This window comes from Phaethon aethereus (genome assembly GCF_964289735.1).
Source record: "Phaethon aethereus genome assembly, chromosome: 15".
Classification (NCBI taxonomy): Eukaryota; Metazoa; Chordata; class Aves; order Phaethontiformes; family Phaethontidae; genus Phaethon; species Phaethon aethereus.
Window position 1 is genome coordinate 13,480,968 of NC_138591.1, and position 144,179 is coordinate 13,625,146.

The following is a 144,179-nucleotide window of genomic DNA, read 5'->3' on the forward strand; positions in this document are numbered from 1 at the left end:
TCAACCTGTGTCACCTCACCAGGAGCGAGGTGCTTTGTGACTGATTCGTATTTTGATAGTGCTGTATTTTATGTGCTATATGTATCAGGTTTGGGCACCATCAGAAAAGCTCTAGTGAAACGTTTTTGTGGGAGGCAGCATGGGAGGCGGACAGGAAGACGCCTCTCCCCTGTCTTGGTGAAAGGAATTAAAAATATCTCTCATAAAAAAAAGAGAAACTGCCAGTTCACAGGAACGTAATGCAGTCTGCCTGTGGCTCTGCCAGGTACTGCGCTCAGGAACTCTAAAGACTCTTCATTTGTTTTTTTCAGAATCAAGACAAGCTGTGTAATATTTACGCCCTTCTTTCACAGATCCACGAGTGAGCCATGACGCTTATCTCACACCGTGGTCCCCCACGGCGTCATCTGAGGCTCTTGCGCAGCGTCGCGTTATTCAGAGCCGGGGCGGAGAGTCACGGGAGAACCAGATCCACGCCTGGCTGCTGAGAAGAGGTGATACACACTCGCATGAGAAATCCTGCTGCAGCAGAGCCTGCGCCTCTGGGTTGCACACTCTTTCTTAAATTGGGGCATATTGTTAAAAATGTGGGAACTCTTGGCAGTTTTTTGCTTTTAAATAAAGTTTTGGGCAAAAAGCAAACGGCTTCAACTCGATGAGTCAATGTTTCTTTCAAGCTTTTCGCCCCACTTGTAACCTGATTGGTAGCAAATTGTACTTGAAAGACTATTTTCATCTGATACTTGATGTCATTCCACTGGATGAACGTAATATTAGCCACCATACAGAGCAGAACGAGCTGAAATACAGCGTTGAAACTGTGCGTTGCTCTTGTCTGGAGTACTCCTCAGTCACAGCTCGGCATGCAGCTCTGTCAGTGCACCTTAAACTGACCTTTTGTTCCTAATCCTGCCTTCTCTGGAGATAATACCCAGTGAAATTGCTGTAACTTTATTTGCGGAGGTCTAATGTTGATCAAAGAACAGGATACTTTCACATATAGAAAATTGTGAGATAAATACCAGTCTTAGAAACAGAGAGGATGCAGAGCGTGCCACGTCCTTTCATAATGAGCTGTGACAGGGAAATAAAATTACTCGTCTAGTACTTCTGGATTTGAGAGGACTGAAGAGAGGCTTCAGACAGGTCATTGCATTACTTTGCTCAATGATAATTACATTATTTTATCACGTTTTCATACTAACAGATTTTTTATATCCTTTTGTATACTAATAATGACATTCCTACTTCAACGTTCACGACCTCTTATCTTTCCTACCAGGGTACTCCAAATATCCATTCCTCCACTGAGAGCCTTCCAACGCTGAGCCATGTTATCGCTGCCAAACAACCATCTTCGTATTTGAGCACTGTATCACAGCTGCCTGTAACATGACCTACAAGCTTTGCGGGACAGAGACTGCAATACACATTGAGAGAGTGATACGGCTAAAACAGGAGAGGAGATCAAAGTTGGTCTCCTTGCTATAGAGCCTTCCCATGACCTCCTGCAAGCCCTTCAACCCTCCTCCACTGCTGAGCTTTTGCCTCTTGCTTTTCCGCTCAAGCACTGTAGATCCTTACAGCCTCTTAGTAAAGCAGGGCAGATGTCTTATGCTTTGGGATTTAGGAGTTGAGGCAAGTGGTAAGCAAGCTGTTTTTGAAAGGGCTTACAGTTTGACACTACGCCAGAGCTAACGGAGGTTTAAACCAAAATGAAAAGCAAATGACATTAAGCAAACCGGAGGTGACGATGTGGGGAGGAAACGTACGTTTTGGGAACTGCCAAATATTTTTTGAGCCACTGTCAGCCTGCAGGCTTTGCTTTCCATTGACTTATCGCTTTATTGCTCTTAGTGTCAGGATGACACAGATTTTCCCAGGCATCTGATAACCAGGGAGAATCCTTCCCTTACGTGGTCTCGCATGCACTGCATACCTCACACTGGTGGTCCTGCAAGCTGCGATAATGTCCTTCCTGCAATATGTCTTAAGATAGAAATAACAACTGAATGTTGCTCAGAAACTTTGGCTACATCTGCATGCATTGCTTAGAAGTTTGTGACGTTTAGCACGTCAGGGGCTTGCCACTGCGATACTCTGGGCTTTACACCTGGCTCTAATTCTGGATCTATGACAAGTCCCTTTGGCCTGGGCAGTACGTCTCAAAGTCTGCCCTTACATCCCCCGCCTTACTCATGACTTGGAGTGCAGTGCGCTTGATAATGGAGACCACATGGGAGGCCTTATCTTGGGAAACTTGCTGCAGCCAATCATTATGCCTTCAGAGACGAGTTAAAATCTTCAAAATACGACATGGGAACCCCCCAACACATGCTCACCCTTGCTGCTCCGTCTGGCCTCTGCAAGCCAATCCTAACAGTAGTCTAGAATGACTCCTGCTGGGAAATACTCACCAACATCCCCCCAATTTGATATGCATCTTAAAAAAAAAGTGCACATTTAATATTGGACACAGAATAGAAGCCTTTTTCCCCAAGGAACAAGGTAACACATTTGAGACTCTGGTTCTCAGGTTTGGCACCTGGCATCCACATTTGCTCTGGCATAGCAGAGTTTCTGAGAGTGTTCCTCTCACGTGAAGGGTCACATGTTAAAGAAATATGCCCCCAGAACCATTAATGAAGCAAATTCAAGCTTTAGAATTGAGTGTCTGTTCCACAAGTGATCATTTGCCCAAGAGCAGAACCACTGGTGTCTGGAAGCTGGCATTTGAGAACGTTCTCCCCTCCACTCTGGCAAGAGTTCTAGTAGGCAGCTAATATAAAATTTCCTTTTATCTTCAATTTACTTCTTGCCTACCTCTTTTCAGCCCATTAGGAAATCAGGTCAGCATCACCACAGACAATACCTTCCATGCTGTTTTGCTGTCCCTTATTTCTTTGTGTTCACCAAAAGCAATCCTGACCTAGTCTGAGCTTTGATTCAGCCCTCATGTCTGGAGGGTCCATGCAGTGAGGAGCCAGGAAGACTGCATAAACAAAAAGGCACGGTCACGAAACAGGAGAGGTTATTCTCCTTAAAATTCTCACTGTTATTTTATTCTCAGTGAAGATTTGAAAATTCTCCCTACAAGAAAGACCCAGAGCTTTTCCTGGCTGTGAAGCAGTGAATATTTTTACACTCTCGTAAGGGTGCCAAGCTCTCATAGGACGTAGAGTGCTTAAGTCCTTCTGCTGTAATGACTCCATCTTCTGGGATGCAATCAGTGAGCTTTCTAGGTATGTTATCAATTTGACGCCCCCAAATTCTCTCTGCTCCCTAAGGCCTCTATGAGCTTGGTAATAATGTCCAGCGAAAAGTCTTCTAACCTGCCGAGCCCACTCTCCGGTGGGAACTTATCAGTCCTGCTGCCTCTCTAGCATCAAGTCCAGACTTGTCAGCAAACCACTCCTCTTTCAGGAATCCTACAGGCTGGAAAGCAGATTTAGTTTCATCACTGTCTCCTGTGAAAGCAGGATGACCCTTAGTCCTGGGAAGAAGTAGGACGTATTAGGGAGACTAACAGGATTATGGCCGGTTCAGTAGGACACTCGAAAGGCCACAGATTTCTCCCCTGCTGCAGCTGACAAGCACCGTGCAGCACATCTGAAAGGGCTGAACGTCCCCGGCAAAGGAAAGACTTCAATTCTTGTTCCTCGGGTACACACCCGCTGTCACCGGCTTCTACCCTGAATAGAGAAAAGAACGGACAAGCTCATATCGGGGTCCGGGGAGTCATCGCAAAGGTGATGCAGAACGATTCCCATTTTACTCCTGACTCACCTATTTATTCGTTTCTCCTCAAAATTCCCACCGTTACAGCGGGAGCTGTGGGAACGTGCGGGATGCAGGGCTGGGCAGCGGCCGCAGTGCCGGCTCTGAATCCCAGAACGGCAGCAGCTGTATCCTCCCCGCTGCCTCTAGAGGGTAGGGCAGCCCCGAGTCTCCGACGGGGCGGGCAGGCCGCACAGAGCCTGGTCAGTCGCCTAAAAGCTTTCCAGTTTCCTCAGCAAGCCCGCACAAGAACCGGCGGCCGCTGCAGCCAGCGGCGGACCTGGGGCTGGGGATCCGGCAGCTCCGCAGCGCTCTGCCGGATCCGGCCCGCCCAGGCGCACCCGCAGCCGTCTCCTGGAAGTCCCAGGACTGCTCTGGCAGCGGCTGCGCGGGATAAATAAAGCTCCCATTGTCGCAGATGACTCTGCTTTCAATCGCAGGGGAACGCGGGGCAGCGGGGGCTCCTGGCTGAGGAAGGTGAGCGCATTTGCGCTGCTCTTCCAGTAACGCAGGGCTCGCGCGGCCGCTCTAAATAGCATCTTTTGGAGTTTGTTTCTGGGCAGCCGTTTCCTAATCGCTTGCAGCATTTTTCTAAGCAGCTAAGCCTCCAGCACATTGTTGAATTCTTGTGTCCCCAGCCTCACTGCACTGCCATTTGAACAGGCGCGAGTTCATACGTTCTCGGCCATCGGTATGTCTGGCTCGTCACGTAAACAAGGAGGGAGTCTTCGCCTCAAAAGTCTTTGGGGGAGGAGGGGTTTAGAACGTGGGAGCAGAAGACAAGTCTGTAATCAAGGGCTTGTGTGATTTCCGAATCGCTGAGTGGAAGAAATACTGTTCTTTTTATTATATACTTCGATAGAAAGGCTTTTTATAGTGAAGCATGAACCGTGCAGGTTCACTTAGAGTAGCCCTGATCACGACCTCGGAAAGTATTTCTGAAAACTCTTGGGATTTCATGAGCTGTAAATATTCCTTCCATAGCATAAATTAAAAAGATCTGATGCAGCTCCTTGCTTGCTGCTTTAACATTACAATACACTTATTTCTCCCTGCAGTAGTCTACCAAACTGAAGTTACTGCTTCTGAATGTCCGGCGTGTACAGAATAGAGATACAACCTCTTCAGTGACAAAAATCAGTCCATTTGCTTAACTACCTTCCTCCTAAAACATTTAAGAAACTGCATGCAACTTCCCTGAACCACAAATTTCCCACCAGTAGGCACCTGAATAATTAGAGGTGGCATTGCAAATTTTATTCCAGCAATCTGGTCTGCCTATAAAGCGCGTGTTTTTTTGAGCCTAATCAGAGCTCTGAAGGCAGTTTATATAAATCAGCCTCAGGATGGTAATATGATAGCAGCCACGCTTGTTTATAACGCAGCCTTCTACGTGGAGCAAAGTCTGAGTTTGATTGCTTATAGCGGGCAATGAAAAGGCATGCCTCTGCCTTGCCCTTTGATTGCTCGCCTGAGCTGAACCACTGAAACCTGCAAAAAAAGTTTCTTCTGGAAGTTTAATTCACTATGCTGCAGCCTGTAGAATAGGGGGGAAAAAACAATAGTAAAGTTAAGGCAGACAGTTTTTCGGGAGTCTAACCTCCCTCACATGGGCCAGAAGGAGAGTATAAAAGCATCTGTCTCTCCATGGCAGCACAGGGACAAAATTCAGCGTGGCACGCTGAAGTGACAGCCCTTCGCATCCGAGCCCAGCAGTGCAGCAGCTCGTTGCCTGCGTCCTTGCAGCCAGCACGCTCAGCCACGCTGGTCTCAAAGAGGAGGCAAAAAGTGGAATTGGGACTGCGAGAGAGTTGTTTGTTTTCCCACTTCTCTGGACGCCAGACGTCTCAATCTGCCTGCAATTTGGGGAGGGAGAGATCCCCGGGGGAGAAGGAGAGAAAGGAACGGAGGAGGCTGCTTCCTTTGCCCTCTCAGCATGGAAATCCATTGAGAAATAAGGGAAGACAGACAAGAATATTGTTAAAATGTAGTCGATTAGGACTAAGGACCCTACAAAAGAAAGAAATGTTGCTTATGACTAATGCTCTACGAACAGCAGAAACTCTGAGGCTCGGTTTCTGCATGTTCTCCCGTGCAGATTCTCCGACGGCTGAGAGCACAGTTGTGCTCTTCCTGCAGCTTTTACACTTGAGAAGACGTGGTGGGTTTCTCCCCTGTGCTGCACTCCATTCAAGTGACACGTGGAGCACTCTGGATTTGTTAATTTGGGAGCTAAACTCGCTTCCCCTGTGAGAAATGAAAGCTGTGCAGGACACAGCCTGACCCCTCACCGGACGCGCTGGGGACCAAAGCCTCGCCATTAAAAGCAGGCTGGCACACTTGAGCTTTGTCCCAGACAATCACAAGTAACACTGCGCGTCTAATTTGGGAACTGTCTTTGCTTTTGCAAGCTAAACGGCAACCTTTTTCCCAATGGACGTCCCACAGCGCTTCGGCAGCCGTGCAGAGCGTGCACGGCGGCAGGAGAAGGCAGACCCCCTTCCCGGCGCGCCTGCTTCATCCCAAGCCCTGCACAGGTGGGCAGCCCCTGCCCTCAAATCCCCAAAATAATAACCCCAGCGCCTGGGTCTCCATCAGCTCTAGCATAACTTGCCCTTCTAAAGCTCTCGGTGAACAGGCTGTTCGCGAGGATGTAACATATAATGAAAATACGAGTGGCCAGGACTTGCTTTGCAGGAAAGATGTCTGTATCCCTTCCGAGCGCGCGGCACGGGCGGGCGATGCAGGCCTGGTTTATGGCCGTCGTAAAGGCTGCATGGAAAGTCACCCGACGCTGCCGCCTTACCACGACCGCTGTTTATGGCACATTGTTTTCCCCTTTATTGTGCTTCTCCAGGAACGTGGTGGCACCTGAGATTTGGAAGATGCGTACTCTGCGGCGCCTAACAGCCCCGAATCCTCCAGCGGACTGAACTGACCTACGTGTGTCAACTGCACTGAACTGCTCGGTTTTACGGCAGCTGAGGATTTAGCCTGCAAGGCCGATCGCATGTTAACTGTGTCATCTTTTAATTTTGTAATTGGACTATCCTGTAGCTCCCTGGGAGGGGGGCTGCGTTCACCCGATGCTGCCCCGCGTCCTCCCCGTGGGATGAGCTGCTCTTGGCGGATGAGCTGATGAGTGCTCCTCCAGGCTGCACTCTCCACGGAAGACCAGGATATTCAGTGGATATGCTCAAGTAATTTTTTTGGTTCCCTTTACAAGTTTTCGGTATTTTCCTTTAATCTTAATTTTATGTTTATACTTTTGGTGACTATAACCACTGCCTTTCCTTCTCTCTCTTAACGTTGTTGACAGTCATAGTGTAGCCATACAGATGTATTGTCCTGGTTGGTGTACAACAATGATTTTAAATCCATAAAGAAAAATTAGACTTAGAATTGTTATTTTGGTGCTGACGCTTTTTATTAGAGCGGGATACAAATCACAGAAGTCTTCATTTTCTTTACCTTGCTGCCCAGTACCCTCTGTTCTTGAATTAGCTGGCATTTCTTCCAGCTTACCACCAATGTGCTAAGATGGCGATAAAACTTACAGCAAATTATTTTGGAAGTGGGAGTAGGTAGTCTGAATTTGTGACTTTTGAATATATATTATATATTGATATATTGCAGAACCATTTTGCCTTTCTGTTACAAAATTCCTGTGGGAGGAACTGAGATTGCCTACAGGTTACTTTCATCCTTTTGTGCTTTTTCACTTACTTAACCTATTTTTCTGCTTCCTGGATTCAACCGTTAAGGCTATCCAGTCCTTCAAGGAAAGACTCAAATTTCCTAACAGGAAAGCCATTGATATTTGAAAGCCTCTTATTTCTTGGGACCAGTTCCTACAGGGTCTCTGCAATAGCTAAGTATTTTTTTTTTCCATGTAAGGGTTAAGAAACTGTCCCAAGCAGCAGAGGCAGCACCAGGCTCCTGGCTGCAAAACACCACACAAACACCTTCCCTTTGTTACATCCCCATTCAAGTGGTTTTTGCATAGGGGAAGCATTTAGCAACAAATACAGGCCACAAGGAGCTTATTCGGTCATTGTTTGATGCACCAAATGCCATACATGAGCATCTAGTAAACTGCAGATGTCTTTAAATTGTCACGAAAGGTGTTTTTTGAAAAAGGAATCTCTGTGTCTGCTAAGGCAAGGCAAGGAGACAGATTTATATGGGAAGACGTGGTCTATACTCTTCCTGCTCTCATAGCCCGTCTTCCTCTCTTTCACTGAGATGAGCCTATTTTGTATAATTTCTATGGTAATTTTTCTGTACACAAACTCCCAATTACTACAATATGCATGTAATTGGTTGCTGTGTTAGTTAATCATGTGGCCAAATAATCTCTCCGTAAATAAAGCGGGGAGAATCACGCACCATCAATCTAGGAAAACAAACGAAAATAAGTTTTTCTACGTAAAGATCTGTAAAAAGACTTAAACGCCGTGGTGGCAAGAAAAGAGCGAGCGTGCTCTGCCAGCCTTGCTGGGTGCGGCCGGCTCGGGCTCCCTGGGAGTGTGGGTGCTCCCGGGGGGACCCTCCAGAGCGGGGCCTGTCCGGCGGGCTCTGGGAGCGCTTGCTCGGCGTTAGGCAACGCGGGGTTTGTTACGTCCTCGAGCGATCCGCTTCGCCTTCTGTCTTTTGGAAACGGAAAGAGGTGGATTCAAAAATGACGGGGAAAGAATGAGGAAGCTCCTCGGGGCGGGAACCGGCAGAGAGCGGATGGAGCCAGCAGAGCGGGAAGAACACCACCACGAGGACCCGTAGGCCGTTCTCCTTCACGCAGGCTACCGCGGTTTTGTCCTCCTCGACGTCTCGCGTCCCCAGATATTAGCCCTGACCCAGTCTTGGCTCCCTCCGGTTTCCTCATATGACCTTTTCCGGTGGGAATTTGCAACGTGCTCTGACGAATTAAGCTTTGAAAGGTTCTGGCCTCCCTAACGATTATAAAACGCCTTTTCATTTTTTCCCGAAACAGTGATTTTTTTCCCCAAAATAACGGGGAAGGAAAATAACGAACCTGAGCCGCGGGTGCCAGGGAAAGGAGGGCGGCCGAGCGTGGGCGCGCAGCACTGCTCCAGCAGCCGCGGCTGCGCGTGTCTCCCCGAGACACGGCGGCTCCCCCGCGCTGCTGCGCACCCGCCGGCGCTCGGGCAGCAAACGGCGAGCGGGTACGCGCCGTCGTGCGGCCAGACGGTGCGCGCGGCTCCACCCCCCCGAGCTGCGCCCCGTCACAGGACCCGGGTGCGCGCCTGGGCTTCCCCGCTCGCCGCAGCCCCCGCCAGAGCTATTCCCCCCCCGCCCCCGCCAGGACTTCTGCCTACCCTTGGAAACCCCCTCCCCTCAGGCAGCGGGTAAGCCTGGGCTTCCACTCCTGCCTCCTCCCACCACCACCCTCAGCTGGAGCTCCCTCTGCTCAGCCACCGACCCCCAAAATCAGTGGCCGTTCTTGCAACCCCTTAAAAGTCAAGTAAGGTCCTTCCAGCTGTGGCTCCTCCAGATGTTTCCCTGCTGTCCTGCTGCCGTGTGTATAAGATAACTACTTCACTTTGCTGTCTCCTGCATCGAGGCAGAAGAGGACTGAGGACGTCCCATGAATTTCTGGGTAGCCAGTCCTCAAGCTTTTCCCTGGTAGACTCAAAAATAGCTTATCAGTGTGTCCAAGCTCTCCACGGCCAGCAAAATCAGACCAACAATCTACCTGGCCTCTAGAACCTGTCACGTAGCCCGGAGCCTCTCCGTCACCACCACCATCTGATGCTTAACCAAGGTCCAGCACACTTGGGACAGCAGATTGAAATCAGCAGTCTGAGGTTACGCTGCCGTCAGCCTCACTCCTCTCCAAGGCAGAGACACCTGATCCTCTGGGGAATCAGGTCCTTGATTGCCACTGTCAGCCTAGTATCCTGAAGGAAAATAACTCCAGCCTGGGCTGGCCTTAATACAGAACTGCAGCAGTCCCAGTGCTCGTTCACAAAAAAGTTGTCCTTGCTTTTGAGGGCAGCAACACCTGGCAAGAGGATGGGAAAGGTGACCAACAGTCATCTTTAAAGTATATTGACCTTCACAAAATAATATTTCTGGAACTGTTTGACATCATTGCTATAAATTATTGTTCAGGAACATCGGAAATGAGGACATTGGACTGGAAAAAGTTTTCTACTTCCTTGAATCTAGTGCCTCGCTGTTGTACTGAGAGATGGTCGGTAACAGGTTGGAAGCATCCTTAAAAACAAGGTATTTAAACATCAAGTTACCCTCATGTTTAAACAACACTCCCTCTACTATAAATAATTTTCAGCTCTCAAATTATAGGATAGAGGGAGGAAGAAATAAATTGCATTAGATTCGCAGGTCTGCAAGTGTGTATGTGTGACGTTATCACAGGAATATCCCCATGGAAAAGCTGTGTGTGAGCCTGAGGGTTTCACGACTCATCCTCTTCCAGCTGTAGCTGTGCTGGCTAAGGCAATTACTGCCTTCCTCAAGTCCTAAGTGTCTGTGTAACCAGTACTTCAGTCCATCCTATCTGGATGGATAGTGCAGGATTGCTTCTAACTATTTTAAACCCCTTAAGGAACAGGCTTCCACCTTTTCCCTTGAAAGATATGTCCATGATTTAGTAAATTGCACTAAGACATTTTTCACATAGCCTAAAGTTTTTGAAAAATATTCTCTTTCCTCTCTTACCTTTGCTCAAATTCCCGGAACAAACTATGGCTCATTTTTCTTTGCACCTGTGTAAAACTGAAATATTTAATAGAATAATCCACTTCTGCATTAATGTATGCAAGGTTTTGCCTAGTTGTTTGTTTGTTCTCTAGTTTTGGTTAAGCTTTAATGCTGTGAATGCTTAATGAGATCTTATACTATACTAGCAACATCCCAAACGGTATTGATTGTGAAATATCAACTGCCTAAAAAAAGAAAGTTACTGACCTACAATTTTTTTGCATTTGAAGAGAATGTTCAGATTTGCATTTCAGTGAAGATTCTCAGTCCTACATACATCTTGGCTACTCAAAATGAGATAAACGCAGGCCTTTATAATCCTGAGAGGTTTGGGGCCATACAGCAGTGGCTTGGTACTACTGCCAAGCACAAACTGGTGGTCTCCACAGCTGGATCAGCTGCTCCCTGCAGCTCCCAGTTTGAGCAGGAGTTAATGTTTTACCAGAGAAATAAAACAGCCAAGGAGGGCAAAAAATAAAAGAGGATGGGAATGGGAAGAAAGTCGGACAGAACAATACAGAAGTTACAAAATCAGTATCTTATCAGACACTCTCCAACAACAGGACAGAGGTGAACAGTTCTAGGGAAGTGGCTGGCCCTCTCCAGAGGTCTGTCTGGGTTCTTACCCCTGGAGTATCAGGAGGTGACAAAAAAGAAGCTACAACAATGAGAAAAGCCATGTAAGGATGGAATTAGTAGGAGAAAGGGATGGATACAGAAGCCAAGTCATATTTAAAACAAAAGGTAAGACAACTCAGAGCAATCTCCAGCATAGCATTGCTTACTCTGAAAGATGCATGTGAGATTACAGCAAAAGAAACTCAGAGCTAAATAATGTTATCTTGCAACAGATGAAGTTTCTACTGGTTGAACAGCTTGATTCCTATAATATTGGAAACAATTTCCACAGCACAGGATGACTAAAATAGGATTTCTTGCTGTAGACCAAATCTAAATCATAGTGGCTTTCTAAGTGCATGGTGAAAGTCCACATAGCTAGCTTGCAGTTGCCTTTGATGGAAATATCCCTGAGACAAAATAGTGGAGGCTGCTTTGTTCAGATCAAATGCAGTTTGACATAATTTAAACTTCAGGCCAGATAGGTTGTAAAACCAAAATGTACTGCAGTAGGTTAGCCGTTGGACAAGGCATTGGTGGCAGAGTGGCCCATTGTGTTGATACCGAGTGAGACAATAAGTTAGACAGACCTTCCAAGGGAATTAGTTTGCTCAAGTAGCACTTTACAACTGGTTCCTATAAAAAATTTAGAACAGGGCTTCATTATAAGATGCAGGATGGAAAGTAGCTCAAGTCTTCTCTTTGCAGTGATTCTCAGATGACTTCTCTGCAGCACTCTACCATGCAAAATCTAAAACAAGATAAATAAGTGACTGATGCATGAAACTCCCTTGATGTCACCAAGAAAGTATTTAAGAAACCGAACAATGAGTGATTCCAAGGAAGTCAGCAATGGCAGACCTAGAACAGAGATTTTTGTAGGAGGTTTCAAAAACACCCATTGCCATATAAACTCTTAACAAAGTCTTAAGAGTCTACCTTGGAGTAATTCAGTTTAGGTAAAACTTGTTGGCATTTTTACATCAAGGAGCCTGACTACTTGGATGTACCGCTTCCCACATATATTGAGGAAGGTCAGTGCTTTAAGCTTTGGGTTCTGACTGACGAAAAAGATTCACCAAAGAGTCATCAGATATAAGTGTCAGTTCTTCTTCACTCGCAGCTGTAGGTCTCCCCAGATTTGAAACCCAGCTGAACATCACTCAAAATGTTCTGCTTGTTCTGATCTGAGGCCAGAGGTAAAAGACTTGCCTTTGCTAGAAAGCTCCTGACAAGATCTTTAAATATTCCAACCTCTTGGGGCTTGGTCTGTGTTGAAAAATGGCTTTTGCTCCTTCAGCTTCTGCTGTGGAGGACCTCTGGGACTGATTTCCTTAAAGCTACTCAGAAGCATGAAGTCCTATTAATAAAGAAGAATCCTTCTCCCCTGCCATGACCCAAGCATTCAGCTGAGTCCATGAGCTGACCCTGGGCAGAATCCTCCAGTTTGATGGTGATAGTTTATTGGGCCTATGGAGAGAAATATGAAAAAGCCCTCCCATTGAGCCCGTAGAAGCACCAAATTAATGCTTTTGTAGAAGATACTGCATGGTAAGCTATTAAAGAAAAACTTCTCGAAAGTATCAATGCACCTTGAGCACTGAGGCAGGAAGTGTAACGAGTGTGAACAAGAGCAGTCTGTCTCCCATGCATAGCATATCTGAAAAAGTAAACTCATCATTCTTTTTCTGCCCTACTACTACTGCTGACTGCACCATGCATCAGAAGTATTCAAAATACAATATATCTAAAACTGCCCAAAAAGATCTTTCCCCCCCCCAATTTTCTCAAAAGAATTAAATGGTTTATTCTTGCTAAAAGCCAAGCTCAGCCAAAACGTACCGCGGGCGAGAGGCCGCTTCACTTCCACTACAGTGGACATAGGAGGGGTTGCCTAGAAAGCAAGGCATGCTGAAATAATGACAGCCTGCTTTGAGCTGTGATGCTAGCACCAACTGAACGTTTAACTAAGTTTCATATTCAAATAACAAATCAGCTTGTATTAAATATAATTAATATTCATTGCTAACTATTGAGAACAAATAAAGGTAATCAGATGCCACATTTGGCTTTGACTTCAGCACTGTGGAAATGTTAATTCATGCTCTCATCTTGCCTCCCACACTCCGTTTTCAGGTCTCCTTCTATGTTCTTTAAAAGTCCAGCTTCCTCAACTCCTCTGAATGTAAACTACTGCTGATAATAAGCAGCAGTGCAATTATGTGATTCCACCGGCAAACAACTCTACCGGTTTCAGTTCCATTTCAGGATCCCAGCAAAATTCATCCTTCCCCTTTCTAGGTCTTCAGATTGCAGTTGCCCCAAGGAGCCTTCCAGATGTTTATCTCTGTGCTCCCAGCCCTGCTCTTTCTGTGACTCTAATTGGTACCTTCCTCCTCTCTGCAACGCTCAGCACAATTCTGGCATTGCTGTGGGGAGAAATTCCTCCTCCTCAGACCCCACAGAGAGGAGCAGTTTTCTAGCGATTAATTCTCGGTCTCTGCTCAAATATCTGTAGCAATCATTCCTGTTCACATATGCCTCTGAAAAGTACCTTAAAGAGGAGGGGGGGGAAAAAAAAAGCATCTCATTTGTTTCTTACGGCTTTTATGAGAAAAGGCTGAAGATACCTTTTTTTTTTCTGTTCTGGGTTTTTGGCTTGCTTGCACTTTGACCTCTCCAGCTTCGCTAGCTGGCAGATAGCATAGGAAAACCAGGAGGATGACAATGGCAATAGGGCTGACATCCGAATAACCAGAGGGCAGGGGTTGCGGATCAAACTACTTCTTCCTCCAACTGCACTCAAATTCTTAATAATACTTATGAGACAACTTACACTGGGAAAAATTCAGCACTCACACCTTTATCAAAAGCCAAAGGGCTTTCACTTCAGCAGTTTCTTGTAGGAACAATGAAGCTTCATAGTTCTGATATTCCTTTCACACCCCCCCCCCCAACAAAAAGAAAAAATTGGTTCTTGGATCTGCCTGCACAGAGCTCTCTGCAGGATCGAGGCTCTCATTTGAAAGTGATAGAGAGGCATGTCTTCTAGGACCTAGTTTTATTCATTTTAGAGCAAAAGGTGTATCTTCGCAAGCTTATCTTTAAAAAGTTTCTTCCTGTTATCAGTTTTATTTCTTTTAATGTATTCCCTCTCTAAGATCTTTGCCACTTCAAACAAATGGATTAATTCAGCCGACGATGTAACATTCATTTGGAGTAAAAGTGCCAACCGCAGATCTCAGTTGCCTTGTTTTGGTCATTTGGTCATTTTGTGACTACAGATTTTGTGAGGTTTACACGTTAAACAGTTTACAAGAATAATCGCCAGTACTGGAATCCGATCCATCCGTGCAGACTCCAATGACTTCATTGGGTTTAACCGGGCTGATCAAATTGCAGGATCAGTTCCTACATTTGTACTGAACTCTGCCAGATTGTAAATAACACACTCAAAGGAAATCAGATCTACCCCTTAGTGCATGACAGACTATTCTAACATGACAGACAAAGATTCGATGGAGCCAGAGCATCACCTGCTATGCATGGCATATGCTGACCCTGCCCTCTTTTCACAGTTTGTTAAAACTGTCAGGATAAAGCGAAGACCAGAGTGAAGAAGAATCGGTGGCAGAGAGGAGGCAATCATTAATGCGGACTCTTGAAAGAAGGAAAGGATTTGTGGAGGCAGGTTTTTCTTCCGAGGAAAAAGGCAGAGGAAGGAGGTAAGGGAATTGCAGCGGATGGACGGCACTGCAGGTCTCAGGCTGATGCTGGGCTGCCGTCGGCTTCACGGTACACAAAAGCTAAACTCAGCGTCCAGGCGGGTATTTGAATGGTGCCCAGGCAGAGGGAGGTGATCTCAGCGAGGAAAAATGGCTCAAATTTCCAAGTACTCAGACTTTTTTATCTCACCTAACTAACTCGCAAAACTAACTATTTTTTAGTTCGCATAATAGATTGTTTGCTTAGCAGCACCAACACCTGGCAAACCTGGTCAACATCATGAAACATTTTATTTAGCAGAGGCAGTACCTGCCCATCTCTGCGACCCTTTTCTGTGGCCAGACAAGCAGAGAACTACATTTGTGGGTACACAACTACTTCCTCTAGTTGGCAAGACACAACTTAAATGTGGGTCTTCTGGATCAGCCATCTGGTGCTTCGCAGAGGAGGTGTCACAGAGCAGGTCTGTGACAAAGCCAAGAACTGACGTCCCATCTCCTAAGTCTCAGCCTGGTACCTTAACTGGAAAGTTTCATTCTTGTGGTCTTCAAGAACTCTCTGGGCAAAGGGCACAGGAATTCTCTGGGTCTTGGATAGACAAGTGGCCAAATACCATTACAGGTGATACTTGCCTTTCATGTCAAAAGTCAAGAGACTTAAACAATAAAAAATTTGCAGCAGGGTGATCAATTGCTATGCTATACCTGAAGAATTCACCTAAATTTCATCCCACTGCTCTGTGCCACCTTTCCTTGGATGTGTGACACAGGGATGGCCAGAACATACAAACCATCATTTTTTCTAAAAACGATTACAAAACTTACTTCTTTACTATACACACAGCCCACATTCGGGCGCTGACAGTGAGTTAGCTGCTGTATGACCTGTGGTGCACGACAAGTCACTTCATCTTTTGCTGCCCGTTTGTAAATACGGTGATCTTAAACACTTCACCTCCCTTGCAGGCGAGGAGATGTACAGATTATTCAAGCATCGCCTTGCAAGCGTTTTGAGAACCTCTGCAGGCCGAAGTGCTTCGGCAGAACAACGCGTGCTGCACGTGAGGCATCGGTTTTCTTACTGGCAATCCCTGTCTTTCCCTAATAATACATCCGTTTTACAAAGGGCTGTTGCAAGTATACCTAATTGCATAGATACTTTTCAGCTTCATCTTCTGCCTTCTGCTCAGAGCGAGACACCCCTTTTACAGCTGCCCTTAGTCGATTAATTACAGTTGTACAGAAAAAGATGGACGAGTAAAGTACCTTCCATACCCTTTTTACTCTGAATGTATATCACTCTTACATTTGACTTCATAGTTTACCGTGTTTAACAAAATTTGATGAGAAAAAGGAATCATTGGACTTTTCAAAGATGGTAAACAGAGACTAAGTCACGACCTGGCAGCTTAGATGTAAAGATACAACTTTTTAGCAACACAGGCTTGGTTTTATGGTGAAAATTAAACTTTGTCAATTTGATTTTAATAGGTATGAAATCAGATGTCTTGACTCTCTGTGAAAGTCATATGAAAGATGTGGCTTTGGAAAACTGCTCAAAAATATACTTTAAATCATGTAAAGCTTTGAACTATGGGATGCATGCAGTTGTAATGGATTTACCACCTTTTATTATTAAATAATAATGTTTTATATCTCTCCTTAAAAGATAATGTTTGTTCAATTAAAGAGAAATCATCAAACCAAAGATCTCTCAATTGAAAACATCCCTGAAAATTTTGTAATTATGTATTTTACCCTGGTTTCCTGAGGAAACAGAGCTTAGGTTATTGCACTGTCTGCCTGTCTGTCACTCTCAACAAAAAATGATAAAGGGGCAGAAGACTGAACTAATAAACGCCTGCAAACTTTGTGGAAATTGCTGGCATATTAAAGAACCACAGAATTATTTCAGCTGGGAGGAACTTTCAGAGGTCATTGGGTCCAGCCCCTGCTCAGAGAAAGACTGGGGTTATTTGGAGCTATTTGTCACTTTGTGGAAAGAAAAGCCATGAAAGTCTGGGGTTATTGCAGGATGTTGAGGGTGAGAAAATGTGGAAAATACATTTACAGGACATGAAGCTCCATCCATCCCACTACTTGTGCAACAAGTTGTTATGGCTAAATACATACATTGCAGCCAAACAAATTATCTAGTTTTTCCATCTAATTTTGTGCCTTTAACAACATTTTCTGCCTTTTGCCTGAAGGTGTTTTTCTGAAGGTGTTCAGAAAAGCCACCGATCGCCTGGTTCAACTGGAAGGACTCTGATTTGCAATTGCATTAATCTAGTGTGCCCGGGACAATGGATTTGATTCCTTGTCCCCCTAAATAAGGTCTCCTGGGATCCACCTTCCACTCTTCAGGTAGAAAGCAAGCCAGGCTAGCAATGGGGCAAAGCATCAGGAGGACCATGAGCAAGGGAACAGAGAGCTTCTGGCAACAGTGAGAATATTTTAACTCCCTCTTATCACTGTAGCACCAAGCGTCTCTGATCATGGATATGGGATGAAGGAGAAAAACTGTGAGGGACCAGAAGAAGCTGTGTGAGTGGGGAAGGTGGCCCAGTATAACTGTGGGTATGGTCCCACGTGTGCAAACTCCGTGTCTTGAGGAAGCATGGCGCTGGCACAGAGGCACGTTTGCGTTGATGTATATTCATCCAGAAACATAGTACAGTAAGCTGTACAAGCAGCAGCCCCAGTTTTGCTGGTTTAGTGCATCTATATTAAGGGTGTGTGCTGGTGTAATTGCCCTCCTGTGATTAAATGGCTATAAATTTTCTTAATTATAGACACGGCCACCTGCACGTATTATGGAGCACCATAAGTGGTGCTGGAAGTAAATGTAGAGACCGGCCAGGAGATGACATCTCTGAAGCTGAAGCCAGGGCAGCAAATGGAGCCAAGCGGGAAGCCAGATTTTCTGAAGCAGCTGAGGAGCAGGGAGGAAATAAGCAGACTGCAGAAGCACTCCTGGTCTAGCCGATTCAGCCGTGGGGCAGAAGATGGGCTAAGCATCCTCCTCCTTTCCTTCAGCCCTGTTTTCTGTGGTTCCCTCCTACAGTTTTCCCTAGGGTGGCCATCAGGCCCTGCTGAAGTGGGGTGTATCCCAGTGCAGGGCAGCGGCAGGGCGGGGTGAGCCTCCCTGGCTCCGCCACGGTCAGGATCTCTCACCCGGAGGGCAGAAACACAGCGGAGACACGGGGCTCGCTCTGGTTCCTAAAGGCTCAGCCTGGAACACAGGCAGGCGAACGCTGGCTTGTGAGTGTTTTAAAAATAAACAGCCTGAGTTGGATTTATTTTTAAATTTCAGGGAGGCTCGGGAGCAGGTCAGCCTCACAAAATGAAGTCCATTTCTTCAACAGCATTTTAAAGATGATAGCACCTCTTTAACTTCATCTCTCATTACAATGACTAATGTGGAGAGAATGCCGGGAGGCTGCAGCCCTACTGACCCTGAGAGCACACGGGAAGGGATCTCTTTTGCCTACTAATCCCCGACCCCGACCTGGAGGGTGAAACCCTTTGCTCAGGTGCAGCTTCACCAGATTCCCCGGTGCTTTGTGTGGGCACAAGGGCCAAGAGGGACTGGATCAGTTGACAGGATAGACGCCTAAATTTAGAGAAGAGTCAGTAAGTGGGTGTAGGAAATGAATGGAAGGAGTGGACAAGGAAGGACAAGAATAAAAGCAATAGGAATGGATACGTAGACTGCATTCATTGTGTTCCCGCTCGTGTTCTTTATTTGCATTTTTTTTTAAATATCAGTAACCCTTGCCAGGGATTTGACCAACAAGGAATTTGCCATCAGAACTGCCGTAGAGAGGAATCACTTGCAGAGGGATGTGGCTGTTGAGGATGGGGTGTGCAGTGCAGAAACAGATCGATTATTAAGAAAATAGAAGGCATTTACGGAACAGCTGGATAAGTGCTGGAGGAGAGGCTGGGTGAAGTGCTGGCAGCAATGATACGGCCAGGTAGTTATACAAAAGGTGACCATCCTTTCCTTCACAGGACAGAGCTTTTGTGTCTTGTACTGGAGAGAGGTGAACGGCAGAAAGTTTCAGGAGGGAGTGGAAATGGGCCAGAGATATTCAGCAGAAGCATTCTTCATGTAGTTGGGGTAAAATGGTAGCATATATTGCGATCTGGACTTCACCTTAGGCTTGGCAATTAATAAGATTTCTATTTTCTGCCTAGAAACAATCAAATCACAGTGCTACAATCACTGGCTGATGGTATAAAATGCCTACCATTTAATTATTTCAAAAATGCATTTGAGATTATTATATATACATACTTAAAATTTATGCTTTCTTAAATATAAGTACCTGAGTAAATCCTTAATAGATTTTTTTTTACTTGCAGCTATTTGCACACAATATAAATGACGCATTTGCACATGCCTTTTCAAAACATTAAAAGGTACTTTAGCCTGTATTGTAGCTGGACTCTGAAAAGATAAAGTTCACTTAAATTAGGAATATAAAATCAAGTCATCGATTGTGATATGCCACCTTCACAAACTGATGGTACCTCGTTCCTGCGTCCAGTTACCGACAGGAAAATTCCTGCGTCTCTCTTCGTACCACCCTCTCCACAGACACAGATTTGTACAGACGCATTTTCCATGACTTCTGTTCCTCTAACATGGTAGGAGAATTCAACAGTTTTGGAAAATTAGCTACCTTAAAATGAACTGACGCTCAGAGAAGTTTTTGTATATAAAAGAATGTTTTTAACGTTTGTGGTAACATCATCTTATGGTTAACTTTAGGGACTTGTTCTTTGCAGTAGGGAAATTGTTTTCCTCAGCTGTTCCTTGCCCACAAAGCCAGTGTCCATGGCTGAAGAATCAGGTAATAACCCATAGCCACCTTCTTGTGACATACTGGTTTGTCCTGTACTGGGGATCACTTGTGGAGGGATGAGTTTAAACCTGTGTATGATTTAGGAGGTTGGAATGGAAGTCATTAGGAAAGAGCAATTGTTCTGGGAGGTAATGATAGGGAAAGACTGGCAGTGGGGAATTCAAAGTTTTAGAACATTAAGAAACTAAACATATGTGCATCAATCTCTGTCCAAACCTCTGCCCTAATCCCCCCTTTTGCTGAGATATTGTAAACCTAGGTTTAGCAGATTTGTCATGTTTTTGCCTGGGTCAATAGCAACAAACCTTGTCCAGGTTTGTAAATTATTTTTCTTTGAACAACTTTTGAGAATTGAGAGGAACAACAGAGAAAGAATGTACTTTTTGGGAGGCAAACTATCAAATTAACAGTTTTTAAAACCCGATCTTCATGCTAATACCCTCAATTTCCCTTATTTTTCCTCTTTCTAGCTCTGGAGTTTTACTACTTAAGGCAGGGCTTCAGACTTGGAAATTATTTTCCTCTCCTGCCCACCCTTGCAGCCTCCCGAGTTGCTTGAGAAGGGGCCAGCTGGAACCCAGACAGACTGGACTTGTCCCCCAGATCGGTTTTGATTTGCTCATTTTATAAACTAGAAAAATAAATAAACTCTCAGTTCATCTATCCACGTGCAGTCAGACCAGCACTGTCTGCTGGGGTACATTGTCAGCCCCTTCAGGAGGCCCAATTTTACATGTCCTGAGCCCTTCCCTTCAGAGACTATGCTGCTGCCTGTGTTTCCCAGGACCATGAAATAAATACTGTTCTGTTTTAATGCAACTCTCCGCAGCCTTCCAACTACTCTTTCATTCCTAAGTGAAGGTGCTTCCTTTGTTGCTCTAAACCCAAACTGGACTGGCCAGATGTTATTTATTCATCAGCACCCCTGCCTTCTTCCATCACAGGAAAACAGATAGGTCTCTTCCCTGGGAGGGACTACGTCCTCCATAAAAGGCTCATGAAAAATAGTGGCACCCAGGCGAGGAGCAGATTTCCCTTTCCACATGTCATACAAACACGGCCTTTACCTGCCTGCCCATGCCCTACAAGCCCAGGGAGGTGGGGCAGCGGGGTGCCCTGCTGGGGGACGGGACGAGCCCCAGGCAGGGCCCATCTCAGATGCGGCCAGTGCGAGTGCCCCCCGCCCGGCCGTGCCCCGGCCCCACGGCCGGAGTGGGGTGCTGGGAAGGGCCTGCCAGGCCCCCGGCCCGCCGTGAGCCCCGCACCCTAACACATGCGCGGGCCTGGGCGCGGGGGGGTGAAACGTGCATGGAGACCCCCGGGGCCCAGCGCGTCCCCCGTGCCTCCGCGGGGCCCGAGGTGCCCAGGGCCGGCCCGCAGCCCCTCTGCGGGCCGCGCTGCGGGAGATGCCACCCTTGGCCGCCAGGGGGCGCGCGGGGGCGGCGGGGCGCGGGGGGCGGCGCGGGGCAGCGCGGTGAGGCGCTGGCCGCCGAGGCGCGGGCGGGCCTGGGCTCCCGCGTTGCGACCATAGGGCGCGGCCCCGGGCCTCTGTCAGGTGGAGCCGGAGCGTCCGCGCCAGGACAGCGGGTCTCCGCCGCAGCGGCCGGCGAGCAGCAGCGGCCGCGCGGGGACCTTCGGCGGCGGCCGCGGCGCTCCCCGTGCCGCGTGCCGCTGGCGGCGGCCTGCGGGGAGGCCGCGGCGGTGCCGGCGCCCGGGCCCGGCCCCTGTGGCCCCGCCGGCACCCGGGCCCGGCCCCTGTGGCCCCGCCCCTCCGGCCTCCTGTGGCGGTGGCGGCGGCGGCAGCGGCTGCTGTTCCCGGGGCGGCCGCGGCGCTGCCTCCCCCTCCCCGGCTCGCTGGGCTGCCCCTCATGCGGATGTGACATTTCACGGCGTTTACCGCAGCCGCCATTTTGAGACAGAGAGCGCTGGCGGCGGCGGAGCGGCAGCAGCGCGCCGGGGCACAGGCAACGGGGGCGGCCCGCGGGCCGGGAGCAGCGAGCCGGGCGTCGGCCAGCGGCTGTGCCGGGGCGCTGGGGGGGGCGGGAGGGCAGAGGAGGGGCCCTGCGGCGCCTCCCCGACTTCACAGCACCGGGGACACCTCGCCGGGGGAGGGGGAAGCGCCGGGCGCCACCGCCGGGCCCTGACTCCTGGTCTCCCGTCCCCCCCTCCCCTCCTCCCGGTCCCCTCCCCTCCGGCCCCCGGGGAAGCCGCCACCCCTGGCCGGTCCCTCCTCCCCACCCCTTTCCCCCGACCGGGTGCCGCCGCCGAGATTGGGCGAATAGCGAGCAAATACGTGCGCGTCTCGCTGCCTCCGCCGGCTGCCCGCTCCCTGCCCGCCGGAGCCCAGCCGCAGCCCCCCGAGGCGGGTGCCCAGTCCCGGCCGCTGCCCAGGCCCCGTCGCTCCTCCGCCCCTTCCCCTCCCGACACAGGCCTGCAGCCCCCAGCGGGAAAGGCCCAGGCCGCCGCCGAGCCCGAGCCCCAGCCCCAGCCCGACATGAACCACCATCAGCAGCAACAGCAGCACCAGAAGCCCGGGGAGCAGCAGCTGAGCGAGCCCGAGGACATGGAGATGGAAGGTAAAGCCGGGGCCGGGCCCCGCGCCCTCAACTCTGAGGAGAGTTTTCCCCCCGTCGCCCCCCTGCCTTGCTGCCGGCTCCCGGGGCTCGCCCGCTGCCGCGGCCCCCCACCCCCCACCCCCGGGAGCTCCCGTCCTCCCTCCGCGGTAAACACGCGCCCGGCCCTCTCCTCGCCTACGAGCCGGGGCGGCCGCCGCTCGCCGTCCCGGCCGCGGCCAGCCCCGGCAGCCGGGGTCGCCCCTCCCTCCCGGGGCGCGGGGAAGCTCTGCCCGCCGGCGCTTCGGCGGGAGCGGGGGGACGTCGGCGAAAGTTGCGGGGCCGGGGGAGGCGGTGCGGGGGGGCTCCGCAGGAATTTGCATCGCGGGGGGGGCGTGCGGGGGAAGCGCTGCTACAAAAGGGGACCCGCTCCTCTGGGGCGAGGCGTGCGGCTGGGAGCCCGGACCTTCGGCCTGGCGGGGACCGGGAGCCTCCCGCTGGGAGCGCGCAACCGCGTCCCGGGGGGGCCCGCCCGGCCTGGGAGGGAAGAGGGGTCCGTCCTAAAGTAGTTGTGATTTTGGGGGAGGGTTTGGTGCTCTTGGGGGAAGGGGACGCGGCCGTCCCGAGGGCTGCCCGGCCCCCGGAGCTGCCGGGCGGGGACGGGTGGGCTGCAGGGCCCGGCCCGGCCTGGCCCGGCCCGCCGATGGGGTGGGCGGTCGGCGGTGGGCTTCGGCCCTGCCCTGCCCGGGGCCGTGCGGGGCGGCGCGGCGGCTCGGCCCGGCCGCTCATTGTATGCAGGCAGCCACGCTGCTCGCCATTTTTAATTAACCCTTCTCCGAGGGTTATTTACCGAATCCGCTGCCGGCCGGGCCTAGCGCGGGGTCGGCGGGCAGCGCTGGCCATGTGTAGCGCCTGCACAGCCCTCGGCCCGGATCCTGCACCGTCATGCAGTTGCGCTGGTTTCATAAAGGAGGCACTACGTTTTCAGGCTCGTTCCCTGCTCCCGTCCGGTGTGCTCTCCAGTGGTGCCTTTAGCATTCTTTTTTTTTTTTTTTATTGGCATTGTGTTGTTATTTTACACACCGTCGTCCCCCCCGCCCTTTGAACAACACCTTCCCTCTGAATTCAGTGATGTGAAATTATTTTGGGCAAATGTGCGGTGGGATTTTGTTCCCTAAGGAAGGGCAGCCACAGTATGCCACTCGTAGCGATGGTGTTTGACTTGGAGGTCAAAAACACCGACTACCTAAATATGTTTTAAAATGCCTGGCTGTGAAGATGCCAGTTCTGTTACAACCGTTTTAATCAACAGTGACATAAATATTCACCAACAGAAGATATTTTGCTTGGAAACGTGATAATCGATTTAGGAAATGTACCTTTCTCCTAAATAACAGCGGGAGGAGCAAAGGTGTTCTAGTGGAAGTTTGTCACAGTGACTATGAGATTACATTTCAAGATTAGAAGGTCACTGCATAAAGCCTTGCTTTCTTAAACGTAAACCTCTATTTTGTAAAATACTAGCCAAAACTTACTTACTATTGGAGCAACTGGTTTTGGTTTTGTTTTAGAAAAATCTCCAAAGTGGCATTTATATACTGTGTGACAAATGCTTAAAAGGAGGTGCTTTAAAATATACCTCATATTTGTTTGTATGCATAGAAATAATAACATCCTGTGGGTTATATTTTGCAGCAGATTGTTTGATAGCCTTTAGCAATCTGCTTTTTCTCAGTATCCTTTTCAAGTCCTTTAGAATATTGACTGTGTTTAATATTTTTATTTTTGTGGGCTTGATTCTCTACCGTGAAATGCTGAACATTTTTATGCAGTTTAAGGCATCCTGAACTTCTCTGGATTGCATCCCCTCTGTCAGTTGGGATATAGGAGTCCAAAATACATGCGGTAGTCCCTTTGATGGTTGTGGAAATCTTTCGCTGGTGGCCACCCCTGTTGGAGGGGTGAAGAAAGAGTCTCTGCATGTATCAACATAGCGACGCTGAGAATACAGTGTTATCTCAGAAATCTATTTGAGATCTATTAGGCCGCACACAGCTGAGTCCAGGTGATATTATGAACTTGCCAGTTTGTGAGAGTTTACAGAACATTTATGCAAAAACAAAACAAAAAAGTTTAGCCTTTGGAGTTTTTTTTGAATACTTGATTTTTCTTGAGAAACGTGTGAAGTTTACAAGATTGCAGAGATCAGATTATTGCTAACTTTTATTAAAAAGTTGAGATCACGGGTATGTATTCATTTAGTGTGGAAAACCAACATTCATCATCTTAATGTATGGGTGTTTGTGCTTCCTTGAGAGAGATGATTTGAAGCAGTGAGGAAAATCTTTAATAACATGTAGTTAGCTTAATTTTAACATGCGCAGAACAGTGTCGGATGCCATTCTTTAGTGAGTGATCATGTTAGATTTAGGAGGTATGTGAAGAATGTGCAGTGGAAAATTGCACATCTTGATTTTGAATTATGTGAAGGTTTGCTTGTTCTGTGTACAGCTATACTAGATGAACACTTTTTGATGAGCGAAATAACAATTTGAGACATAGTAATAAAAGTATGGAATTAAATTTTAGGATTAAATCAGGTTTGGTATTTTGAGTGTCTGCTTTCATGTTGCTGTTTTTCTCCCTTCCCTTTCCCTTATGACTAATTTCGTCTTCCTTGATGACCTTATGGACACTCTGTGTAAATGAAAGCAGTACTAGACAGGGCTGTTGGACTTCAGGAGGGAGGAAGATACTCCCTTTGTAAAGAAAAATCACTTAATCTCTGCATCATGAAGGAACGAAGCCATGACAGCCTTGATAAGGGGCAGGTACCCGCTCAGCGGGACCAGGTGTGATGCAGGCTCACCTACTTGCAATACCTCAGCTAGAATGCTGTAGTCTTACAAATCACTTCCTTGTGTATTTAGTTTTCTGTTACCGTGGATGTTATTTGTAATCAGAGGTAGCCTTGCCGAGGCTCGGCTATGTGAACGAAGAAACTTTACATTTATGAGAACGTTCAGAAGAAGTCAGTCCCCTCGGCTGAAGGCAGCCACTTCCCTACCTGGGGGTGCAGCTGGACAAGTGCGGCTTTTGCTGCTTCTTGTTTTCATCTCGTGTGCCACCCCAGTGATTGGGCTGGTGCACCTCCCTGTGGCTATAAAGTGATCAAAATTAAAAAGAAAACCTGGGGTTTTAAAATGTAGTTTAGGTCTTTAATTTGGTACACCCTGCAGCCCCTGTTTAGTGTTGTATGAATGTGGTGAAGGTTTGGTATTGGGATGGGAAGGAGCAAGAAGGGCCGCTTGAGGTGGCATGGATACTGGCAGTTATCTGGCCAAGTTCTGTCACTAGTCATGAATTTTGTGTGCACCCCTCATCCCTTGCTGCATAAAAGCATGTGATTCTGGCTGCTGTGGCTGCCTTTGGGCTGAAACAGAGTGGGAGTGTGCCCGTGAGCCGTTGGTGCCTGAGTTTTAGACAAATTAACAGTTTGGGGTGGTGATTAGTAAATTACCCTGTAGAAATTCTAAAGAGTTTATTTGTATGTTAAATAAATTTAGTGGAAAAAATAAAGAATAGTTTTTCGGTACTGTAAGTAGGGTATGTAGGTTGCTTTATCATGCAAAGAATTACGGCTGTTTAGTTGCTAGTGAGTTCCTTTATAAAGTGTAATTGAATCAAAGTCCCGATACTTTTTATATGCTTCCTCTGTAACGTCTTCTCACAAATGTGTCTGGACTTCAAAGCACTTGGCTTAATACAAATCTACAGTTACATATTTCATAAAATTCTTTCAGGGAAAATCTCATTTGCACCTTAATAACTGTAAGTTTCCTTTGTTTATAGTTTGAATCTGCTTTTTTTCTTTTTTTTAGGTTCAGCCTGTGCCCATAGTTACTTATGTATGTGTGTTTCGCACTATGGAAGTTTCTTTTCCAAAGTAGGCAGCACTAGCTTATCAAAACAGTGTCACAGTCCGTGAACACGTGGTGACTGGTAGTTCAGGTTGCACACTTGTGTTCTCCTTGTGTCAGCTCTGCAGCCTCTCAGGCAATGCTGTCTTTTAAGTTTTTCCCTAGTTAGGGCACCTTAAGTTACAATTTGAATTCCAGGTGAAATGATGCAAGATGTTTACAAAAAATAATTTTAAAAAAATGTACGTGTGTGTGTATATATGAGAAAAGTTTAAAATTGCACTGTCCTGCACTTTCCATGCAATTGAAAGTTTGTGTTGCTTGCTGTTCATTCCTGTTTTGCTCACTACTGACAGAATTTACTAGATTTCTGACCCACTGGGTTAACCCTACATACTGGTGTCAAGTAGATAAATTTTTTGTCTGTCTTCTGAATTCTTAACTTCTCATATTTTGTCCTCATTAGTATTCTCAATTCCTGGCAGTTTAATATCATTTGCATACATAACACAGTGTTCATTCCTTTTTTTGCCTGCTTCTATGCCTTTCTTCTGAAGGCCTGTATTCTTCTTTTTCCCTGAGCTCTGTTGCTGTCTTCTCTATTACTTCTAGCCAAGTGGTGGTAAAGTGAGGCTGTATGTTTGAGAGGAGAATATGCAGACTAAATTCATCATATGACTGTGGGTATCTGTTTGTTTATATGTTCTTCCTGCACCTTCTCCTCTCCAGCCTTGATATTTTTCCATGAAATAGGTGATGCTCAAGTGAGGGGAGATAAAAATGCTGATGCATCAGACAAGCAAAATTAAGTTAATTCCGAGGTTATACCTAGAGTGAAGAACCAGGCCTGGCCTCCTGTTCCCAGTAATGATAATGTTTAGTACCTCTGGAAACAGCATGCTTGGCCTTGGGAAAAGATGAGCATTGCATCGTTCTCAGATAGCCGCTTCACCCCAACTGAGAAAGCGGCATTGGTGGCTTTTGAAGAGTGCCAACTATGCACAGAGTTAAAATACAGAGTTTCTTCTCTGCATTCTTCATGAACTGGGTCGTTAGATTTAGTAGACTTTCTGTGAAGGAAAGTGGAAATAGTGGAATAGTGGAAAAGGTGGGTAAAATTCAGAGGGAAGAGTAGATAGCACACTGTTCAGGATGAACTCTGTATATCAGACTTCCTTACTGCACTCCAGTTATTCCGTGCTATTGACTGAATTCAGAAGTAAAATCTGCTTCCTGTCATAGGTAGCTATACTAAGTAAAGTAGCAAGTTGTATGTGTAAAAGTAATATAAGCCCAAACTTTAAAAAAGCAGGTGGAGATGGTTGGTTGAGACTCAAACTAAATCTATTTCATTGTTGCAGGATAATTTATCGCAGGAAAATCTAAACAGTGCATCCAGCCTGTAGCAGTTAAACCAGTTTAGCCAGTACATCTTGCATGACATCATTGGATATTTGGGGTAAGGGTGAAAATGAACTGGTTTGGAGCTTGTGAAGCATCCAATTTTTCTTAAATGATAATAAATTTAAAGTAGGGCATTGTTTGCTTTAGTTTGTGCGTTGAGGTGTCTCAGTTGCTTTAGCTTTGTAGCTTATGCCTGTAGAACGTTGATTGTGAAGGAGTAAAATATTGGGTGGCTTGCAATACAAGGCATTAGTAATCCATAGCAAGTGTGCTTTTCCCTTAATATATATAAAATCTGCTATGTGCTAGTTTGACATTACCAGCAACAAGGTTAACAGTTACTATGAAGTGTCTTGGCAGGTAGAATGAGGGCTGGAGACAGGCGATCTTATTTGTCTAGTTTTTAAATATGCAGTGTTGTCTTCTGAAACTTTTTTTATTGGTCACTTAAGATAGTGTATTTTGCACCGATGGTTTTAGTGTTTAAATTTGATACACTAGCAAAAAGAGTAAAAGTACACCTAATCAGTGGCAACGACTGTAGCATAATGTATCTGTGCATATTGTTGCAGGCTTAGAGTTAACACATTTTAATATTTCTGCTGAACTATTTTTTTTTTCAGCTTGACTTACTGATTGTAGTAAAACAAGCTCCGTAGGTTTAGAAACATTGAATGGAGTTTGAATGACTTGCCAGCAAAAGGAGGAATGGTCAGTTTTTATTTCCAAATGGTCAGTTTGGAAATAAAGTTTTATTCTGTCTTGTATTTGCCTAGTTTCCCTAGAAGGCTGAGGCTTTGTCAACTAGAAATAATTAGGGTTGTGGAAATTAGTAGAAGGATTTTGAAAATACTGAAACTGTATTCAGTATTTGTAGTTTAGGGAAGACAGTGTTAGTCTTTTACCATAGTGCCTAGGAATCTTGGGGATTCTCTTCAGAATATAAACCACATTTGAAGACTGTTTTATATTGGACTTAATATGCATCTAGAATAACACAGCCTGATTATTCATCATGACAGCGTGTGCATATTTGGTAAGCAAAATCTCTTAAAAATATTGAGATTAAAACTAATGGTAAATTTTGATAAAACCAAAATTCTGTGATGTAATCAGTAGAGCATGTCTCAGTTCATGTTTCTAATTGCTGTTTGGCAGCTGTTTTTAAACATTACCAAAATAAATCATTCCTGACCCATTTAATAATGAAGATTGAAACAAAATCATCATGCTTTGTAGCATCAGACATCTTAGGAGAACAGGACATTCAGTGTCTGCAAACCTGGAGTTCTCCCTGCCTGCAGCTGTAAAGCGAGCTCCGGAGGGCTGCCCCTCAGAGAAGATGTGCCAGGAGCATCCTATTTAAATTGGAGGAGAGAAAACACTAGTACCTCAGCTAATTCTTGCATATATGCTGGTACGTGGAGATAGACAGTCTTCCAGGTGTCCTGAACATCTTGGCGTGGTCCGCATCAAAACCAGCACCTTGACTTCACTCCAAAGCATATAGCAAGCCAGAGGAAGACAATGTGGGGAGTGAGATGAAATGTCATATGAAAAGGAAGTTCAAAATGGATTTTTTTTTTTTTTTTTTTTTTAGCACTACTGCAGTGTTTTGCAGCCTCGGAGAGGTGATGAGGTTTTTTGTTAATACAGTCACACCTCTTTGATATGAAACCTAGTAAAAGTGCTGGAAAACAGAACTTGGAGCTTTATTTTGTTTGTTAAGGGATTGAAGGCACTGCAGTAGAACTTGCTTTAAATGCAGAAGTCTCTGAAAATTCTCGAGGTCATTTTTCATCATTTCCCTTTTCCTAGTGTAAATAGGAAAGGATGTGTAGGAGTATCACTGGTGTTCACCATAGCTCTAAGCTTGATCATCTGATGATTTCACAAGGTGCAATTGTAAGGATGTTCTTAAAAAACACAGCATCTTTTGTGAAGATCTAAGGAAAATTTTGTTTTAGAGCTCTAAACATGATGTTATACAACAATTGGATTAATTTCTCTTGATCTGTGTTTAAAAAAAGGAATGGTTGTGTGTTTCCACAACAGATATTTTCTTTCCCATATGTTTTGGTGAGTTATTTTCTAACATCACTGATATTGTTCGACAGGACTTTGATGGAGATTTTGATAAAAGTATGATGGTGCAAATGTCTATTAAAACTTGTCGAAGGTTTTAAATTCCAAATCCATCTTAGTGGGTTAATATTCTTACTGTTAAATAGATCAGGGATTAGTGGTGTAATTTTGTTTCATAAAATGGCTAATTTGTGAATTAGAAATGCACAGACTTACATCTGTAGTAAATAAGTTAATAAATGAGTTTTTTATATATATATATATAAACCCACATCATTTAAGAGAAGGGAAATTGTGTTTTTAAGAAACAGACTTCCCAGTATAGGATCAGTGACTGGATAGGAAATTCTTGGTGTAAAACTTGCTTCTGAGCCATGAAACTAGTGGATAAATTGTGGACTACAGTTTCAAGTCCAGGCCACATGGTGGTCTGTCTGCACTCTTGAGCATCTCGCATGCAGTTACCCTGCGTCTGGGATCTGTATTTTCATGCACTGCTATTTTATCCAACAGCTGTGATAGGCACCATTACTGATCTGGTCCTATGAGGCTGCCCCAGCCCCTGTATGACTAGAGGAGTGTCAGTGTTGAATTGCACTTATTTAGCTCTGTACAGTTTTTGGACAGTAACCTGTTGCTTTTTTTTGTCTGAGTAGTCTCTGATTACTGGAAAAGAGATTAAGAAGTGTTCAGGGGGAGTGATCAATTTATTTCTTTTTCTTTTTCTCCTTCCACCCCATTTAAAAATACATTTTATTTTAGGTAGTCAAGGCAGAGTTGGCAACCCTAGTTACTGGGGCATGGTGGTTTCTGCATAATCTCTGGTTTTTTTTTTTCAAGAAGAGTGATCGTTTCATTTGGAGGTAGGGAGGAACTTACATTCTCCCTTCCTGCTTGTAAAGCCAGGCAGCTCTCCTGATGCAGCTGTCCCGTTGCTGTTTAGCAGTTGTGAAATACGTCTCAGTTACATATCACCAGAATATTTCTGGTAACCACAATCAGGTAACAATTTTTAGAGACAAGTTTGCCTTTGCAGCATGTCTTAACTATTCCAATTACATAAATGGTTGGTTTGCTTCTGTTACAGGTGTTAGAGCTGACTAGACACTCAGATGCTGTTGCACAGGTTTACAGGCTTCAGGTCTAAGACATTTGAGATGTATTTTTTTTTTTTAAAGGAAACCTTAAGCAGAGGCTATGTGAACTCTCTTACTGTTCATTTAATCAAGCTAAGGATAGTGTCTTTTTAGATTTCCTTCTTCATTGGGAGTAGTGAGGAACTGACCTCTTCTAAAGAATTTTTTCACCTGGTTAAGTGTTAGTTGCTTAATAATATTGAGGGGTGAACCTAATTTCTGGGGAACAGTAAATAGTGTTAGAAGTTTGTACACAGAGATAACTCAAACATGTCTGTAAATTATATGAATTAAGCAGTGGGTCACAAGCCACATGCAAAACCCTCCTTGCCAGTAGCAATTACAGCAGTGGTGTTTCACAATTTTCTTCTGCTTTCCTTTCCTTCTTCTCATTCTTCCTGTGTGGTTTTTATCTCCTCTGTTTCAGTCTGACTGTTTCAGATACTTCTTGGACTTCAACCCAGCGCCAAAAAACAGTCCCCTTAAAAACTAGTATAACGCTTTGCAATATTTCCATCATGCCACAAAGGTAGTAACCGTAAGCGTAAGTTTTGGTTTTTTTCCTTCTTAAAATGTCCTTACAGTTGAGGAATTAAAAATAAGCAGCAGTAAAATCAAATCAAAATCTGCCAGACATCTAAGCTTACTAATTATTTTTTGAAGTAGATTACTCTAGAAGTTTAACCACAGCATTTGGTAATAATTGTTTGTTTCTTCAAATGTATTGCTTCAGTTCAATATTGATTTTAAGGTATTTTCCTGTTCTCAGAAGATTTAAAAAAACAAAACAAAACAAAAACTGTTTTGTTCATCAGGCTCATGCTTTGGCTTACAACCTGTGTCCTGAAGTGTACTGTCTAAAGTACGAGAGGGTTGGTGTGGGAGGGATAAGGTCTGTGCTGGAAAGGATTCTTGGGGTTTCCCTCTGAAGGTGGTAAAGCTGTGTAGCACCTTTGCTTACCAGTGGAGCTCTGGGGAAACCCTCTCTTGATCTTGATAATAGCACAGATTAAGGGGAAAAATAATTACAAAGTTGCACAAAAATGGATCTCATTTCACCTGTGTCAGTTCCCTGTTCATGAGCAGCCCTGTTCAGCCGTGACTTTGTCCCCTCTGTTTTGCTGGAGCTATGTAGTGAAACTGGCGGGTTCTCCAGTCCCTGCAGCTGAACAAAGAGCTGAGCTGGCTCTGGGGAAAGCAGGGTGTAGAGCTGTGAATGAGCCTGGGGACTGGGCACGTCGGCACTGCCCCTAAAGAAATGTGTGTGGAACCGCAGCATCTGTCTTCAGACTTTTAAACTTGGGATAAAAACACTTCAGCTTTATTGGTCAGTGACCTCTCTTGCTGGATTAAGAAAACATTCTAACTAATTCTTTAAGACCTTTCAGCAGCCTTCAATATAATGAACTGAGAGGTGTTAACATTAATGCAGTGAGAGACTGTGCCTCAAGTGGTTCTCTTCAGTATGTTTATCTGTTGGTTGTCTTACAAATTATGCATGCCCTAAAAGCATCTGTATAAATCCATATTTCAAACTAATAATGAAGATGAATCAAAATTTAGATACGTTGTGGCACCTTTGAAGAACAAAACTGAAGTAAAATCCAAGGAAAGTACTTGGTTGCTTGAAGTACAGTATAGTCAAGGTCTGAACATGAGCCATGGGATCCTTCCTAATGCCTTACGTTGTCTCGTGTAAGCACATGCTTTTGCTAGTAAAGTTACACTAGAGCACATCTTCAAGGCCCATTTTATTCAAGAATATTATTATTGTTACCTAGCTTTTGCTTAAATTAGCATAGTGGAAGCCCACTCACAGTTACCAGGTGTGTGTGCTAGACTTCTCTGGAGTCAAGGGCATAAAACATCTCCCACATCCAAGGAGTGTTTCTTAACTGGTATGGTGTCAGGTGGCTGTGCTGTGCAGCAGTCTAGCTGAGAATAGTGCCTGTGTGACAGAGGAGTCTAACCCAAAATTGAGCACAAGCTGCAGGGAAGGTGCTGGATTTTGGTCTGGGCACCAGACTTCATTATATCAGATGACTTTTATATGCTACTGGGAGCCAGGAGAAGAGTTTGTGTCTAGTTCTCTCTAACACTGCTACAGAGAAATCTTCTAGAGCAGTTTTTTTTTTTTTACCTGTGTGCCTCCCTTTTGCCTCCTCCCTTGCACTGACACAACTGTGTGGGAGCACATAGTAAACAAGATAAATAAAGAGATCTGAATTTAAAATAATGTCCTTATTTTGGATTTATTTTTAACCTAGCTCAGTTCACTGGATTGCTTTACTGTTTGGCCTTACAGGCAAGTGGGTCAGTTTGACTGAGGAGGCAAGAGGGAGAGAAAACTCTTAAGCTGTTAATAACTTCTACAACTTTTTTCTTAAACTTTCCCAAGACCCTTTATTTGACACGTGGGCCTGTCTCCCCCAAGTAAATGCATTAGGGGACAGGGCTATAGTAAAGTTCCAAGATGGGTATTGAATCCAAGCTTGCAGAGCTCTTAGTGCAGATGCATGGTTATACCATTATAAAAATTGAATGTTTTTCAGATGCAAACCACTTCTGGGGATGAAATTGTTCCCATTGCAGGTCAGCTTCTAAATGTTTTCACTTCTGTAGCTTTTTTTTTTTTTTTTTTGCACAAGGGTATTCCTTGTAGCTAAAAATAGTCTCTTGTACTTTCTGACTTGAAGATACATCTGAAGGATTTTCATCTTTCTCACCTATATGAAATGCAACTTTCTCACCTATACTAAGTGGGTTACTATTTTCTGATTAAAAATCAGAATAGTGTAATACCTATTAAAATATCGAACAGTTACCTCAAATCATAATCTAAACGTATATGTGGGAGTTTTAACCTCCTGTACAGACTAGCTTCTGATATTTTCAGCACAGTGATAAAAATTTCCAGGTCGCTTTCAGACCTGGAGTTGGTGCTTACTGCAGCTGTTCTCAGCCAAGCTCTCTGGCCAGTGTAATGGTCCTAATTTAAACAGGAGCCACTGGTTTCTGGAGTGTGGTTGGATCGTACAAGTTTTTAGCAGGTCTGTTAAAAGAAATGTCAGAGTTAACCTGCTTCCTAATCTGAGAAGTTTACAGGAAAAGATACATGAAATTTTGGTCATTTTAAATTTAACTTACAGTATACTTATTGCTGTTAACATCGTGTTCACAGGTTAGACTTAAGAATATAAAACTGGCTTAGTACTGACTGGCTTAGTGCTAGACAGGGTTTAGTGTAGCTGGAGCAAAATATTGGCAGAGACTAACTGGGCTACTGTTAATTTTTGATCTCTCATTTTTAATATACCTTGAAATGCATTTTAACCACCTCAGATGAATGCTTTATTAAATCAAAGGATAGGAGTACAGTAAAAGTATTTGAAATTTTGGCAGGATACAACTTTGTAAATAGAAAGATGTTTGTGTTTTCTGAAGTAAGAAACTTCTCTAAGTGGAATTGTTGAGTAATTTATGGGTCATTTCTACCCTAAATATGGACAGTTGCATGCTATGAAAAGCTGGTTAAACTCTCTGTGTTATAAGCCTATTCTTGATGGTAGTGTTGCACTTTTGATTTCTACGTCATGCCCAGAAATTTGGGGAGGGGCTGTTAATTTGGTAACTTGGTTCTCCAGTGGGGATGCATTGCACTCCCATAGCCACGTGGTGTGCCACCATCCTGTTACTGGCAGCACTCTTTCCTTGGGAGCAATCTCCCAGCTGGGTGACTTGTTGTGGGGGTGGCAGAGGCCTACTTTATGCCCCTGTGTTTCCTAGGTGAGGGTGCACCAAAGGTAGAGGAAGGGGTGCCTTGGGAGAACAAGCTTTGATAATAGGTCACTACTTCCAGAAGTGTAATTTTGCCCTACCTACTGGTCCTGTTCAGAAGAGCACCTGGAGAAGCGTGCAGCTGAGAAGAGTGCCTTGTTCTTGGTTGCAGCCTTGTCTAGACGCAGTCTGGACCAGAGCAGAGGAGAGGCTGGAGGGATATCTGCTCTTTTTCTCCTGCCGCCGCTGAGAAGATGGTATCTTAACTGCCTGCCAGGCAAGGAGTGGTGCCAGCACTCGGATGGATAGCACAGGATTTCTAGGGGTATATGTTACCTTCAGAAGTTCATTTTATATTAAAAAGACAGCCGTATACTTGATTGTATTGAGGTGGGCATGAATTTTCTGGGGGCTGGAACGCTTTCCTGAACCTATGATATCTCTCTCCTGTGTAAATTCACTCACTGAGATCTGTAACTAAGTCATGTGTTGTAGTTGAATGCATGCAGCTGCCTTCTGGATCTGCACAGAAATTCAGACTGTCCCTGTGATATTCAGCAGCAACAAAAGCTATTTTAAGATTATATTTTAATGGTAGTTCTGTACCTGGGCATACCTGAATAATTTGGTTTATGGCTTACCCAGATTGTTTAACTACTTGCTGTATTGTCAGGTTTAGGAGAAGATACAAATTGTTTTAGCTATGCCTCTTGTAGTGGTGAGAAATGCCTTCTCCTTTGCACAGAGCTTTACCAGATCTTTCAGATGCGTTTTCAAGCAATGATAATCAAATATAAGGATTAGACTTAAGTTGCTGGAGTTGTATTGAAATCCACGTTACCATTGTAAAAAGCTTAAAAAGCACCAGTGCAGATAGCAGCACACACCACTGGCAGTAACAGCTCTTCTGTGTACATCGTTTCTACATGTATGCTATGTTCTGTGCCGTGGTTTCTACACTCTCTGTATTTCTAAACAAAACTCAAATGCAATCTGGTCTTGAAAATCCTTAATGACGTAGAACTCACGCTTTTTGTCTACTGTTTCCTTTTCTGTTTCCACCTTAAGATAAAGCATCACAAGGGTTATGAACCTGTGTAAGCAGAGATTCTGATTGTTGGATGTTGAGAAACTGTATTGCTGGCACTTAGATTGCTGCTAGGTAGATCTCAGTCTGAGATCTGGCCAAACCAAGTACACTAGTGTATGAATTCAAGGGTAGGGGTCATTTCTTTGATCCCAGATAAAGTATTCATGTAAATCGGCTATTACAATAATAGTATCAGGAATAGTAAAATAATACTAAATATTGTAGGTAATACCAATGCTGTTGTTTCTGATTTTATTCCTCACTTGCAGAACAGAAAGTGAGAAAGCTGTATCTTGTTTGATCCAATCTTTTGCCTGTTTGCATACTTGTTAAAATTAATAACAAATCACATGGAAACTGCATGTTCTGCAGGCTTTTTTATGCTCAAATGCCATTTCTCTAAAAAACAATTCATATTTCTACATTAAAAAAATTAAATGGGAAAATAAGGTATAAAACTAACCCTGGAACAGTAGTTGTAACATGCAATTAATGCAGCACAGGCAATGCTGCTGTATAAGAGGAGTGTGTCACTTAATGCAGGTTCTTAACTTCCAGCTGTAGAGGGGATGCCATAATTCTGCTGGGGTGCTTTGGACACCAATGTCTTGAGTTTCAGTTTGCATGTGTGCAAATAGGTGGGGGGTGCATTTAGTGGTGGATCTGGGATAACCTTTCCTTTTCCCTGATAGCTGGAGCTCAACATTCAAGTGGATGTTCCCTGTACATCTCAGCAGGGTGAGTTCAGAATTGCTGTGCCTGAGAAGGAAGGTTGCAGGTATTTGAAGTGTGCTCAGACTTCAAGAACGCTGGATTGTATTAAGTGATAGGAAATAAGCACTGTTGTCATTGAAATTCTAATATTTATAGCCTTTCTGTTTGCTTGTGAAATTTATGGGGTTGGTTGCTACTAGCATTTGCAGAAAGTAATGAAAATTCGTCCCCTCCTGCCCTGCAAGTCAAAACCAAATTTGTCTGTGAACACTTCATCTGTTAGGCAGGTATGATGGCAGAAGCAACAATAAAAGCTAAAACCAAGTGCCTGTAAGATATATTGAAAGGTGTTTCTCTTTGTTCTGGGGTCATTTATTATGTGTCAACAGTTTGAAGCGAATATTTTAATTTTCAAAGAAGAGAGGGTGGCATTTGTAGTGGTTTGTACAATGAAGGAAGCCTTTTTTCTTGTCTTGGACTGTGCAACCCAACAGCAGTGGGTGTGATATTTCTCCTATGCATGCAGTCTGGTCCTTGTGATAGACTTCCTCTCTCCTCCCATACAGATGTGCATCGATTGAGTCCTAGGGCCTTGCCTTGAGAAGGGGAGTATGGGGAGATCCTACAGCTTGATAGAAGTTCTCTAATAAAATCCCAGAGATCCCTAGCATCCCACAGATTATCATCTGGATGTTTAGTGAAGTCTCTTGTTTACCCAGACTGTCCAAGCCAAAGTGAGACAGACAGCTACTCGCCCTATCCCGTGGCTGTGTCTCTCTTTTTGGTCTTGTGGGGTTTCTTTGATCTTAAAAAGTGCGCTGAAAATGCATCAGTAGTAAAACATCCACAGGGACATTAAAATACCTGAATTTGGCCATATGAATTAGAACAAATCAAAACATGTGTATGTTTATTTCTTTATTTTAACATTTTTATGGTCAAAGGATGTAATGGGGGGAGAAAAAAATGTACATCTGCTAGGTAAAAATCTAGACAATGCATTGTTTCTGATGGGGTTTGTGAACAAGCTTAAACAGGTAAAGACTCTCCTGTTACATCTGCACAGCTAAATTTCATTTTGTGTAGCTTAGCTGTTAAAAAGTACACCAGTGTTGTGTTACCACCCTGATAAGCACAACACATTGCCACTTACTTGTAGGCACCTGTTTTGTGTAGGTGAAATAGCTGAACATTGTATCAAAGGGTTGGTTTGGTTCTTTTGCTGGTCAGTGTTGTGTCCTAGAATGCAGCTTTTCTTCCCTGATAACCTCCAGCAAATAACCATTCTCTTCTCAGTCCCAGTCTATTTTGTCTTTTGTTGTTGCTGTTGTCTTTTTATACCTCTTCTTATTTTTTATTGGCATATGGCATGGCATGTCTCTTCCTTTCTTTTTTTCCTGAAAGAAAGTTTCCCCTTTCAGAAAGGGAAGGGTATTCCTGCATGAATGATAGTTGCACTTAACTTATTACAGTCTCTAGTTAAATTCTTAAATCCTGGTCTTATTCTGACTTTGAGCAGTAACATCTGGAGCTTGTTTCAGGTTTGGGTCAGACCTGACTGTAATGACATTTAAATTGGAGCTCTCTGCTTCAATTCTGTCAGCTCAAGGTATTAAAAAAATAGTGACTTTTAGATCAGAAACCTTCAAATAATGCACACTAGTTGCAGATACTTTTTTTGTTTGTACTTTTATTTCTTAAGCAAGATCTCCTAACTTGTGTCCTTTCTGCTTCTGAAAGGACAAACATCCTTATGCATTCTTAATTAATTTCTTTTTGTGTGTGTGTAAAAAAGGTCTGGAGCTGAGGAAGTGCCAGGAATTACATACTAGACAATTTGTGGTGTACCCGTGTTTGGATTTATTTCTCTCTCCTCCCCTGTGATCTGCTGCCGTGCACTGTCACATGCTTACCCCCCTCTAAGGAAAATTGTTGGCAGTTTTAAAGTCCTGGAAAAGTAGTCCAGGAAAAAGAGAGGAAAAGAGATGAGGATCCAGTAGCGGGGAGGACTGACCAAAAAATCTGCTTTTGCATGCTCAAGGGGTATACTCAGAACACTGAGAGCATTCGTGGGATAAAAGTTATAGCGGGAAATGTGAATGGACTAGCTGGAGCAAAAGAAATGTGAGTAGTGAGGGTTTCTGTCCCAGCTGTGTGTGAGTTTCTAGGGGCTGGTGATGACACAGGCCACAAATGCTACATTATTAGAGCGAAAAATAAAGAGTGGGGAGAAAACTTAAAGGGCTTATGGTTTTCCTGAGACACAGGAAGAATCATTCATCATCAATAGAATAAGGAATTTTAGATACAGCTTAATTCGGTGGTGATGTTTGTACCAGCTTCTAGCCAGAGGCAAAGCAGGAAGGCAGTAATTAATTTTTGGAAGTCCTCAAAACTTGCTTCAGATGAGTGGTGCTAGCAATGGAGCAAAAATAGAAGTAGTTGGGAAGATTTGCCAGGAAGAATAGAGTATTGAGATTGGGAGTGTATTTGTGGAATTAGGGTGTTTTGCAGAGCATGAGAAAGATGTAATTCACTGGGTGACGTGCAGTTGTCAGCTGTTCTAAAACACATTTTCAAGTCTGTTTTGTTGCCTTTATGCTCTAAGAATAGTTGACCAGAAAGCTATTGAAATACTGTCTGAGTATTTGGCTCATGAAACAAAGAACAAAATGTAATATGTAATAAATAAGAAAGTAAATACACAACAAACATGTGAGCAGTGAAGTACAACTTCCTCTTCAGAATGTATTTTTGTTCAAAAATGTGCTAGTTATAACTGCTGCCGCATGTGAGGTGACTGACTTTCCAAAGAAAAAGGAGAAGAATTTTGGCCAGCTGCTTTTGTCTCCCTTTTCAGGGAAAAACTAGTTTGGATTGTTGTTTGGGGTGGTGACACATCAGGGCATTAATAGGAGTGCTGAAATATCCCCAGCATATAAAATAGACTCCATCTGAAGCTTCATTCCTCCACCCTTCATCCACTTCATTGCACTGCAAGATGAAATCTAAATTACATGGGTGCAAGGTCTCATTTCTTGAATGCGTCTCTCAAATTTCTGTTTCTAAAATAGTTGTTCGCATGATTTGCATAAACCACGTAGTTTTGAAGTTTGCAGCTGCAAATGTTAGCACATGATGTACGTGGTTCAAGAAGCCCTGTCTGTGATAAAGAATTGTTTTAAAAATGATTGCTGCTTTACAGGTGTACTAGTGTTTCATCAGTAGATTCTTTTTTTAATTTTTTTTTTTAGTTCTTGTTTGTATTCCAAGTAGCTTGATTTTGGAGACCTGAATTTAGCTGTTTTCAGCTAATGCAGGCATGGACGAGTGCACTAGTTTCTTTGCTTTGTTGATACCGGTGCATTTGTGTTAGGTTTTGAAAGAGAAAGCTAACCTCAAAAAGTGCATTTTTTGGTATGTATATTGTTTTCTCTAGAATGCAAAGTATAACTTCTTTTCTGATTGTGTTTGCTTAACGAATATACAGACTTGGCTAGTTGGTCCCATGGCAGCCTTTTTGGTGCCAGAACAACTGGTTGGCTATTTAACACTTGAACAATTAAACAGGAAAAGCTTTTTTTGTCACTTCTTAAAAGTTTTTGTTTGTTTTCATTTAAAAAAAAAAAGTGACTTAAAATTGCTGACTGAAAAAATGATAAAATACGGAGTGCTTAACTGAGGACTATCACATTCCTGTTCTGCATTCTTTTAAGAATTCCTTGGTAAATAATGGAAGCTGACACCTGAAATTCCATATGTTTTTTACATCAAACAGTTTTTTAGAGGTGTTATTTGTTTGAAGAATGTTGTTCTTCATGTAGGCAGTATTAAATAATCAACAGTTTCGTGCTAATTTTGGTGTCTGCTAACATTTGAATGTTTTCAGTACAGTAATTTTCATCTTCAAAGCAGTAAAGAGAAGCTGATCTTTAGAACATTTTACAACAATAATCAGCTCTTTCTCAGAGCCTAAATAATTGTTTCCCTGTGTTAATGCTTGGGGGCAGAAAGGTTGCTGTCAGAATGGAAGGGGAGAATAAAGGTTAAATCATATTTAAAAGTGAATGCTCAGGAAAGCCTAAACTGCTTTGGGACCTAATGGTTCTGTTGTCAGGACTGAGGAAGGTTCTTGGTTCAGTCCTCTGTTAAGGCTTATTAAATTATTTTTATGATTGCCAGTGTTTGAGCTATTAAGTAAGAGAACGCAGGGTAGCCACCTGCATGATTCAGTAAATTAAGGCTTTCCAGAAATTTAATGGCAGTGGTTTCTTGGGACTGTCCAGATCCCAAAATCTTTGTGGAGACTCTGGTCAAAATGAGGATGCTTCTGATGCAGGGAAGGGGATTTCTGCGCCAAACAGGAGCAGGATGGGGTAAACCACCCCACAGCCACTGCTCCTCAGGGCACCAGCCCTTGCCTGTTGAAAGCCAGGGACATCACCAAGTCCCCAGTCCCAGCTAGGCACTCCTCCCACCTACAGCCATTCTCTGCTTCTCCTCCTTGGCTCAGTGAAGTCTTTGTAGAACATGGAACAATGCTAACAGGCAAGGTTGGAAAATTGAGCTTATTAAGTAACAACCTCAAAAACTCCTGGTAACCATGTCTTTCAGGAATTTGGGAAACTGGTGGAGAATAGAAAACTCTGAAATCTGTGTCTTGGAGAACAAAAAAGCACTTTCTTGTCCAGCCCATTGTAAAGCATCCCATTTGGAAAAGGCATGTTTTTTGTTGTGCTCATTCCAAGGCTGTCAATTTTAGATGAAAGCATAATTACGTCTTGTTAATTACAGTGAAAACAAATGGTAAAATTAACCCAAAGTGTAGATTTTTTGGGTAGTAGGAATCTCTTAAAATCATAGTTTACCATTATGCTTGAAATCAGTATGTGTTAATAAACTTAAACATAGCAAAAAGTGAATTTCAGTAGAAAATAATGATTTTTGCCAGCAGTGCTCCTTATGTCTCTGGGAAGAAACAGTAAACATTCCTCTGTTACCAGGACGTGCACATGTGCATGTGTATCCATTCACATAAAAGACTTAACAAAAAAACCCAAATCACCAAAAAAACGCCCCCCTTGAATGGTTTTATTGTTGTTAATTTTTTCTCCACGGTTAATCTAGACTTGTAAAAGCGACCCTGACATGAGGTTAGGGTTTAGTTAGCGTTTATCAGTACTGGGCAGACCCATGCTAATTGGTTCAGCTCGGCACTTCACTATTGCAGCCGCTGATCTGTGATGCGGTTCCTCGCGCGATGCATGCGGTTCCTCGCGCGGCACACTCAAACGAGGAGGAAGCTGTCAGAAGCACCGACGCTGGGCTGGGAGGCAAAGCCATCATGGGTGGGTGTAGGGCCGGGTGGGGAGCCCAGGGCTGATCCTGCTGTTCAAAAGCAATGTTCAGAAGCTTCTTACAGAAACTCTACATATCTACACAAGATTAGCCACCTTGGATTGAGAAAAAATTGTGTTTAACCTGGTGTTTTGAGGGCTCTCAGTAGCAGACACTTGTGTTAAACATTAGGGCAGGGAAGGCATGGCAAGTTCTCTTCCCCGCTGTGCTCACCCCAAGGGTGTCTGAGCCTGGCCAGGCTGCCTCCATGCCTTTTCATTGCTCCTGAAGGAATCTTCCACTTAACTGCTTTGCCTTCTGTAGTGAACAGGGAATAATATATGCTCTGTGTAAGTTCACTGTGCTTCTGCATCGTGAACACTGAGTGCAGTCTGGTTAACAGCCTTGCTTTCCTCCTCCTCCTTAAAAAGGTATAGAAGTAAAGAAGTTACCACGAGGAAAATAAAGATCATAAAAGGTATCAAATGGCCACTGTAGCAGTAATGACTGAGTAGACTAGCAAGCGTCCGTCAGGCCCTGGTGTTATGGATAGCTGAGGAGAGATATGCTAAAAGTCTGGAAAGCACAAGTGGCAGGAGAAGGTGGAACAGAAGCAATGCAAGACCCAGGGAACATGGAATGTAACATCAGAGGACAGATTGAAAACAACAAGAAAAAGAGCTATTTTGTATAACATAGTTAAACTGTGGCACTCCTTGCTGGTATATTGTACCTACTGGTAAGGTCTACTGGTTTGCAAAAGGGTGGGCACATGCTCATAGGGCATTTTGAAATGCAGAGAGCATGCACAGATCAGGAAATCCCAGAGCCTTGAGATGGGGGCCTGGGAAAATGCCCTACAGCCGCATTCCTCCCCATTCCTGTTCCCTTCAGCCTGTGTTGGTGGTGCCCAACCTGCGTGCTGTGCTTTGTGGACCTCCTGTTTTGCACCAGTGCCGCTGCCTTTGAGCCAGAGAGGGCCAGAAGCTCTTTGGCCTCCATAGCATCTCTGACAAAATGTTTCATAGCTTTCAGAAACTTCGCATGTGGCATGAAAAAGGATTTTGTTTCCTTTAGTCTCGCATTCTGGTAATTTCATGTGAAGCCCCTTGTATTGTAAGTAGTAGAAAATAATTGTTCTCTGGTGGGTTTTTTCCATTTGATTCCCCTCCTCCATGCTATTCAGAATATTTGTCTGGCATATCCTGTACCCCGCTTTAGTCATCTTTTCTCTGAAGTGAATATATCTAGTCTGTTTTCTCTGTCCTCATTCTGAATCTGTTAATGTGTTATATGAAGTCGAACCAGCACACACGGCAGGCTTTATGTAGAGTTGTGACTTCTAAAAAGTATCTTTCTGCTTCCGTATTGTAATTCAGATTGTTGTAGTACTCAGTGTGCTGTGCTAGTTAGAGCCCATAGTATTCTTTATAGAACCACCGCTTCAAGAACAATATAGTCAGATACTGTGCTTAGGAAATCCCAAGATCTTACAACAACTGAGCAGTGTATGAATCATGTGGCATGACATGGATCACCTCTGTCTGTGTACCCAGGGACATTTTTGCATTTTTCTAGATTTGCCATAGGACAACCAGATCAAGTTTGTAGATGATTTGGCTTGTGATTTCATGCTGCTTTGCTATAATAGCCACCTTTAAAACAGGTTTAGTAGTTGCATAGTTAGCCTAACAGGAGAAATTTCTTGTGACCATATTTGATTTAGACTTCTTTACTATTCAGCAAAGAAGCCTGGATTTAAGCTTTTTGTGTTGTCAAATGAGAAGTGAATACCATTAACTCTGCTTGCTTTTTTTTCCACAATTGTGTAACAGTTTTTAAACTTACTGTCCTGAATCTGATTTGTTTGCCTTTCCCTCTTCTCACAAAAGCCTAGTCTCAGAACTACTAGCTACCTGTAACCACTAAGTCAGAATCGTGTGAACCTACTTTACATTTCTCTGCACAGCAGAAAGCATAAGGAAAAAGAGCTAGAGCAAAATCAGGATTAGCAAATCTCCAATGATAAAGGAAGACCTTTAAAAACATTACTGAAAAGAACAGGAAGAAATGCTGAAGGTGTTAGATCCTAGGTATGATGTCTCTGCACATTGCACAGTTTCTCTACCTTGGAGTGATCTGTCCTGTTTAAAGGTAAATTAAGGTATGAGGCTAAAAGTTAATTTTTTTTCCTCCCTGTGTCTGTAAAATTAATTGCAGTGTAAAAATCTGTATTATTATCCATTGTTGGTCTTTGCTAGGAAATTATTTTTGCATTTAAAGTCTTAACATGGACAGATCGACAGTGTTTCAACAGTTTAAAAAATTATGTCAGTATTAGGAAAAAAAGATGCTTTACTATATTCATGTTACTTTCCATGATAGTGTGAGCAAAGCTCAACATACTTCAAGACTAAGTTCAGGAGTGAGTTGTACAATTAGCATTTGCTGTGAGTATGAATCCATTCTTAAACAGAATTTCAGATTCTGAAGTAATGGTGAATAATATTTTGACCTTGTAACAAAGTAACTACACAGAATCAGTGTACCTTCAGACCTAGTTTGGGCAAGTGGTATGTGTAATCATACTAACCCATGTAAGGCAACAATTTATATTACCATTAAAGTGCAAAACTTTTTTGCTGCTTAAGTATATGGCAAGCATTCAGTCATAGTATTTGCTTTCTGAAACTGTGGACTGTACTCATCCAGATTGATGCAGAAGTGAGGTCTGAAAAATGTATGTAGCTGACTACTAAAAATTATGCTGGCCCAAGTGGTGAAGGTGTATGCTTTTCTATACTTTCACAAGAGAAGAGGGAGGCACTAATAGGAGCGTAATCACCGATCCCATAATGTGCTCATATTATTATCCAAATAAACTCATTTAAACTGCTATTTAATTGCCTTTTTTAAAGCATCAAGAATGTGATCACAGCACAATAGCATGCTGAGTCTAGTGTCATGTATAAACATAGATGCTCTGTGATGCTTGGACTGCCCTGGCTCCAGCTGAGAGTGTATCCTTTTCTTCCCTGTGTCAGAAGTTCATTGTCCTTTGAGTAGTTTTTCAGCCTTTCAAGTGATGATATGCCGAAGAGCTTAGCATTTGTTGTTGCAAGAGATAAATCCATTACTCACTAAAGCACTAAAATGTAAAGAAGGGTGTGATACTGGAAAAACACATTGTTTAGGGTGTGTTCAGTAGGTTGGGACTGAGCGCCTTGTCTTCAGCAAAGATGTAATCATACTACCATGTCTGGAATGTGCAGAGGCAAGACTTGACGAGTTAGGGTAGTTGCTTCTATAGCCTTGCTGCTCTAGATACAGCAAAGAGAAGGTAGTGCAAGTCCAGTAGCTGTTGCCATAATCGGTCATGACACTTCTGATGTTTCAGCCTTTCCTTATCATGGAAGAAAATAATTTGTCTTGTCAACTGTTCTAGTTACTGTTTTTTGAGTATTACATGGGAGCCAGAAGCAGTCTTCCTTCCTTTCTTCCTGAGCTGATAGTTTTCTAGAAGCATAACCTGAGCTAACAAAACTCATCAGACTGAGAAAAGGAACTATGAAAGATTTTTCAGCAGACCTCCTCTTGCCCTCCTGACTGCCAAGGGATTGTGCACTGTAGAATGGGTAAAGCCAGGTTAGTGAGACGGGCAGGTTGGTATTTCTGATAAGTAACATCACTGTACTGAAGAACAACTCATGCTGGTGCTGCTGTCTACCCCAAGTTACTAAACACCTGAGGCTTAGAAAGTGTATGAAAAAATTCTTAAAACAAGAAGGCTGTCCATACAAACTCCTTCAGTAAGAGTATAAAGTTGTAAATACGTAGGATATAGGTGTGTTTTTAGTGTCCAAACTGAACTCTGGTTCATGCGGTCTTTCATTTAACACTGAATTATTCATAAAGCAGTGAGTTAAACTGCTGAAAGCAGGCAGTAATTGAGTCACTGTTTGTTTTAGTAGATTTTTTCGGGGTGACTTCTTACATGGCAGCTTTTGGTACACTGAGTAATTGCATTGATAATACCCTAAATGCTTTATACATGTCTATAAGTTGTTAATCACATTTTTAAGGCTCAAAATTTTGGTTTGTAAAGTGCCATCAGGCTGCTCCTCTTTAAAGATAAGCAGATAAATGAGTTGCTGCAGCCAATTGCCTAGTTTATAGAGCAGGTTTTGTGTAGGCTATTTGTTCTCAGCTATTTTTCTATGCACAGAGTTACATTGTACTTCCCTTTTACTTTCACATAAAGATAACTTTCTCAGTAGGATTAAGTTTCAGATACTATTTACGTTACAGACTGATATCTTTCATACATGTTGTTTAGCGTTCAGGAGCTTCTTAGAGTAATAATTTCTTTATCTAATACTGGAATAGTCATGTAGCCTTTTTTTTTTTTTTTAAATTCATTAGGTATATTAGCACAATTTAAAACCAGTATTGCCATCCTGTGTTTTGTCAAAATGTTCTCTTTGGACAGGCAAACATAACAATAGGAATACAAGGCAACAGCAATATAATGATTGATCAGTGTAATAAGTGGTGGCTGCAGTGTTACTGTCTGTCTAGTCATCGCTAAACATTTTGTAGGCATGGCAGAGATGATGAGTCTGCTTCCAGGAAGTTGTCCCATCCCAGTAATGTTTTCTTCATTTACTGTCTTGTGTAGCAGCATCTCCTGCTGTGGAGGATTTGCAATTCACAGTCAATAATGCAATAATTATTTGTTTCGGATGACAATTAGAGGGCAAGAGACTTCCGTATAATACTGTTTCTATTTTTTTTTTAAGATTTAACGTTGGCTACTTGCTCTTCAGTAAATAAGCATCCTTTCTACTTTCTCTCTTTCTTTCTTTATGAATTTGCTAAGGCAAATTTTAAAAGCATTGAAGACCTTTAAACCTTGTCTCCCTATCTTCAAGTCATCTCACTTCCTGTGCTCGTAACACCTTTCTCCCTTAATCTGTAAACTTGCCTCCTGATACTTCTCTAGAAGCCTTTTCCCCTTAAGACTTAGTCCTTGGCCTTCGCAGCTTTCTTGTTAGAGGTTTATATTGCTAGATAGACCTTTTGACACCAGATCAAGTAATGAAAAAGTAATGAACCATGAAAAATAATAAATGAAACAAAAGCAAATTACCCACCATTTTGCTAATGTAAGAACTAACTTTTAGGTGTAAAGGCAAATTACATGGTTTTTACAAGTCCTGGTAAGATCTGTGGCAGCAGTTACCTACACCTTAACATCAGTCCATAGGATATTGGGGATTTATGTACTTCCCTTTCCCCTCCTCCCATTCTACTGGTGAAATTAATCTCCGTCTCTGTTACTGTTTCATCCTTTAAAAATGTTTTAGGTAGATTGCTTTATTTTTAGATGCCTTTTGAAAGGCAGCCACACTACAGATATTGATTGATACCTCTTCAAATTTTCATTGCAGCAACCTAGGACTGTCTTGAAAAAATGAAACTGTGTATAGCACTTTTCATTTAATTCCTTTTCTCCTGAGTCCCTTTGTGCAGTAAGTGGTGTCTATATTCTAACTGCAGGTAGGGATTAGAGGCCAAATAGTTTCTCTTACTTTTGAAAGGCTGAGTTCTTCCAGAGTAAATGAGGGAAAATTTTTGCTTTGAATACTTCTAGTTGTTTAAAGATTGACTATTGGAAGTTAATTTCATTCAGACAATAGAGTTGGGAACTTGTTTGGCTAATTTTGGTGTGTGTGGTTGTTTTGGTTTTGTGTTTGTTTGTTTGTTTGTTTGTTTTGGTTTTTTTTAAACCCTGCCTCCTGTCAGTAATGCCTATTAATCTGGCTTTTGTAGCAATGGTTTCCAGAATTCTGGAGAAGGAACTCACTGGAGCACCCAGGTTTTCTTGTGAGCTGTTAATACGGTGACATAAAAAATAGTTCCACTGGTTCAATAGACTACCTGTGGACCACTTACAGGCATGGTTTGGGGAGTCTGCTACAGAGAGTTGTGAAGTAACCTGTCACATTGTTTTTCCAGTAAATGGCAGATACTATTCTTTATCTTCTTCACGTTATTCTAAGTTTCTTGTTTGCTTTCAAGAAGTAATATTCTTACCTGAAGGTTTTCCGAATGAGTCTCATCAGTGTCCTCTTTGCACCACCACAGTTTGGTAGCTGCTTTAGAAAGCACTGCATTTACTGCTTTCTTTAGGAATTTTTCAATTATGTATTTTGATATGCTGCCCAATAGTTCCAATAGCAAAGGTCAGTTTGGTGGTAAAAGAGGTGATATTTAATGTAGCACTTGAAATCACTGAGTATTTTTTCATTATAATTTCTATCAATGGTGATGTTTTAAAAATGATTTTTCTTTTCTTTCTTTTATTTTTACCTTGTGTGGTATTATCTGTGTGAGACTGGCATTCGGAATTACGCACTGAAGCAGTAAACTTTTAGAGGCTTATTGGATGTATTTAAAATACTGATGTATTTAAAAATATTTATTTTTCAAACTCTTTATAAGAGATTATAGTATGTTCCACAGTTGAAGAGGAGTTACACAGTGAGCACTGAAGAGCAGGGGCTCAGCGGGGCTGCCGTGGGGGTTGATACAGGTTACTCTTGCTTCCAAGCAGTCTAGTGAGTTCCAACACCAAAGGTGCAAAGCTAGACCTGGACTGCGTGTTAAGCATGCAGTTGATACCCCTTGATGCTGATGTAATTTGACTGCTAAAAAACTGACTTTGCTAATTTTTCAGTGAGATTTACATTGCCTGATGTTATTCTTATCTCTTACCACCTTATATTTTTGCTCAGCAAGTCCCTTTTCTTAGTGTTTACTGCAGCTTCACTCACCCGCTGGAATACACACACAGAGCCATTTATCATATCTGTACTTACTGTTCTATTTATATTTTAAAAAATAACCACAAAAAAGTTTTAAAAGGCCCTTTAAAAACTTTTATGAAGGCTTTGGTTCTGGAATGTCAATTTAGTCCGGCAGCAGAGGAGAAAGTCATTCGTTTTCAGCTTTCCCCCTCTAAAGGCAGAACCCTGGACATGGAGTTTGGTTCATCAAAGTCTTCAAGCTGCTGCCAGCAGTGAATGACTGACTTCTCTTCGGCCTGCCAATGCTACTGTTAGTGCCGCTCCCTCGTCGTTTCTGGGATGGCTGTGGCAGCTCTGCGTAGAGGCCTATGCAAACCATCTGTAGTGACATGTAAAAGTTGTCAGTACTAGTGATTTCTGTCATGAGGTGGTTGTACATGATGATTGTAAGCAAGTTTTTAGTATCACTATTGCTCCTTCATTGTGATCTCTCTAACCTCACAAGGAAACAGAAATGTTTCGTAACCTGCTAGGGCGACTGCTTCAGTTTCTCTGTGGCTGCCAGATACAAACGCTAATGACAAACACTATAGATAATCTTTCAAAATTTGAATACTTGGTGTGATATGAGTCATGACTGAAACTTATGAAGTTAGTAGTTTGCTGTCATCATTGTTAATGTAGTAGCACTATTCTGTTGTAATTTAATTGCTGCAATAGTGGAGTCATTCTGTAGCTTTTGTCCACATGTGACTGCAAGCACATGTTTACTGCTGAGCAATGTATTCTACGTTTTGGAGAGAGTTGAAATTCTACAGTACTCCTGTCTTATAACAGGACTTAGGTTGTGCCAAAAGCCAAATGATCTTGACAAAATCTTCTCTGCTTTCTCATTAATAGGAAAAAAATATAGCAAATTTTGAGATTTCTTCCCTGTAGATTTGAATTATTGTGAACAGTAGAACAACAGAGCAATACATCTTTCAGTGACATCGAGTTCATCATATTAAACGCGCTGAATCCATCTGAACAGCTTTTTTTGAGTACAGTCTTTTTAATTATTGGTGCTATTTTTGTTCTGATTACTTAACAGTGCAACTATTTGAGTATGATAATGTTGAGGTCATAGTCCATAACAAGGAGATTTTTTTTTTTTTTTAGTACTTTCTGTAAGGTCTGGTATCCCGTGGCAAGACTGTAGTTTCAGAGAATTTGATCTTTTTCTTTTCTTTTTTTTTTTTTTTCCTCTTAGCATCAATTGCAATAACCATTTTGCTTTCAGGCTTTTACTTCAACACTGTAGTGACAGACTCAGTTAATGAGCGATGAGAAGTGTGTACCTGCAAAGCTCTTCATATGTGGTCGAGTAATTTGTCTGTGTAGGGTGACTGATGCTCCTTACTGACTTCCCAAACTATATTGTCATGCTCCAGTTTCTTTCTGGTTGCATATGTCAATTTCTAGACTTGATTTCATTTCAGCATTCATGATCTTTCAGTAAATAAGTGAAAGCTCTTGTTTTGTTCAAACTTGCTACTATCTGAAATGCTGCTTCTTGGAAGGTGTCTTAACCTCCAAACTGCAGAGATCCCCTTTAAACACTTGAAGTTGTATTGTTTGTTTGTAATGCAGTGGCATGGGTAGATAGAAAACTGTATATAACCTTAAATGTTTCAGAAGAAATTGTCATCACTGTTCTCCATGGTGCCTTGCATTCCTTTTTGTAGTGAAAGAGTATCTACAAAGTTGTATGGGTTGCATTTTGGGGAGGTGGAAAACAGCTTAAGTCCTCTTCACCAAACAGTCTGACAGTGTTTGAAGTTGTGGTCTTGAAGGCTATATTTATTTAATATTTTGCAGTACTGTATTTAAAGAATTAAAAACATTCCTTATTCATAAAGTCACTTCATGCTTTGTTGTAATACTTTCTTAACTTATGTGGTTTATGTTAACTTTTGGTTGATTAATAGACTGCATCTTTAATTTATTCCAGGGATACGATTAAAACTGGGTAGTCTGGTCTAGGAGCTGAGATGACTGGGGTGATGTTGACACACTGTGGTGTAAGTTGCATTAAAGACAGCAGTGTATTAAGTAGCGTGTTTGGTAGGCAGGTTTTCCTGGCCAGTGTAGATAGGTATTTTTTCTTTTTCTTAATCTGATATTGTATAATTTGAATAAGTCTTTGGCATTGTTCTGCTTGAGGCAAAGGAAAACATGTTTCTTAATTAAATCTTGGTATGATTTGACAGTTCTTTGCTATGAGCTCTTAAGGACAACAGTGGAAAACATATATTACCGCATTTCAATGCTATAGCTGAAAATAAATTTTGTCATACTGCTTGCTAGTAAATCTCTTGTAAAAGGACTGTGATTTGTTTGTTGAAAGTATTTACTGTAATAGTTGAATTTTACTAGAAGTTAAAAATTCCCTTATTCACAGAAGCTGAAAACCTTCATTAGTGTTTTCTGGGTTCCATATCTGAAAGCTGTGTTGTAAAATGTGTGTCAATGTATGTCAGAAAAAGCAGTAGTGGCATACATCATGATTCTGTTCATCTTATTACTGAAATAGTATCTCTCAGAAGCTGCCTCAGTTTATCTTTTAAGTTGATTGCTTTTACTATGATCTCTTCTGCATTTTCTCCCTCCTCTCTGCTAACCATTCATATTTTCGAGGACTGTAGAGCAGTATCTCATAGAAAGCTCTTTATTTTATTAGTTAAGGACAGTTCTTTCCCCATAAAATCTGGTATCAACATTTAAATCCTCTGTTAAAAGAATATTTTGGATGAACTTCTAGTGAAGACTGTCCCTCAGGTGTTTGCTTCAGTTTGTTTCTAGATGCTAAGTTGCCTTGATGATAACTTTAAAACTAAAAATAATAAAAAATCCTAGTATTAATTTAGCATAACCAATTGTTGCATTGCTGTAGGCATGCTGTATGCTTTCAGATAGAAGTGACCCAGAGGATGGCTTCTTTGTTAGTCACTCACTGTGCTACTGTTAACTTAATTACCACCAAAAAAAAAATCTTTTATGTTTATTTTAACTTGCTGTTCTACCGCGCTGCAGTGTTGCCAGTGCTCATAGCTGCTAGTGGGGCATCTGCAGCTGTATCACTCAGGAGCCAATCTTCTGCAAACCTTTTTCTAATAAAATCAAAACTTGAAATCATACTTCATTTTACTTTTGTACTAATAATGAGAAAAGCATGTACTTTATTGGGGGTGCTGCCTACTGTGTGTTTCAGCATAGACTTTTCACTCATGCCTCGGTGAGATTTGCTGCATCCTTGTAAGCTTCCAAAAGCTGTGTTTGAGCATTAAGTTTATGATCTTTTCTAGCTCTAATCCAGAAGTAAGTCTTTAACCTGATCTGTTTCTGCTCATGCTCAGGGCAGAGGTTATTAGTTCTGTGGATTTACTAGAAGAGGAAATAATAAGAGGAGGAATGCCGGTTGTCAAAGTATGTTTTCTTGTGTACTGTGAGTTGGAATGAGGCTGCAAAAGCGTGTTGCACACACCTCAACATGGCTGTGAGGAGAGGGAGGACTGCAAATCAGCTGGGGACTGGTCCTGCTTCGCTTCTCGCGTGGCCTTCGTTCCCTGGCTTTTAAAGGACCCGGTGGCTCTCTCACACAGCTTGCCGTAGCTCGTTCCACTTCTTGTCCCTTTTGTACAAGGGGCAAATTCCGCTGCATTCAGATAGGAGATGAGCGTCTAGGCTAGTTGGTTCCGCTCTTCTCAGCCGTTCTGGCAAACAGCCAGGCGCCCCGATCGCTAAGCCCCCCCACGCGCGCAGATGGCGAGCACGAGCACGGGTGGGGAGCGCTGCGCAGCCCCCGCAGGGCCCGGCGGGCGACTCTGTCCAGGGTGCTGACGGGGCGTGGGCGTGGGCTGGGGCGCCGGTGCGGAGCTCCCGGTGTTCCCTTGGGAATCGTTTCCTTCCTGCAGGACGGGTTACCCACATCCCTGGCTACCCACGCAGGCAGCAACTTGCATGTAGCTTTTGGGTATAAAGCTGTTCTTACAGAAATCAGTGACTTTGGGGGGTTTGTGGTGTAGTAGAATATACAAGTTAATAGCTGGACTGGTACATCAAAGAGAAACTTAGCAGATGCTTTAAAGAGTGTCTTTTAAGTAGTGCTTGTCCTTGAGATGGTTGCAAGGGGTTATAGGCTTTACAGTTTGATGATTAAAACCAGTTTATTCAAAAATATATATCCACATCCCTGTAATCGGGCTGAGATGATCCATTAGATTTTGATGCGTAAGCAATGGAAGGAGGTGTTGTTCCATTGCTGGATAAATCAGGAAGGTGCTTGTTCAATCAAAGCAATGCATCTTTAAAGTAGTGGGTTTTTAGTTCATGAAGTTCATAGAATCATAGAATAGTTAGGGTTGGAAGTGATGACCTTTAAAGGTCATCTAGTCCTAACCTCCCTGCAATGAGCAGGGACATCTTCAACTGGATGAGGTTATTTCGTATCTCTTGTTTTAGTGGTGTTTCCATATTCTTTAAACAGTTACTGTAATAAAACTTAACAGTAGTGATGGCTAGAAACTGGAAAATGTTACCTCTAATATGTTGCTGATGTGGTAAAGGATTTCCTTTACAGTTTTTCCTGAGTAAGATTTAAACCTTAGCATTACATTTGATTAAATGTTTAGTTTTGTTTTGTTTTTTAAAAGTGGTAACACTGAAGGAGTCTTAAAGTAAATTATTAATTTAGAAAGTCTGCTGTTAGGAACTGGTATCTGTATGAAAATGTCTAACACCAGAAAAAGTAATTGAAAAGTTTGTTTTTATTTAAGGAGACTTGATTATGAGACACTGACTGCAAGGCCATTTGGAAACTTAAGAATCAATTTATGTTCTTTGTGTTTGTATTCTGCATTAATGTGGACTTTTGTCTTCATCCATAAGTATTAATCTGTTTGAGGAATTTTACAGTTAGACATGTACCAGTATAATTGTGCTATAATTTAAGTAGATGCTGTTTTGCACAGAAGCGTGCCATTTGTGTGTCTCACAAGCACTACCTGAGACAGAAATGTTAATATAGCTGATTAATTTTTTTTTTCTTTGTGTTAGCTGGAGATACAGATGATCCTCCAAGGATTACTCAAAATCCTGTCATTAATGGGAATGTAGCAATGGCTGACGGACATAACAACACTGAAGAGGACATGGAAGATGGTAAGTAAATATTTTATAAAAACATGTGGTTTGGCTTCTTTATTTTTATGATTTTTGAGGACATGGTCCATGTCTTACCCGTGTCCTCTGAACTGCAGCTCATTAAAAAGAGGAAACTCTCTGTAGTTATGACTGCTGGTTTTCTGTATAGGCATCCTTTTAACATAGCTATACAATGGGATTAGGCATCTGAGGGTTTGGGATTTTTTTCTATTACTCTTTCTAGGTACTCATTTAAAAATTGCTGAAAGTGATACTGTCCATTGTTATATTTTGTGATATGTCCCTTTAAACATACTGCAGCTGGTGCTTGCTGAATAGTAATTTTTGTAAGTTATGCAATTCCTTCAGGACATTTAAAATCATTATCTATCCTGCTCTCTTGTCAGGTGGCAGCTGTGATCAGTTTTTGTCTTTGTATGGTAAGTCAGTGGTAACTATTCTGTGGAGGAACATTCCGCCCCCCCCCCGCCCCAACTCTGATGTCCTTTTACTTGCAAATGCAAAGGAAGAAGTATGTATTGATATCCTGTTAATAAAAGGGGACACATGTTTTTGAAATCTTTTTGTCGGTCTTTTAAATGAAAATAAAGGTGTACAGTTTTTTCTGTTACAGAAGATCAAATAATTTTTAAGTAGATATGTCTAGGTTTCTTTAAATAAAGATGATGAGTTTGTAATTCACTTAAGTCTGTTTTGTTTAGTGAGGAAAATGTACAATGATACTCCTTTTCATAGGAGAGGACGGGGGGACTGCTCTTACTTTGAAGAACTAAATAAAATTGAATTGGGAAAAGGGAGACAAAATGAGTGGGATCTGTTCCCCTCTGATTCCTTATTTCATGCTGTCTTGTGAGTGTACATTAAAGACTAGGCTTAAACATGTATTTAGATTTATGAAAAATGTTGAGTGTGGGGTTTTTTTTTCTTTTGTTTGAGAAAAGTCAAGAGTTTGAGGCTAAGGGTCAAAAAAGTGCTTACTTTCATGTATTCAAAGAACATATAATAGAATACTGATAGAAAATAATAATGTTCCATGAAGAGAATATGGTTTACATTCAGGACAAAAGCATCTCATGGTTGAATTGCTTCTGTGTCATTGGCGAAGATAAAGTTTCCTATGATCAGATTCTCGCCATAAAGTAAAAATGAGATCTGCTTCGCCTATGAATTTATTTTTGTCTGATTGCCTGGTCTCATTCAGAGGGCTGTGATTTCTTGCTCAGAGTAACTAGCTGAGACCAAAACAGGTATTCTGTTTTTATCAAAATCAAGTTAACCTGTTGTAAAAGATGTTAAATGTCTTTGGGCCATGGTATTTGGAGGGTGGAAGAGATCATACAGCTTGACACCGACTGGCAAGGACAGCTCTGTTGAACTTCTATTCTCAGTAATGATGTTTATAGGTAGAAAGCCTGATAGTGTTTGCTATCAATACAGCCAGTAGATAACACCTTGGTCAGCACAAAAATTTGTCCAGGAGTTGGTCTGTATATACTTGCACAAATTAAGCAAAAGAGACTGAAGCTGCAGAAGCAGTTGATGAAACCGAGGCCATATCGAGGATGGCAACTAATCTCTTCATTCAGAATAACGTGGACTTTTTAACCTAAAAGCTACTGCAAAACAGTTTCTGTCACTTACCAAATTTTTGACTCCTCTCAGAGAACTGGATATGAAGGTGTCGCGATAGGAAGAAGTAGTATTTGGCAAAAGGCTTGCGAGAGCTTGTGAAAAGGCTTGTGAAAGCTTATGGTGACACTTGTGTTTGTGGACTTTTTATGATTAGGAGCTTTGGTCCACTCTGCTGTGGGACATCTTTCAGGGTTAAAATGTGATTATTAAGCAATACTCTTAATGGTTCCTCATTATCATATTTGAATAAGGAGTGTCTGGCTACGTCTTAGCGCTACTATAGCCCTGCACTGACACAGATAGAAAGTAGTGTTATTGCAAAATGTTCTAATTGCAAAAACATTCCTGAAGACTTGCATCATGTAAGTGGATGAGGCCTCTTTTCCAAGTCCTGTAAATCAGATTAGTTGCTTGCTGTTGCATTATTTACACATCGGTGCAACTGCTCTCTTGCTGTTTGTTCTCTTGCTATCCTGGTGTGCAGCATGATGTACATGTATAATGGACAGCTTGGCGATTCACAAGATAGGAAAAAATGGAGGGAGACATTGGCCTCTTTGATAAACATGCTCTGTTTTCATTGCTGTTACTCATAGCAAGTGAGATCAATCTGAGCTGATAAAGAATGCATGAAGAGAATTTAGATACCTCTTCAGTGAAAATCTTGATGAGTTTAATGGTTCCTGCAAAAGAGGTGAGGAGTAAGATGAAAAGTTGATGCTTCCAGCTGGATTACAGAAACCAGCCTTCTGGTGAATTTCTGAGTTGAAGGAACTTTTGAGGTGATTTTGTCTTCCTGCTTAGCACAAGAAGAAATGACTGATAATGATTTGAAAAAAGTGCAGCGCTCATCCCCTTTGGTAGGCAGTTAACCACAGGCATTGTGAAGAACACATAATGGGGACAGCAGTAGACCACCAACAGGGCTTCCAGATAAGAGTGTGTTCTCCCAAGTGGTTTGACTAGAACCTGTTGTTGCTATGTATGATGTCTTAGCAATTAAAAAGAACCAGTGGAAACATTGTGCTGCGTTTTGTACAAAGACTTAATGAACCAGCCTTTGTGAGCTGGTTCTGCAAATAAAGTAAAAAATAATAAAAACAGGGTTCCGATCAAATTGTGTTTACAAGTGCATCAGTATTCAAAACAGCACATAGGATAAATTCTCTTAGAAGTTAAAGTTCAAACAGAAGGTCTGTCGCTAAACATAAACTCACATCTTCACAATTACCTACTGAAGTCTCATTTCTGTGAAGAATTGCAGAGGCTACGGGGCTTTCAGAAGCATCAGTCTTAGCCATATGCTAGTATTGCGTGCTGTATTTGTATCATTAAAATATTCATAGAATATTCAGCCAGTTTCTCCATTAATAATTCAGGTTCAGAATATTTTAATAACCTCAATGTACTTTAAAGGTAGCAACATTTACTAAGAGAGTAAAGAAACCTGCTTTTCTCAAAGGTATAAGCACTGAAGTATGTACTTCAGTCTTAAAATGGATCATGTTCTGTATTTGGATCTCTGATTTGAAGGATCTTTGTCGTGTCAAGGTGCTAAATGTGACATTGATCTCATCAGTGAAAAAAAATCTTTTCCATGTAGCAAATATAATCCGTTGCATGTAACTTCAGCCAGCATTGCCAGCTGGGTCTGTTCTTTTTATCTTGTGTTTAGGATCATGTGTCATATTTGTAGTTCAGGGATTTATAGAAGTCTTAACTTGCCAGTCACTACTGAATTATCCTGCTGCCAGTTCCAGTTTTTATTGGAAACTGGTGGACATGTTTGATGGTGAAAAAAGGTTTTATTTATTTATGTGCTCAGAATACCCATCACACTATTTAAACTTGTTTTTTTTAAATATAATTCATGTTTTAATTGATTACACTTGCTAAAAATGTGGGCTTTCTGGAGGAAGGGGAGGTTGTTATTGCAGGGGTGTGTGTTTTGTATTTTTAAAGAAAATTCTATTTTAGGGTTGACCTATATTATGAGGCTGTGTTTTTGTGGAGCAGTTAGTAGTGATTGCTCAAATATTTTATAGAGAAGAGTACCCTTCCCTGGTGAGCTCTCATGCACAAACTTTCCTGAAAAGAAATCGAGAAATACAGGCAACTTTTCTCTGAAGCATCTGCAGATGCTGCGTGGGCTGCCTTTTTTAGCTGACACCGATGCTGCTGCATCCTTGTGCTGAAGTGCTCTGAATGCTGCATCAAAGGAGGCAGAAAGCAAACTTGGTCAGCTCGTTTTTCAGAAGCTTAGACTAAGCCCAGAAGTATTGATCTTGATTGTGAACAGGGAGGTGTGCTCGAATTGGTTTGAGATACATGTGATGCAAGACTGATTTTTAAATTGTTACCTGTGTTATGGATTTTTTTTTTATTCAGCCTGCAGAGCAAGTTTGAGACCATACAGCTCCTTTGGCTGCAGCCTGTCTGACTCTTGGTCCTGGAAGACCAACTCTCTACCCTGTCAACAGGTAGCGAGTAGGTAAAATGGGTAGGGAACAGTTTTTAAGTAGGCGATAGACTACTGGTTAGCTACACTTACATGTAGGGAAGAAGAGGAGAAAATAATCCTTTGAACTCTTCCGTTAACTGAGGAAGCTGGCAGCACAGGGTAATGTGAAAGTCATTGCAGGTGTAGAGGAGGGAGGAAGCTGCTTTCTGCTGTAGTACTATTGCTTTCAAGAGATGGTTGGGAATGCTTAGGGCTGTCAGTCCATACACAAATAAGATCAACTGTGTTATCAAGATCAGATGTATGACAGTTGCTTGAAAAGAAAACCGTTTTGCAAGGGAGAGGAATGAATTCTGTCAAAGCTCCCCAGCAGTTGTGGACAAAACTTGTTAATTTTCTGTACTGAAGAGTACAGAAACAGTTCTGTACTGAACATCTTTACAATGTTGCATGTTGTAATCGAGAGACCTTAATTTTTCAAGTAAGGTAGCAACCAGGGCTCACCTGGTTTGTTTTTTTTTTTTAAAAAAAATCAGGCCTGTCTCTGGTGCCATGCAAAGCTTTCTGAGTGAATGACTGCTTTGCATGTACAGAAATAATACATTTGTTGTATACCGTGTGCCTTGTCAGATAATTTCATGATCCAGTTTCTGGCTTGGTGGTGTTGTACCTCAGGGTTTTTTGTTTCAGATGTCACTGCACGTGTGACAGATCTGCTTCAGTTCTTCATCACCTGTGGGTGGTGTGAGAACAGCAGTCTGACCATGGGTGCTGCCCATATGCTACTTGAACCTCCGTACACCCAGTAGCACATCTTCCCATGTTACACAGGTGTTAAGCTGGAACCACGGAAAAGGAGGGGAGTGTCTTGTGCATATGCCATACTTCATCCATGCCCTGTAAAATTGTTGGGATAGGTGCAGGCTTTTCCTCCCTGTATGCAATATGAGGCATGTCACAATAAAGACAGCCCAGCCTCGTGCCTTCCTGAAGCTGGCGCAGTCTCCAGCATCCTGTTATAGCTGTGTACGACAGAAGCAGAACAGATTGTGGTATATGAAGAACTGGGGATGTGGGAAGAAAGCAAAATTAGTTTAATTGTGTGTGTCAAAATAAGCTATTTAAAAGCTATTTTTAAAAAAAAAAAAAAGTAGTGTCTCATTTAACTTTATTTTAGACCACTAAAAATCTCTAAAATTTTCACATACCACAAAGAATACAGGACCCTACTCTTGAGCTGTTCTTCAGCAAACGGATATGAGATTTTAAAAAACCTATCCACCAACCAACAAATGGGGTTAATCTGTTTTGAAAAGATAATTGTTGCAAGCAGAAAGCAACTAAATGGTGACTTGGTATCAACTGAGCAACTAAACAGATTGTGAAAATCCTTTGCAGGTCTTGGTTCATGCAAGGAGCTAACTTAAGCTGGGCTGTGAAGACACTACACAGCAAGAAGGGTTAGAGTGGGCTGTGATTTATGTTGTAAAGCATTTGATGTCTCTGTCTTGCTGTACCCACTGCTTTAGAAGAAACTTGGGTGGTAGCAAATTCTAGTGCTAAAGAAGTATTTAAGAAAATAGTGTATGAAAGGAATGTGTGTTTCAGCACTCTGTTTTCCTGAATGGTGTTGCGGTGTTTTTCAAAATGAAAAAAATGAAACTTCAGTTGCTAAGGAGTTCAGTGCCTTTCAGGTTGTTGTGTTTTTGTTTGGGGTTTTTTTTTTGTTGTTGCTTCCAATATCCCACTACATAAAACATACTCACGTTGCATGATTTTTTGAAAATTGTGTTTTGGAGTGAAGAAGATCATGTTTTTCCAAATAATTTTGTGTATGTGTTACAGATACAAGCTGGCGATCAGAAGCAACATTTCAGTTTACAGTTGAACGCTTCAACAGATTGAGCGAGTCAGTTCTCAGTCCTCCCTGCTTTGTACGGAATTTGCCATGGAAGATCATGGTTATGCCACGACTCTACCCAGACAGACCACACCAAAAAAGCGTAGGATTCTTCCTTCAGTGCAATGCTGAATCTGATTCCACGTAAGATCCTTCTAATTATTGTACAAGTCCTCTCCTTATACTAGTTAATCTGTATTGCAAGAAATACAAACGTCTAAAAAAACAGTTTTACCTAGCTTTCTGCAAGAGTCCCCTTTTTACCCCACCTTTCTAAATCCCAAAACATAAGAGTAATCCTCCCTTTACGAGGAGCTAAAAGTAGCTTGTGTAGCTACAAGTTTGTGGTAGAATTTAGATACATTTCTGTTTGATTGCTGGGGGAAGTGTTTGACAGTTTTCTTGGCATGGGGAAAGTTCTGGGTTTATTTCAAACGGAAGTGGTACTGGAGCTTCTCTAACCCTGCTGAGCTATAAGTCCTGCCCTACAAAGTGTGTGAGCAGGTAACTGCTAGCGCCTGAGGCACAGTGATGTATGAGGTAGTCACCTCCTTAAATGGAGTTTATCGCTCATCGAGCAAGATACGAACATGTACATGTTCTTGGAGTCCTGTGTGCAAATCAACATTGGCTGTCTTTGACCACTTTTGTAAATAATATGGAAATTTAAAAAGATAAATACAAATTTCTGGGGCATTACTGCAGCTTATCCAGCTACAAAGCAAACCCGTCATAGGTATCCTTTCCAGTAAGGTAGCTCCATTCTTGCACCAAATCTCACACAACTTGTAGTTCACTCTGAATAAGAAGTTGCTCTTTTCCATCATTTTTCCAATCTAAAATGTGAATGCTCAGTGCAGAAGGTAAAGAACAAAGTTGTAAGTGTACTAACTAATCACAGGAGAAGTAGTCCACAAGCAAGTAGTCACTGAAAAATGATAATGTTGTCTTCAAAAGTATCAACGAAGGTGCAGCTGGTGGAGCTAAGCAAGCAGTAACGCCATTGCATGAGGCAGTGACAAGACCTTGTCTGAACTGATATTCAGTCCGCTTGTCTTGCGCAGTTGGGATGGATTTGAACAGGAATGGTGACAATGAAGTGCTGCTGAGAAAATTAGAGTGTTGGGGAGTTTTATCTTGTGGTAGGGAGGGTAGAACCACCTCCTCCTTTCCTTAGCCAAAGGTTGAGTTACCATACTCTGTAGACACCAAGACCACTTTGAGTTAGCCTATCTATCTGCACTGAAGTGGATTAGAAATAGCTCACCTCAGAGAGCAGTTGGCTTCTTAAACCGCTGTTACCTGCAGTTGTCTGACAGTACTTTCTTAACAGTGTTGTCCTAAGAAAAATCTCTGTTCCAGCTTCGCGTTCATAATGTGGCTTCAGACAGTCCCAGGGATTCATGCCCTCAATTACAACGAAATCTTAATATCTAATAAGGAGAAAAAAAAATCCTATATGTGAAAGTAATATATGCAAAATCCCTAATAAAAATTATTTTAATGACTGAATGAGTTTCGAATATTTCTTCTGTATTTGTAGGTCATGGTCTTGTCATGCACAAGCAGTTCTCAAGATAATAAACTACAAGGATGATGAAAAATCATTCAGTCGTCGTATTAGTCACTTGTTCTTTCATAAGGAAAATGACTGGGGCTTTTCCAACTTCATGGCCTGGAGTGTAAGTAATTGGACACGTATTAATCTTTTGCTAGATGAGGAGCAGTTTTGAACCTGCGCTCTGAATATGGAAATACTGATAGAAAAGTCATTTTTTCGCCTACCTGTTATTTTTTTTCTGTCATTGCTGTAGATTCTTTTTCAATTTCTTGTAAATTCCTGCACTTATTGTAGACTGCTTTTATTTACTTTGTGATTTAAATATTCCCTCATTATCTTCTGCATATCTGAATGCCTGTTTTTTGTTTTCACTGTGTGATAGTCAATGTCATTCTGAAGCAACATAGATTTTCTTGCATTTCCATGTGTTCTTTGTATATGTGTTTACAGATATTTAATGCCCTAATAATACTACTGAGGCTTATCTTGAATTGAGACAGCTTTTTAAGCATTTTAAATGATTGGTTTCTCAATTTTTCATCTGTCTGGAATATTGTCCAGGAGAAGCAAAGCCTTTGATTATCAACTCTTATTAGCCACAGAAAATTGAAATAGTACTGCAAAATCTTAAAAGCCAGGAACAGGTTTCCTGTATTGAGACATTAAAAAAGAATTAAAGTGTATTAAGATGAAAAACAGCTTTGTTGGTGTCCTTCAATTTTTCTTCTTCAGTTTATTATTACTGGTAGCCCTGGCTTGGAAATTAGAAAGTCATGTTTAACTGGATGCTTCCCTGTAGTCATGTTGCAAGCTCCAGTTTTCATGTTCTTTTGTCATTCCTGTTTTACAGGAAGTTACTGATCCTGAAAAAGGCTTTATAGAAGAGGATAAAGTTACTTTTGAAGTCTATGTTCAAGCAGATGCTCCACATGGAGTGGCGTAAGTATCTTTGTTTAAAAATATAATTCTTAATTCTAATATTTTTATGTTGCTTTAGATTGTTCAAGTATTTTGTGGTGGTAAGATTTGTAGTTCTCATTAGACATTTTCACTTTGTCACCTTTAATTGATAAATTCTCACATGGCAATATTTTTCGTTAGTCACAGAGATTTTTGTATAGCTTAAATTTCCATTTTCATTAGTCAGCATAATGTTGTGGAACTTAAACTTCTGTATGAATTGATTTGTGATTTAACAACTCTGCAAATATAGCCTCAACATTTCTGATCTTACAGCTGATAAGAGTTTCAGACGCCATCAGGTGGTTCTGCTATTTAACTTGCCTTGGTTTACAATTGTTTTAAACCTGCCTCATCCGAGTTTTTCAACTTCATGTCACTTGTGAACAAAGTGATTGTACTGAAATGCAGACTTGCTTTTAAACGTACAGCTCTGGCTTCCATTACACTTCCATAATACATAATTTTTCTGGCATACAGAACATCTTTAGAAAGAAAAGCTAACAAAATCACAAAGTACTTGATTGCAAAACCTGTTGTTACTGGCAAGCAGCAGTGAGGTGTAGTTTATTTGAACCTTAAGTAACAATGAAAGGTATCTGATATCTACCAGCAGTGCTACCTTAGAACAAATACTCTTTATTACATTAATACAGAACTATCTTGTTTTTAACCACTGACTGTTTTCTAGGTGGGATTCAAAGAAGCACACAGGATATGTTGGCTTAAAGAACCAGGGAGCAACTTGTTACATGAACAGTTTGTTACAGACTTTATTTTTCACAAATCAGCTACGAAAGGTAATTAATATGTGAACGAAAATGAGTATTTCAATTTGCAGTCTCAATATCTTATAGTTAGAAATACTTCAAAACAGAGCTGTATGTTCCTTTTGCCTCCTTCATCGCTTTAGAGAAGTTGTGACTTACATGGTGGTGCACATGTTACTTGAGGCTGAATGCAAGAATCTTCCTTTTATAGTTTGTTGAACGTAAGCTTTTGGTTTTTGTGAAAGCAGACGGAGTACCTAGTGAAAATCTGAGCTTAATGGGTGTTTCTTAGACTGTATTTTGTGTTAATGTTGCTATGAATTGTTGGAAGGGGGCGGGCAGAAGGATAACTACATCTTGCAGATGAGAGATGGAGGTAATTACCATTTATTGAAATAGTTAAAATAGAAGTCAATTATGACTTCTCAACCCATAAACAACGTAAAAAGATAAACAGGTATGACCTTTGTAGTTCATTTGTTCCATCTTTTAATTTATATTATACAGTTGAATTTTCTGTTGTTATGGTTAGCATCTCTGTAGTGATGGAAAGCGTTATAATTTCAGTAGTTTAAACAACTGAATTTTATATTTGCTTCATTCATATGTTTTTTATTTACTGCAGAGGTTATTTGTTTGCTGGAAGGAAAAACTTCTTTAAATATCAGCTTAACAAATATCTCCTGCAACCCAGGATGAAATACGCTAGATAATGTATCTTTTTAAAATAGTGCAGTAGCCTTAACGGGGTAAAAACATAAATGATGACTTGATATTGGAGATGGCTATCTGGAAGAGGGGATATACTTGAGAAAAAAATGTAACTTTGGCACCGTTTAGTTTATTGGAGTGTCTTAATGATCCTAATTCATCTTTTTGCACATTCCTGCGCTTACTGTATCTCTTGGTGAAAATGAACTGTTCTGACTTACGCTTTCTCTTGTGTGTACTGGTTGTTACATTTCCATTGAGCTTTCTTTTCTCCAATATTTCCCTTTTTAATGTACCTACTTTCCAGTGTCTTAGATTTTGCACCATCTTACCATTATTTATATCACTGTGGCCTGTAAGTATCCAAGTTGGGACTTTTTTCTCTTTGCAATGTGCTGCTTACTCTGAAGCGTTGCAAAAAATAGCACATCCAACTCTAGGAGACTGTAATTGAGATCTTACCAATTCCACATACAAGAAATAAATACTTGACTTGTTTTACATGATGCACCTGTTTCTTTTTGGACAACTTCACTTTGCTCTCGAAAGAAAAATGTGTTTTTATACTAGCTACATCTAATCCAATTGTGTAGTTCCTTTCAATGTCTTGTGGTCAGTAAATCAATATGTACCATGAAGTAATCTTGTGCTGTGAATAAGAAATTCTTTTTGTGATACACACTTGTTTCGATAGAATTAATCTTTTCAGGCATTCTCTCTGCACTTCTCCCCCAGCCCCCAAAGAAATACCAGCTTTTAGGGAGTTTTAATATCTGGATAGTGACCATATGAGAAAGCTTAATTTACTAGCTGGTGACTGCAGCTTTCTTTGTGTAAGTGTTACTGGACATCAGCTGAAATGCCCAAGATTCCCAAAAACCCGCTCACTCTTCAGGTTTTCAGAGCCCCTACAAACAGAACAGACTACAGTAGTTTTGGACAATTTTAATACTCATTTGCCTTTATTACAGATAAGGAAGAATCCGTAGTTGTCATCTTGGAGCAATAAATTTTTTTTCAGCCATTTTTGTTTCCACTTTGAGCAAACTTGCTCCTGTTAAAATCAAGTAAAAGAAAATGTGTAATATCCTCAGTTTGCTTATCACCAATTCTGTTATTGCTGTTAATCCTCCTTACTGAGAAGAAATAATGATTTCTATTGCTGTTATTTAGAGCTTTGTTAAGAGAGAGGTTGCCGTCAGGAGTAGAGCTGAGAAAATAATGAACAATGGCAAAGGCAAGTATGTACCTATGGAAAGTCAGACTCTTGTGAAGCATAGGTGAGGACTGATGAAGAGGTCCTTTCTTCTCTGCTCTGTTTCCAGACAACAGGTGGGGATTCTTGGGTATTTGACCTGAGACCTCCTTTTATTAGCAACCAGGTGGCTTCAGTGGTAGGGAATAAAGCAAAGGAACTTTATCTTCAGAGCATATCTTTATTTGTCTGTGACTGCATGCTTAAATATAGTCCACCTAGGCAAGGGGCAGTGGTAACTTCCTGAGCGGGTCCAGGATTGATCTTGGACCATGTTACATGGATCTTTCTATGGCTGTCATTAGCGCCTCCAGCCAGTCAATACTTGTGGCTGTATCCAGTCCATTTGATGAAAACTCTTTGCTTGTTCCCTTGAAAAATTCCCTACAATTCATGAGAACATTGCAGAATGTTTATATAACTATACTAAAATCATAAATACTGGTCCAGTACATTTTTCCCTGATCTGGCTCTCCTCAAGTTATCCAATATATTTTAACTTACCTTGGAATTTCATACACAGTATTTCCTTCCCTTCTTCAAGTAACTGTCTTGACTTTAAGCAGTGTGTTCAACCTTATCTGTAGCATTCTTTTAGCATGTAAATATCTAAAATTTTTCTCATATCTCTGTCTCTGTTGCTTATAGTGATTGCCTATACATGTCCCTGCCACTCTTTTGTGTTCATTTCCTGAGGGAACTTCTCAGGTGTTAAATTAGAGATTCTGCTTCATTTTTCAAATGGATCAAAATACCTCACTCTTTGATCTTGAGGTCAAGCTTTTGGAGTTTGGAAGGGTGAGGCATAAAAATAAAGGTTTATAGAGGATCATATTTGAAAAGTGATTGTTTTAGCTTGGAGAAACACTTAAGTTTTGAGAAATGGGCTTCGATGCTACTTACAACCACGAACAGAATGAAGAACCAAAGAAAGGTTATGTGTTAAATGTTTAGTTTGTAGTAACACATTTAGAATTTCAGAAGAAATAAAACTGGTGTTTTTACTCAATGGCAGCTGGAATACAGTAATTATAAATAATTTGTGAAATATTATTTTAATATTACTTGAGAGATTTTAATTGTCTAGATGGTATATGAGGAAACTAAATAAGAACTAAATGCAAAGAATCTGATTTTGATTAATTATCAAGGTATTCTGAACTCCCATTTATACTTTTGGTGGAAGAGTCAACCACTAGGTTGACTTCTAGCCTGCTGCATTATCATATTGGTTTGTTATGAAGAATATTTATCATTTTAATATTTATTGTATGAGAATTTTTTCAGCACTGGCTATATTTGAATTTCTTCACTGGTTGATTTTTTGTATCTCACTTCTGTTTGTTTAAACATATCAAGTTACTATATATTTGCTTTTTAAAAAGCATTATAACGTGTTAAAACCAGTGAATAGGGACTGATTATATAGCTTTGGAAGATTTGAGACTTGGTCATTCAACTATTTCCTGTTTCTGCCTTTAGCCATTGAAGACCAGCTCATAAAAGGGTTCATAAACCAGGGGCAAGAAGAGGTTAACACTGCAAGATGCTGACTTGTTTTGGTGTTCATATTTTAAAGCAAAAAATAACTTTTGCTTGTAAAGTCAAAGGTATAATTTTAGCTATTCACATTTGGATTGGAGTTTGCCCAAATCAGCATAGTTAACTCTGCATTTGGATAATAAAAATAGAGACACAATTGACAATTATTTTATTAGTTTATTAGAATTGTTTTGAAACTGTGTGTTCTGATCTTAGGAAAGACATTTTCATAATCAGGGTGGTCCAATAATCAGGGTCTCCACAATAGGATGTGTGGAGAGGTTGTGGGATCTCCATTCCTGGAGATGCTCAGAACTCGAACTGGATATGACCCTGAGCAACTGGACCTAACTTTGAACCTGACACCTCTATGAGCAGGACCAGAATTCAGAACCTACAGACTTCTCTGCCAGACTAAATCACTATAAACTCTTAAGCTCTTAAAGCAGTGCTTAGCTCATTAGAAAAGTTGCTGATGCAGCTACATGAAAAAAAAGTATTTTTTTTCTTCTCTTAATTTTTCTAGGCTAACCAGGTAGTTAGTCTGATGGATCGGCAAAAATAATGGCATGAAGGATTATTGAATTTCAACATCTAAAACTTGTTGCTGATGAGAAAAATTGAAGATGCTATTTTCTTCAATTTATGAAATTTAAAAAAGCAATTTAAGCAAAATTCAAAATCAAAGCAGAGCAAAGGAAGCCTTTTTTGTTGCCATTAGGGTGGGGCTGGTCTGTTCTTAAAATTATACTAAAGAAGTAAGAGTTCTGTTGGCTGTCCTTCAACAAAAAGTTGCTGATAAATGTCATTTAATTTCTATTAATGTTTTTCCTTTTTTATGTGTAAGTACTACTCTTAACAGTAACTCACAAATAAGTGGAAACATAAAATTTGGAAGTTACTAGTGTTCAGTCATGATGCTGCTTTAGATCATCTCTGTTTACTGTTAAATTTTGGAAATTAAAATTTAAAAGATAAGTCACGTGAACTATCATATTGCTGTACAGTTGCGTAATTAACCAGTGTTTCTCAGTCTAAATACAAGGGATTTGCTTTCTTTATGAAACTGTTTGATATTTCAGTAAAATAATTTCCTTCATTTCATCTTATTACTGTAGCTATTCTGCTGATAGTTTCATTTTATATTATTCTTCTAAGTATTTATGTTGCTGTACTTTTGAAAAATTTTGTGCATATTCAAAATTGGAATAGGAAGCTGGCCTGCCAACTTCTTAACAACTTTTTTTTGCCTTTTTTGTCTCTTCCTTTCTTTTTTGTTATTCCCTTGTGTTCTTTTTGTATCAGCTTTGTCTTTTTCTAAAGTCCGTCTCTTCTGGTTCCCATCACCTCTGTGCTGAGCTTTCACGTAGCAATGAATGGGTTTCCCCAACAATTCAGCTATGTACTGGAAGTACAAACCTTGCCCTGTATCTAGGATAAGTTAGAGGTGCTGGACACCTGTGAAATCTAGGCTGATGCAGACACCAAGTGAGAACTACTGAGATCCAGTTCAGCGCTTCACTCGCAGAAACGTATCATTCCTTGTTGTTTCACAAAATTCAGGTGGCATTTTTTCTGTTTCTTGTAATAGGTTATTGTCTCATATGCTACTTAATATTGGAGTCTTTATTTTTTCATGTATTGTTACCTAATCTCCTTCTAGAGTTATCTATGTTTACTTCTACGTTCATACTTTCTAAATGAGTATCTCCCTGTAAAATACCTTTTCTTTGCTGTTACTTGTCCTTAGATATATTAGGGTACATTTTTTAAAAAGTAAATCTCATTTAAGTGCCTATTGAACTCTCCTAATCCTGTTTGGTCTATTTGTGTAATTTCTTTGTTCTCAATCCTTCCCAGATCAGTATAATCAGTGAATTGAATTGTTAAGCTGTTTATTTGCTGGACAGCAATGACGTTAAGTAGGAATGAATGTGTCAGGGAACTCAAAGCTTCCTCTGACATCCTTCTCCACGTGGACCATTACTCTTTTTGTTCATTTGTCGCCCTTTATGGTTTCGTGTGGTGGGGTTTTTTGGTTTTTGTTTGTTTGTTCTGTCTTCCCCCCTTAGGTAACAATATTCACAGATAGCCAAGCTACAGCACAAAACTGAAGTTATTCTCAAAAGCCTGTAGTATTGATCAGTGTATCTGGTCCTACTGTGATGATTGTGTAGACATGCCAGGCGCGATAAGTTGTTTGAAGGTTTTGAATGGTTTGGTGCATTTACTTTTCTAGGGTGGAATAAGGGAATGATTTTGATAAAATAACCATGAATGGAATTTGTTGTTCACATCTTTCTAACCCCTGTGCCCTAAAAAGAGTCATTCCAGAAAATTAATGTTTTTACACTACAGTATGAGATTTTTTCCAGACTCTTTTGGAGTGATGATGAAATGGAGTTACATGAAAGAAGTCGCTGAAGAGGAAAGAATGCATTAAACGATATGAGCAATAAACTTTTCCTTAGATACTAATTGAAATAAATGCTTTTTCAGGCTGTGTACATGATGCCCACAGAAGGCGATGATTCATCCAAAAGTGTTCCTTTAGCATTGCAAAGAGTGTTTTATGAGCTGCAACATAGTGACAAACCAGTCGGAACTAAAAAGTTAACAAAATCTTTTGGGTAAGTTTCAGAAATTTGGACTATTTATTAGGCTATTAGAGGCTTCATAAAGCTTTTATTTAAAAAGGCTTTATTTAAATCAGGCTATTTTTAGAAATGTGCAGAGAAGTGTTAATATAGCATTATGTTAATCACTAACTTTTCTTAGTTTGCTTGGATAGATTTTTATTTATAGTTAAAGACAGCTGATCCAAAAGTCAGATTTTTTTGGTGAGGAGAGTGGTATACAGTCAAACAGAGTTGTTAGTAGCGGGGTTATAATTTACCTGTTACCTGAAAATTGTGTGGTGCATTTGACTTAAGTAAAATTCAGGACAAAATATATTGTTAAAACATTGCAGTTTGTGTATTGTTAATGTATTTTTTAAAATTTAAATATGTTTTAAATTTAGACAAATAGCAGTAATTTGCATTTCCATATTCTTAGTTTTGCACTGATAACTGTTGTAACGTTTTTTTTCGATATATCAAACATGCACAAATTTTTGCCTATGCACAATTTAGAAGCATTTAATGTTGTATTCTGTTTTGTGGTTTAAAGCTTAAGAGGAGTATCTGTTACATGAAGTAAAGGTGTTGGAGCACACACGCAAAGTAATTTTTTTGGATTTTTGTCATTCTAGCACGCTCTTTTCCTCTACAAAACATCTACAGAAAAGCTTGCTTTTTATTTTCATTTTTGCCTTGTATCCAGTTCACTGCCTGGTATTTTTTCCAGTCTGGTGATACTTCTTGTGAGATGGTGTTACAGGGTGTAATATTAAATCTGGAGTATCTAAAAATAGAATTATACAATATAGATGCATTGAGGGTGTTGAGTTTCTTTTTTTTTTTTTACTAGCTTAATGTTTCAGCTTAGCACAAGGTAGGACAGAAGATGAAGATTAACATAACCTTTACAAGCCTTCTCTTTGCATGTTGTGTAAGCATGGAGTAAGATTTTCTCAAAAACTGTTCTAAAAGATTATATTTTGCATTACTTTGTCATACTCTATTTGTAGACTAGTCTTTTGTAGCAATATTGACAGGTTAGGAAGTTTGTATCGTCGTTTTCACATAGCTGTCCTAGTGTCCATCCTGCATCTTCTGCTAAAGCTTGTAGTAGTTCCCTGTCCTGATAAGACTCTTCATAACCTTGTGTCTTTGTAACCTTTCCTTTTCACCTTTTGGGGGAAGTTTAAAATGAAATCGGTAACCTCAGTGTTGTATGTTTATCTGGTCATACCCTCTTCCCACTAGCACACTGTATATTTAGTTTATCAGCACTCCTGCTGTCCTTTTACTCTGGAGAGACTTGCTGATATCATAAATATTTCATCTAGAGTTAAGATCCCAACTGAGTCATCTTTAGTAGCTTGAAGAGACCTTTCCCGAGGGTGTTGCAGATGCTTCATTTTGTACCGGAGAGCAAGGTTTTAAAAATGTGTTCAATCCTGCCTTCATTCTTGGGAAGGAATTTTTGAATATGTTTAAGACTTAGTCTTCCCCAGCTCATTAGATCAGAGAGGGGTTTCTAACCTTGTGAGACATACCTATATGCTGTGTAGACTGTAACTTTATATTGGGTATTTTGAGCTTCTAGCTAAGCTGGGCTTCTTTCAGTAGAAAGTCATGCCAATGTCTGAAGGAGCCCTTTTTTATCCTAATATTGTAAACTTTTTCTTTGATTTTGTCCTTGAAACTGGCTAGTGTTTAAAGCCTAGGGAGTCAGGAGGTTATTTTCCATTCTTAATTATCCAACAGGTCACTTCATTCAGCTTTTTTAAGTGTGGATGCCCACACAGTTGTTTTGGCACACTTTTTGGGAGTAGAATGCTGTCGTGTGACAGTGGCAGTGAGTCACTGAGAAGAGAGTGGGAGGGGAAGATAAAGTTAGTATTGCTCCTGATCACCCTTGTGCTTGTGGCTTCAAGGGCTGGGGTTGAACCTAATGCTGAAGCTATAGCCTACAGTAAACATAGCTATTTCATATGGTTAGGAGTGATGACTGTAGAAAAAGAGTTGTCAGAGACTTAAAAAAGCATTCTTGAGTTCGTAGGAGAAAGTATTTCATGCTGAAACTAAAACCACTTTATGCTTCTTTTCTATTTAAGGCAGTAGTGCTGAATGCCGTTGTTGCAGTGTGCCGTGTTGGCTACAAGGTGTTTAGAGGCTGTTGCTCTCACCCCTCCTTTCACAGGAGTGTGTTTGCACGTGGACAGTTTAGGAAGCTGGATGCCTCTTGCATCCTTGGAGTTACTTTGCGTCCAGGATTAACTGTTTAGATGAGCACAGAGGAGCCAATATTTCCTAAAAATACATAAATTCCTTTCATGCTGAAATAATCCATGAATGCTACTTGACTGCACCTGAAGGGCCCTCAGAAGAGAGGCAGCTAGAAGCGTGCTGTGGGAACTATTTTGACAGCACTGAATTGCTCCCAGGCCTTTTTTTTAAGAGTTTTTTTGGCGTGAACTGAGACTGGGTTGTAGACTGGAAGAATTCTTCTGCTAGCAGTAGCCTGGCCCTTGCCTCTTTGGCTGGCTCCGGCTGCCTTGCTGGTCCCCATCCCCAGATCCACAGAGAGAGAAGGCAGGTGGGCATGGAATGGCTGCCAAAATGTCCCACAAGTTCATTGCCCCCTTCTTCCTGCCAAGTAAACGCTACAGAACTGCAAAAAACTGTGCATCAGCCAGTACTAAATCTCAGAGTCTTTATATCTTGCTATGTGCTAAACTCTTGATCTGCAAAGAAATCACAAAAATGCATATTGAGCTGTAAGTTTTCTTCATAATATAGTAATTTTGTATTAATTTGTCTTACAAAGGTGGGAAACTTTAGACAGCTTCATGCAACATGATGTCCAGGAATTATGTCGAGTGGTATGTTTTTACGATTTCTTACGGATCTGTGATGCATAATGTTGTCTCTTGATATTGTGTATATATAATTTAGTAACAATCCTAGTAATACTGGCACTGATTAATCTAAGTTAGGTCTCTAAAACATAGAGTTTTTGCCTTGGTTTATTTCTCTTTTTTAAGAATGGGATTGATTATGGCCTTTTGTGTGCGAGGAATTTGTAAAGGATAGGGAAGGTTGAAAATAAATGGAACGTATGCTGGTGATCCTTACACAGCCATGGAGAGAAATGCAGTTTTGAAGATGCAAATATATTGTTACATTTGTGAGGTTTTCCAGACTCAAAGGAATGTAGCTGCAGTAGTCCTCAGTGCAGTTTTTAGGGAGGAAAATTTAAAGGAGTAGAAAAGAGATTCCAGTACGAATAGGCTAACGTTTCATTTTTATGCAAGTGACTTAGAGTTTAATCAATGAAGTAGTTGTCTGTTTGTGATGAATAAATTCAAAACCTGCAAGTTTATCCTATGTAAAACTTTATTTTTCTTTCAGCTGCTTGATAACGTGGAAAATAAAATGAAAGGCACATGTGTAGAAGGCACTATTCCTAAATTGTTCAGAGGGAAGATGGTGGTATGTATTTAATACTTTTTAAATTTTAAATAATTTAAATTAATTCTTACTTATATACATTGAAATTCTGTGTTCCTTATTTTTTGTTTACAGTCTTATATCCAATGCAAACATGTAGACTATCGATCTGAACGAATAGAAGATTATTATGACATCCAGCTAAGTATAAAGGGAAAGAAAAATAGTAAGTGATACATTGTGATATGCACCAATCAAGTACTTCTACATGTTGGACATCTTTAGTGCCTGTTGATTTCAAATGAGTTTGTTGGTACTTAGCACTTTGAAATACCCTTTCAGAGGAAAGAGTCTTTGACACCTCATTGAAAACATTTTCTACAGAAAATGCTCTTTGCTTGTGTTACCTTTTTGCCCTTCTCCCATTTCCCTTCTCTGCTCCTTCCTCCTTAATTCTCTCACTGATATCTTTTCACAAAACTATGAATTTTAGGAATTTTCCAGGTGTCACAAAAGTGCATACTGTGCTGTGGTGTCACAGTAGGTTATAATATGTATATATGAAGATGAAACTTGGAGGAAATGGATTCTTATTTAGACCTTGACCATAGTAATAAGCAAATAAAAAGAATGAACTAATTGGAGCAGCATAACAGTGGTCCCTTATCATCACTTTACCAAGTACTTGGCACACAAGACATGAAAAAGGACATGTAAGAGTCCAGCAAACAGAATCATCTAGCTTGATACTTAACAGTTGCTAAATGAGAACAGGAGATTTGGCAGACAGTTGTAACTGTGATTTTTAAATCTGTTGATATTCTTATGTATGCCCCTACAATTTGGTGCATTTCTTGACATTCTTAAGCAATATAAAACTTTTTTTCTTAAATAAAGGTAGAAATACTCAAACACAAACTCTCATGTCTTAATGTGTTATTTGATTAATATATTGTTAAGCCCCCAGGCTAGAGTAAACTTAACGTTTTTCTTCCTCCTTCCCTACAATTCCCCAATCTTTTTTTCATTTAGTTTTTGAGTCTTTCATTGACTACGTTGCAGTGGAACAGTTGGATGGTGATAACAAGTACGATGCAGGAGAACATGGCTTGCAGGTATTTTTCTTTTTTTAATTTGGTTTTAAATTTTATTTTTCTGTTCTTGATAAAATAACAAAGCTATGGTAGCCAAAAAATGTTGCAAAATCCGTTCTAGGTTGTATCAATTGCCTTTGGGTGATTTTTCTCCTTGGACAAGCTTTTACATAGCTCCTCTTAATTGCTGTTAGTTTTCTTAAAATGGAGCTTGGATTTTAAAAAAAATGTAATTAGCAGTGAGTTTCACTTTTATGCCTGTAAGTGTTTTAGTGACTAGAATGGTTAACTTCTCTACTGATCTCAAGACTGAGAAGTTCTTCCTCTAAGAGTAGTCTGTTCTTCTCTGTGACTACTAAAAAGCAGCATAGCTCTAAAAGTAACTTTAGAGAGGTCATTTTTGTATCATCAACAAGACCGCCAAATGAACCCATGGAATTTTAAAAATGTATGTGTGCACACATGTTTCGGAGCTTTTCAGCTGCGCTTTGCTGCATCCACTGTAGGAAGCTGAAGTCCTTTATAAAAAAATGTTGTTTTACTAGAGCTTACTTCTGCAGCCTCTATATACCAGGTTTTGTCAGTAATGTTCTATATATTCTTTAGCTGTTCTTGGGAAAGTACAGCATGGTAGCCAAATATTTGTTGGTAGGATACAATGAACATGAAATTCTTAATTGGTCAAAAATGTGTTTTCACCTCCTCTTGGCCTCGTATTCTCTTTTGATTTTACTTATACAGGAAACTTGCTCTTAATACAGTGAGGTATTCACATGTGCTTGTATGAATGGCCTAAATTTAAATGAACTGAGTTCTTGTAAGTGTTATTGGAGTAGCTCGTGGGAAGGTGTGTGCAATATTAAGAAGGTTAACTTCCACCCCAGTTTTAAACCATTCTTTGCTGCACATTGTGTTGTCCCTATAAAGTAAACATCCATAGGAAGAGTGACGGCAGCAAACAAGTATTTTGAGTTGCTGGAAATCTTGCAATTTCAACCCTCTATTTCCTTTAAAATGTCTAGGAGGCAGAGAAAGGTGTGAAGTTCCTAACATTGCCACCAGTATTACACCTACAGCTCATGAGATTTATGTATGATCCTCAGACTGACCAAAACATCAAGATAAATGATAGGTAAGTTTTGGGGGTTTGTTTGTTTGCTTGTTTTCTTTCATTGTAGAATTTGGACCTGTGAATGTATTTTACCAAAATAATTTGCCAAAACCTTTTTTTTTTTTTTTTTTTTTTAATTCAACTGCAAGAGGAACGTGTGTGCAGTCACACATTGTGGAGGTCCCCAAAAGGTGCACTGGTTGAATGTTAAGGTTCTGAGTGAGAAATTGAATACTTAAATAGTCATTTGTAGCTGTCGTTTTGAATATTAAATAAGTGAATGCATCTTTTAACACTTTGTGGAACATTCTTCGTGCCATGTGTGGAAAGTTGGTTACATCCCCATAGGCTGCCACAAGAGTAAGTAGGCTGAATAAGTAGTCCTCTGCTTTCCCTCCATCAGTTTCCATGGCCACTTGCTGTAAGTAGAGGCTAATAATTTCTCAAGGTGTTACGTTGTTGGTTGTAAACTAAATCTGTATGACAACAATTTCAGTCACACCAAGAAGGTAAGACTGCAGCAGCTGAAAGACATTTCAAAATAGTGTTCCAGTCCAATGGTGCCTGTGCTAGAAAAGCTGTGTTTGTGTGCTAGAAAACAAAAGGTTTTGTGCTTTTCCCTTGGCACAGTGAATCCAAAACAGCATTATTTCAGTTAAAGTGCTCTTAACCCTGTTACTGAGGGCATACTTTTTCAGAGGTGCTTATGCAGATTATTTCATAAAATCTGCTCCTGTAACTTGTTTTTGTAACTTGCTTTAGGAGTAAGTACTGATGTCCTCCATAATAGCATGTGTCTGTCTTAACTACAAATACAACTGTCTTAAATCTTTTCAAAACTAGGTTTGAGTTTCCTGAACAGTTGCCACTAGATGAGTTTTTGCAAAAAACAGATCCTAAAGATCCTGCGAATTACATTCTTCATGCAGTTTTAGTACACAGCGGAGATAACCATGGTGGACATTACGTTGTTTACTTAAATCCAAAGGGGGATGGAAAAGTGAGTATTGAAAAGCACCTAAACATATTTGTGTTTTTTGCAAATATATACTTGCAGTTTTCATAATGGGCAAATCTTTGGAATTTTTCTTCCCTTACAGAAGAGCGTGCCAGCACACTCACCTCATCACACAGGGATTTGACTTCTCCATGTAGTTCTTAGCTTGATACTCTTTTCATTTGATGCCTATTCTAATGTATTTGGGAAACTTACTTTACAAAAAGAAAAACGAGCAGCCCTTGTGTCTAGTTTTGAGTCTTTAGGGAGGATCCTGTATTTGGAGGCATTAAAGAATCACTTGCCTTCTTAAAAGGAGCAGCTTCGTCTTTGCTATTGGCTTTTGGCAAAGACTTTTAACTAAGGGAATGCCTTCAGTTGTATGTGTATATGTGTTGAAGTTCTACTGCAGTCAAATTTAATCCAGCATTTTTTCAGGCTGACTTTATGCTGAAGCAGATACGAACGTTTCAAATGTTTCTGTGACTCAGAAGTTCACTGTCTTTGCATGTCCCACTGTTACAGGTTTAAGTGACTTGATTGGATCAGACGTTTATAGGTCAGGTGCCTCTTCCCTTGAGTTGACTGGTTTTGTGTGTACATGACTGTTCACAGTAAAAGTAGAAATCAGATTTTGCTGTGAATTTGTTGCTATTTGTCTTTCATTCTTAATTGGCTTTATTGTTCTAATTTAAAATGTTCTGTAAATTACTTTAAATATAGAAATAATTACTAGATGTTGTGTATCACCGCTCTTTTATTTTACAACAAATAAGGTCAATTTTCTGACTCGCACAGGAATGTTAGATATTTGAATAACAGTCTAAAGAAAATATCCTTTGATTAATTATTGGACTTTTGATAATCAGTGTAAAATGTTAGAATATTTCAGTAAAGGTTTGGTATTTATGACCTTCCTTATGCTGAGCACAAGTAGCAGGTAGCACAAATTATACTGAACTAGATTTGTTTTTAAACTCATGCTGCTTGAAGAGCAATTTTAGTTACTTCAAAGAGCTGAAAGACATGCCAGAAATAGGATTAATTTATCATTCAAGAACATGTTTTTGTGTGTAAAATTACATTTATATGAAATTTTCTCTCTAGTGGTGTAAATTTGATGACGATGTTGTATCAAGATGTACAAAGGAAGAAGCGATTGAACACAACTATGGAGGTCATGACGATGACTTATCTGTACGGCACTGTACGAATGCGTACATGTTGGTTTACATCAGGGAATCAAAATTAAGTATGTATACTCTGTGTGTGTTCCAAGTTAGATGTACATACAGGGATTTAGGGCTATACTTTACTTCTGAATTGTTGACAGTCTTCCTATACAAAGGGGCTGTGTTAGTTATAGTTGTAATTTATAGATTCTGTGGGATCAACAAGCCTTTCTCTCATTTTTTGGAAAGTATGTGCAATCTAGTGTTGTCTTAGCACAGTAATTCAAAACTGTGTATCTGCAAGGTTCTTCAGCCTTGGTTGTTTTGTAGGATAGAAAAATTAGTGAACTAACTTCAGTGATGGAAACTAAACCAAATTGATTATAAATATGTAGATATATGTATACTAAAAAAATTGAGTGGTGGTAAATATTTTTTTAATCCTGAAATGAATATTTAATTCAGAAGTCTGTGATACATATTTCATGGAAGTAGTGCATTTTGACTTGGGATAGAAAATGCTTCTTTTGCCAAAACATGATGATATCAAACCATGTTTTTAATTAAAAGATGAAAAAAAGCTGGTTTTGACTTAAAATCAGAGGAAAGTCATGTGTGTATGAAGAAAACCTTGTCTGATGTAAAACTTGAAATGACATCACAAAATCTGCTTTGTAGGTGAAGTTTTGCAGCCTGTCACAGACCATGATATTCCTCAACAACTTGTAGAAAGGCTACAAGAAGAGAAGAGGATAGAAGCTCAGAAGAGGAAGGAGAGGCAGGAAGCTCACCTCTATATGCAAGTGCAGGTCAGCTTTTGAGACAGATAAAGTTGCAACTACCTTACCATTAAAATTCAGAATATGGAACTACCCAAGACAAACCTTGACTTTTTTTTTTTATTTACTTTGTGTTTGGAAGTAGTGTTTGAAGTGAAATTAGGATTTTAGTGCTTGTAAGTGTATTTACATATGCAATGAATCCTAATGAAACAAACAGTACTGGATGTTACAGCCGTTTCTGTTGTCTCTACAAGTTATGTGCTTGCAAGTAAAAATAGTAAGTTCAGGTGAAAGGAAGAGGACCAGGTTATTTCAAATGGCTGCTCTGCCACTGCACTTTTATCTCCTTCAGGAATTATTTTCTAAAATTAGAATGTATCTAGCCATAGGCTGCAAGCCTGGACTACTGCCAAACTGAGCTCATCAAGTAGAAGCAGAAGGAGAGAGTGCTTATATTTGCAATTATCTTTTTGGAAAAGCCAGATGGACTAGATTGTTATGAATCGCCTTAAGGAACTCTGTTTATGGCTCCTTCCAGAGCCCATCTGGCACAAGAAAGTAGAGCCCATTTTCCACTTGCCTCCATGTTTCCTTGCATCTTCTTTCTGGTGTTTGTAAGTAGGGGTATTGGTGAAGTTCAGCCTGTTCTATTCTGCATTTACATTAGGGCTGTTTTCAGTGGAGAGACTGGCAGAGTTGCACTGCTTGTCTTTCTGTTAACAAAGAGTGCATGGGAGTTGTGGGAGATACAGGAAACATTTTTAGGCCAGGCTCCTTGCATTACACCAGCAAAATAATTATGTAGCCTTTTTTTAAGTGCCAAGATTGTTAGAGCACATGTTTCCAAGATTGAGATCTAAGTGCAACTGGTTTTTAATTGTTTGGGATTTGTAAGAATTAGTGTATTTTAATTACTTACTGATTTGACTATCAATCACAATTTAAAATTGCATTATAATCTGTATGCTTGCAAATTTTCTTCATGAGAACAAGAATAGTGTTAGCAGTGTGCCACTATCCAGAGAGCTGGTGACATTGCATAGTAAAGCATCATGAGAAGGCATTACATTGTGCAGCTAAATTAATATGAGTAGTAACCTTTAAATGTATTTTTTCAGATAGTGGCAGAGGATCAGTTCTGTGGTCACCAAGGCAATGATATGTATGATGAAGAAAAAGTGAAATACACTGTTTTCAAAGTATTAAAAAACTCCACGCTTACAGAATTTGTTCAAAATCTCTCTCAAACAATGGTAAGTTTTCTGTAGCTGAATATCTGTATGCATTTATTTTATTACATTATGGTTGCTTCATAGTCTTTATCTTCTCCAGATATTGGCAGCAGTCATGATTTAGACCTTTTAAAATAGAATATTTGGGCTTAATAATAAGTATCTTAGCCTTTTTGTTTCTTTGTTTCCTGTCACAATTTTTATTTATTTTAGGGATTTCCCCAGGATCAAATCAGATTATGGCCAATGCAAGCAAGAAGTAATGGAACAAAAAGACCTGCAATGTTAGATAATGAAGCAGATGGCAATAAAACGGTAAATATTCATTGATAGAGGACATTATTTCTGTACATCACCCATGATTTTTAGTTCTCTTTAAGAATCTGGAAGTTTGAAACATCAGATTTTTCAGGGTTTTAATTTAACCTGTACCTGGTAAAGTTTGATACTTGAGAAGACTTGAGATTTAGTGGAGTGATTTGGGTAGGAGGGAAGAGTGTGGTGCATGGTTTTTCTTACATGAAAAAAGGCATGATCATGATTTTTATGTTGGATTTCAAACAGAAATGTCTTTTTGAGTCCTCAATTATCTTGGCAAAAACTCTGGATTTAATGAAATGTGTTGCTTAAAATGTAAAACATCGTGTCTAAATACCACAGAAAATGGTGATTGGTTTCACTGTCCTGTTACTTCTAGAGTTTTAAGTAATTTTCTTGCCATAATAAAGACAGCTGTAGGTATAATTTTTTTTCTTAATGAAAAAGAAAGAGGTCCACTTTAAATAAAACCTATAATTGGTGCTTCATGAAAACCTTTTTGGTGTTTTTATATCTGTCATTGTTTCTTTTGATAAACTTCCTGTCAATAATGCAACTAAAAAAAATAAATCGCCCACTCATAGAATGTCGTAAAGTTCTTGTATCTGATGAAAATGCAGGTATCAGATTATATTATATTCTCCAGAGACTTTTTTTTCTTCTTCCACATCTTTCTACATAGATGATTGAGCTCAGTGACAATGAAAATCCATGGACAATATTTTTGGAAACAGTAGATCCAGAGATGGCTGCTACTGGAGCAACATTGCCCAAGTTTGATAAAGATCGTAAGCATATATGCTAAAACTTGAGTAAATACAAAGTACTTTTATTTTGGGTATATCTCAGAAAACATTGTGCAGTTCTTTTTTCAATTATGACATCGATGTACCCGTCAAACTACAGTGCTGAAATTAGTTTTTTTTCTGCAGTTTTCCCCTTATTTCTCTTCAAATGTAAAACGTGTTTCACATGGTTTTATTATCACTGAATAAATTATTTTTTTATATATATATAATGTTTTTATAAAAAATTCAGCATTTAAGACTATTTTAAGGGCGTTAATCCAATTAATAAATCAAAGACACATCTTTGATGCTGTTTAAATAAAAATATCTGGATGAATCTCTGCCCCGCCCTGACATACTCAAATAAGCCTTACTTAAAATTAAGTCTTGTTTCTTAATTTGTAGATGATGTAATGTTGTTTCTGAAGATGTATGATCCGAAGACTCGGAGTCTGAATTATTGTGGACATATCTACACACCTATATCCTGTAAAATACGTGAGTTCTAAAAATAAATTTTATTGTTATAATTTAAATTTTTCAAATACAATAGATTGCATATTTACTTTTTTCTTTTAATATTAGTTTTAACACTGAAATCAAAGGTAGGCCACAGAAAGAAATTCTGATTTCTCCCAACACCTGATAGTTTTCTTCCCCATGTTGGGTCAGTGGAACTTCCTGCAAGGCTGAGGCATTGCTTTAATACACTGTTGACTGTTGGTTAATTTTTTGTTACGTTTGCTGTATTCACCAGGTGTTGTTGAACATAAACAGTTGTTTCAGACTTGCTGTAAAGTTTTGTGATTTGATATTACTCGTCAGTTTGGTTTTTTCCTTGTATTTCAAGTTTTTTTTGTGGAATGTACTTCTACAAAAGCTTTTAAAATAACCCTTCTACAACTTTTCACTATAGTAGCCTGAGAGCAGCTGCTCAGACTGAATTGGGCATGAGCCTTGGTTTTCATATGGGTCCATTTAAAGAATTCAGCAAATGTCCACCAAGTAAAAATACTTCGATTTGTCATTTTGAATGTCTTATTTTGTAGACTTGTATGTGCTTTCTAATTTTGTATTTTAGCTGCCTTAATATTTTATTTTTTTTTAAGAGATTAAAATTTTTCTCTGGGGGAAGGAACAGTGTTATTTCAGCTCTTTGATCTTTGTTGGCCTTACACACATTTTTGTTGTTCCGATGAAGTAAAAGGAAACTTTAAAATCTATCTCTGGGATGATGGTCAATAAGGGAAGCTATAACCTGAAAGGCTCTCTTTCTTAGGCATTTTAAAACTCTTTTTCCAGGATAGAAAAATAGGTTCACTCCTTTTTAGGAGGTCTCACTAGCAGTTAAAGTGCAATGCATTTCACATTCCTTTTCTTTTCCAATAGGTGACTTGCTTCCAGTTATGTGTGAGAGAGCAGGATTTCCACAAGAAACTAACCTTATCCTCTATGAGGTTTGGATTGACAGACTTTTTGTAACATTTTTGTCTTTCACATGCTATAACTAGAGAAGAAGAAGCTTTATTGGTTAAAAAAGGTTGCTTATAACAATGGTAATTTATAATCATAAGCAATCCTGTAACCTTCAAACCTAAACTTTGAAGTTTACAGTGCTGCAAGAGAGTACCAACAGATAGTTGATATCAAAACAGATTTAAAATTAAACAACTAAAGTGTGATGCTTTAAAAACAAAAGACAGCAGAGTTAAGAAAACGTTGCGTCTTCTCCTTCCTTCCCCAAGTTAGAAATCAGCAAACAAAATACTTAGTCTGCTAACATGTTTCTGCCCAAATACAGAAATCTTTTTAATGGCTGTATTTATTGAGTGCTGAAGATGCAGATCTTGCCAAGGCAAAGTCCTTGCTATAGTAAGAGCAAGGAATTTTTTTTTTTTTCATTGTGATTTTTGTTAGCAGTCATGCTGCTCTCTCTGGTGGTTCCAGGGCAGCACACACACTTCCATCTTAAAAAGCAGAACTGTCAGGTACTCCTACTGTGTGCAGGTCAGGGTTACAGTTTGATTCCAGTTTGTTTAGACAGTTGCTTTTATCCCAAGAGATCAACCTACAAGTATAAATATGTAATATGCATATAGATATTTTATAACATAGGCATTTTTAATATGGTTGGTGTTTTTTTTGGTTTTTTATTTAAGACAAGTGAATTGCTGTACAAAAGTTCTGCATTATTAAAATAAGTGAGCATAATTAGGGTTCTCCAAGCTTCCTGGAAGCTGCATCAGTAGAAAATTAATCTCTGAATTTTGGAAAATTTTCAGTGCTAACAAGATAATACTGAATTATAAAATAGTCTTGAAAATTAAGATAACTTGAGTGAGACTCCAAAGGTAAAAATGAGCAGCCAGCTTTATCAATAGCAACTAGATGTATCTGGACCATAGCTAAGATTACATTTAATTTACATACACATATGTATCCATTTGTTTCAGTTGAAAGAAGATACAAGTTACCTTATCTGAGGATTTCTTCACTATTGTGACCTTTATTTTTGTCTTTATTCTGTGATCAACAATTTTTGTTCTTTATTGCAGGAAGTTAAACCCAATTTAACAGAAAGGATTCAAGACTATGATGTATCTCTTGATAAAGCTCTTGATGAACTCATGGATGGCGACATCATAGTGTTTCAGAAGTATGTATTTTAAGGTGCCAGTTTATCATTGCAATTAAATCACGTGGTTCACATTGAAAGCATAATTTCCTTTAACTTAGCATTTTTAACAAGAGCAAAGTAGAATTTTCCAACAGTAGACATGTTCTCAGCAGTTCTCATTTGTTTATTCAAAGGGGAAATGAAAAAAATTTTGGTAGTATTTTAACGATCACATGCCACATTATTTAAAGAAAAGAAGATTTCATCCTAGTTTAGAAAACTCATAACCTAAAATAGGACTTAATATTACCCAAGAGTGTGGTTCAGCAACGTGTCCAAGTTCTGCAACTTTTTACTTGGAGCTGCTGTAACTTGGAAACTGAAGAGCCTACCAACATTTCAGATCTCGGGCTCTGTACCATTACTGCTGTTCAAGGCTCTTGGCTTGGAGCTCCTTTCAGCCTAGAACTAAACTAAACTGCGTTCCCTTTTTTCCTTTTACTCATGCACAACAGTGAGTTCCATATCAGTCTGCAGTGATGAGATGCTCCCAGTTTGCCTGAGCGTATGCGACTCATAGGTGTACTAGTGCTTCAACTGAGTTTTCTCCCAGGCCAAAGGAGAACTCCTGCATCTTGTATCCATTAAAGGGACCTTTCATAAGCTTGTCAGGGCTATAAATCAGCACTTCTATGCTCTCACTCCTGATGGTCACACCCAACTGTGTTGCTCTGTTTCTCTCCATGGGCTGACAGTGGGTGGAAGCCAGCTAGTCTATCTGCAGCACTCTTACCCCAGATTATGTGAGATGAATGTATTTCTCATGTCATGCCTTGGAACTCGCATTCCCTGTTGACCCAGTTGGTGTTAAGCACCTTTGGCTGGCTGCTGACTCCTGGGTAAGTGCACAGCTTGTACCCTGGTGCTATTTCTCTGCTGAGAAGATAGGGGTACCAGTCAGTAGTGACCCAAACCAGCGTCTGTGCCGACTGTTTCGCACTATTGTACATCTGGCCTCTCTGCAAAGCAATTCATACAGGAGTATATGGAAAGCTGTAGCAATGCGCAGTAATGTGCCAGGATGGGGGGGAGGGATGACTGCTGCTAGAATGCTGCTGTGAAAGGGCTGGCGTCGGTACCAGCGGATTGCCAAGTGAGCGAGCACAGCACGCGAGCGCGTTTGCCCTTGCACCGCACAGAAATGCTCAGGGGTGTGGGTCACTACTGACTGTATTAGTTCTACTGTGTACGAGTGGTGGCTCTTTAAAAAGGTTTCTAAACTTTTTTTCTGTATCTCAACTGTTGCTGACTTACTGTAGAACATGTTTTTAAAAGCCCTAACTGCGTGTACGTGTAACAATGTGATACGTAATGCTATTATCATTTGTTTGCTCTTGTAGGGATGACCCAGAAAATGATAACAGTGAGCTACCAACAGCTAAAGAATACTTCCGAGACCTTTATCATCGTGTGGATGTCATTTTCTGTGATAAAACCATCCCCAATGACCCAGGCTTTGTTGTTACTTTATCCAATAGGATGAATTACTTTCAGGCATGTGTCCTATTTGTCTCTGCTTTTGTTTCCTTGTTCTGAAAGTAACTTTTGCATTAGTTTTCAAGTGCATTATACATATTTTTAGAAAAGAGTAGATCTGTTCTTGTACACATTTTGCACTGTGGTAGTGAAAAATTTAAGGAAGCCGCTAATGCTTGTGAGAAGAAAATACTCTAAAAACGCCCAGTTTTATTAAAAATGAGTTATTTGACAATAGGATTCTTTCTTGATGTGCCATTCTGCTCTGTCAGGGAAATGATATTCTAGTGCAATTATGCGTTTGCTTTCTAATGGACATGTAAAACTTGCTCAACTTATTCAGCTGTTAAATACCTAGGGAATCTAATGATACCTATTTTCTTCTGGTAATATCACCAACAATATTAATTTTCTAGACCAAACTGTATTGCTTTCTTCACAGAATGCTGTTTAACGCTCAGTGGTACTAGCAGGTCAAACCTGTTGTGCTCAGAAAAGGTGACTGGGAGTGTTTAGAAGAAGAAAACTGAACAATGAAACTTGAAAAAAACGCATAAAATAAAGTTGATCTCATCTATTAAGCGCCTGAGTAGATTTGGCTCCCTACAGTTCTCCTGCACTTGCTCTTGTCAGTGTCAAAAACTTAAAAACAGACAAGTCTCTTTTCTGTCACCAAGGGCAGGAACTTTGAGCACCTGCTTACACAGGGGAAGTCAGGGATGGCTTTTGCTATCCTGTTCTCATCATCTGCTTTTCGGCAACTCGCTTTTATTTCATTTTTACTTGAACTGTAAGTTCTTTATACCTTATTTTGGTAAGGGAAATACAGACAGTGAATCCTCATGCTTTTTTTGAGGCAGTGACATGAAATACACTGATGGGAATAATGTGGTGATATTTCCCAGCAAGCTGACTTCCTTGGAGTGAATTAAAGAACAGTGGGAATTTTCAAAGAGCAAGTCTTACTTATTTCCCCATTAATACTAGAATTAAAACAAAAAACCCCACTAAAAACAAACAAAAAACACAAAAGAGGAGTAGAGCTATTGTTGTGGATTTTGTGGCCTTTTGGTGACAGTGATTTATTGTAATAAAACAATTTCCTTTTTTTCCCCTAGTGTATCTTACTCTGTCAACTGTTCAGAAGCTAAAGATACTAGTTGATTTTGCCTTGGAAGTAGACATAGTGGATCTCTCAGAATTTCAGTAGCATAATGTTTGTGAAATGTAATGAATGACTGTATGATTGTAGAGCAATGTCATAACTGTCTCAGTTCAGAACTTACAAAAAAATTTATTTGCAGGTTGCAAAGACAGTTGCGCAAAGACTTAATACAGACCCAATGCTATTACAGTTTTTCAAGTCCCAAGGGTAAGATGTATTTCCTTAGTGTTCTGTGTCTGAAATATTCTTTAAAATACTTAGCCCAAATATAGATAAGTAGCAGTTACTCTGTGGTTTTTTTCCAGCTTGTAAACTAATTCTTAAGCAGTAAAATGTTAGTGTTCTGGCATGCACAGCAAGTTGCATAGACAGTTTAAAGTATTGCAGTGGCTGACACTAGAGCCTCAAGGAATTGCACATTTTGGAAGAGTTCCAGTAAGTGTCATTGAAAAAAAACTGCATTTTAAAGTATCACTGTTTAAATGTCTAAAATCATTAATTACTTCAAAGCCTGACTGTATGGGACAAATTATTAAGCTAATCTAAGTGGTGTTTCAGTGAATGCACATTTCTAGAATGGAGGAGAGCAGAAAAAAGTGTACATAAAAGCAGGATTTTTGCTGATTTATGCAGGAGTTACTTCACTGTTGTTTTTTTTTGTGTTGTTTTTTTTTTTTACATCCACCCCCTCACCCCCCTCCCCAAGTCTGCAAATGAGGTTTTTTGAAGATGACTATGATCTAACAAGTTCCCAGCTGCTAAAAGGGACATTTCTGATTAAAGTGGTATTCTCAGGCACAGTTGTGTAAAACTGGATTTGAATCTGTATAAAACTATAGTAGAAAACAGCATATCAGTAGTTCTAGGTATATGCTGCAGCAATAATGCACACACAAAAATTACCCCATCGTTTTGTATTCCTGTAAATATAGATTGATCTTTATTAACCTGTAGGTATCTCCCTTCATCATCAATGAACCTGTCATAATTTGAGTAGCTCTTCTTCCCCCCCCCCCCCCCCCCCCCCCTTTTTGATTCTCAGGAGTTGTGTGGTCATTCAAAGAGAGTTTAAAGAAATAATTTAAATTAAAAACCTTTGTCTTGTAGTTGCACGTACTGGCTTTTTTTGCCATGAGCCACAAGTAATTTAATCTCTTTTAACTTTACAGCTTAACTTTTACTAAAGACTGAATTCTAAATTTTACAAATACATTTTACAGTGCTGTGGTCACTCTGGAATTTGCTGTGTCATATGGCTCCACAAATTAACCTTTCACAATCTAAAGCATGTGCTGCTCTACTAGTAGTTTCAGAGGAATGTAGGTCTGCCGCCCTGAAGCATTAAAGGCGACCTTGTAAACATCCAAGAGAGTTAACACGCACAGTTAATGGTATTTCTGTTCCCATACACTCACCTGTTTTTAAAAATCACTAAAGCACTGAGTATAATGCTGCTTAGGCTGTGCTAGCAATTATATGAAATTGGAAGCCAAGAATAAAAAATGTACTTGGTACTTGGATTTATTGAGCAGTGCTGGATTGTAAAGAGATACTTGTTTTTCTTTTTCGTTCTGTAGTTATAGGGATGGCCCTGGTAATCCTCTTAGACATAATTATGAAGGTACTTTAAGAGATCTTCTGCAGTTCTTCAAGCCTAGGCAACCTAAAAAACTTTACTATCAACAGGTAAGAGTCTTTTGTTTTTATTGGTGTGAATTTAAAAAAAAAATAATTCTGCCCTATACAAAGTATGCCTAAAGTGTTTTTCTTTTCTTCCTTAAGCTCAAAATGAAAATAACTGATTTTGAAAACAGAAGAAGTTTTAAATGCATATGGCTAAATAGCCAGTTTAGGGAAGAGGTGAGTGAGGCTGGCTGTTACAAACTTGCTGTCATTTCTATGTCAAAGCTGGTATGGCTGTGGTTATGGTGCAGTTCGCACACCTGTTGTCCGTGAAGAACACAAAATTAGAATGAAGTTGTACCTTATGTAAAAAAAACAAACTAATAAAAACAACCCCAAACCACAAAAAACGCATAAAAAAGAAAATTTAAAAAGATTGTTCCAGTTCTTAACAAAAACTTTGAAGATGATTGGTGTTCACTTCAGTAATTGTTATCTTTTAAAGATGAGTTTGTCATGAAGAGAAGAATACAGTGTGTTTTGTGCTTTAATAAGGTTGGTTACATTTTTCAGGTTTCCTAATGATTATTCTGTTTCAAATTCCGTAGGAAATAACAGTATATCCAGATAAGCATGGGTGTGTGCGGGACCTGTTAGAAGAATGTAAAAAAGTTGTAGAACTCTCTGAAAAAGGTTCAGGGAAATTAAGGTAAAGCTGGAAGATTTTGATTTCCGTTATGTGATCATGTAGATTGTGTGCAGAAAAGTATCCATAGAATTTAAAATAGTGTAGAAACCATTATTATCAAATGAAGTCTGATACTCTGTTAAAAATAAAAAGCTTCCAGATTCACACTGCTAAGAGAGTTTTTTTTTTTAACTACAAATATAATTTTTTTTATTTATTTATTTATTTTCTATTTCATGAAGTTACATCCTTGAGATGCATAAGTTTCATCAATTGCATTTTTTGACTCTGAACTTAATAATTGTTTCCAATTCAAGCATTTCATGCTGTTCACTTCTCAGAGGTTAAAAGTGTGGTCGTTCAAAGAGAGTTTAAAGAAATAATTTAAATTTAAAACCTTTGTCTTATAATTGCACATACTGGCTTTTTTTGCCATGAGCCAGAAGTAATTTAACCTCATGTTAACTTTACAGCTTAATTTTTACTAAAGACTGAATTTTAAATTTTACAAATACAGTAATACTATCTTTTAGCATCCTGACTAACACTAATCCTTCTCAAAGTTTGAGAAAAAAATATTGCATTGATTATTTTTATTTTTTTTTAAATTTTTTAAAAATGCTTTTCCTGTTTGTTTATTTTTAAGGCTGCTAGAAATTGTAAGTTACAAAATAATCGGTGTCCATCAGGAAGATGAGCTGTTAGAGTGTTTGTCACCTGCAACAAGTCGAACGTTTCGAATAGAGGTAAATATTACTTTTGTAAAGAAACTTTAAAACTTGACTTTGAGAGAAGAAACTCTCAACTGGCGATTCTGATTTTCAAGTACTGTGATACTTTCAGCAAGCTAAATTACATGATTATATATATGTATTTTAAAAGGTAATGCTTCTAAAAATTTTTCCTTTGTTCCATCTACTTCCCTATAATGATTTCGTTCTTCAAATTTTAATGTATGTTTATTATAACAATACGTGAAGACTTGGCAAGGGCTTGTCCATAGAACATTTGCTGCCTTAGCAATAATTGTTTGAGGACTCATGGCGTAACTGTTTATCCTTAGAACCAGTTTCATACTTAAATATTCCAGAAGACTTTGTTTCCTTTTCTGTTAAGTTTGAGCTTCTTGAGCCAAATTTTTATACTTATCATGTGATTTTTGTAAACATTTCATCAAGCAAATCTGTTAACTTGGCTCAAAGATCAGAAATTAAAAAAAAAAACAAAAAAAAACACTTCCAATGTATACTGTAATGAAGCGATGGCAGGAGGTCTGTGATATTGCTATCAGCTACTACTACACCTGATACAAGATTTCATGTCAAAAAAGCCATTTGGGGAAGCCAGGAGAATATTTACTGAGGGGAAGCTGAAATGCTGTCATGCCAGGGATGAATGAGTCTTGTAAAAAGACTCTGTTAAACGGCATGGTTCTTTTAATTGTTTTTAAATAAACTTGTTTTACACCAATTATGCTTTTAGTTACTTAATTATTAATTAAGTATATAAGTATTAAGTATATAGTTACTTAATACTTTTTGGGGACGTTTTAACTGATTGCAGGCATAATTTTGTGTCTGGATCTAGGAAATTCCTCTGGACCAGGTAGATATAGATAAAGAAAACGAAATGCTAATCACAGTGGCACATTTTCACAAAGAGGTCTTTGGGACATTTGGAATTCCATTCTTGCTGAGGATACACCAGGTACAGTATGCCTCCTCCTTTTTCTCCACGTGGGATTATATTGATGATGATTTCTTAAAGCACTGCCAAATAAATTGATTATTATAAAAAGTGTATTGGAAAATACTGCTCTTGTAATAAAGGCTTCTGTCCCTTACATGCCTTTTTACGGTTAAGTTATTTACCACCTCAGTTCTCTTTTGCATATAGAGATTGTTTAGTGTTTCGGTGAGTCTGTGCAATATCTAGAAAGCAGCCAGGGACTTGAAATACTACCACAGCAATACTAATCCCCGCAGAACCCCTGCCAACGGACCTAGAAGCCTATTTGTAATACCACTTCAGTAATTGCAATGCCAACTTGTTAGCAAGAGTGGCTAGGCCATGGTTGCTTGGCTTCTTACTGAGACACATGATTATGAAAACTGAGTTTGTTTTCTTGAACATTTTCTAAGATGACTTTGTATTTCATAGCTTCTGTAATTTGATGTGCTTTATCTTCTAGGGCTGGAAGTTAGTACAAGAGTGAAAGCTGATTTTGAAAGTTTAATTTAAATTGTTAAGTTTTTATGTGGTGCTGCTCCAACTGAATGTCACACTAATTCTTTTAATATCAAAGTGTATTTCTGGGGGCAGTTAGCAGTTTGCTTCTAAACTTTTTTCTGGTTCATGTATGTTAGTTTGTATGAAAATTACCTACTTTTATAAAAGTTTTGGACTGAGAAATATGTCCACGTCTCTGAATCCAATAGCATTTCACTATATTCCGTATTTTTGATCAATGTAGAGTAAAACCATTTCCAAATGGTGGAAACCATTTGTACTTCATTTCCATGTCTATGACAGTTGATATATATTATTCGTCTTTAAGTTGATGCTGATCCATCACTTTTTTTGGGGGCAGTTTACATACACAGCATGCAGAAACATACTACAAAAATTACTAATTGAGGGGGAGCATCACAGGTGTAGAGTTTTTAAAAAGTAATATGCTTAGGAAGGATATGTAAAATTTTTTTTCCCCAAATTCCTGTTTTGCTGCTAATTATCTAACTTTGTTTCTTACCTTTAACCTAACTTGCACATACCACTAGCAGTGCCTGGTCGATTTATGGGACAGTTTGCATGATGATGAATTAATAAGACTTACAGTTGCTGAATTTATAGCAAGTTGTATGTTGTTATTCTGTATTGTAGTGCATGATGTTGACATTGTGCAATTTTGTAAATAGCTGAGAGATTAAGGCAATGTATTTCAATTAAGCTTAAAGCAGGAACTATTAACAGCACCCCTTTTTTTTCCAAGATTATTTTTTTTTACATTAAAAATCTTGATGTCATTATCAGGGTGAACACTTCAGAGAGGTTATGAAGCGGATTCAGACAATGCTGGACATACAAGAAAAAGAATTTGAAAAGGTAATGGCAAGTTGGAAGAGGTTTTTATTGCTGACTGTAGATCCTAACTTGAGTTTATTTTAAGAAGTTGGAACACCACAGATTTGGGATAAGTGTAGATTTTGATCAATAGAACAGTTGCTTGACTTAAATAAGAGAATAATTAGGTAGGGTCTGTCGGAGTAGTATTCCTGTCCTGTATCAAAAGAGATAGTCAGCAAAACGTTAAAGTGACCTAGAAGAGTTTAGATGGTGCAGGACCTCTAGAGGCCACCCATTTCAGGTTCCTGCTCAGAGCAGAACTAACTTGAAGTTAATTCATGTTGCTCAGGGTTTTACCCAGTTGCAGTTTGGAAACTCCCAAGGATGGGAATTCTGCCATGTTCTAGGCACTGTATTTTAAAGCATCATGGCTATCACTGTGAAGACACTTCTTTTCCTTACGTGTAACCAGGATTTTTCATTTTGCAACTGGTGATGATTTTGTCTTGTCCTTTTGCTGTGCAGCTCTTGAGAGGAGTCTGTGTAACAGTCTTCAGCTGGTGGAAGACTAGATGCTTGTGTTAGCCTTTTCTTCTTTGGGCTAAACAAACCCATTTCCATTAGCTGCTTGTATGCCATGGAGTCCAGCCCCCGAACTGTCTTACTGGACTGTTACTGGACTTGCTGCAGTTTGTTGCCATCTCTTTTTCCCTGGAGGGCCCGCACCTGGATACAGGATTCCACGTGCAGTCTCGTGATTTCCTGAGCATTCATTTTATCCTATTGTTGAGGTCGTTGATGAAGATTTTAAACAGGAATGGCCTATATCAACCCCTGAAGAATACTACTCATAACCAGCTGCAAGTTAACCTATGACATTAGACTTGAAGGCTTTATTTTACTGTGGTATCTTAGTAGGTTTTTTCTTTCTTTTTCATAGTTTAAATTTGCAATTGTAATGATGGGCCGACACCAATATCTCAATGAAGATGAGTATGAAGTGAACTTGAAAGATTTTGAGCCCCAGCCTGGTGAGTTGTTAGACAACTTGTCTGTTCCTTTGACCTGTTGAAGCTGCTCTGCCAGTTGTCATAATGTGATCATCCTTAACTCGGGATGCAGAAAGAGATCGTTCTTTGTACATGAAATACATTACATGTAGTAAATAAGCAAGTATTTGTATATGCTCGTGTGCACACTAACAGTGTTAAGTGTATATGTTAGTTATTAATATACCTATAAAATACATATTCTCAGACTAAGTAATCTGTTTCCTTGTAACTTAAAAGTTTGCATTTGAGTTACCAAACGGGTCAAATGTCTGTAGAACATACTTTACAGAAGAGAGTTGCATCTTTTCTGTATTGACCATCTGCTCCCCTGTATGTTTGATTCTCACATTTGTTATTGGAGTGTGTGCTCTTATTATTCCTAAATAATACTAAGGTGCATTCTCATAGGATTCTTATTTTAAGTGTGCTGCAAAGAGGTATTTGAATTCTCATATTCATTGAAGACACTTCTTGTTCATTCTTGGTATCTTCAATGAATCTGAAGAATCTAAGGAGAATGATACATATGTGAATGGGACGCTGCTTAGATTTTCTTTTCCGAAGAGGCGATTTACCAAGCTACAAATGCAGCTCTGTTCTGAATTTGTTTGTGGATGGTCTACCATCTTGTTTACTTGATTGATATTTAAAGCTCTATTCTCTGAGGAATTTACACATAGGAGAAACCAGCTTAATCCTTCAGCAGCTCCACCAGAGTCATCTTTTGAGAGTTTCAGCTGGGAATGGCACCTTACAGTCCGCAGTCAGGGCTCTGTTGAAAGCCTTGAATTTACTGTTTGTTGTTTTTTTTTTTTCCCCTAGCTTAGCTGAGTGTTCCTTTTTGTGAGCTGCTCTGTCTGGTAGAAACGAGATTGAGGACAATTTGCTCTCTGCAGTTCTATTTTTCTGACAATTATGAGCTCTGTTTTTTGTTGGCAGGTTGTGCTAGGGGCAAACTTCTCTGATTTTTTTTTTTTTTTTTTCCCCAAGCTATGTTCTGGATTTATGTAACAGTTGTAAAGGAATCCTGTAACTGTCCATTTCTTTCGAAACCCACAGAGACATAGACCGATACCATTAATGAGTACTTTGCAGGAACCTAGCAAAAAGTCCTCTCATGGTATATTACACAGCCAGGTTTACGGCTCATGGCTGTGAATATGAGGGGACTTGCCAAAACTTTGAATGCCTGTGTCTGCACAAGTCATCAGTGAGCAGAGAAGCATGTCACTGGAGGGGCCTGCAGAAAAACTGCACTAGTTGTGAGGGGTCTCTGGATGACAAACTCGGAGGTGGAATTTCTGGATGGACAGATAAGCCCTTACTTGTGTGGTCAGAGCAGCCAGAGTCCTGATTTTGTTCTGCGAATCATCTTTCTGAAGGTGGGAAGGGGAAGGCAATAGTCCAAAACGAACTGTCAGACTTTGTGAGTAAAGCAGAGCCAGTATTGCCAAAACAACCTGAAAGAACTAAACAGGTAAATAGGTCAAAAGTACAGATCATGGCAGAAATTGGAAAAGGGAGAACTTGAACTGTTTGTAGGAGTCGCATGGAATGTGAGATTCAAAGGATTTTAATTTGAGAGTTCACGGGAAGTTGCCCCTTTGATACAATACACTTTGATGCAACTCATTCCCCCTAAAATTCTCCTATGGGTGATAATATGATGCTCTAATGCCTTCTTATCTAAGTAGTATTTCAAAGTGTGGGGATCACATGTTTCTACAAATAGCAAATTTTAACACATGCTGGACTGATTGAACCAAAGTTTTGGCATTCTGTAATATTATTGACATAGCTGATGTCAATAGTGTACCTCTCCTTTTACAAAGATGTACTCTTAGCAATGACTGTGCTGGCGCTAACGGTGTAGGACTTCATGTCTTTCTTTAAAAGACATTCAAATGATCTCAGCAAGATTGGCAGTTCTCTTTTATATTTGACATTGACCATTGTGTCAGACAAAAAGACAAATAATTTTGATTGAAGAAATTATATATAAAAAAAGCAGATGCAAGCAACCAAAAAGGTGGAGTGTTTTATGCTGTAGTGGTTGCAGTTGATGGCTTTGAATGTAGGAGTGTGCTTTTCTTGCTGGGGGGCTGTTTAGTTTCTGCCTTTATCATTTCACTTCAAAGAACATTTGATGCTCTGCATTGATGACATCGTAAAAGAGAATTTCTTCCATTTGCGCAAAGTGTGTGGACTGTGGTTTCTCATGAGAACTAGTGGTAGATAAAACCATACTAGGTAGAACAAGTGAAAAAATCCGTATGTTTTCTTTACAATCTAAATATGACTAAATTTCTGTCTCAGAAAATAAAGAAGAGGTCAGTTACATGATTTCTTAATTAACTTATTATTTGCATTTTACATGTGTTGAACAAATATTTCCACTTAAACCAGGTGATAAGAATAACAATACAGCAAAGAGAACTTACAATACGGCAAATACTATAGGTTGTCATATTTGGATGGTGGATGCCTTCCTGTTTAAAACAGGCTCAGCTCTTTGGTGAAAGCTGGTACTTTGTGCCTCTGGCCATAAATTATAACAGTAGTTTTCTTGCTTTAGCACTCACTTCACTGGTGTAAACTCCTATAAGTGACTGAAGAGAAGGAAAACCAGCTACCTGATCCAGAATCAGCTGTAAAATGTATTATTGGAAGGAAAGCAATGGTCAGGAAATCTACCCTGTTGGCTGTGGACTGCAGGACTGTTACAGAATCATAGAATAGTTTGGGTTGGAAGGGACATAAAAAGGTCATCCAGTCCAGCCCCCCTGCAGTGAGCAGGGACATCATCAACTGGATGAGGTTGCTCAGAGCCCCGTCCAACCTGACCTTGAATGTTTCCAGGGATGGGGCATCTACCACCTCTCTGGGCAGCTGTTGTGCAGTCCTCTTCCATATCCTGTGATTCCTAGCAAACTGTGAACAAGGCACACAGGAGTAGCTTGTGTAAAGGAAACTTTCCAATTTAGCCTTAAAACCTCATTATTTTTTTTCTCTTTTCTTTTCTAGGCAACATGTCTCATCCAAGGCCATGGCTAGGGCTTGACCATTTCAATAAAGCCCCAAAGAGAAGTCGCTACACTTACCTTGAAAAAGCTATTAAAATCCATAACTGACTTACTTAACCAGATTGTCAAGGCAAGGGACAAAAATAAGTGTGTGTGTGCACCTTTTTAACAACTGTAGAACTTTGGTACACGTGCACTATATCTGAAGTCTTCAGCAAGAGGATTTGCTGCTGATGTTAATTTTATTTTGTTGAGGCTGTTCAGTTTGGCTTCTCTGTATCTATTGACTGCCCTTTTTGAGCAAAATGAAGGTGTTTTTATAAAGCTTGGATGCCAATGAGAGTTATTTTATGGTAAACGTAATGCAAGGCAATTGTCAGCATATTGAGGGAAGAGTTTAGTAGAACAGTTGACATTGGCAAAATATTTGTCTGTAGTACGTTTATAGATGGCATAAGCTGGCTGGCTGCCCTTCCCGGTATGGTGTTCACCATCACAGCAGCTAGTAAGTCTTATGTTTAGACTCACATCAGATTTATTTCCTTCAGTTATACTTTAAATGACATTTTTGTGCATTTGTAAATGCAAAAAACTCACATCATCAATAAATAGCAATCTCTACTTCATTGTGTACATTGTTGGCACTTATTCGGGATTTTTGTCTCCTCCAGCTGCATAGAATCTTTTTTAATAAACTAGTTTTCGTTTAATTTAGTCACTACTTTGCATCCTGTTTTGCCAAGTGGATGCCCTGAGTCCTAAAAAGAGATATTTGGGTCTTTTTATTAAATTTTCAACCATTGATAAATACCATTGTGATTTATTATGCCATCTTCTGGCAAATAGAATGACACTCAAAAGTTGGCAAAAGCAAGTGAATGGATTATAAATATCATTAATTTAGTTAACATGGGAAGAGATGGGGAAAACACGAGAAATAGCCTTTTAGCACAGAGGGCATGCTCTCACTAGTGTTTAGTAAGCTGTTGACTTTGTATAAAAAAAGAGGAAAAAAAAAAGAAAAAAGAAGAAAAAAAGAAAAAATGAAATTGTATATTTAATGAATGAACATGTACAATTTAACACTTGGAGGTTAATTTTGTTGGGTGAGTCTGCAAGTGAATTTCACTGATGTTGATATTCATTGTGTGTAGTTTTATTTCAGTCCCCAGACTGCTTCCTTTTATTTTGGAGCTAATGCCAGCCGCGTGTCTAGTTTTGAGTGCAGTAAAGATAGAATCAGCAATTCACACTTAATTTTTACATTCTTTTCCAGTATTTTATTTTGTTTCTGTAGCCGCAGTGTACAACAACTCTTCCTGTATATTGCCTTTTTTTGCTGGAAAATGTTGTATGTTGAATAAAATTTTCTATAAAATTTTTTTTCGGTGAGTGATGACATGGACATTGAAGAAGATTTCTCCTCTCCTTGGAAATAGAGTTTTGGGAAATGTTTTAATTTGTGAGGTCTTGCTAAAGGTGTGTTTTTTTTCTTAAGTGTTGATAATTGTATAATTCTCTTATTGGTTGTTTTGGGGAAAATTTGTGGGATTTTCTGTTTAACTGTTTTGGGTTTTGGAGGGTTTTTTGGTTTTTGTTTGTTTTTCCTCCTAAATAGTCACATTTGAGCTTAACAAATAAAAGTTTTTTCCAGGAAGGAGCCATGTACAATTAAGACAAATGGAAAAATTATTTTACTAGTTTGTTTGTAGAGCTTGTAGTAGAGTCTTTGTGGTAGACTTGACTCTGCCTGCCTGTACAAAATTTTTTGTGGTCCAGATTCGCAAGTCTAATATTATAAATGGTGTAAAATGAAATCTGGAGTCTCTAAAGGTAAGCTCTCTTAATAGAGTAATAGACGCACCACAATGTGTTCCCTGTATTCATAACCAAAACAAAGTGCTTAGAAGCTTCCCTTTCTCAGACCTATCAATAAACATTTAGCAGGGGCTGTGTACATGTGATGGCCTTCATACTTTTTCCTGAGATGGATTCTGGTGATTATTGAAAACACCAGCAAGTATTTTAAAATTAAATTTCAAGATCTATTTCATTCTTTTAGCTTTAAAATGAATTAGTCGCTCAAGTTTTAGGTGTGTTTGGGATTTCTTTTTGATTTATATCTTGCAGTGCTTTTAACTGTCTCTCATTTCCAATCATGGCAAACTAGTTGTTTACTTTTTTCTCTCTCTCTCTCTCTCTCTCTCTTTTTTTCTTTTTTGTCATCTCAGTGTGTAGGTTACAGGTAGAGGGAAGTGCTTAAATGGCATGCCTTAAGTGGATAAAGTTTTCCTTTGATTTGTGTTTGCATCGAACTGGTGAGAATTACAACACCTTCCAAGTGGTGTTTTTACTAGTACTCGAATTGTCTCTACAGGCTTTCAGTAAATGTCAGGATTTGTATTTCTGTAAAACCAGACTGTGGTCAACAGTAGTAAACCCTAATTATATTTTGCAAATTTAATGTTATGGTACACTGATATAAAATGGAGCTTGTATCTGAATGTCACTAAGTTTTTTTTAATTTATGGGGTGTTGGCAGCTTTTAGGGAATATCTTAAGAAACTGCAGTATTTCCTATTTCAGAAAAAAATTTCACTAACAAAATAAATTTTAGGTGCCTTTTGATTTTTAGATGACTGTTTTTTACACGCTTCAGTATTTGTGCTATTCCCACAGTAGTTTTGAAAAGATCATACTTTAAGGCATTCTTATGCAGTTTTCAATAACTGAAGTTTTTTATGAAATTTTTTTATTTTGAGCACGAGTAACTTGTTAGTCAAATGTGGAAACACACACACCTATGAAGAGAAGAGGAAGACAGGAGGTTTTCTCAGGTGCAGTACGTTTCTTCAGTTCATTCTAAAAAAATTGCAAGAATACAGCCTTTAAAATTACTGTGCTTTCCATTTCTTATTCAGAGTTTGGAACTACCTGGATAATAGACAGTGAATGCATTAAATTACGTTAATGATAATATAAGTGTTAAGCAATAAGGATGTAATTTCATGGTACACACCATCAGAGCAACATGATGTTAATGGCCCATCTGAATTCTCCCTACGAAAATAGCAAGTGTTGTTCCTGTAGATTTACATAGTGCCTTTTATCCTAAAGGAGTCCAAAGCATTCTGTGAAATCTAAGCGATTCATACGAGTGACATAGTTGCCGACTAGAGAATGACAGCCAACAAAAACACCCTTTATACAAGAAGGCTTGCTTAGCAACACCAGGACAAATCTGTGCTGCCGCAAGACACGTCGGAAGGATCGGGCCGATGTCGTACCGCAGGACCTGCAGAGTGTGCAGTGCCTCCCGCGTTACTGGATCTACCTCAGCTGCTGCCCCTCTGGAGCTGGCACGCCAGCATCCCACCCCGGCATCCCACTGGAGCTTGGACCAGCCTCTCCTGCGGGCTCTGCGCTGGCTGCAGGCGTCAGGGCCCAGATCTAAGCTACGCCATGTTTTTGCTATTTAATATCCTTTGTGAGAACTCGTTTTCTGTAGGAATTGTATATATTGTAAATAAAATAGACTAGGATACACACTGGATTGGTGTCTTGTCCATTCATTTTGGAAAAGATTGGGAATGACAGCTAAGGGGTTGTTCAGGAGTCAGCGTGATTGTGTGTCAAGAATGACATTCATAGAGTAGGGAGAGCTGGTCAGAAGCTAAATGCTGACTTCTGTGGCAATTTCCAGGTTTCTAACTCTTACTGTTTGTTTTTTTTTTTTTCTCAGAGGAACTAAAGCATTTGGATACAGAGGTGGGGTGCATCAGTGTTTGATGTGTGTGTGGCATGGTGTCACTTATTGTTGGCTTTTAAATCAGCCTGGCCTTTAGGGTCAGAAAAAGAGGAAAATGTTCACATGTGATATGCCTGAATCTGGCTTTAAATCTGTGCTCAACTTAATTTGTGTCCCAGGTGATGTTGAAGTTAGCTGTGTACGAGGCACGGCAGGAAATTAAATTTGCTAACCCCCAGGCTGTAGCTGGAAGCCTTTATAAAATACTTGTGTAAACTCTTGTGCTTCCAAACATTGGTGTAAAAATGCTCTAAATACTTCTGTTACATGTCTTCCACGCATCTTCAATCATGTATATAATTTCTTTTTTAGGCATATATTCATGTGTTTTCACTTGTGTACCTTTCCTTCTAAGCGTCATCTAGCTTGATGCTTTATTTACCACTACTTCAAAGCAAAGCTTGCTGTTTCACAGCCTGATTTTAAAATGGAGAAAAATTGTAACGTCTTAAAAAAATGTGTGAAACAGTGCCAAACCTGCTGGCCTGATTATCTACTTGGCTGCTTGTGGATTTAATTGTTGTGGTGCTATTTCCCATTAGGTCAAAGTAGGTTGGGTCACCAGAGGATGGTGAATTACCGACCTTGGTTCTGAGTGAAAGCTGGGGCAGCTGCTTTGGGAATTGCCTTCGTTGCACCACTGGCTTGCGAAGGCTGCGAGGTGTTGGCTCTGGGCTTCATGCAGGGCCATGGAGTCAGTGTAAAAGCTCCATTATAGAAACACCTCACTTGAGAAATGGCACTACCAAGCCCCTAAGTCCTCTCAGAGGTTGTCAGTTTCTAAACGTATAAAGTATAAAAATAATTCAAAGACAGGTAAGGGGCAGCTTGTTTCCAGGTGGCTTCCTTTGGCCACCTGCCGTGTTTGGGCCAGTGGAAGGGTTTGGTACGTGGGATCCTTCTGGCACTAAAGCCCAGTTCAGCCCCAGTGATGCTGATCAGCATCAACCTGGGCATTATAGCTGAAGATGTGTGGAAGGCTGGATCACACTGCTTGAGCTAAAAACGGTTTCAGCTTTTCTACTAGCAGCAGTTTTCTTCAGCAATATCTCTTGGGTTTGCTGTTCTCATCGTCTTTGGCAGGGCAATGCGTCTTTCTCAGTTCGTGGTGCCTCGCGGGCTGAAGGGCCAGCCCGCGGCTCTAGCACAACAGGGCCTCACGCCATCCATTGGTTTGATTTGCCTGGAAAATACTTGCTTAACAGGTTTTACTTACGCTGGTGCAAGTGTGCTTTTTTCACACGTCTTGCAGTCCCTCGCCTACAGCAGCTCCTGTCTTTATTTCTCGGAGCAAAGGGCCCGGCTGGCTGAGGCCGCCGTGGGGCGCGCGCTTGGTTCCAGAGGCGCTTTCAGGTGAGCGCGGGCGGGGAGCGGCGCTGCTGAGGCCCCGCCGCCGTCCCTTTGCAGCAGCGCCCCCCGCCCGCCCGCCCGGCCGGCCGCCCGCCCGCTGGCGCTCCGTGGCGGCCGCCCGTCTCCCTCCGCGGGTCGCAGCGAGCGTGCAGGCGCGGCGGGAAGCGGCGCGTGCCTGCGCCCCGCCAGAGGGCGGGCGCTCCGGATCTCTCCGCCGCCCGGCCCGGCCCGGCCGCGCTGAGGGGAAGGTGCCGCGGCCGGGAGGGGTTCGGTCACTGTCTTTGGCTGCTGGACGTTTCGGTTGGTCGCGGTTTTGTATGAAACCTGCAGGAGAGGGTACGGGTGAATGGGGTGTTGCTTCAGGAGAATGGCTATAACGGCTGTAAGTGGGACGCTTTCCCGCCGCTCCGTGCCGAGAGCAGCGCGGGCAGGAGCCAGCTGCGGCCTGAGGCAGCGCCGGCCCAGGCCGCACGACGGGGAGAGCCTGCCTCCTCTTCGGGTGGTCTTCGGCGAGGAAGGTCCTTGTGCTGCCTGTGGCAGCGGCCTCGGGGTACGCAGAACTGGCAAACCTCTCCTACGGCAAACCGCGGCCTTCAGAGGGTCTTCGGGGTTCTGGAGCTGCTGTTGCTAAATGGCTATTTAGGGGCACAGTTTTCTCTTTATGGCTTGAATTGACCCAATAGCTAAAACTAAGTTTGGTCAAACTCTTTATGTCAGGCTAAGCAGGAAGTTTTCAGGTTCTTTTAACTGTGTGGTATCTACAGATCTTTCAGAGCATGGGCAGGGTATCTCAGTCACAATAAAACACAGTGGTAGGGGAGCAGCCCATGTGCTGCCTGCCACGCATCCCACTTGCCCACAATAATTATAGTGCTAACATGAAAATATCTGTGATGTTACAACACTGAAATACAGGGGCTTTGTTCTGCTCTTCTGTTTATCTCTCCAACCAGGAATACACAGTGGCAGCTTCTGCTGCTGTCAGTGTTGAGCAGGTTCTAGGCACCTTCTGGGCAAGCCGTTATGGAGATTTGATTTTATAAGATAAGCAACTTTGGATGAGAACTGTAAAAGTTCTCTGTAAAGTGTAAAGCCTACTAAGTCCTTGTTTGGGAGATGATGCGCTGCAGTGAGAAGGCAGAGAAGTAAAATGAAGGACTTGTGGTCTTGGAGACTTTTTTCCAAGCTGTGCTTGCTGGTTTTTCTTCTTTATATGCTTTGGTTCTTGGTTTGTTAATATAAACGGGGTGTCCCAGTTTGACATGCAGTGGCTCATGGAAGCATTGCAGACAGGAGGTGTTTTGCCAGAATTGTTAACAGTAACAGGTTTATTTTCTTACTTCATATATAAGACAGTAAAGGCGGTCTCATAACTTTGTGTTTCATTAATAAATAACTGGCTATACTGTACCACCCACAGCCCTGCAGGGGTAGGTCCCATACGAAGAAGAGCAGAGAGAAATGAAATCCCGACCAGTCAGTTCCAGTGCATAGGAGGTAAGTGCTTCTCTAAAATGTGCATGTCGAAACCTCTCAGTTACTGGTGGGTTGAAAAGTCCAGAAGAGTCTGTGTCCCAGATGGGTTGGAGGTTTGAGAGGATTAGTAGTAGCGCAGAAGTACTCGCTAGCTGGTCACTTCACAGCTCAGGACAACGATTCAAACTGAACATAAATTCAAGTGACACTGTAAATTAGTCTTTTTGTTTCAAAGTCAGTCCAACCACATGATGGTAACTCCAACTCCAGATGGATTCACCAGCAAGGGAGCTGCAGAACCTAAGCCTACTCCTATATGTTTCCTAGCAGTAGTTTTATGTGTAGAATCTTATGCCATTAGGAAACAGAGACTTGACATCATCTGGTTGCATAAACTTTGTTTCTATAGTCTTTTGTATCGATAAATATGAAACTGGCAGCATGGGCAGTAATGGTCTGCGTCCTTGAAGATCCTCACAAAGAAAGGTACGAAGCAGCATCCAAAACAGCACCTACAGCCAAAGAGGAGACAGACATGCAGGGCATGATTTACTGACTTTTCTTTCTGCTGGCTACATCTGTGCTTTTTCTCTGCCTTACTCTGCCTGCCTCTGCACTGCATGAATCCACTTCTTTCCCAAGTCTTTTAAAGTATCTTCCAAAAAATTAATAGTCTTCACCGCTAGCATCTTATGCATTAGTCCGATTCTGAGCCTGATTCTAAACTACAGTAGGGAAGTAGCCAAAGTACTAATTTTTGCTTGTCTCATGAAAACTAATAACATAGACAAATTTAGCAAGTTTGCAACCCCTGTAGCCATGATGACTGTATCTAGAATGGACAGATGACTTTTTATCAAGTAGAGAAGAAGTGTATACTGTCTATATGAGCACTAGCTAGAACTTTATTTTTTAATGTCTCTTTTTTTAACCTTCTGCTATAAAGAATCTTCAAAGTATACATGAAAGCTTACCCAACCATACACAAGCTGGTGCACAGAAGGTAGGACAGTCTGCCCAGTCTGTAGGTGACCTGTGTGGTGATGTGCTGGCGGCAGGAAGGGCATATTGTGGATGTTGGTTTGCTTGAGAAGATTCCCGCTACGATGATTGGAGGCTGAGATACCAAGTAAACTGAGTTCAAGAGGAAATGAGAAGCAGCAAGATTAGAAGCACAGGAAATCTTTTACAACTTATGAAGCTTAATTAGAGAATGTAGGTTCTTAACATGGCTGAGCTAGGTTACTATTACTGATTTAAAGTACATTCATAAGAACCACTGTACTTCTTGTTATGTGTATCCCAATATGCTACTTCTACTAGCAGCCAGTATTTACTCGGATAAAGACCTGTACAGGGAATTGCCTATGGGATAATCCCCATAGTCAGGCAGTCTCCACCACCTAATGGTGGATGTACTCTGACATTAAGAATTTATCTTCTGATGTTTAAGATAATACAAAAATGCATGTTCTCCCTGAAGAAGAGGTTTGAAGGATGTAGAGGAGCTTTCTGTGTCGACATTTCAGTAATTACAAGAAATTCATCAAAGTAGATGAATCGGTCAGATGCTGGTGCTGTACCTGGTTAGCAAAGTCTGTAGCTGCCCTCAAGTTCTTTCAGTCTGGACCTGACTCTGTCATACTCCTTGAGGGGTGTGCCCCTTGTAGGTACATGAAGGGTATTTTTTCAGAAATGTTTTCAGTAAAAAAATACAGTTTAAGCATCCTAAAACAAGTTCAGGATACATTCACACTGTAGCCTGAAGCAAAACTTCAGCAGTGGGAAGGTATTGTCTGTTAGATAGACAGGATATAGCATATCTGAGTTTAATTGCCTTCTGGTTGTAGGAATTTTTAAAAATGTATGTGTCCTCTTCCCTCCTGCAAGATGCGTTATTTGACTGTTCTTTGCAGCCTTTCCTCAGCGTTTTCTTTGAGCTTCTCTACTTCCATAAAGGTGACTAGAACAGGAACAATGAAATACACTGGACTTATAGCATCACAGAATCAGGTTGGAAAAGACCTTTAAGATCATCAAGTCCAACCATCAACACAACACCACCATGTCCACTAAACCATGTCCTGAAGTGCCATGTGTACATGTTTTTATGGAATCATAGAATTAAGACTCAAAATGATGTGTTCTGGAAGTCCTACCTCCTAGCTGGTTTTAAAAAATGGGTGCTTCTGTAGACTAGCTAAAGCTGGAAAAACAAGTCTGAGTCCCTCATTGTAGTTTAGTTTCCAACATTTCTAGGGAAATTTTCCAGCCGTTTAGATTGTAATTGGGTCAGAAAACTCCCATCATATCTGTTGATTTTAAACTAAAAACATTTCATTTTTGTTAGAATGTAGATCCATGAACACTGTCAGAAACATAGTCCTCTGGCACTTACCTGGTTGCTCAAGGGTGGCTGTTTCTTGACAGGAGTAAGGTGGGGGAGAAGGGTACTCATAACGCCCTGTGCAAAGAAAAACAGGGCAAAACATAAAAATGCATACGGCTCGTGCCTCCTGAAAGCCCTGTTTGCAGTCTGACAAGAAGCTGTGTGGGGAGGTACCTCACAGGGGAGGCCTGACATGACTCAGTGAAGTACAGGACAGGGAAAAAATGCTACTGAATTTATTAATGGATTTTTAGAGCTAAAAGAGCCCACAGTGATTAACTAGTCTCACTTTCTATAAAACATAAGCTGAGGAACCAAATCATTTTTTTCCAATACAAAGGCAGTAACTGCATCTATTCCAGCATAACATTGGAATGCTACTTGGTCTTAATTTAAGAACTCCATTGATAAAGGAACCACAGTACCTCTTAACTCGTTTCAGTGGTTACTACCCTTACTATTAGTATTTAAAGCCATTTTTCTAGTTTGAATTTCATCTGCCTTCAGCTTCCAGCCAAGTAATTTCACCATACCCTTCATTCCAGAAAAAGTTAAAGGTATTTTTTCTTTTGTTGGGGAGAAGGGAAGTTGGTGACTAAGACACCTCATGCTTTTTTAGTACTTGTACTAATCTTGCAAACTAAGAATGCAGTCAGCCTACCTGAGTGTGAAATAAATGTATGTATAAAAAAAAATACATTAATGAATACATTCTAAATAAATTCATGTATAAAACCTTACAGCCAGCTAGCTACCAGACTGGTCTGCAGCAGGAGGACAGTCTCTGTGAGAAGTCTTGTTTGGTCAAGCTTGCACAGCGTCAGAGAAGCCCTCGCCCGCAAGCATAGCAGCCTTGATGTGGGAGTCCAGCCTGCGCCATTGAGCCTTTCAGAAACAATGTGAGTCCAACCAGGGAATAAGCTCACAGGGCAATGTGATACAAACCTGGAATTTTCCAGAGCGAGACAGAATTTAAACACAAGGTTGAAAAAATGTTAGGGATGTTTCCTTGAGTGGCTTGCCGGAAGTGAGAGAGATTTGCAATGGCATTTGCGTTTAATGGTGGTGGTGGGGTATTTAGGTTTTTGGTTGGGGTTTTTTTGGAGGGGAGCGGGTTATTTGTAGAAAAACAAATTTGTAAAAAAAATTAAAAGTAAAGGATTTCCTTCTGATCTAGAAGAGGAGTGTGCTCAGTACAAGTAATATATTACTTGATGTGTTTTTGCGGAAGGACAAGATACTGCATCTCAGTGCTAGATGTGTTGAGTGCCTGTCCCTCTGTTGGTTGAGTAGCTCACAAGAAGTGAGACATTTTCTCTCCAACCTCTTGCAAGTTCTTCTGAGTTTAGAAAGATTCCAGAGAGGTCTTGAAGACAAAAATGTTTAGAGACAGCTGATCAGAGTAAAATGCTCTGAAAAAAGTTTAAAGGCCCAGTACTGATACATCTAGCCTTATTAATTACTTTCTGACCTCCCATTCTGGTTTCTGCTCCAGTCCCGTCTGGTGAATGGCAATTTCCTCAATATCAGGAAGGTTACAAAGGTAAAATCACCGATATCTCAGTGTGTCTTTCAATAAGTGTAGGCTTGAACAAGCAGAAAACAAAGGAGTGTTGCGAGATACTTGTATAGGTGTGAGAGCAATGCCTGGTTGCAGAGGGAAAAGCCAGCCCAGCAGAGCAGCAGCTCTCAGTGCCAGCTTGCTGTCACTGAGCTGAATTGCCAGCACTGCAGTCATGATGTTTCCCCATGAGACAGCGATGGGGAGAGGTTGTTCATCCCTGTAGAATCCGGCTGCAGAACTGATTCATCTAGGGAGGGCAGCTCTGGGCAGCAAGAGTATTTGGGAAAAGGCCAGTCCTCTGGAAAACTAGATTACAATTTAAGCAAGACTTAGCCTGTCCATATACAAAGCTTGCTGGCTGAACATTTGCTCATTAGGAATATAAAGTTACTATAGAGATACAACTGCAACTGCTTTTCCAATAAAGCATTTGTTGTTAGAAAAATGATTAACTAAACAAACAAAAATATTTTTTGCCATTTTAAGTGATGTTTCTTTTAGGAGATGCTACCAGCTTGCCTACCCCCGCCCTGGGCTTTGTAGACTGACACAAACGCTTTCCTAACCCGTCGTGTCCTGGCAAAGCTGAGCCCCTTATGAGCTGACTCAGTTACGCTCTGGAAACCAGCTCTCAGCGTTTGCCACACAACCACCAAGAGGGTGCTCTTTCCAAACCCCTCCTGGTGAAGCCTGCTTACCCTGTTGGCTGTAGTACTCTGGTGCAGAGGGTTCTTGCATGTAGGGTTCACGATGCGGTTCATACATAATCATAGGAATTTCCACACGTCCCTTCTCACTAGCCATCTCTGCAGTTCACCTGTCAAAAGTAGCACAACATAAAACCCGCTGTAAGTGACTTTCAGTGCCTTGTATTTGTGCTTGCTTCTGCAATTCCTAGTTCTCACACTCAGATTTTACTTTGAGGAAAATTAACAGTTCTCGTATTCTGGCTTTTTTATATCCTGAAGTGCAGTCAGTTCCTGTTACACTTCACAGTGAGAAAGATGGGAAGGGGCAGCAGAAAATACTATCTTTACATACTTTTTACTGGAAAGCTAAAAATGTTCACTCAGAAACCACACTATTCATGGTGTGTAAATTTGTGACTGAAAGTGTTACCTTTGCAGAGAAGTTAACCTAATTTTTTTCTATGGATTGTCAAAATAATCAAGGAGGGGAAGAGCACACTTAGCACTGGTGAAAAACCTTCATGTGTCATGAAGTCAGAGCCTGCAACAGTGCAACCAGTGGCAATTCAGATCTGTGTTTCATCTGGTCACTGTGCAGCCTTATCATCATCATTACCATGACCAGTTTTGTACTGTGAAACTATTGTCTCATCAGTAGTGTGACAGGCTTTTGTTGGGAAAGATCATTATTAAATATGACTGCACTGCCTGAGGCTCTGAACAAGGTCAGGCCACAAAGTATGTGTGTTTTGCAGGTGTTAGCAGGAACTGTTCTTTGCAATAAAGGAGAGTGGGAGGAAGAGGACACAGCTGGAGATGTGTTTGTATTACTGTAAATGGGATGGTGCTAATTATTCCTAGCTGTCCCTTGAACCAGTATTAACTGATTAATTTCCTCCTAACGTTAACTGTAGGAGTCCTCTACAGAAGAAAGTTACAGCCTTTCATGCAGGTCAGGGAGGAAGGGCAGTTTTGGGGGAAAAACAGGCAAAGATGTTTGCGAGGAGCTGCTAAATGAGTCTGGCTGCTCAGGTAACTCCATATAGCTCCTCACAGTCCGGCTATGTGTCCTGTGTTGCTGTGCAGACGGGTTTGGATCAGGACTGTGCCGTCTCACCTACTCACTAGCAATGCAGAAGTGAGGTGTTATATTGTTAAGAGACACTTGGATAAGTAAGTAGAGGCTGAGAAATGTAACATTTGGCAAGTCGGCACAAGCTGCCTGAATACATGAGGTCAAACTGGAGTAGGATGGAAATTGCTAAACAAGGCAAGATTATCTCAACAGGTCTGCTTTCAAGGTGTGTTGGAGGGCAGTATGTATAGGGAAGGCCAAAATGGCGGGGGGGGGATTAGTAGTGCTGAGATAATGAGATAAAGTATCGGTCCTTCTAGGGAGGAGAAAAGGAGGAATTTGAAAAGTATCACTAGAGAAGAAGTGATGTAATTTTTGCAAAGCTGGATGAATGGGAAGTGATACGGAAAATGGTAGGAGAATGAATAGTAAAGGGAATAGGTAGGATGGTGTGGAAAAAAATTGGAAATACAGCATTGGCCATGCTGTGGCCAAAGATGCTGGAGAAAATTGCTGATACATGGAATGGAGACGAGAGATGGGGAAAGGTGCATCTCAGTATACCTGGTATAAAGAAGCTAAAACAGGTGATTGGGAATGGTATTAATAGGACATTGGTGAAGCTTCATGAGGATCCTACTAAGAATAAAAAAGAAAAGCTGAGAGTCATGAAAATTTGGGTAAGACAAAGCTATGACAGCCAAAGAAGTTTAATGACTTATAAAGAAGACGGTGCATCAGTAGTAACTGCAGGTTCAGGAGTGTGACAAATATTGCATTAGCCAGTGTTGATAACCCAGGACTGTTTCCCTGGAACAAGGATGAGTGGGCAAAATTATAGGGAGTCTCTTCAAGTTTTTGGCTTATTGCTATCTTGGTACTTAAACAGTGTACACTAAATACTGGGTGGTGTCAGTTCTGGTGACATTTCTGCTGAATTCCCACTCGCTGTGATACAGGAAAAAGAGGAAAGGGCTTTTGAATTTCATCCAGTGACTGCAGGTCCAGGCAAAAGGCCTGTCATGAGGCATAGAGTAGGAGGGAATAATAATGGTCAATGAAGTGAGAGCGTTGCAAGTTAACAGCTGAATGCAAGCAAACATTGACTAATCCTTACTCCACCCAGTGAGGTATTAGTATAATAGCGCTAGTTAAATGTATAGGACAAGAAATGCAGAAGTGAATTAGCAGCTGAGCCAGGGATAGTGTGGGAGTCTCACTGGGTTCCAGGTTTGCGTTTGATCTAATACAGGCATCAAGCACAGAAGCTGTGGGCCGTAAGCTGTTGATAAAGTTGGTGCCCTGAATTTGCTCCACTTTCAGTGTCTTGTCATGCGCTTGTAATAGTGCTGACAGTAGCTCTGTGTGTTGTGATGGAGGACCTGCCCCAGAGCAGGTGAGCTGGGAGAACTGGGTGGGCGGCTGGACCCCAGCTTCTGCAGGAGCTTCTTCAGCCTACCTGAGAGAAAGTACCAGAGCATTAGATACCCTCTGAGCCTGGATGCTCCAAGTCCAGAGGTCCAGGAAAGGCATTCTGTAGGGTGTCTTAGGCAACTCAGTAGACTCTCTTATTTGGCATGTAAGTGGTTACTCTCAGTTCTTGGTTGCAACCATGCCTGTGATGTCTGAGAGTTCTTTGGGGCCACGACCCCCAAACCTGTAAGTGTTATTGCCACAGATGAGAGGTAGAGCCTTTGCTCTCCTCTCTCAGATGTGATCATTTGCTGGAGAGGAAGGCATGGGAGAGAACAGACAGTGTTAGTAGCCCTGCAGGAAAAAGTGGTAAGGAGAACTAACAGGAAGCAATTTCTGAAGAGTAGGAAAATGTCCTATAAACTGCCTTCCAGAAACCAGTAACATCTAGGAGACCCACGCTTAATAGCTAGGGAGATGATATAAGTTGTCTTCTCTGCAGTCACGCCGAGTAAATGGAGCTCTCTGCGAGGGCAGAGCAGACCCTTGTGCACTCCTGAAGTGGGGGCTTGGTTTATCTGCAGCACTCAAGATTGACTCAAGCATCTGCAAACTGACTGATCTGCAGGCAGAAATGTATAGTCCCAGGGACACCGAAACAAGTCTGTGCCTTCTCTCCTCTGAAGTCTCAGTCTCTTCTACATATGGGTATAATCAGTTTGCACTGGAAAATGAAGCTCATTTTAAGTCCTGTGGAAATTAGTATTTAAAAAAAGAAAAAAAAGGCAAATCACACCCTGAGGCATATACACAAAGAGCCAGTTCAGGGAAAGGAAGGTGGAAATGACAAAGCCCTTATGTTCCAGGAAGGACATATCCTAGGGGAGAATGGGCAATGGCAGTTTCCATCATCTTCCTCTGGGTTTGCTCCAGGCACTCATGTTCTGGTATAAAGAGTATTCGTCATGCAGCCAAGCAAAGCTGCTGAACTGCGAAATTCCATGGCAGGGCCCTGCTCTCTGGCTCTCGCCCACAACTCTGCACGTTCCCTCCCAACCATCCCTGATGGCTAAATAATCCCACAGATGAGAATAGTTCGACATGTGCCTGCCAAGAGGCACCAGCACTGTCACTTGTGCTTTGTAAAGGGGAGACTGAGACACACGGAAGACAATCTTTTTGGGACTCCTGACTGAGTTGTCATTTGGCCTCCCATGTATGGTTCAAAAAGTTGCAGAGACTTTCCTCCCTTCTTTGTGGTGTTTTTCAGAAAGGTTTTTTGGGTGCTGCATGCTTGCAGTGGTGGGCAGAGAGACAGTCCCATTTGTGCAAATAATTTTTCACCTCTCAGAAATAATTTTTCCAGTTTCATTTCAAGTTCATTGGAAATATGCTTTTCCCACAAACGCTTCTTCAAAGGTGACATCGTGGTATTTGAAATGGAAGTGTTCATGAGCCTGGAGAGTCCCGTGAGATTCATGTCCGTTTTGACCTAGGTATAGCTCAGCAGAACACAAACTGGGAGCTACTCAGCAGTCATTTCAGAAATCTCATTACCTGAGTGCTGATGCATCTTTGTTTTAGTCTTATGAGCCTGTGCCAATGAAGTGTTTAGAATTTCATTTGAAAATTGAAGTTCACTGCAGTACTAATTCTTCTCATTCAGATTCAGAAATTATAGTCTGAAAAGGAGAGGAGGCAGATGGGATTTGGCAGGTGCATGTGTATCAGAGCCCAGGTAACATTTCCCTTACCTCAGTATTCTGTTCTGTTGCAGTTCTTCCTCAGAAGTAGATTGACCTAGTTAAAAAACATGATGTGGTACTTCTGTGAAAGCTGATCAGGATTTACTAATTTTTTTTTTTTATTTAACTGAGGCTTTTTTTAGCAAGAAGGTTAATTGTTGGTCCTGTACTGCGGACTCGAAATGAAGTTTCTAACAAGATTTCAAAAGTGCTTGGCACTGGCCTATCTCTATTCCAGTTGAAGCAGTGGAGCCGCTCCCAGGACCCAGACATGAATGTAGCAGCACAAAACACCTAGCACTTTTGGGAGTAGAGTGGAGGAGAAAATGTAGGGGCGACTTGGATATGAGAGAGAGGGACTAAAGTTGCAAAGGACTGTCTCTGTGCCCTCTCTATATACAGCTGGCAATAAGGGCTGGATCAGTATCATGTCATCTGGCAGGAGGTTATCATATTTGGCTATCACATCATGTACCAGGATGGCATCCAGAATCTGAGGTAGGACAGGAAGCAGTGACTTTAGAAGAAAAGTGTTTAATCTCCATTCCAGCTCCAGCTGGTGTCAGTGTGGGATTTGCCATTGACTTCAGTAAGAGCCGATTCACAGGTGGAAAAAAGGGAACATGGAATTTGGGAGGAAACATTAAGTGATTCAGGTATTTGAAGAAGATAGGGTAATACATTCGAAAGTTTTGTATTTTGGAAGATTAATGTTAACACATTATAGTAAGTGATCTTCAAATTTCATGAACATGTGGAGGTATAGCAGTTTCTCACAGCTGTCTGTTGGCTTGTGGGATACTAGTCCGAAGGCTTTCAGTTTGCTGTAATGTGTTCTTGTTTTCCTGTCATCACTAGTTTACTGTTTTCTTGGGCATTTAGCCCTTCCAGCTGCATTTATGAGACAATTTCAATTTCTGCTATTTTAAAGAGTAACCATAAAATGCCATTGCTAGCATGTGATTGTATCTGTGGCTTGAACAATATCGAGTGCCTCTGTTTTACTTTATTGAAGCAGTTAATTCTAGTTTTCAGCTAGCAATGAAACACTGAATTCCCCAGTGAAGAGATGTTTTCCCTTTAGCCCTGAGTTGGTTGTTTATGGTAACATTGATGATGTGCTGAGGCTTTTCAGATGTTCAGGAGGAAATAGTTCCAGCTCTAATATACATGAACAAAGAGTTGGAGAGCAGCATTCAGGTATTTGTTTATTATTATTCTTAAAATAGAAGCTAAAAGAGATGACTGCCAGCAGCAAATTAAAAGTTGGACATTAAAAAGTATTCAGGATGTCTGAAGTAGACAACTTTTTTGGTGAGATGAAGAATGCTCTGCCAATTCCCCGTTCTTTACTCCTGAATTTAATTTTTAATCCTACAGACATTCTGCTTTTTAAACCTGTATCAGGCTACCAGCTTTGTTTCTCAAATGGAGAGGATATAGCAATGGGGGATTCAACTGAATATGAACTTTATTTCTTGTTGCAAATTCTTCACCTGGTTCCATTGGCTTGTCTGTTGACTGCATTGACTCACTAGCCAATATGTAAGGTCACTGCTTGAAGTGGTCAGTGGTTGGTTGTTCATCTGTTGAAATCATCAGAATGTTTTTGTCATTGAGCCAGGGAGCTGGGCAGAACACAGAAAGTCATCGTGTAGATACTGCTTCTCCTCTTTTTGTGTGGAAAGGGAGATATTTATGTGCAATGCAAGTCCCCATGGCTTACATGGAAGTTCAGAGTAAAATGAGCATAACCATTGTTCACAAAATCAGGAGGAAGCATATAGTGAAGAGTGAAATGCTGGTGAACTGAGCTCTAAAAGAGCTCTTTGCTTTTTCCATTTTGGAAAAAACCTTTTCTCCTTCATGGTATTGTAAATAGTGACACAGACACAAAGAGATTTGGAAGGTTTTGGGGTTTGTTTGTGTTTTGTTTTTTTAAAAAAGTGCAACCCAGTGTTCTTTTGCTGTGATGTGTGCCTGGAGGGCTGGTCTCCTGGTTACTGGGCTTGCGCAAGCAGCTGCAGCATTTGTGCATGCAGATCGGCAGCCTGGCCCTGCCTACGTGGACTCACAAGGCTGCTGGATAGGCAGTGACTCCCTGGATTTTCCAGTCCTGTCCCAGGTCAGACGTTTATGCTAGGTTATTCCTTCATGAAGGGAACTCCGGTCTGTAATTTATTACATTTACTGCTCCTGTTGCTATCACCTCTAAAGCAGTTCAAAATACTGTAAACTTTCACAAACCTTCTAGCCTAAAATTATTCATGGTAGTTTCTTCTTGTTTGTTATTGTGCCAGCATCATGCTTTTATAGAAAAACCTTCTCCTCTTGAGACAGCCCAGAGAACATTCCTGTCTCTCTCCAGCCTTTTCTTCAGAGGGCTAAGCAAGCTTGTTGAGTCCTTATTTCTGTACAGCGAATTCATCCTTCTTGGCCATGAGTGACCAATGAGCTCTGTCCTCAGCCTGCATAATGGTATGAATGTCACCTTATATTTAAATGGAAATTCTGTCTTTAGAATAATCCGGTAGCACTTTTTCCTTTTCCACAGCCATATCGTGCTGATGGTTTGTATTTATTCTGTCATTAACCAGCAGTAGGTCTTTCTCCTCCAATGTCATTTTGTACTAATGAACTTGCAGCTTGTAGCTGAAATTCCTAATATGATTTTCTAAATGCACTGCTTTGTAGAATTATAATACATATGAATTCTGTCACATCGGTTCTGAGATTTTCTCATAATAGATTTTCTGCTTCCATAATTTGTTTTTTCATTCATACATTTTATTAGCCACTCCTATATTTCTGTCAAGGTTATTAATTAAAATAAGGCTATCAATTAAAATAAGCTCGACCACTGATTTCTGCGTTAACCTTTGATGCAAACCAGATGTATCTCTTAAATCCTGTTCCTTAATTTACTGTTTGAGGTATAATCCCTTGCTTCCTTCAGATGACCAACTTCACTCACATTTAAAGGGCCCTTATTCTGAAGGATGAGCACAACTGGGCCCTGGAATTGCATAAGAACTTGTCCCTCCCTAACTACAATTCCAAAAATGGAGTACTAACCACTAAAAGGAAGTATTGTCCAGTGTTTTTTGCATTAACCTGGACTAGGGGCGGGGGGGGGGAAGATGGGCTCAGTTCCTGTTCTGCAACAGTGACGATGAGCAAATTAATTAGTCCTGGTTTTGCTCAGCTCTTGTATATGGAAACACTGTATCAAGGAGACACTACCACCATTGTGCAGTGACATGGTCCACATTTGGTTATGCCTTGTCTTAAAAGTTGAGTAAACAACAGAAGGTAGGAAATGCCGAGTTTAGATTCAGACTTTTTCCTCTGTTGACAGAATTGTGTCTTTCATGTTCCCCTCTAGCTGTCGGAATGGAGGGAAGCCTTATGCAATTGTTTCCAGCACTTCATCATTACCTTAAAATTTGATGTTTGCCATCTTTTCATCTAATTCTTTTATGGATTAACATTCCCTTACCGACAGCATTGCATCATGGGTAGCCAGCATTTCATTGATACCCATGTAAAAATAATGCCCATAACTTGTTCTTCAATTGGAAACTGATAGAAAAGCTTGAGTAACATGTCATGTAGCATCTGGACCTGTTTTAGCAAGTCTTACAAAGTTATTATGAAGAAACATTCTTTTGTCGGAAGCAGGTATGTGCCCTGTTTTATGCGTGAGCTAAGCCCTTTCCTATGGTGCATTAGTTTGACTTTCCATTCTTGTTAGTGTTTTCATCTTCACCTTATCAGAAAGCTCGTTTTCCTGTTTTTCATCTCTGATCTGTCCTAGGAGAAAGTTAAACTATCCTGAGAAAAATCTTTGCCTCCAGATTTTTAGGAACATGAGAGAGAGCTTGCAGATTTTGAAAGCTTGACAATTTAATCATTGAGTTAATATTTACAACTGAGAGCCACAGCTGTCATAGTCCTTGAGCTCACTGGTTTAGTCCTTGCCCCACCTCCCTTTCCTTGTTTCCTAAGGAATAAACATAGTATTGATCCCAAGTAATTTGAAAGCTCTTACCTTTAGGTAGCTCTGGCAAATTAGGGGAGCAAAACTGCTTCAAAAGTTGATCACTTCATCCATGTCTTTGCAATGCGGCTGTGTCTAGGAAAGAAAGCAGCACACATGACCAGTGACATGACCTGCTGTCATGCCTCAGTAGCATATCCAGTTGAAGACGTGAGCGAGTCAGGTTGGTAGACAGCGTATAATTACCCCGGTTTGCCAGCACTCCCAGCCTACTGCTCACACCTGCTCTGCAGCAAAAGGAATGTTGTGTGACAGGCTTGCACCGGAGTTTTTTCACAGGTAGTTTTCTAATATCCCAGCAATTTTACTTCATGCTAACCTGAAAGCTAGATGAAGACAATTAGCAGCAGCACGGGAATAACGTGAGGACAACAGAGGGAGAAGTGTATATCCTAACCCATTATGCTTCTGCACAAGCCGTCACAGAGAATGATGAAAAGCTGTAGGTACAGTTGTATATGGGGCTCTGATATTTTGTTATGAAAGTCAATGATCACTTTAACTTCCTGATGGATTAAGCATTTGTGCGTAGGTCAGCAAAGATATCTGTGCCGGATGGTAACCATTGACATTATAGCTAGGATATCCTTGGTAACTAGGTTTGTAGCTGAACTGGCCTTTTTGTTAAATAGATGCATTGTCTCTGTGGTGGGTTGACCTTGGCCAGCTGCCAGATGCCCACCCAGAAACTCTCACGCTCCTCCTCAACGGTACAGGGGATGAAAATAATTAGAAAGTGCTCTTTGCTTGAGATAAAGACAGGGAGATCACTTACCAACTACCATCACCGTCAAAACAGACTCAACTTGGCAAAAATTAATTTTATTTATTGGCAATTAAAATCTATTTGGATGGTAGAAACAAAGACAAAAACTAAACCACCTCCCCCAGATGCCACAGATTTGGAATCTCCAAGTATAATGGAGATTATATCTCCATTATATCCACATGAACTTTTTAGTAGGGATTGTTCTTGCTTCATCCAAACCCGCTGCAAAACTGTTTTGCTCAAAAACTGTTCTCCACAACAGGAGCCCATCCACAGTGCTCCCAACAAAGAGAGAGCATGATGCATCAGGACTCACATTGCTGGTCCAAAACATGTTGTTCACTCAGATCCTGGGCAAACAAAGCCTTATTCAAGAAAGAGCTGCAGCAGTGCAGGAAGCCCCTGACCTTGAGAGGTCACAATTGCAGAATAATCAGCAAAATAGTGAGGTATGGCTGAGAAACAGTCAATGGTAAAGGAAGAGAGTGAACAGTTGAGTTTTCATGCCCCTTTTGTCTCCATAACTTGGTAACTCTTTGAATCAGAGATTTTTGGTGTTAATGGATGGTGTTAATGGTGAAAGCACATCACCTGCCTCTCATCCGGACCTGAAGGACCAGGTACAGAGCACTTGCTCAGATTTGCCTCACTGGCAAGAATGGAGGCTCAGCACTTTGTACACTACACACATGCTATGATTTACATTCGACCACCATCAAAGTAGTTGTGGACTCCCCTGACAAGAGCCACATCTCCAGGCTAAACTAAAAATACGAAAGGATGGTTGACAATGGTGGTAACCGTGTAAGGATGGTAACCGTGGCTCATCCTATTTTTGCATTTAAAATCTTTGCTCTTTCCAGGTTTCCTGTGTTGATATTGGGCACTCGTCTGTGTTCTCTCTGTGTAAAGGGGATAATAGACTGATGATAATATTATTACACAACTTAATTTTAATAGAAATGTAAAAGTGCTGCTTTATTGAAACTGAAATGCTTTGGGGAGATGTATTATTTTGACAACATTCTCTCAGGAAAGGTTTTATTTCCCAGGGTTTACTAGTCATTTCTGATGAGGGAGAAAGAAGATCAATCCTGTGTGTATGGCTAAATATGGTAGGGTATTGAGGATATTTGATGAGGTTAAAAGTCAAGAGGTATAGCTATAATGTATAAATATACAACAACTGGTAACATGGTGTTGAAGAGGCTGAAATATGGGATAAGTAAAAGGAATGAGACTGTATTGGGGAGTGCGAGGAGGGGGGAGTGGTAGAGCGGAGTGGCTATGGACTGACAACAACCCCCCATTCCCCCTGTGCTGCTCAGGGAAGGTAGAAGAGTCAGAAGTGGAGGAGTGAAGCAGAGCCTGGGAGAGGGGGCATGAAACGTGTTTGTGTTAATGTTTGTGTTTTTGTTTCCTACTACCTGAAATTATTTATTTTAACTGGCAATAAATTAAGTTAATTTTCCCCTTGTTGAGTCTGTTTTGCCCATATGGTAATCAGTAAATGATCCCCCTGTCCTTATCTTGACCCATGAGCTTTCTCATTCCTGTTACTACTATTCTCTCTGTCCTGCAGCAAGCAAGTGGCTGGGTGGGGGTTTAGCTTTTAGCAAAGGTTAACCCACTGCAAACTCTGACTGTATGTCTGTCTTTACTCATTCAGTTCCTTGCAGATGCAGTCATTAACAACTCATGGTTCCTGTGAGATACAAACATCATCGTATTTTCAGTCAACAGTTGCCTCAAATTCTTCAATAACAAACCCATCTGTAAAAATCTGACCCTCTACTGGCACATTAGAGATGTTTGTAAGTTTTTCTTGGAAACATCTTATTTGTGTCCATTCATGACGTGCTTTGCACTGGTGAAAATCAAAAATGAAGAAATTATTTTGATGAACAGAATAATAAAATGAATGAAAATGGAAAGGGTAGTGAGCCTTCTGAGACTGGCATACATTGAATGAACCTGGAACTCAGAGGAAACCACAGGACATAACAGAATATAGAGAATGTATGTCAGAATACATCTCTGGGTATTCTTACCTGTGCCAATGAATCTCTTGCTGGCACTAGAGAAGCACGTCATGTGCTTTTAACTTTTTAGGGGTTTCATAGTAGAACTTACCTGTCAGTATAGACAGAGGCTGGATCAGGTTTAGTCGTTACATGTTCATGCTGCAACATACTATTCCTTGATGAGGTGTTTTAGGGTCTAGTGAAAACACGATGTATTGAAGAAAGAAAAGAGAGACGTGTCAAAAGAGTAGCACTGTAGAACAAAATGAAGTCAAGGATAGTCCCTTTATATTTTCATTATTTATTAATAAATATAATAGCTAAATATCTGTGAAATGCTTCTTGTGAGATGGTCCCATGTGATCAGAACCTCAGCGTTAGGTTTCTGAGCATATGTGTGTGTATGGGGAAAAAAGCCATAGATACCAAAAAGTGCAAATGTTTCTCTCTGTTTTCAAGTGTCCATAGCATGTGCGACTGGGGAAGAGGAGTGGCTACCAAAATGTGTGCTGCAGGGGCTGTCTGTGCAGGATTGCTTCCCTCTGCTTCCTGCTCCTGCCCTGCTCCCTGGGGAACCAGGTGGATACTTGGCAGACTGGATTTTCTTTTGTTCATGGAAGCATTTGATAAGGTAAGTTAAAGATAGATTTTAGGATGGCCATGGCTGCATATAAAATTAATATTTCTTTGTGGCAGGATATTGTGAGACTATATATTTTTTATGAAATATTTATTCTCTGAAAATATACTTGATGTTCTGGAGGGCACAGAGTTTAGACTCAGACACAGTTCCCCTGTTCCATGTTGACATATAAAAGTGTTAATTTAGTAATTATGTATATTATTCTTGTTCGTGTGGTGAAGATGGTAATCACTAGCCCTGAAATCTTTCACTCCTTGCTTTTCAGTGACTGTAACGTTGCAATCAGAGACACTACCATTAAGCAGGAAATTAATCTTTGGGAGAAAGGGCCCATTTCTTTGGGGAAGGGCATCTTTTTTTTCTCTGAAGAGTAGAGGGGGAAAAAAGTGATGAAACCATGAGTGCATCCAAAAGTGCTCATGCACAAGAAATTCTTACTGTGTTGTGGGGTGGTTTAAGTGCTTAAATATTCAGCACAACTTTAATATGCTTAACATACTGCCAAGTTGGCACTCATGAAAGAACCTGAAGCTGTTTAAACTCTTAGGGCTGTTTACAAGCATAGTCACCTGAGAGTCAGATCTGTTTCGCCTGTTCCAAGTGGCACTGGGCATGCACATGTTCTTGTATCTTCAGCCTTTACTATGGGCGAGATGAGAGGACACAAAGATCCTCTTCTCCCCTGCCATACACACTTCCCTCCCTGCTGTGGTCACCCTCCAACTTCACCGTGATTCTTCAGCCTGTGGGGGCAGTGAGGGGTTTTAAACTTCTGTTTACATGCGTATCACTGGCTTGCTTTTGCAATCTTAATTACGCTGTTTGCTCTAAGAGCAACAGTGTGATACTTAGCAAAGAGAAAGATTACATCAGTCCCCTTGAATAATTATATCAATCCCCTGAATATCATATATGCTATCAGAGACAAACAAGGGTGTAATAATCATTATAAATGAGTCCATCAGAGCTGATTGCTTTTCCCATCATCACAAAAGATAGCCTCTTACTGCATGTAGGAGCTACACTGACAATTATTTGGGGTCTTCTCTCCTGTCATCTTGTATGATGGGAAAACTGGATTCAAGATTTTTTTTTTTCTGTATGTAGTCGATTGCCCTAGTTCTGACTGTGGATGTTGTAACCACGGAGTTAAAATCAGAAGGATCATTGTGTATGATACAGGCTGTAAAATCTTACCTGGGAATTCCTGCATAGCTGCTGGTGGAGCCAGAGCACTTCTGGATATTGAGCCCTACACAGGCCCATATATAAGGCAGTATCATGGGGAAGCTGCCCCAGTGAAAGCTCTAGGAGGTTTGAAGCCTGGCCCAGGACTAAGAGCATCCCGAGGATGCACACAGGACAGAGCACAGAGCAGTGCAGCAAGCCCTTGCTAGGTCAGAGCAGCTTTCCTCCCTGGCCAGGCCTTGTTCATGCCACGTATGAGGGTGGAATGGAGCACAGTGGAGTTTCCTGTATCTCTCTGGGGGGCCTCAGCCAACTGGCTCACACTGTGCTCCTAACTTGTAGGTGGATGGAATTGTGAGATGTGTTCCTCCCTTCACTCCCTTTTAAATAGTTTGTACGTTCTTTGAAGCATGATTGTCTCTTCCTTTGCTGTTTTGTGTTCAGGGTCTAGCCCAGTTGACTGAAACCTTTGTTAAAGCATGACAAAAAGAAAGTTGAATTTAGATCTTCTTACAGAAAACCCATATTTTGATATAGCTTCTCTGCTACTGAAAAACTAATGATGAATAAAGATCCTTTCCTAATCAACATTGGAGAAAAATGTGAACTGTCTTTCCAGTTACAAAAAGCAGAGACCTTGTGCACACAATTCCCCTCCTGTTTACACCAACAGGTATTTGTTTGCAGTCAGTGGTATCTGGAGCTGGAAGTGTTTTGTAATTCAGTAAATGTCAATGTCTGTGAATATCCCTGCTATTGTCTAGCATAAATATAGTGCAGGTAGAAAAAATTCCTCTCCCAATTAAAATGCCAGTTTACTGTAGCTGAGCGTACATCCTATTGACTGGGAACTTGCTTGTCCTGTTTGGTATCTAAATGCAACATATTTCTTAGAACAATGATTACATGAGAAGGATAAGAGTGACTCAAATATGAAACATCATTCTTTTCAGATAAGATCTAGAGATGAGTACCTTTAATATGCAGAGTAAATATTTGAGTGACACGTGGCACATAGCTCAAAACAAAGCAGAAACCACTTATACGTAATGGTTTCCAAATGGAAAATGTTCTCCAATATGAAAAATTACTCATAGGCTTTTTCTAGTCATTTGCCTATTAAAATAAGATGTAGAAAAGAGAATCAGCTACATGCCATGCAGGAATCTGAAAAATCACTGTACACTCTGCAGCTAATCTGATCTGAAACCCCAGCCTGCTACAGCTGGATTGTGTGCCTAGCCACAGTGGAGACCATTACTTAGTTTTGTTAGTAGCATAAAAGTAATGATTTTCGCTTTTTTTTTTCCCCCTTTCAATCTAACAGTTCTAAAAGCCCTGTGCCTGGTCAGAATCATGGTTGTAGTATTCACACAGCCTTACTCATTGATGTGAGGCAGAAAAAGCTTAACAGTTTAATTCAAAGTTAATCATTGAATTGTAGGAAAATTAGTGAATATTTGCCTTGGTTTGCAAGGAATACTGCTATGAAAAATGTTTTATTGTTTTCTTTTTTATTTTGGATGTTGAAAAATATCCACAATCCTAACTTGGTATTTGAAAATGATATTTTTGAAATAGTACATGGAAAAAGTCAATGAGAACATTTCAAAATTGATCAAGAAGTTATTTAAACTATGTTGTTAATTTTTGCTCTTTTTGAACAGCTTGGCTGTTAATGGTTTTCAGGGGGAGACACTGTCGTGTTAGCTGAGAAGTCAAGTCCTCACATTCACAACAAATTCTACTGTCATCTAATACAACCCTGCTACCAACAGTAATATTTGTGCTTCCAACCTGGCACCACAGAGTTTGGCTTGGACAAGGCAGGCAAGGCTCCAGGAAGTCAGCTGGGAGCCGTGAGATTGCTACTGAGCCCTTCATGCCTTGGAGTAAGGGACCACAACATGAAACACTACCACAGAGAAATCCTGCTCTAAGAATGAAATTGCACCTACTGGTTATTATTACACCTTAACAACTGCTAGAGCCAGAACCACAAAGGAGTAGACTTACAGACTGGAAAAAAATACAGAATTGAGAAATTTCATGCAGAGCGTGCAAAGCCCATTCTGCTGGTATGACCGTGATACAGACACCGGTGATTATACAATTGGGCTATGTTTGACATGTCCAAGAGTTGTAAAATTTTCTGCTTAAATCAATGGGCTTTTTGACTTTTCTAGACAATGGGAATCGAGAGGATTTCCATCTATGTGATGCGTATGACAAAACCACCTTATAGATCATCATACTGATCTTAGAAGGAAGAGGTCCTACCCATTAGCCTTCGGGGTCATTTTGGAAGGTTCGTTACAGCCAAGTAATTAACTTAAATGGTAAGGGCTGAGATGCTGGAAAGAGCCGATCACTAGAGCTGGCTTGCAAGCCAGAGATGTTTCTGATGTAAGGAGGAGTATGTGGTCAGATGACTGAATTATTGTCTAATTACAAACTGTGGTGCAGTCAGAAGAATAAGTAGCTCAGTATTTCAGTTGTCCCTAGAACTCTACTTTGTTTTAATTATAAAAGTGGACAATGTGGAAAGGAGTTTGAACATAGTTTAAATAGGCCATTTAATGTTCTTTTGCAAAGACTCTGGTGACTTTGCACAGGCTTTGCAAAGACTAGTGGCAAGTGCAATCAAAATATTTTAGAGTTGCTTCCCCCCAGGGGACCCTGCCCTACACAAAAAGGTGTGTACCTGTCTGGTACCACAAGGGAAAAGGACATGAAAGGCACAAATATGCAGAATCCCATTGCCTGCTACCTCTCATGAAGAGAGGCTTCAGGTCCCTGCAGCCAGGAGGAGTCCAAGGGTAAGGGAGGTGCTGCAGCGTCCAGTGCCTGCCTGGGGGAGGCTGCCAGAGGCTCTTCAGTCCCCTAATTAACAGGGACGGTAATTAATCTTAGTCCCAGTGTGAGGGGCTGCACTGATAAATGCACCCTTTTGTTAATTTTGAGCATACATAGCTTATAAGTATATGTGGAATTTTTATTTTTATTTCTTTTAGACCTGTGTTTCGTAAGTTTAGTTTTAGGTAGTCCTGTGAGGAGCAAGGAGTTGGGCTCCGTGATCCCTATGGGTCCCTTCCAACTTGAGATATTCTATGATACTAATGGTTTCAGGTTCTGGAAGCGAACAAAATGATCGGAAACTGACTGTTTGTTTCCCCCCCGCCCCGCCTGCCAAGGGAAGAATATAACTTTAAATCTTGAACTCCTGGATCTTCTTTTAATTTCTTCACCTGAAAGAAGTGGTATTTTAGAGCATCATATCTAAAAGAGAAAAGATGGAGAGAGCTCAGCACAGCTGCTATTCATTGTGGTTAGGTTATGGCTGAACTACTAATGCAATCAAAGATAGAAATCCCAGTCAGTTAACTCCTGGAAATGCTAAGCATTCTTGAAATTCCTATGTTGAGACTTTCTTCGACTTCAACTGCTTTGGTAAGTAGAGAATGACATTGTATAAGAGAACATATATTCCCTTTTTAAGAAAACATATATTCCCTTTTTACAGTAGAGGATCACATGCCTTGGTTGAGCTTCCAGAGCACTTACAAAAAATCTGCCAGAAAAGTGGTTCCACTTAAGGAGAACAGCATTCCCTGTACCTCTGTACTTGGCAGTAAGGACAAAACAGCTTTTCTGTGTGGCTGAGGTGTTGATGAAGATAGTATTGGTCAAAGAGTAATTTATGCAAGTTACCTGCGAAATATGCAACTACAGTTATATGAAATATGTAGAAAGCAAAGTCATAGATGTCAAAAACGAAAATACAGATTAATGATATGTTAATTATTAGAATCAATATTGTATTAGAATGGAAAAGTCAGGCTGAAATTGTACAGTTCCCAAAGCACTTCGCAGTGTAGGGCATGGATGCAAAACACCGTATTGACTTTCATCTGGGCTCAGCTCACCCTGCAGCTGGGTTACTGGCTGCTGCCACCTGCAGTCTGCATTGGTCCAGAGCGCTCTGATTCAGTGAGTGGCAAACACAAACCGGGCAACTTTCTTTCTCACTTCTAGAAGCCGCAGGTTTAAATGTATTCATAGTTGCTGTCCTGAAACACCTGCTTCTAAGTGATTTGACAGAATAATTAACCAGAATTACAAAACAAACAAAACCTCCCAAAATCTCCAAACCCAGAGCTATCTACTTAGATCCTTTGCCATCCATTCCACCAAAAGTACAAAGAGAAACAGTGTTGCCTATTAATGGTCACTCACAAATAGCCTTTATTCCGGTATCTCCTCTTGCTGTGTGTTAAATGAAGGCTACCATTTAAAAGCTAGGAGTCCTTTCCACCACTGAGTTCAAAATAGGCCACTCAAAGATCTGTGTAGGGACAGGATGAGGAGTTTTTTTCTGTAGCTGAAGTTGGGACCAGAACCTACAGTCCTCCGTAATCCTGTTCCTTACAATTTAGGTAACTTTAAAGCTATTTTTGGACTTGCTCCCAGAGCCCTCTCACATCGGAATGACCCTATTGTTGAGCCTTGAGCAGTGGCTGAGGTATCAAGCTCTTGCTAATTAAAATGGTCCCAGGTACTTTATGTACACTGCTTTTCTTGATGGAAGCAAAAGACATGATAGGTCATAGTGGAGGAAGTTAGAGTCCTCTGCTTTAAACAATTCCCTGAAACTATTGTCCAGCAATGTCCAAATGTTTATCAGTCTGTGTCTGGAACTATGCCAAGAGTGACTGGCAGAGTGTTAGATGTGTACAAAAGTAGTACAGGAGATCAGAGAGGGAATTATCCTGAAATGAGCTCTAAGTAGGATGGTTGTTACGGTACTTATGGTACTGTAGAATTTGCTTAATGCTCTCCTGTCAGGCTGTGGAAACACATCCTTATGTTGGTGTATGTCCCTTCTGAATTTACAAGTCATTTGTGCTCGGTGGAGTAGTTTAAAGCAATTTTCTTCTATTTAGGGTTTTAATCCTATTGAACTGCTGAAATGCTACCCTTTTTAATGCAGCCCTTATTCTGCAGGCACTGTGACATGAAAAAGCAGTCACATACCCTGGAGAGGTTGCTAGTTGTGATCTCTACGGTCAAGTGAATACCAGACTGATCCACTTTCTTTTTTTGGCATGAAGAGACAAGTATTCTGCCTGTGCATAGTGTACCATCGTTGGTACCTAGCTGGCCAGGAAACCATGCCCTTCACTTGGACAGTAAACTGCTCTGGCTTACTGAGAGCACCAAACAGCAGAAATTATACACCCTTAAAAATTGACCAGGCTAGTTAATCCACTAAGTGCAGCAACTGGCTGTGTTTGTGAGTGTGTGCATTTGTATAGAAAGAACAAGCGAAGACAAAAAATAAGCTAAAGAAAGAGTCATTGTGCTCTAAACTGCTTGTTTTTTTCCTGGAAGGTCCTTCAAATGTTGGCCACAGCAGATGGAGATAACACCAGCATAGCACAACCAAAACAAATTGGTTTGCATGAGTGTTGTTAAGAGGCAGTATCAGAGAGCTGCTGTCTTTGTGCTAGCACAGAGTATCTTGAAGACAAGCTGAGTATTCCAGTTGTGCAGTTTAGCTTAGTTTTGGAGTCTCTGAAACATTTTTATTTTTTAAGTGTTTTTGAGTTATGTTAGGCTGAAAAAAGAAGATACGGGGAACTGCTTCAGTGTGGAACTCTGACATGAGTCAGCTGCAGCAAGTTGTGCTATGCCGGAAGCGGAAGCTGTTGCTCAGCAGTGATTTGAGTTGAAGTAGAGTCCCGAGAAGGGCGCCTTAGCTTTGAGTAACCACTGAGCAGCCAGTCCCATTCCCAACACCTCTCTTCAGTCCTCCTCTGGTCTCTCTTCAGGCAAAAAGGAAATGCTTATGGGGTGGCCCCAGTATACACACACCTGCCTCCTACTTTAACTGGGAAGTAGGTACTAAATCATAACTTCAGTATATTTTTACTTAAAGATCATTCCTGAGAGCAGTATTTTCTATGCAGAAAATTAATCAAGAATGTCTCTGCTGCCTGGCTTGCATCTGTGGGCAAATAAGGACTGTAAGCAAAGAGAAGTGGTAAAATCTGTCCCTGGTGAAATACAGACATCTCTTTTGTCATTTGTTTGCCTCTCATCAAAGACATGTTTCTGACATGAGCAGTTCTTCCTTAAAGGACTGAACTCACGAGCACTCAGTCACGGTGGTAGTACTGTGATACTGTGGCACATCATTATTGCCAGAGCACAGCCAGCCTCATTCATTCCCAGATCTTTCCTGTCTTTCACTAGGCGTTGTTTTTAGGAAGATTTCACTGCTGTACATGAGGTGCTTTATTTGCTTCTCAGGTATTTCTGGCAGACAAGATGCCCAGTGATCATGTACTGAAGGATCAAAACACACTGGTGCTCCTAACCAAATGGTTTTGCTTTTGGAGCGTAAGGAATTCATGCAAGTGACCAATCAGAGAGCAGATTAATTTGAACACAGCATGCTTCTTTCAAGCACCCCACTTGGAGGGGGAGTGTTTTTTCTCAAAAAATAATAATTAATCAAGAGTAAGTTAGATTATGTACCTCTGGAAATGCTTTGCACTGCTCTGTCTCTCATTAACTCTTGCAAAATACTGGTCAGAGCAATACATTGTAATGCATCTCTTTCCTGGTGCCTCTATCAATTAGGAATGTAACAAAGACATTATGCAAGAAATTTCAAGATAATAAAATCTTTTCTTGCTGAACCTAGTCTTTTTGCCTGACCCAGTTGTCCCTGGCATCCAATTAATTTTATTTCTCAGGAAAAGGTCAAGCGAACGATGCCAGTGACATTGTTGTGAAATGCATAATTTTTTCTGCAGAGCAAATAAAATTATTTCTCTTGCTCTGCTGTTGTTTTAGTGCTGCTCTCAATGGCATATGGTAAAATGGCTAGTAGTTTCCTGTAGCAGTCATAGGCCAGTGTGTTGAGAAGCTCAGAAATATTACTCTCTTTTTTTTTTTTCTCTTTCTTTTTCCCCCCATCTGTCAGCTGAGTGACACTTTCCCATCTGCCCCTGCAACCTGTCTCTGGATTGTTGTAACAGCATTAATCAGCAGAATTGACAAAACCCAAATTACATGACTGACAGCAGAGAAAGACCCAGATGTTCCCTCATCAATGCTTTTGCACGGGCTGATCAGCCACATTCTGCCTGATCTCGTCAGCTTGCTGCTCTGCTCTTAAACAGTGTTCTTGCACTGGGGCACCTCGCGGGGCTTTGCTAGGGTAGAGCTGAGTGTGGAGGGCAGGAAGAGAGAAAGAATGACTGAGAAAATGAAGAGTAGCTTTACAGATCCAAACAATGTACCGTCAGATCTCCCTTTTTATGGTTTAGGAAGGTACTGCTGGGTATTTCAGTAGTTCTGTGAGGGAGGAGACACCCGAGCGATCCAGGCTTGCAGAGTTCAGATTTTGGTCCTCCCTCCCATTCTCTCATAAGGAGATACTGTAATGACATCTGTTGGAAGGAGTTCTGTTCATAGCATATGTCTGTCTCTGCAACATGCCTTTTGCAGAGGAAGTAGTGAAACTAAGCCAGCACATAGTTACACACAAATGTGAAAAATTATATCCTTCCCAGTTAATCTGGAAGGATAGTTTATCAGTACCCTGTCCTGCTGGCATCCTCTGAGAGCAAAAGTCACCTTCAGGACAAAGCCAGGAAATGCTGATTTAGGCCTTTTACACATACTCCTGACAAAATCACTCACCATGACCATAAAAACAAGGCTGATGCAGGAGGAAAATGCAAGGATGGGGTTCTACATTGCAGGGAGCCCTGTACCACCATCCTGTCCCCCTTCTGAGCCAGCTTGGTGTCCCAGCTAGTCATAATACAGCCTTTCCAGCTTAAATTTGGAACGATTTAAAATCTCTTGGAGTATTTTTTGAGTAATATCATTGTACTGTGATTTAGAGTCTGTAGCATCTAATCCTGTCCACTGCTTAAACTTAAAAAGGGTTTTAAGGTGCAGAGGTGCAGCATCCTAATCACTGAGGGATGGCTTGTGTCTAGAACAGACTACACCCAAAGACAAAGCTAAAAGCAAGAGGCAATTTCTAATGATGGTATACAGTAGAAAATGTGTTTAGCGTTAATTGTGTTTACTGTAAGTGGAGCCCTTAAGGGAAAACCAATATAAGCAGTTTCTCAGTCAAGAATGGAGCCACAAGATAGGCATGTTTAAACAAAATTCGCTGTCTTCTAATGAGCTTTTAAATCTCTTAGAAGTCAGGAACATGGTGTGTGATAGTTGCAGAGTAAATGTTTACCTGTTACGGTGATGCTGACTAAAAAAGGCCTGACAATAGGGCACCGCATTGGCAGAAATGGAGACGTCCTGGTCTGGTGGCTTCCCAGTTCTTGTGAATGGGAGATCACTGAGCTTTTGGCCCTGGGACAGTGAATTTGCACTAACTGACAATATCTTAATTTTCTGTGTTACCTTAAGAAATAGTCCATAGTATCCCAAATATTCCAATATTCCAAATTAAGAAATAGTCCATAGTGCCTCTGCAGACCACAGACTGAAGAACAACTGGGATAGACTAGACTTACATAGCAACATGAGAAGCCCAAATATAATACCAAGGTTGCTCCAGTGCAGGAGCATTTTTCAGGCTCTGTGGAAAGAGTAGCCATGTAGTTAATTAAAAAGAGAAAAGGAGAGAGAGGAAACATTAAAGCTGTGAAGCTGCCTTGTCAAAGGGAGATGACTCCTGTGCGCTCTCACGCTCTTCTTTTGCTCCACAGAAAACACACTGATTCTTTTACTTTCTGTGCCAAACAACTGGCTGTCCACAGGTCTTCTGCTCGAGAGAGCACGATACTTAAAGGGCAGAGAAATATGTGTAGTTTGAGGAGATGGAAAACTGCATCAGTCTGTGGCCTGGGACACGAGGAGAGGGAGTCTTGTACGTTAAGCATGGCTCTTCCTCACATAATGAGATGCAAGCTGGCAGATTCAAACCCTTCTGCTATTTAAGCTGAAATATTTTCCTTCTGAGTTCTCCCACATGATGGTCTGAAAAGTTGGGATACAGACCAGGAATATCTTTATCAAATTAAAGAAAATTAGGACAGTGAATTCTGCAACCCACAACTATGCAATGTTTCTGTTGATTCCTAGTTTTAAAGAACAGGTATTGCTGAGGTATCTAAACACTGTAAAGTTTAAATATCTTTATTTGCAAGTCAGTTTTGTCAGCACATTTTCCTTTGTTACTAAAGTAGTTGAGTAAATCATTGTGAACTTGAAAATGTAGTTATTTTTTTTTCTCTTTTTGACATGAATAGATTGTGAATAATTTCAAACAACAGTGAGATCTGAGACTGGACAATTTCTTCAAATGAATAACTGAGTCTGCAAGTCATCACTGAACAATCTGGTACCTGGCAACAGAGTGGTAAGGCTGAGGGACTGTTTTTTCAATTGCATGGCCAAAGTGAAAAATTGAAAACAATTTCACCTTGAATCAGCTCAAAACAAAACATGAACTGAATTGAAAAATATAGATTGTACCAAATGGAACATTGTATTTGGCATAAAGCATCTGTGCCATGATGCAGAATTTAAGACATTCACAAACTAATAATAATAATTAAACTAAGCTATCTAAACCTATTACTGCGGTGATATTGCCAGAGGCTGTGGAATGATAGCATTGGTGGAATTGCAGCAGGTTTAACATCAGAGTGGGGAATCACCTCATTGCTTGCTGTAATGACTTCAGTGAGCACTTCTTTCTGTGTCAGACTTAAGATTTTATTTCTCTCATGCCCACTGAAACATTTATGTGTCTGGGCTAAGTATTGCAGCACATACAAAGATTTATAGGGCTAATAAAAGCATTCTTCATACAGCAAATTTAAGTTCACCAGTCTGGAATTTGAGGCTGCAGGTGGAGGATTAATGGAAAAACATAAGGCTACTGTCCTTAACAGGAGAAAATTTTAAAAAGAGACAAAGAGGACTACTGCATTACTGTAGTCACCTGGATACACCTCTGATACACAGAGAAACCCTAGAGAAGAACAGGAGCCCTCTCCTTACTTTGGTGCTTATTATGTGTGACGTTGATTCCACTGGTGAGAACACTCCTATTTACTTCAGCTGAAACTGGAGTAAGTCCTGGGAACATCTTAATCTGTAATTGAACTGAATACAGTGTCATTCTGGAAAAATCAGAGCTGGTAAGTGTTTCTGCTTCATGTGTATCTCCTCTGTTTTCAAGAGGCTTAAAGATGTAAAACAACTCTCAAAGCTGTCTTGATCTTTCATACTTAAAAAACTGAGTAAGTATGCCAATGGAGTTATTGTTCTTGAACATCATTGTATGGGAATGGCTATCTATAGACTTACTGTGAAATCTTTTCCAGAGTCAAAAGATATTTAGAGATTAATGGAAAGGAATTAAATACATGAAGACAGCTATGTGGCTGTAAAATGAGAGAGATGGATGAGATGGAAACTGACCTGATGAACTAGTAGGAAGTGTTTGACTGATTTCCTTTAAAAAATATAATTTCATTCAAACAATGTATCTGGGAATTTCTTATACTTTCCCACTGATCCCCGCCCCTGCCCCAACAAAATATGACTGGTGGAAGGAGAGTAAGTATAGAAAATTCCCTGATCAGAGCACTCCTTATCTTGGCCTTTTCCTTGTCAGCTGCCATAATGTTGGCATAAAAAACATGCAGTATTCCCTAAGGAAACAACAAAATGTGACATTTCTGCACCACAGTTTCCAGCTCCCTGAATCCCATTGTAAGCAGAAACCACAACCATTTTTAGGTTACCATCTCTGTGCAAAGATCTTTCTTATGCTCCCATTCTTTTCTTTTCCTGTTTTATACACTAATGTGATACAAACACAAAATCCTTCTATGCTTTACGTTTATCATACAAAAATAATTCCTCTTTTTTTTTTTTAATGCTGCATTAATGCCTCCAAATTTTCTGAAAACAAAAGGACATTGTTGGACTGCATGAAATGCTTTGGTTTGTTTTTTGTTTGTTTGTTTTTCTTCCAAAAATACAGAGCCAGGGATTAACTCTCCTGAAATAGCTAAGGGAATCAGACACCTGAAATTGTCGGTTTAAAGAGCAAAAAAAAATAATACTGTGATGCTTGCTCCAGCATGCCCCATTCCCACTGTCAAAGCATCCCAGACTGTCACTACAGAGAAAATACTCATGAACCATTTCTCTGTGCTATGGAAAATAGCCCTTCGTTAAAAGGAAGGAAAGGTGACAACAAAAAGCAGCAGATGTTGTGAACACTCCTGTTTTAATCCTGCTTTTGCTCCTGCCCTTTCCCCACCATGAGGGTAGGAGAGGGAGAAGCCAGTGAGATACTGAGGGCTCAAGCTGCTTGCGTAAGCAAAACCTGAACTTCTGAAGAAGCAATTTTCTTAAACATTTCTCTCCCAAAATAGACGTAGGCAGGAAGTAATGAAATGGATGGTGAAAGACTGGGAGCAAGGTAGCTGAGTATTTCCTGTTTGCTTTATCTGTTTGAAACAAAAGGGTTGGAAAGTATTTCCTCTTGGTGATGAGATCATGGTCATTGTTGGGAAACGTGGTATGTTTAGCATCGTCACAAGGGCCTTTCTGGCTAATCAGCACTGAGAATAACTGTCACCAGCCCTCTCTGCTGCAGAATATTCTAGTAGCTTATTGGTGCTTTAGTAGCTTCTGCAGAAACAAGGTCACACTAACACAGTGAAACTTAGTAAGTACTGACCTTAGCAGGCTCCAGTTCAAGTAACTGATTAGTTTCCTGGATGAGCTATAGCACCCTCACAGTTGTTCTAGATCCTTCCCCCAGTACTGACTACAGGGTAGTCTCGGTACACATTCATCTAATGGAGACGCCACTGCCTGAAAATTTTACATCTTATTTGCTTGTTTACTTAATGCAGCATTTAATCCCTTTCTCCTTCAAATTTGTACAGGAGATTTTGACTTCTCCTTGACTCTCCCACTCCCAACATTTTTGAGCAGTTTTTCCAAGATTTGATTTCCTGATGAAGATTTGAAATTAGATGAACACTTTTTATTCAGTTTTCTAATTGTCAAGTTCTTTGTCAGCGTTTGGTCTTATCTTGTACACAGACTTGCAGAAAGTACATTGAATTCTTTGCCTTAAGGATTGTTTACATCTTCCTGTACCTTATGTAAATTTCTCTGCTGATACAAAATACAGAAAGTGACCACATCTGTACCCTCTCAGTGCAATACCTGTGCAGTGCAGTAGTCCCAGGCATTCAACTAAATATTGACTTACAAGCTTAAATGTATTGGGACCCTCTCTGTACAATGATTTGAAAGATTTCCTCTGAGGTGGATGCGGCAGCAGTTTAAATGGAGAAGTATGCAGTTATGCAAGAACATGCATTTCCCATGCATTTTCTATCCCAGTTAACTAATATCTACTTTCTTATCAGGCATTTGATCTATAAAAGCACTTGTTTGATCTATAACTGTACAACCACATTTAAGCATATTCACCTTTATCAACTCATCCTATTCATCTGCTTGCAAGGAGATGACATCAGTTGTCATTACCCTGGACTTAACCCAAAGGACTGTACAATAGTCTTTATTGCACAGCACTTTGAAATAAAGCACAGCTACATTTTTTTCCTAGTGTCTCTTCTGTTGTGCAGTAGAGAAATATGAAGAAATAAAAAGAACCTGTGAACATTGTGGAGAGCATAAACAAGCTTCTTTCGTAAGGACAAGCTGCAGTTAAAAAAACAACAGCACCAGTGTTTATTGGGTGGATATAATCAGTCAGATCAATCCTGTTGCTCTGTAAGGAGAGGTTTTTTTATCCTTGTATACATCATTCCCCTCTTCCTGCAAATCAGAATTCTCGGTGAATCTCTTTCAAACCGATTTTTGATGCTGTTTGAGTCATCACAGAATAAATCCCTCCTGTTGTTTAGACATGAGTATTTGCATCATGATCGAAGTGTTAAATGCAGAGTATAAAACTCTGTGCCCAAAGGAAAGCTGTGGTAATGAACTATTACAGTTAAACTTATATCCACAGGGCCCATAAGAGAAATCCAAGGGTAGAGAGCAATCTGTTAGCATTGCCATCCTCACAAATTTTTTGTCTAGCTGCTGAATGCATTATGAGCCGTGCTTGAATCTCATTGGGAGACAATAGAAACTTTATTATTGGCTTCAGTTAGAGCAAAATAATTTCCTAAGAACTATTCTCTTCAGTAAAAGAATAAAACTCAACACTTCACCAAAGATCTGGGAGAAGTGGGGTTTAGTCTGTTCTTCTGTCTGAATTGATTTGAGCCTACATCTGGCATGTATATCTCTTGTGGATCTATGTGGTCTTCAGTCTTGGAGCTCTTTGTTGATGCAGTTCCTTTTGCTAAGAATAATCCAATTCTTACTAATCCAGTTGTGAAAGAATTACAGTATCGTCTACTGATGAGGGGAATCTTCTGGATGAGGAGAGTCCAGTACTCAAGACCCTCTTCAGATGACTTGTACAGTCCGTTTGGGCCAACAGAGACCAGTTGAGAGACAGACACTGAAGAACAGTCTGGTCTCCCCTGAGAATCGCCTTAGTTGGAGGTTCCCATGTTCAGCTTGAGTGTCCTGTTCCTTCAGCTACTAAGTAAGGGGAAAAGCACCGGCCCTCCTCTGTCTATTGTTTTGCAGAAATGAATGGGATAAATATTTGGCTCCTGAAGGGAGGGAGGGTTAGGAATCCCAATCAGAGAAGGAGGGAGGAGCATTTGGCTGAAAGTGCTTAAGTCCTTTTGAAAAGGTGACTTCAGACACCCTTTTCTGAATTTCTGTCACTTAACATGAGCCCACGCATACTCCATGTCGTTCTAAAACAAATGGTGTAACTTACAGCCTGGCCGAACCCAAACCCCATGTCTACTTCTACCTGCACCCACTGCATGGTTCATATGTGCCAGGTCTGTAAGCAGGTATTTTCTTAGACATTCTTCTGCACGTGTGGAACTTACACCTGTCCACTGCCTTCCAAGAAAGAATTTTTCCTATTTCAACTTTGTAAAAGTTTCCATTTCATTTAATTCTAAGTAAAAAAATGCCAGAAACAGGAAGAATATAAAGAAAAGGCTTTGTAAAAGCCAATTTCTTTTAAGGCAGCCTACCCCTTTTATGGCTTCAATGTGCCTCTAATGGAAGAAGACAGAGAATTCTGCCTCCCCTATTCATTTTTTAGCGAGTAGCTATTTACTGTTTGGTGTGAGAAACCTCTGCAGGTCTCCAGCACTGCCTGATTGCACTTTCTGAGACGCTTCAGACTTGTATCTAAAAAAAGAATTGATTAGGAGGATGAATGCCATGTCTGATCATTAAATATTTAAACCTGGCAGGCTTTCAAGAGTGGCAGGCTTGCTAGCCTGTGAAAACACCCTTATTTCACGAGATCTAACTTGCCCTTGTTAGTTTTCAGAAGGCTTAAGGTAATGTGTAGAGGAGATTTTTGTATCCAGTGGTTTTTAAAAGAAAATGAGGACAGAGATGCAGAGAAGGAGTGTGCCTTTAACTGTGTCTTGTAGATCGGAACAAGTAATAATACATTAAGAAATGTAGCTGGGAGAATGCATTTTTCTCTCCCTGGTATGGGAGTGAAAATGCTAATGGGATCAATGCCGAAAATGAAACAAACACAAATATTCTAACTCATATATCACATTGATCACAAACACAGGAAATAGTATCTTGTTACATGGACTGTTAATGAGGTTTCTGGTACACACTTCTGGATACAGAAGTGCAGAGAATCCCCCAGATGCTGGGACATTGGAGTCTTGTACTGATCTCTCTCCATTTTATTCTTTTCCATCTCTCTTTTCTTTCACTTAATAGTTCCAGTACCATTGGAATTTTTATCTATTCCTTTTATCAAGAAAAAAATTCCAGTTGTTGACAGTTTTTTCTTGCTGTACAGGATGTTGCATTTACAGGTGTTTTGGAAGAATCTAGCTGCCCGGTCAATTCATACTGCTAGTAAGAGCCAGTCTTTTTCCAAAAGAGATAGTAATCTCAGCCCTAGGGATGTAAAGATATTTATACCAGTTTAATCACAGCTATTGCAAAGAATCAACCAATAATGAACAAAACTCTTTGCAGGATGTAAAGTTTAAGCACAGACATGACCTCTGTGTGCAGTCCGGGATCTAAACAGAATAGATGAACTGGGAAAAGAGGAGAATGGTGCATATTCTGAAGATGGCCAGATAGTGAGGGGAAAAAGATAACCATAAGCAGTCCATGGCAATTGCCAGCCTTTGTATTTCAGCTCCTAAGAGCTGCAGCTCATATGTTCAAGTGATGCTGCTGTCTACACAGTCAGTGTTTGTGATTTTCCTCCAGGCAGTTGCAAGCTATCGAGGCAGGTCATAAAAACAAACCAACCCACTTGTATGATACGATTGTTTTGTGGGCTTTTTCATGATCAGGATTTTGATATGTGTTCATTTGGACAGAGCATAGCTTGGGTTGTTTGTTTGTTTTTTTTTTTTTGCTATAATTAACTATCAGTAAGTCATCATTACGAATTTATGTGATCATTATCATTATTATTCATCATTGTGAGTTATGAATATTACCATGCAGCGTGTGGTAAAACAAATGTATTTAAATAACTGCAGATAACACAACATGATATATATCCTGCGTTTGTCAAAGACTGGCTTAGTAGTCTGACTGGTTAACTTGCAGACATCTTTTTATCATGACATCTGCCAGAACTGATAGAATATGAACAAATTTGATTTCTGTTCCAGTTTAAAATTGGAAATCTGCATAAAGACCGTAGCAATATGTTTGTTAAGCAACTGCTTTTATATTTAGTATTGCAAAAAGTCGTTTCTTAATTCAATGATATGTACTAGTGAGGCGTAGTATGTTGGTGTCTCCAGTGACATGCTGTAGCTTGTATACTCAGAAGGATAACACTGTTCAGTGCTTAATGCTTGCTTCGTACACTGCATTGCTCTTGTAGATTAACTTCTCCTTAATACACTGTACTTTAGAAAGGAAACTTCAGCTGGGATGCTGTATCTTGTCTTCAAATGTTAATGCCCCTTGCCTATCAGTTCCTGGCATGACCCGCCATCATGCATAATGCAAAACTTGGCACAAGCTCACGTGTGGATCCCTGTAAAGAATGGAAATCAAGCTGGCTTCTTGACTTCTTATGGCAAGTTCATAGCAAACAGGCCTGATTGTGAATGCAATGCTGAGTCTGCTATAGCATCAACTGAAAATATGGGTGAAGCTTTCAGGGAGAGCAGAGGCTGAGGTGGCTTGAGGATGTGAGTCTCCACGGAGCAGCTGGTCAAGCAGAGTGGCCGGTGAGGCAGCTTGTGATAATGATCGAGAGTAAATACAAACAACAGGAGTAAGGGATAGAAGATGCTAACTGAAGAGGGAGCAGGGGAGAATATTTTATTTCTGACAGTCAGTATTTTACAAAATAAAAAGCAAATGTCAGAGTAAACAGTTCTTCTTTAAGGCCTTGTTTTTCTACTAGAATGGGGTTTGGATTATTTTAAGGATGCCTATTGCATATGAAGTAAAAACACAGAGACAACAAGACATATTGGTCTTAAAACACCACAGTTCCCCTGGAGCTTTCTTTGCTGAAAAGCTCTGCTTTTTTGTGTTTCTACTTCAGCACAATCCATGTACATGATTTTTCCTGAAGTAAAAAACTGTATCCTTTTGACTGTGAAGACAAGTGATCTGAAAGAACAGGTTTGAGAGCTGAATATTCGGTGACTGCCTCAGGACCAACAGACAGACAGCCTGACTGACCCTAAAATATTTGGTAGCTGTGCAGCTTCTGTCTGATTTCACACATTAAAAGATTCCTCTGCTCATGATAAACATAATCTGTCTTTAGGAGGAGTGCAACCTGAAGACATGCTAGCCAAGAGGAAAAAATGATCTGTAGCGACTAGATGGATTATGCCTCCCGCCAAGCTGTTCACTGATGACTCCTGCACTGGTATGAAGTCCCTTGCTTCCGAATAAAGATAACTAAATTTCACCTACATGTAAATCACGGATGTGGCTGGAACTGTTTTAGTATAAGAAAAGGGAGAATGAACATAAGAAGATAAGCCTGCTAAAGGCCAGCTCATGCCAGCTCTCACTATTTCGCTAGACAAGTGAAATAGCCAACTAGCTAAATTAAGAGTTAAGCAATACCTGTTCAGTAGGGTTTTGGTACACCTTCCAGGAATACAGAATGCGAGGTTATTACAACCTGGAGCTGACTTACTCCTTGTCCACAATATAGTGTCCCAAGTTTGGCTGTGAGGCTCTGGAACTCATTTCTCACCCTGCTATTAAGAATGCTCTGGATTTGATAACTAAGTTTGGGGGCTAAATCCTCCCCCTGAGGGAAAGGTGGAAAGATGTTTGACTAAGTTCTTCTTGAGAAGATTGTGTTAGTGCTACTTTTACTACACAGTGTTATTGATGACTATATGGCAATTTGAGGCTTCGTTTTCATTATTTCAAATCTCGGTAAAGTATTTGCAAGGTTATTTGTATCTGTAATTAGCATTAACTGAATTTAAAACCCTAACCACAGAGGGAGATTTGTTTCTTTACAACCATTTTTCCCCCTGGTTTTGCTGCTATGATTTATCTGAGAAGAGTAAAAATGTCCTCAATTCCTACGCTTTGCAAACGGAACAGAACTTATCTGAAGCATGACTCAAAATTACAGATGATTAAGATAGTGAGAGCACAAAATAAATCGTCAGATATCTGGTATGAAAAATAAAAATTGATCTTACAAAATAGAATTACTGTATCCCATTGTATAGTAAACAGCGTGAAGTGAAGGGCGGATTGCATGGTTTTGGTTTGGCACATTGGCGTTGCATTGCTCAATTTCCAGTCGCCATTGCGACTGGACATGAGATCATATAAAGTGCAATGGAGCACTCTGGACTGAAGCATACTTAATATGCCACATATTCAAGGACTTAAGGGTGTTTTTCCTCCTATTGTTCTCTGCTACAATCTGATTGCTGTAATCATTAAGAGCCTGCTTCTACAGGCACAGCTAATTCATGTCCAGCCTATACTCTTTGAGCTTGTGCCCACCATATCTTTTAGATTAAATAGTTCCAAAAACCAGTCCAGAAGCCGGAATTGAAAGCAGGATTGCCTTTGCGATGTGTGGAGCTGTCCCAGACTAACTCATGCCTTTCTAATAGAGATGGACAGTATTTGCCCTATGTTGAGTACCAGCACCCATCTAATTATTTAAGAGCTGTTGAAGCCACCTTATACTTGCTGCTGCGCAGGGACATATATCACCCACCTTTACTAATGAATCACATTAGCTGATGCATTCCCCCCCTACACACTCATTTCCTTGACTCAAATTGTGTAAGTAATTGCACTTTGAATACTGTAAATGAATGAAAAGTGGTATAATGATGCTATGCTATCAAGAAATCCTTCTGTTTTTTCCCTGTCAGGACTGCTGAGGGGAGTGCTCCGACCCTGCAACAGCCCAGAGTTGTGTCTGAGTAACCAGGAGACCAGCCAGCAGGAAAGCAGAGAGGCAGGAGAACCCAGCAGCTCTGGACCACCTCCTGCCCTCCTCCTAACTGCGAGGTGCCCCTTGCTGGCCCAACCCAACAGCAGTGGCCTTGGGGAGGGTCCTGAGCCCTGCCTGTATACGGGGAAGGAGCTGCCACTGTCCTGCTGCCAGCCACCCCACACCAGGGACAGAGCGAGCAAGGTAGGTGCGTGTGCTGAAGATGATTAACTGGGTGTTAGTAATTGTAGTGAGGGAAAGGAGAAGGAGAGGGAGACAATTTCGAGTTTAGGGGGAAGCTGGAACCTCTCTTGTGTCCAGCAGCTGATGGAAAAAGCAGTGGGCAAAATCACATTTCCTAACTGTGATAGCTGGGGACACACAGATGCACACTCACACGGAGGGTCCCCCAAGCCTGCAATCTAGTATTGAAAACCAACTTCACGACTGTGGACATAGGTTGTCACGTATCTCCCATAGGCCGTGCATTTCTGTCTGGGAAGGGGGGAGGGAGACGGGAAAGGGAGAGGGATGATTCATGAGTGCTGAACTTCTGAGGAAAGCACAGCTATAATCCCAGACCGTGTCACTGGTGAGATTGCTCTAACAGTGCTTACTTATGTAGTGCTTGCCCTTCATCCTCCTCCAGCTCAAAAAAATCAGTTTTGCCACACAAAGCAAAAGAGAAAAGATTTCCAGGAATAAAATTAATGTTTTAAGCAGGAGAAGTCATCAGTCCTATGACCATCTATCTTACAAAGGGGTGAGATCTTGTGCGGAACAGAAGTGGATGGAGATGCAAGATACTGTGGTATCTTGGTATTATGGATACCAACCATATGGTTGACATAGGAAGCTGGTTACTTCATATTGTGCAACCTCTTCTAGATCCCCTGGATCTCAGGTCAAACACTGTATGTTATAGGACTTCTGTTTATTTTCCCTTATGAAAAAAAGCCCTGCTAAAATCTGTTTGTGGCAGTTTTTTACCAGCAGTTACACACTGCTGTTTCCTACAGGATTATGGCTGGCTAAAAGAGTATATACTTCTATAAATCTTTCTTACCTTTCTAATGATATGAGGACATGCTTTCTCAGGTACCTAGAGGTGAAAAGAACCAGGAAGAATTCAGTGCCTAAGTTACCTTTTAAAACCATGTTCTAAAATACTGTGGTTTATTATCAGCTAGGAAAATTGTGCACAAATGAAAGCATGGTGACTGGATACTGGATGAAGACAGCGCTCTCTGACCTAACATCTTTCAGTTATCCTTGTGTTCCTAGTCAAGTCCATGACAATTAACTGAGAGTTCGTCCTCATCCCTGTCCTGTGTCTCATCAGTTGTCCTGCTGCAGCTTCCACTTCAGGCCCTGTCGTGGTCACTCTGCTTCACGCAGGAGATGCCAAACACACGCAAGTGATGCTACTACGGAGCACAGGTGTGGGCTTTCTCGTTGGCTTGCACCACAGCTCAGTTCTTCATCCTTCCTCATTGCAAAATTCATGAAAAATACCAGGATTATTCTTCTGTAACTTTAACTGGTTTTACTGAGCTCTCTGGCCGTATCATCCCTTCTTTAACACCATTTTCATTTCACTAATGTAATTTCATTTCGTGACAAATGGGCTTCGGGCTGAGCGTGGTGGTCCCCGTGGCTGTTACCAGGAGAAAAGCCCACGCGTGGGTGGTGAGGTTGCGCTGTGCATGCACGTGGGAATGGCACGGGGAGGAGGAATAAAATTAAAAAAAGGCGAAGCTTTCAAGTTAATAAAAACGCAGCTGACGACGCCAACCTGCGGCTTTGTTTCCTGAGCCGGGTGCCCCCGAACGCCCCCCACTCCCCGGCCCGGGGCAGGCGAGCAGGCGGTGGCAGGGCGGGGAGGGCTGGCGGGGCGGCCCGGGCCAGGGCAGGGCGGAGCGGGGCGGCGGGGGCTGGCGGCCCGGCCCACCCGCCTTATAGCGCGGGGCGGCGGCAGCAGCAGCGCCGCCCGCCAGCCCGCCCGGCCCGCCGCGGCCGCCGCGCCGTTCCTGCCCGAGGTGAGCGGGGCTCGGCCGGGGTCGCCCGCCAGCAGCTCCCGCCGGTGGGGGCGGGGGGGAGGGCTTGGAGCCGCTTCTGTTGCGGTTTTCCCCGAGCAGGCAGCAGGACCGGGGGGCGAGGAGGGGAGGGGCCCTTCCCTCGGCGGCGCGGGCAGTCCACCTCGGCGCTGCAGCCGGTCGCAGGGAGGGCAGCCGGCCCGGCTCTGCCTGCTGGGAGGTGCATCCTGCTCCGCTCTCGCCGCCTCCGTCTCAGCGGGTTTATTGCACTTAAGATATTAAGGCTAGTTTGCTCTCTTTTTTTTGTTTTAAAACGCTTATTTTTCCTTATTTTTTCGCTTAGGAACTGAGGACGTGTCATTGTTACACTCGGAATTTCTTATTTTATAAAGCACGACAAAAACAAAGCATGCTAAATAAGAGCTTTCTCCCACTAGGAAGAAAAAGGTCCAACAGCATGAGTTACTTGGAGGGATACTTAAAAACTTCTTACAGACTAGAAAAAGGCTAGACTTACAAACTAGAAAGTCAGTTGCTGTGACATGAGCGATTCAGTGTTACAGTCAGCACCTCTGCTCATTAAAACTGGGGAAAACAACCCTTACTTCGTGTTCTTTGCATGTTGGATGTGCATGCGTGTCACTTCTTGCCCTCGTAGAGAAGGCTCTGAGCTTAATTTTTGGATCTGTGCCTCTGTATTTGGCTTTTAGGGAGGGGATTTGAAGTTTCTTCTTGACACCGTTTTTGCCAGAACTGCAGAGCTACTTCTGAGAAATGTTTGCAATAGCTTCTGTGGTGCCAGATTTGATTTCTCGGAGAGTCTGAGAAAATTTTAAGGCTGTTTTGGTACGACTCACCTGATCATTATTTTAGGTGAGGTTGAGATGGTTTGGATTTTTTTTGACTGCTGTTTTTAACGTTCATCTTCTGATTATTATATTGTGTTTGGCAAACATATTTTGTTTCCTTCTATTGATTACTAATAGTGGAAGATAACAAGTCCCATAAACATAGCTGCAGAGGGCTTGCACTTCCACAAATGCAGCTTAGTATCTCATTAAATCTAAAGAGGCTTAACTAACATGTAGTAAGGGTAATTTTTTAAAAACAGTATGCATAGATGAAGACTTTGTGTGTTTACAGAAAAAAAAACTGTAGGAAAGATGTGGCCATTCTCTGGCAACGGATATATTTTTCATATGCTATGTGGGGTTGTAAAAGGAGAGAAAAGACATTTCTTACAAGTGGCCCTTTTTACAGGGGCAGAGCTGAGGCTGCAGCTCATCCCACAGCCCTGTGTGCGCTGTGACAGCCACGTGTGACGTGACCAGCTGTGTGGTTGTGCTGCCTCTCTGTCCCCTCTGTGTCCTGTGCACCTGCTTCTGGACACAGCTACCCTCTCCACTGCCCTTCCGTCACTGTGGTTTGCCTGTGGTTGTAATGTTTTGACCAGCATCATCCCCTCCTTTATTTGCATGCGTGTGTCCACAGAAATATTTGCATTCGTGTAATTTGAAAGTAGCCAGATAGGGCCAGGTAATGCTGACTTCTGTCTTCTCTTACAACTGTTGCTTTTTGGGTAGTGGTGTACTGTGGTGAATCCAGTCTTTATATATGCTTGAAGAATTAAATGCACCGTGAATATGAAAGTACCTATGGCAAGTAAAGTTCCCTTACAGCAAACTGCCAGACCATGTTGGTATTAGACTACATGAAATGTGGTTCTTTGGATGCAGTGTGGTGTGGGGGGTTATTTCTAGGTGATAGGACCAGCAGGCAATGGCCAAGGTGGTTCTTGGTGCTGTGCCTGGCAGTGGCAGAAGTCAAGAAATCTTTCCCCTTTTTCCATTTTGCCATGAGAGGGCTGTGGGTTGCAGAAGCTGCAACCTGGGACCTGCTGGTTGTGGCTAGGGTGGCTTCAGGGTGAAAGCTGGTACTGATTGCACCTTTTCATCTATATTTGTCTCAAATTTCTATCAGGAACCATTTTTGGGTTACTGCCTGTGGGTTAGACTCAGCAGGGATTGATAGTAACTGCTTGAAACTCGAGGAAGGTTGTTGAGGATCATCATTAGCAAAATTTAATGAGATCAAGGCTATGTTGATAAACATTGTGGATGTTGATGGCAAGAATTGATGGTTAATCTGTCCCTCATCTGGGAGGTTTCTAACAAGAGACTAAGGAGAGGAATTGAGTTTGAAGAGTGCAAACCCCATCAACTTCTGCCTTGGAGCAAGGGAGGGGAGCAAGTCCATGCAGGCGGCGATCCCGTCCCTTCCCTTGGGCTGGGAGCTGCCTTCTCCTGAGGGCCAGCAGGCAGCAGGGCTGGGAACAGCACTTTTCAGGAGGGAAAGAGGAATGAAATGGCATGGTTTTGGGGTTTTTTTCTTCTTTTTTCTGCACAACAGTTTTACAAAAACAAAACTTATATCCTTTTTGCAACATGTTGATGTGGAGAACCAAACAAAAAGAAACAGCTGAAACACTGTGTAGAGAAATGACTGATGCAGAGTGATAATTTGGGTTCGCATGGTGTGTCACTCCCCAGCATAGCCCAGGTAGAATGAAAAATAGAAAGTGTTCATCTGACTAACCGCTTTCTCTTTTTTTCTCAGGGCAGGGCAGAGACTGTTGTTTTGCTTCCTTCTATCTCAGTCAAATACTGTCTTTTCCTCCCATTCGAGGCAGCCCCCCGGACAGATCAGTCATCTTCATTTCCTCTGTCTCCTGCACTGATCTCTGCTCATTTCTGTTCATCGCTGCCTGCCTGGATGGTCTCTGGGGGCTGCAGGGGGTAACTCAGAGCCTGGGTGAAGCAGCCATAGCCTTGCGCTGCTCTCTGCTCTTTCAGTTCTGTCATTTTGTTCCTCTGAGCCGACCTCTGCTAGCTAGGTAGCAGTTTCAGGATTTTTCTTTGTGCCTATTGTCCTTTTTCATGACATGCATGTGGATATAACCTGTGTGATATAGCCCGTGTTATCAGGAAGAGCACCAAACGAGGCAGTGAATGGTGTCTATGCAGCTCACAAAGACAGTGCTGCATACATGGCGTTCAATTCTCCCTTTTGCAACGTTGCTTCTTGCACAGTCTCCCCTGTCTGAGAATAAATAGCTGTCTCTCTGTGAACAGGCATGAGCAAGATCACTTTGGAGGAATACTTTGCTTTTTTCCCCCTCAGCTAGTTACTAAGAAAAAAAAAGACATTAAGGAACAGAAGATGCGGAGATGGGGACTGCTCTGTCATGGGGTGGCACCTCTGAGCACCATCCCTGCCTCAGTGGCAGCTGTGAGGTGCATCTGGGAGAGGAACTGAACTGACGCTTTCTTTGTCTCTGTGTGGTGCAGAAAGACACTTAGGTATCTTTCTTTCTGTCATTTTTGGGGCATGTGGAGTACATTAAAGTGGTGCTTCTGTTGTTTGCTCTCCTGCAGGGAAGCTGTAAAATACCATGCGAGTCAAGTCGCATCTTCTCAGGCTTGGCCGTAGGGCTTACGGGTAAATGGGGCGTGGGTTCTGCCCTGGGAGCCTGATCTCGCGCTAATGGCCAGGCCTTCAACAGCCTGGAGACCCCCCTCCCGCTTCAGTTAAATCAGGTTTCATTTCAGTGGTTCCTCTGATGCCACAATCTTACTGTCTGATTTCAGAGCTCTGCTGATTCTTCATTTGCCAACAGTTTGAGGCTGTTGCAGAGCTGCTTTTTTCGTTGGATCAATTTAAAATATAGATAAATAATGAAGTAACCTAAGAAATCCTTTTTAAATAACAATTGAGTATCTTGGGGTAATGACACTCGCATTGAGAGGTTGCTGCATTATTAATGCAATTTGGAAACTGAACAGTAGTATAAAGGAAACGAACATTAAATTTTTTGACCCATTATCCATGGTGTGAGTGTTAGACTCCACAGGCTAATCTAACACTTGCCTTGAATTCTGCATTTCTCCAGGGAGGAGCTGGAGGTAGGGTGAAGGTCTTGACAGATGTTTAAATACTAGGGCGTTTCAAGGACAGCAAATGTGAATTTGGCCTTTGGGTTCTTGCCAGGCTGTTTGGGTAATAATTCTGTTTGGTGCCCTGTGACCACACATTTCACCTAGCAGCGGGGTCTGGGAAGGTAAAGTTGGGGTTGAGCTGCATCCTCCTTTTGAAAGATGATCAGATAGTGGAGGGGCAGAGGTGCAGAAAAAACAAAAGCAGCCTGCAGTTAAATCCCTGGGTGGCTTTCCACTGAGAGCAGTGCTGCAGGGAAGGGCTCCATTACAGTTGTCTGGAAAAAAACACGTAAGTGTGCATGCACCACGTTGCATGGCCGTGTTCCTTACCCCGATGGCTCTGTGCCTGATCTGATCACAGACTGCTTTGTGCGGGATGAAGGAAAACAGAGAACCTTGCCCCGTCAGTTTCTCTTGAATATTAAACCACGCTGGTGCTTTGCCATGCCTCATGAGCAGCATATGACTTCGGAAGTGGCAGAGCATT

At 40.9% G+C, this 144,179-nt stretch overlaps 2 protein-coding genes across 3 annotated transcripts; one reads left to right on the forward strand and one right to left on the reverse strand.

Annotated features, from left to right (window-relative positions):
* Positions 1-22,120: 22,120 nt before the first annotated feature.
* On the forward strand, positions 22,121-94,990 carry USP7 (ubiquitin specific peptidase 7; the record flags this gene model as incomplete). 2 transcript variants are annotated; one of them, XM_082006557.1, is made up of 32 exons in its annotated part: positions 22,121-22,314; positions 53,660-53,764; positions 54,154-54,186; positions 59,706-59,904; positions 61,304-61,442; positions 62,172-62,260; positions 62,973-63,081; positions 69,059-69,189; positions 71,996-72,050; positions 72,580-72,660; positions 72,754-72,844; positions 73,651-73,733; positions 74,735-74,844; positions 75,667-75,823; positions 76,928-77,072; positions 77,671-77,801; positions 78,893-79,027; positions 79,220-79,321; positions 80,007-80,112; positions 80,518-80,610; positions 81,502-81,569; positions 82,668-82,768; positions 84,130-84,283; positions 85,570-85,637; positions 87,008-87,116; positions 87,213-87,290; positions 87,662-87,762; positions 88,388-88,487; positions 89,329-89,448; positions 90,775-90,846; positions 91,748-91,838; positions 94,884-94,990. In XM_082006557.1, the coding sequence occupies exons 1-32, from the start codon at positions 22,233-22,235 to the stop codon at positions 94,988-94,990; spliced, it is 3,345 nt and encodes a 1,114-aa protein (XP_081862683.1). In that variant the 5' UTR covers positions 22,121-22,232. The 2 variants fall into 2 exon arrangements, with proteins under 2 accessions (XP_081862683.1, XP_081862684.1); XM_082006558.1 differs by lacking the exon at positions 54,154-54,186.
* Positions 94,991-101,919: 6,929 nt separating this feature from the next.
* On the reverse strand, positions 101,920-106,273 carry LITAFD (LITAF domain containing; the record flags this gene model as incomplete). Its single annotated transcript, XM_082006782.1, has 4 exons — positions 101,920-102,028; positions 102,491-102,650; positions 103,915-103,980; positions 106,168-106,273. 4 exons carry the CDS (start codon positions 106,271-106,273, stop codon positions 101,920-101,922), a joined length of 441 nt encoding a protein of 146 aa, XP_081862908.1.
* Positions 106,274-144,179: the final 37,906 nt, after the last annotated feature.